The sequence below is a fragment of the Mus musculus genome, chromosome 6 (genome assembly GCF_000001635.26).
Source record: "Mus musculus strain C57BL/6J chromosome 6, GRCm38.p6 C57BL/6J".
In the NCBI taxonomy this organism is placed as follows: Eukaryota; Metazoa; Chordata; class Mammalia; order Rodentia; family Muridae; genus Mus; species Mus musculus.
The window spans coordinates 126271928-126416106 of record NC_000072.6 but is presented as its reverse complement, the minus strand read 5'-3'; the positions used below and the strand labels follow the sequence as shown (position 1 = coordinate 126416106).

Sequence of the window (144179 nt, the reverse complement as noted above, 5' to 3'; positions counted from 1 at the left end):
TGCTCCAAATACAAGGGCAGCCACATTCATTAAAGAAACTTTAGTAAAGCTCAAAGCACACATTACACCTCGCACAATAATAGTGGGAGACTTCAACACACCACTTTCACCAATGGACAGATCATGGAAACAGAAACTAAACGGGGACACAGTGAAACTAACAGAAGTTATGAAACAAATGGATCTGACAGATATCTACAGAACATTTTATCCTAAAACAAAAGGATATAACTTCTTCTCAGCACCTCATGGTACCTTCTCCAAAATTGACCACATAATAGGTCACAAAACAGGCCTCAACAGATACAAAAATATTGAAATTGTCCCATGCATCCTATCAGATCACCATGCACTAAGGCTGATCATCAATAATAAAATAAATAATAGAAAGCCAACATTCACGTGGAAACTGAACAAAACTCTTCTCAATGATACCTTGGTCAAGGAAGGAATAAAGAAAGAAATTAAGGACTTCTTAGAGTTCAATGAAAATGAAGCCACTTCATACCCAAACTTATGGGACACAATGAAAGCATGTCTAAGAGGAAAACTCATAGCTCTGAGTGCCTCCAAAAAGAAACTAGAGAGAGCATACATTAGCAGCTTGACAACACACCTAAAAGCTCTAGAAGAAAAGGAAGCAAATTCACCCAAGAGGAGTAGACGGCAGGAAATAATCAAACTCAGGGGTGAAATCAACCAAGTGGAAACAAGAAGAACTATTCAGAGAATCAACCAATTGAGGAGCTGGTTCTTTGAGAAAATCAACAAGATAGACAAACCCTTAGCCAGACTCACTAGAGGGCACAGAATAAGCATTCTAATTAACAAAATCAGAAATGAAAAGGGAGACATAACAACAGATCCCGAAGAAATCCAAAACACCATCAGATCCTTCTACAAAAGGCTATACTCAACAAAACTGGAGAACCTGGATGAAATGGAGAAGTTTCTAGACAGATACCAGGTACCAAAGTTGGATCAAGATCAGGTTAATGATCTAAACAGCCCGATATCCCCCAAAGAAATAGAAGCAGTCATTAATAGTCTCCCAACCACAAAAATCCCAGGACCAGATGGGTTTAGTGCAGAGTTCTATCAGACCTTCAAAGAAGATCTAATCCCAGTTCTTCACAAACTATTCCACAAAATAGAAACAGAAGGTACTCTACCCAACTCATTCTATGAAGCCACAATTACTCTGATACCTAAACCACAAAAAGACCCCACAAAGATAGAGAACTTCAGACCAACATCCCTTATGAATATTGATGCAAAAATCCTCAATAAAGTTCTTGCTAACTGAATCCAAGAACACATCAAAACAATCATCCATCCTGACCAAGTAAGTTTCATCCCAGGGATGCAGGGATGGTTCAATATATGGAAATCCATCAACGTAATCCAGTATATAAACAAACTCAAAGACAAAAACCACATGATCATCTCCTTAGATGCTGAGAAAGCATTTGACAAAATCCAACACCCATTCCTGATAAAAGTCTTGGAAAGATCAGGAATTCAAGGCCCATACCTAAACATGATAAAAGCAATCTACAGTAAACCAGTAGCCAGCATCAAAGTATATGGTGAGAAGCTTGAAGCAATCCCACTAAAATCAGGGACTAGACAAGGCTGTCCACTCTCTCCCTACCTATTCAACATTGTACTTGAAGTCCTAGCCAGAGCAATTAGACAACAAAAGGAGATCAAGGGGATACAAATTGGAAAGGAAGAAGTCAAATTATCACTTTTTGCAGATGATATGATAGTATATATATGTGACCCTAAAAATTCCACCAGAGAACTCCTAAGCCTGATAAACAGCTTCAGTGAAGTAGCTGGATATAAAATTAACTCAAACAAGTCAATGGCCTTTCTCTACACAAAGGACAAACAGGCTGAGAAAGAAATTAGGGAAACAACACCCTTCTCAATAGCCACAAATAATATAAAATACCTTGGGGTGACTCTAACTAAGGAAGTGAAAGATCTGTATGATAAGAACTTCAAGTCTCTGAAGAAAGAAATTAAAGAAGATCTCAGAAGATGGAAAGATCTCCCATGCTCATGGATCGGCAGGATCAGTATAGTACAAATGGCTATCTTGCCAAAAGCAATCTACAGATTCAATGCAATCCCCATCAAAATTCCAACTCAATTCTTCAACGAATTAGAAAGGGCAATCGGCAGATTCATCTGGAATAACAAAAAACCTAGGATAGCAAAAACTCTTCTCAAGGATAAAAGAACCTCTGGTGGAATCACCATGCCCGACCTAAAGCTCTACTACAGAGCAATTGTGATAAAAACTGCATGGTACTGGTATAGCGACAGACAAGTAGACCAATGGAACAGAATTGAAGACCCAGAGATGAACCCACACACCTATGGTCACTTGATCTTTGACAAGGGAGCTAAAACCATCCAGTGGAAAAAAGACAGCATTTTCAACAAATGGTGCTGGCACAACTGGCTGTTATCATGTAGAAGATTTCGAATTGATCCAGTACTATCTCCTTGTACTAAGGTCAAATCTAAGTGGATTAAGGATCTCCACATAAAACCAGAGACACTGAAACTTATAGAGGAGAAAGTAGGGGAAAGCCTCGAAGATATGGGTACAGGGGAAAAATTCCTGAATAGAACAGCAATGGCTTGTGCTGTAAGATCGAGAATCGATAAATGGGACCTCATAAAATTGCAAAGCAAAAGACACCATCAATAAGACAAAAAGACCACCAACAGATTGGGAAAGGATCTTTACCTATCCCAAATCGGACAGGGGACTAATATCCAATATATATAAAGAACTCAAGAAGGTAGACTCCATAAAATCAAATAACCCCATTAAAAAATGGGGCTCTGAACTGAACAAAGATTTCTCACCCGAGGAATACCGAATGGCAGAGAAGCACCTGAAAAAATGTTCAACATCCTTAATCATCAGGGAAATGCAAATCAAAACAACCCTGAGATTCCACCTCACACCAGTCAGAATGGCTAAGATGAAAAATTCAGGTGACAGCAGATGCTGGCGAGGATGTGGAGAAAGAGGAACATTCCTCCATTGTTGGTGGGATTGCAAGCTTGTACAACCACTCTGGAAATCAGTCTGGCGGTTCCTCAGAAAATTGGACATAGTACTACCGGAGGATCCAGCAATACCTCTTCTGGGCATATATCCAGAAGATGCCCCAATCGGTAAGAAGGACTCATGCTCCACTATGTTCATAGCAGCCTTATTTATAATAGCTAGAAGCTGGAAAGATCCCAGATGCCCCTCAACAGAGGAATGGATACAGAAAATGTGGTACATTTACACAATGGAGTACTACTCAGCTATTAAAAAGAATGAATTTATGAAATTCCTAGCCAAATGGATGGACCTGGAGGGCATCATCCTGAGTGCAGTAACCCAATCACAAAGGAACTCTCACAATATGTACTCACTGATAAGTGGATATTAGCCCAGAAACTTAGGATACCCAAGAAATAAGATATAATTTGCTAAAAACATTAAACTCAAGAGAACGAAGACCAAAGTTTGGACACTTTGCCCCTTCTTAGAATAGGAAACAAAACACCCATGGAAGGAGTTACAGAGACAAAATTTGGAAGTGTAACTAAAGGATGGACCATCTAGTGATTGCCATATCCAGAGATCCATCCCATGATCAGCTTCCAAACGCTGACACCATTGCATACACTAGCAAGATTTTGCTGAAAGGACCCAGATATAGCTGTCTCTTGTGAGACTATGCCAGGGCCTAGCAAACACAGAAGTGGATGCTCACAGTCAGCTATTGAATGGACCACAGGGCCCCCAATGGAGGAACTAGAGAAAGCACCCAAGGAACTAAAGGGAACTGCAACCCTATAGGTGGAACAACAATATGAAATAAGCAGTACCCTGGAGCTCTTGTATCTATCTGCATATGTATCAAAAGATGGCCTAGTCGGCCATCACTGCAAAGAGAGGCCCATTGGACTTGCAAACTTTATATGCCCCAGTACAGGGGAACGCCAGGGCCAAAAAGGGGGAGTGGGTGGGTAGGGGAGTGGGGGTGGGTGGGTATGGGGGACTTTTGGTATAGCATTGGAAATGTAAATGAGCTAAATACCTAATAAAAAATGGAAAAAAAATTGTTGGGTATTTCATAGACAGGTTGAAAATATCTTTCCACAAGGGGTTTTGATTGGTCCTGACAATTGTTTCCTAGAATGTTTAATCTGGCTCTCATTTCTACTAGCCATAGAAGGAATTACCTATTCTCCACATTTCTGGTAAAACTGAATCATCTCAGAAAAAGAAAAGTAAAAAGTCACATCTTTTAGAACAAAGCTCTATTCTTCAATAATGCTGACTGCTGGTGGTAAAGTCTCTCCCAGGTGTGGACTACTTACATTTCCTTTGTTGGACACTCATGAGAAACACTACGATCCTCCTCATCCCCCAATCTGTCCAGCAGACCTTGCAGAAGCCTGTCCCCTCTGCTTCCACCTTGAGCAGTGGGAATGACAGGTGGATTGGTATCACCTGCCTCCACAGTCGGTCAGACCTGGAGGCTCCTTGTGGGAATAGGATATGTCTCCTACTGCTGGGAACCCATGAGGCTGACATCAAGACTTCAGTTCTCCCAACTCCATTGCATGGAGTTTCCATGGCAGGATGAAAATGCAGCCTCTGGGAACTTCATGTTTTCTTCATCTGAGGAACCTGCATGTAGTTGGCAATGAGCAGCTGTTCTTTCCTTTTGGAATTAAAGAAAAGGAGATGAGATCAAACTGTCACAGAAAGGATTCCAGTTAGTTAAAAGAAGACACTGGCTGCCAGTGAACCTTGCAGAGTGCCACACCTAAGGGGATTTTAGAAGGCTTTCCCTTTAGGAATCGATTGTCTGAGGCAGTGATCGATGGCTATCTCATGAGCACCCCAGCTTCTGCCAGGACTGTGACCACCTGGCAGTACTAGGATCTCCCTTAGAGTCTGACCTTCCCATGCTTCCATTTCTTCATCTGTGAAATGGGACACGTGTTTCCTCCTTGCAGCCGAGGTACAGAAACGAAATAACTCACTAAACACTTGAAATAATAAAATCCAAAATAATATTAGCTTCTAGCATTTCAGTGGGAATCAAAACCTTAGCCATTAAAAAAAAATACAATGGTAGACCTTAGCTGTTATTTCTGTTCATTCACTTTCCCTTCCCAGTGATCTGATATCTTTTACCCCTTCCTCCTTTGCCTTCCTCCCTCCTTCATTCCCCTCCCTCATCCCTCTTTCCTTCATGCCCTTCTCTTCTTCCCTTCTTTCCTGTCCTGTCCCCATCCCCACTTAACATTTACTAGCGCTTCATTACATGTTAGACATTATTCTAACCATGCATAGTAACCATAGTAATATATATTTATTTTTTTCCTTAGAGACAGGCAAGACTAGTGTACCCACATGAATCCATAATGACTTTACATTTGCTGTGATATAAGGATGTCAAATGGGAAAGATTGGCTATCATTTCGGAAACACAAGGGACTAAAGGTTGTCTATTCTAAGCATCCCATAACCTCACAGATGAGAAAGCTGTGCCCCGAGGTAAGCGACTTCAAAATGTTCCACAACCACTTAGCCAAGGATCAGAATGTGAGCCTGTGATTTTCTAGTATATCACAATTTCTTTCCACAAACACTAATGGGCAGCTGCACAGATGTACCAGTGAACAAGTCAGCCACGGACAGTGCATCTCAGAAGCTCACAGGATGTGTTGTTGCATGTCAGTATTTAGGTTTGGCTTTCTTCAGCATCCCTTCTCGCCATTTGCATGCACGTGGGACATGAGGATGCTTGATGCCTACTACAAATGAAATCCTACCTCTAACCCATCTGCTGTCCCCAACCCCTTCAGAGATGCTACCTCATGTGGGAATGGAGACTTTGCTCAAGTGTTCTCTGCTGCCACTAGCCAGAAACCATTTTGTACTAGAGAACCACAGACTTGCACCTTGATCACTGTTAACTCAGCCTTTGATCTCTGCTGCCTCTTCTCAGGCTGTGATTTGCTGAACTATGGAAAACTCAAGGCCATTTTACCCAGCAATACATGTACACTTCCTGTGATAGACACTCTCCTGAATTCCCCAGTGCAGTAAGAGGAAACAAGCCCCTTTCCACAACTCTGGGTTTTGTTTTGGAATCATAGTGGCCAGGTTCTTACAGCCTATGCTTTGTAGCAATCAAGAGAAGATTGGGCCTTGACCCAGCTCTGGTGTATATGAGCTGAGCAACTTTCAATAAATTATTCACTGCTCTAGGCTTTGACCCTACTGTTTATGTCTGGATACTTCTGCCAGATATACTTTCCAGCTCAGTGTAAGTCAGACAGTTTGACATTTTTGCATTGAACTCATTATCAGGAGTGCATTGGTCATGTCCACGGGTCTATCTGTGCTCTTACAGGGATGTGAACAGAACTGTGCAGTCATTTTTATGTGATGGTGTACATGAAGAATGCTTGATGCAATTCACAACTTTGTTAGTTACTTTTCTTATTATGTTGACCAACTTCTCTACAAGCAATAACGTAAAGGGGAAAGGATTTATCCTGGCTCATAATGCGTTTCAGAGAAGACATGATTGGTAGCAGCTTGTGACTGTGGCAACAGGACCAGGAGGTTATGTGTTCATATCTTAGTGGTACAGGAATCAGAGAAAGGACAGGGAACAGGGAGTGGCCATAAAATATCCGGGTCTACCCCACACCCTACAAGTGACCCTTTTCCTCCAGCAAGGCTCCACCTCCCAAAGTGCTTCATTAATATCCAGACTATGACCAGCCACAGATTAAAAACTCAGTGTGAACTTTATAGTCATAGAGAACACCCATGTTTACTTCACCAGTGGGTGACACAGCTTGCTACCAGTACCTGGCCTACAATAAGGATTTCACAAATGACAGCCAATGAAAATACAATGGTTTCTTGACCAACTTCCAGGTTGGAGAACACTAGGACTTAGGAGCTAGTGTAACAGGTCCCTTGGGTAGCAGTAAACAAGGCCATGGAGACTCAAAAGGCAGCAGTCGGGTAAGCAGAATGCACAGCATAAACTTAAGGAGAAGGGGACAGACATTTACAAAAGACAGTGAAGCACCTTGACCTCTCAAGGAGACCTGGTGAGGATTCCCTGGGTGAGGAGCCACTTCTCCATACCCTGCTTTGGAATTGCAGAAGGTAGGTGCCATCTAGGTGATGGGGGAGGGCAAAAGACAGCTGAGCATAAGTCTTTTCAATGCCTAGTTTTAAGGTGAAGCTGGACTCTCCAAGGTTATTCTCTCAGGATAAGTGGCCTTCATTGAAGGGGAATCTGTTTTCCTTGGTTGAAGGTCTGCCTCAGCCACTGTATCCCTTCATTGACTAGAGCTTTAATTCCAACCTGCCTCCCAGAAGCAAGGAGGACTGGACTGGGCCACAGAAGGCCTCATTTTATCAGGTGATTTATAGTATCAAAGACACATACTGAGAAGAGATTTTAACTTGGAAACACTTAAACTATATTTTTCCCCAAGTTTTTTTAAAATTCTCTTCTCTCCTCCCTTGGCTTGAGACTGCAATAAAAGGCACGATTACCTGCAGTAAATACCATACTGGCTTTGTGCTCAGTGAGAGGGAGCCAGGAGAAGACGCATTAGGAGCCAAAATTGAGAAAGAGCATCTGAGAGAAGAGATGGCCACTATCTTGCCTTCCCCCTGTGGTATGATCTTTCTCATTTTTCACCTGGCATGCTCTCATTGGGTGGCCCAACCCCATCTCTTCTTTCTCGGCTCCCTTGTCTCTCTGCTCATCCTTTATTAGAAAAGAAAAGGATGCCCACTTAGGGTGCTGAGTACCACATCATGAGATTCTAATCTCGAGCATCCCAAGGCTGGGTATCTGTTTCATTCTCTAGAAACCCTGACAATGACACAATCCCTGTGCCCTGTGTAGTGTGGCATCTACTTAAGAGCAGGCTGGCTTCTCACTACCCCAGAGCTTTAACGATGATCAGGGGTGGGGGTTAAGGACTTCTCGGAGATGCAGTGCTATTTGATAGTTAATTATTTGGCACCCAGTCTCCCCACTCTGTGTCTTACAACTATAAAAGGTAACTGTCATGCTCTCCATTTTATTGATGATTTTGGTTAAAAAAAAGTTCATAAAATATATTCTATACTAAAACTAGAAAGTTTAACATGAAGTCCCACAGCTTATGATCTGAAACTTATTCTAGCTGTATAACAGTTCATTGAGCTTCATAACTTATGAGTCTGGTTAACTTTTGTGTGTAACTTTTAAAATAATAAACTTTGTAGAATGAAAACACACTGACAATGAGGAGACTGAAACTCATAGGAGTTTGTGAACTTGCATGCAACTCCCAACATCCGAGCGACAGTGCCAGGACCTCATTCAGGAGCCTTGGTTCTTGTTATGTCTGGGAGAATGGGTAGACCACAGTCTGGCGTCCACAGTGATCATCCAGTGATTCTTGACTCCCTAGGAAACTGCTGGACCCATAGCTGGGCTCCATTCTATTCCAGGAGTCAGTGGCACCAGTTTCTGTCTTCAACCAAGACCAAAGTTTCACTAAGACTCTGAATCCTCAATCCAGTGGAAAGTAGAACACAAGGAGTTTCTGAGAAGAACCCATGAAAGGGTGGAGAGGCGCTAAAAGCAGTAGCTGGGAACCCAGGAACAGAAGACAGGCATTAGTTGAGTAAGGGGCACAGATATGGGTATGGGACCTGTGCATATGTCATGGGCCTTAGTGACAGAGAACCGGGTTAAGGATGCTTCAGCCATCAGGAGGCAGGCCAGTCCTGCAAAAAGCCTATTTATGACAGAGTGGGTGGGATGCAGCTCCCTTCCTGGGATGTCTGTGAAGTATAAACAGAGCAGTTCTGGGAATCTAGCTGGAGGCAATGGAGAGAGAAATGTTCTCTTTCCAGACCCAAGAACAGATTGGAACAGAGGGCGGGATGGGCAAAGTTGGAAGTTATCCTTTGCACAGAATGAAGTTGCTCTGCATTCTTCTAATGGCAGCAGGTGCCCAGACGTGGCAGTAATAACTGGACAGGAATGTTTGTGTAAACAAAAGAAATATAAATAGACAGGAAAGAGTAAACCAAATATAACACCCCACCACTAAGTTCAAAGTCACTGTGAGATTGACAGACACTATTTTCAGAGGGGCGTGGAAGAGCAGGCAAGCACTATTTATAGACAAGGGATTGTATGTAAACTCTGACAGGCCATGACTGCTTTCTGCAGTGTGGTTCATGGTCCAGCTCCCGCTCGGATGGCCCATTGTTTTCTCATCCTCACAGGGAAGACAGCCAGAAAGAAGAAAGACCAAGGATGCTTGTCTTTTCCCATGCGCATGCCTGTACGTATACACTCTCCACACCAGCTCCTTTCTTCTCCATGGTCGCTGTATAACATGGCATTCTCCAAGGCTGACTTGACATGCCTTTCTAGATCCTAACACAGGTCCAGCTGGTGCTCCCTGCTCCTCCTCCTTAAGCACACATGGCACATCCCATAATTTCTTCTGCTGCTTTTCTGTTTCTGTAAGGGCTACCACCAGCCACGTGAGGATAAGGCTGCAGCTTATGTCTTCAAGCTAAGTAAGCACACAGTAGGAGAGCAGGGGAGGTTTGAATGGACAATGCCCCCCATCTGCTCATACACTCTGGTCATATGCTTTGGTCACAGTAACGTGAAAGACAACTGCAGTTTGCTTACTTTCTCACTGACCCAGAGGAAACCTGAGCTTGAATTGCACAGAGACGTTTTCTGTTTGACAACTAGGGTACCATGCTTGACTTCTTGCTCACAGGCTGACGGGTGGCTCTACTACTTACATTTGTTTGTACTTTCGAATTTTCTGACATCTTATAATAAAAGTGTCTATACTTATAATTTATACATTTTATCTACATTTCTTCTGCTTCCAAGTGACTCCTTGTTAAGAACAGCCCTAGCCATTTCCAGAATATGGACATTACATTTTTCTCCATCATGATATTTGCATCCATATTAACTTAGGAAGTCCCTGCTCTTTTGAGTCTTTTTGAGTCGTTTTCCTCCCCAGCTCCCCTTTGGATGTCTCCTAGCCAGAAGGGGGCAGCAGCCCCTTAGTATTTCCTTCCATTGGTTGGGAAATCCTTTGCAATACTCTGGAAAGAGATTGGAATAGTTATCTGGGATTTGCTGGGGAAGGAGAATGGGGGTCACATGACCAGCGTGCTAGAGAAGAATGTCTTCGGTGTGTCATTTGCTCACAGGTGCCTGACAATCTGGTCTCATTGGATGACATTAGAGAACTCAGGTCTTTGATATTTGAAGACCCACGCAAAGTTCTGGGGCCCTGAAAGCTGAGAGGTGCTAGATAGGATGCAAAGTGCATAAACAAAGGGCTGTCTGGGTAGGACATTGTTGCAATGCACCCCCTATTTTGTTGAGAACGGAATCTGAAAAAGATCCCTAGGGGAAAGGTGACATGCTGCTCAGTCAGGTTTTTTAGAGCTAGGATTGCCATTGAAGTTTGCCATCTGGGTCCATCAAGAGCTTCTCTGACCTCTCAGGGAATGGTGGTGGCAGATGAGGTATTAGAATTTAATTTCTATCCAAGACAAATCCCACAAGTCAAATTAGCGATCTGGTAGGTGCTGAGTCCATTGACTTCATTCCATCGAACAGCCATAGGAAAAGTGTGGGTGCTTCATGCAGGGACAGAAGCTGCCTGGTGTTCCAGGTCACATAGGAAGTGGGCAGAGAACAGAACTGGCTAGAGATCCCCAGGGTGTGGAGTGGGAGATAGAGTCCTATGAAATCCACCCCCTCCCCCACGTACACTTCCTTCTCTAATTCTACCTGGTTCAAATCTTTAATATGTAGGGTGACATTTTCCCCAAAAAACTATTAATAGAAATCAAAGCAGCAGGGAGATAGATGTATTTTTTCAAGGACAAACTCTGTTGTTCTTTTCCAAAGAAACAGAAGCTGAGAGACGTAAGGAGAAGGAAAGATGCACCCATATAAGTTGGCTGTGCTTTGGAGGTTGGTGTGGTCAGAATGGGTGGGTCACATTGTCCCATGTGACTGAACTGCCCTGTGGGTGACCCAAGTGAATTCCGTCACTTCAGCTCTGCTCTTGAAGAGGAAATGGAGACCAATTCAAGGAAATGCTGGAAATGGCCCTGGTCTAGTTCAGCCTGGGGTCAGCCTTGAAGCCTACTCTCCTTGAGTGGCACATTTTCAGTGCATGTTGGACAAGTAGGCAAAGCTGTTCATTTTGCTTTCTTCCTCTTCTGGGCCCCTTCAGGCTGGCGGCCTCTCTACGTGCTTGGGAAATCGAGCATTCTAAGGCCAGTCTGTGCTCCCAGATCTCCTCTTGATAAGCGTTTACCTCCTAGTGCTCTTCCGATCAGTCTTTGCTCTGCATTTCCTGGTCTTTGCGGTTTGTCAGCTTCTTCCCATTGCTTGAGCTTAGTTGGCGTGTGTTAGGGTGAATTATGAGAGCTAAAAGCTCCCAAACCTCTGGCATGCTGGAACAGTTCCCTGAATGTGGCTCTATTGCAAACTGCTGTCATCATAGTTTTTATCAAAAACATCTCTTGCCCCCAGGACACGACTGTTTTCAAAGCATTTCTGTCCAAAGTTGCTTGTGCAGATACTCAGGAGATTATTTCTTCCATCTCTGTCTAGTTCTCGGCGAAGGATTTTTTTAGCAGTGTTTTGGTGTGTACAAATCTCACTCTCTAGTGTGATTATGAAAACCGAAACCAAAGCTTTCACACTCTAAATTCTAGTCCCAGACCAATAAGCTGTGCAACCTCGATAAGCCACCGAATTTCACTCACTTCTAGTTGTACTTCTGGGACTTGAAAGGGGATGGATGTTTTTCTGCTGCTAGGAAGCTGAGAAATGATTTTACATAATCGTACGGACTGGATTGGTTGGAAGGCAGAGAAACAAGTGCTGGTCGGGTAGGCTGCCCATTGCCATATTGGCTGTGGATCTCTTTGCCTTTGCTTTAAATCTTCACCCACTAAAGGAATGAAGTACTGAAAAGCATTTGGAGTCTGCTAAGCTGGGGAATGAGATAACAGGGCAGGGCATACCACGGCTGGCCCTTAAGAGAGCAGCTGCTCTACAGAATATGCCGTGGGCCTTACCTGGCAACAGGGCCCCTGGCTGAGCCCCATGCCCAGCAAGGAGTCTGTAAATACCAGGGAAGTGAGTGGACAAGTGACTGTCTCCAGTTTGGGTCAGTGCCACTGAGAGGGCATCCAGGGTGCACAGGAGGAAGGGACCTGGGCAAGACGGAGACTGCTGTTGATGGGTGGTAGTCTGATAGACAATTTGACATGCCCCGTGCTTGAATCCTGCAGAAAAGCTTCCACTGTGGAATGCCTGCTCTGTTGGTAGGAGGGAAACACAGATCTAAGGAGGCAGCCAAAGGCCTGAAATGGGTGTAGCTTTCACGGGGTTATTTTAAAAGAGAATCCAACTCTTCTTTCAGAGGGAGCTGATTAACTGGAATTCTTCCTCCGCCACCTCTCCTGGATGCGCTTTGATTATGCTTTATGTCTTCCTCTCCCTTGAAATAGTGGCGTCTGTTTTGTTTTGCAGTTCAAGTGGAGCCAAATGGACATTGCTGGTTGTTGCAGATCTATGGATTTAGCACACTGAACATCAGCTCACTGTGACCAGAGTACAGCTCAGTTCTGTGACTCCACAACTCCCAAGCCACCCTACATAGCCAGTCTCTCTCCGGATCACCAGCCTCGAACACAATCAGTTTTCTAGCATCATGGTTTTATGACTCGGAACCTATGGTGTGAAGGAAGTTCAGTTTCTGTAGCTCAGCATACAAGTCTCTTGAGAGTTATCCAAGTTGTGCTTGTTGACTATTGTTATCTGTTATCATCGTTCCTTATCTTATCATTATTACCTTATTATTAGAGATGAGAAGCACTAGTCACATGATTTATCCACTGGCTTGATGAAGGCTTCCTGGGTAGCTTCCACTGTGACTGGAGCCATTGCATCTATGAAAACAAATTTTGTTTTCTCTCAGTTGAACGCTGAGGATTGAGACTTCAGAGTCATCCGATCAATACATACCGAATTCTGCAAAGAAGCTGCTAAGCTGGTCACCAGAGGAGCTGTGATATTTTGTGTTTCTGCTGGGAGGGGAGGGCATGTCTCACATCCTTATCAGGACATGACATTGTCAGTCCAGAAAATACTGAAGCCAGGTGTGGTGGTGCACACCTCTAATCCCAGCAGTCATGGGACAGAGGATCTCTGTGAGTTTGAGGCCAGACTGATCTACACAGTAAGTTCCAGAACAGCCAGGGCTGCATAGGGAGACCCTGTCTCAAACCAACCAACCAACCAACCAAACAAACAAACAAACAAACAAACAAACAAACAAACAATCAGAGAGTACTGAGCCACTACATCAGGGAGTGGTGACAGTTTATTGTGTTTAATATGAATTTCCTTTAATTAATAATGATGGTGGATGTCTCATCATATGTCTGCTTACTGGTCCACTTTGGGGAATCTGCCCCACTTCTAAGCTGATAGTTTCTCATTACTGAGTGTTGAGTGCTCTCGACAGAAGCCCTTGATTAGATTTTTTGCAAGTGGTTCCTTTTAATTTGTCTTATTTCTTTTTCAAGGTGTGGAAGTACACAGTGCTAAAGGTCAAATTCCCAATATTTGATTTTAGGGGGTCATGCTTTCAGTAGTTATCTGAGAGATCTATGCCTCTCCCCAGATCAAAACAATTTCTCTTATGCTTTCTTTTAGAATTTTTGTCATTATAAATGTTGACCTTAAAGCTCTGTGCAGCGCTTTGAGTTCACTGAGTTGTACTGAGTATGAGGTCTGGACCAGAGTTCCTCTCTTTGGGTATACAAATGCTATTGTCTCAGTATTGTTTGCTAAAAATACCATTCGCTTACAGTTGAATTGCATTGGTGCCTTGGCTAAAAATCCATGGACCATATTTGTGTAGGAGTGTTCCTAAACTTCCATTCCGTTTCATTGATCTATTTCTGTATGTTCCCATAAATATCTGTGTTGGTTACTATAGCTCTATAATAAGTCTGAGGTAAGAGGGGTGAATTCTCCCACTCAGTTCTTCTTGCACACATAGTTTTGTCTATTCTTATGGTATTATCTTTTCATATGAATTTCAGAATTAGCTTCTCAGTTTTTTAAAACATCTCCTGGCGTGTTGACCAGGGTTGACAGCTTTACTTGGTGGCCACGCCTCTTCACTTACTAAAGCCTTTGCTTTCTTCCCATCACCATTTTGGAACATGCACATTCCATACATGTGTGCTGGGCTCAGAGGTCATACATACGGTTAAAGCTATTGTAGATAAACACTTTTTTTTTAGATTTGTTTTCATTTTTTGGTGTTGTGGATCTAGAAGTGTAGTTGCTTTCTATGCTTTGAGATCATATCCCGACACTTTGAGAGTTCACTCAGCAGTTCAAAGAAGTTTTGTGTGGGTGTCTTATGATGAATCATTAGAATATAGCCAAACTGGAGTTATTGTCTTTCTTTTAACTTGAATAGCCTTTGTTACCCTAACTTGCATTACTGAACTAAGACTTCCAGTACATGTTAAGTAGGACTGATCAGACCAGACATTCTCTTCATATCTGATAAGAGAGAGGAAGTGTTCTGTCTTTCACCATTAGGTGTAATATGATTCACAGGGCTTGTATGGATGCCTTTATCAGCAGGGTGATTTCCTTTTCATTCTCAGTGCGCTGAGAGTTTATATCACCAATGGCTATTTAACTTTGTCAAGTGCTTCTTGGCATTAGTAGACAGCGTGCCTTGTGGGTTTTCCCCTTTCATTTTAACGTGAAGGATTTTACTGACAGCTCTGGAATATTGCATTCTTGGAATAAGCCCCACTTTGTCAGGTTAATTTTTCATTTCATGCTTGTGTTCTTTTTAAACTGCCTTTTTGGCTGCTCTATTCTCCATGACCTACCTAGAACACTGGCTCAAACCCGTCCCTTATCTTCATGGGTCTCAGTTTCTTCGGTTAGGCACACAGTCCGCTGAGCTTGATAGCAGAGTGTGGAGGCAGTGTGCAGTCTACAAGGCCAAACTTCTTGCCATGTACCAGCAGAATATTTGAAATGAGGAATCAGAAGGTATTGACTTACAATTCCCTTTCACTCCTGGTAGATTTTTTTTCCTCCCCGAATTTCCCAAGAGTAAAACTGTGTACAATTCTAGGTTCTAAATGAATAAGCTATATTCACTATATTGTTCACTCAACAGGTACTTCCTGAGAATGTATTATTGTAAAGCATTGTGTTCACCCTGGGGATGCTAGGGTAAATAAAAATATAGTATCTACCTTCATGAAACATATTGGTAGAGAAACCAAATACTAATCAATAAACAGACATTGAGAGGGAGTACTGGCAATCACTTTACAGTATTATTTCTGTGTGTCAGAGTCCTAAGTAGGGCAGAGGGTTCATCAGGTAAAGTTCTTGCCTCGAGAGCACAAGAGCCTGACTTTGATTCCAAAAATATCTACAGTTGTAAAAACAAAGTATGATAATATGTGATAGTAACCCCAGAACCAAGAAAGCAAAGATAGATAGATCCGACTGGTCAGCAGAGCCCAGAAGGAAGGAAGGAAGGAAGGAAGGAAGGAAGGAAGGAAGGAAGGAAGGGAGGGAGGGAGGAAGAGAGGAGAGAGAGAGAGAGGGAGAGGGAGAGGGAGAGGGAGAGGGAGAAAGAGAGAATGAATACCTAAGAAATGACTGATACCCAAAGACTATCCAGTATCCTTTAGCTGACATACATATGTGCTTCAGCAGTAAACATGCTACCCACATATACTAGAAGAACATGCATGCACATAATATGCATGCAACTTTACACACAAATATATACTCATGCCTATACTTACAAATACAGACAACCCATTTCCCCTCACATGAATAGTTACCATGCTATATTATGATTTCATATAAATCCTCCTAAGGACCGCACATGATATTAGGATTTTATGTTGCTATCTTACTTGATGATAAACTAAGGGACAAGTGATGGCTCTGGGACTACATGGGGCAGTCTCCACATAAATTGACACCCAGAATTAAGAACATGCTTGAGGGATGAAAGGTCTGGAAGCTGAAAGAAACTAAGGGGTGGCCTAGGAAAGAGGATAGGGACCTTTTCAGGGTGGCTAGTCTCTGGAAATTCTATTTCCTCCCCCTATCCCTGAGACCCCAAGTTGCTAAGAGACAGAGAAGTGGGAGGCAGAAAGTATGTTGAAAATGTAACTCGAGGAAGGAGAATTGGTGACATGCGTCTGGACCCCAACACAAAATAGAAGCTGAGCTAATTCACCTATGGTGACACCCCGGCTTCCAGAGAGGCACTGCCTGTGTTAAGCATTGGAACACACAGCATTGCCTCTTCTCAGCTCTCATCAAACCAGTGAGCAAATCAAGACTCCATGGGAGCCTATGCTGTGACCCCCAGAGCAGGTCATAGCAAAGGTTTGCCTCTCAGAAAGGCCCTGGCAGCTTTGCCCTTCATTGACAAAGGCTGTGATCTCCTTGTGGGGACAGGAGTGTGGAACCAAAGATGTGACAGTCTTTCAATACTGAAGAAGATAGAAGGATTCTGGAAAAGATAACCTCCAATTTAAAGCTGGAGAGCTCAAACTGCACACATCCCATTGGCAGGAGGATTACTATAACCAATTCTGGCTGAGTCCTTATTCTGTGTCAGGAACTATTTTACGTACATACATTGATGGATATGGTCCTCTCTTCTGTGAATTAGATGCATTAGTTCTACTTTATTAAGAAGGGATGAACACCAACATAGATCTGAGTTTACAAAGCCAGCGTTCTAAATCTCAGTGACTTAATTTCAGATGCAGACAGTTAACTATGGACTACATCATTTCATGGCAGAGAAGGCTGTTTAGTTTCTTCTGTTCATAGTCCTTGCATAAAGAGATCCTCAATTGGTAGCATAGGCTCTTTGCCATCTCTCGTGACCTGATAGCCACAACATTAGAAAATCTAGGATGCTAGTGTCTTAGAGGGGAAAAAAAAAAAGGCTTGTGGCTGTCTTAGAAAGGAAAAGTCCTGACGTTTCTAAAACTACTCATGCTGAAAAGGCTGACCACTGACCCCAATTAACAGTCTCTCCCTTCTCTCACTTACTCTACTGCCCTGGGCAGTGTGCCAGAGTCTATAAAGCAGCCTCATTCCCAAATCCTTTATAATTCTCTTCTGCCATTGTTAGCCTTCTGGGTATTACCTAGTGGCCATAAAGCATATTAAATTAATTTCTTCTGCTTCACATGGCATTTATAGTTGAGAGGTAACTCTGTGACCAGGCAGTAGGGTTTCTGATTTAAAAAAAAAAAACCAAAAAACTGCTAACTGCATATCAAGTGAAGAGCTAGGTATTAGCTTCTTTTGGTCACATCACACAGTGCACATGCTCATTAAGTCATATGGCTGGAACAACTTATGATCCACAGAATTGCAAACTAACTGCTTGTGCTGTTTAGTTTTGTCAACTTAAACTAGAGACACCTGAGAAGAAGGGAGTTCAATTGAGGAATTACATCTATTCGATTGGCCAGTGGGCATGTCTGCAAGGCTTTTGTTTTTTCCCATTGATAATGATTAATGTGGGAGAGTGCATCCCACCTGAGCAGATGGCCCTGTATTCTGCTGAGCCAGCCATTGAGCTCCTGATTGCTTGAGTTCCTTCAGTGGCTGACTGTGATCAGAGCATGTAAGCTGAATAAACTCTTTCTTCCACAAGTTGCTTTTGGTCGTGGTGTTTAATCACAGAAATAGAACACAAACTATAATACTTTTAGATACTACCCCCTTCTAGGGGTAGTATCTAAAAGATATCTCAGAGGGGATAAGCTTGGAGATTTTCACTCCTCATTCCCATGCCTATATTCCTACTGAGCTCTGGCAGGTTCTTGCACCAGCCTTCCACCAAGCTCAAGGGAAACAGAAGAGAAGTCAAGAGCACTATGTCTGCCGTCAACTGTGCCATGGAGCTTTTGAGTTTTGCTTCAGGCAGATGGCACCTTCACTTTAATTCAGAGATCATGGTGGTTTGATAGGAATGCTCCTATTGGCTCAAATATTTGAATGTTAGAGAAGGTGTGTCAGGAAGGTTTTTTTTTTTTTTTTTTGAGGTTTCAAAGAACCCATACCATTCCTAGTTAGTAGCTCTCCCTGTTTTGTGCTTGTGGATCAAAATGAAGCTCTCAGCTACAGCTTCAGTACCTTTTCTGCCTGCTGCCATACTTCCCACCATAATCTTCATGAACTCACCCTTTGAAACTATAAGCTCCCAACAGCATCTTTCTCCATAAACTGCCTTGGCTGTGTGTGTTTTGTCCCAGCAATAGACAAATTAGTAGGACAGAGAGTATATTGTTGGGTTTTTTCCTTTTGAATTTTTCCCATGAGGCTGTTCAGAAGAAAGAGCTTGGGAGGCCTATATGTAAATATCACCAAGTATGGTGGACATAGCTATGGGAATTCCCCTTTCTCAGTTTTTCCTACACTTCAATGTACTTTTCTATGTGCTGTGTATACATCCATCCACCAAGCCTTTACTGAATGCCTACCATGCACCAGGCTCATTGTATAACCAAGCCACTGATCAGGACATAGCAGCTATACAAATGAACAAAAGAATTTTTCCCTCATGAACCTTACAGAAGGGGTTATCTCATCAGTAACCACTGGGCACAAAAATCAGCAGTCTCTTTTCATGGACAAGATGAAGAACTCCTTGCTGACAGATGTTTGCTATCCTGCCCAAGTGTACAGGGATGGAGAGTAGCAGAGCCCGGGGTATGTAGGCACCTGGACTCCTTAATCACCATTCTTGATATAGCACCATTTTTGCTTTGAAATTGCCCAGTGAGGACTAGGAGTAGAAGCATAAACTCATCACCATCCTTTCTTGATCTTCCAACTCAATTCCTGTAGAGAAATCACAAGTCAAGCAGGTCCAGAGAGCCACAGATGTGACTGTCCTGAAGTCCTGCTATGTCTCCAATTTACATCCCTGAGTTACATCTTTAGCACTTCAATCTCCCTCCCTCCTCATTGCACATGAGACAGTGCATCTTTTATGGTCCCTAACAGCAATTTGCCAACTGCATCATCCTTAGAACCATTAGTAAAGGGTTCTAACTTGAATTCTGAACTCTGTTCCCACTCCACCAGCAACAGAGGGGTTTGTCGTCATCCGTTCCTTAGCCTAGTTTCCCTTCTATCATTAAAAGTACTGCTTTACCTATGAGACAAAACCCTATTGTCTAAAGTCATCTCTAAGAAGCAGTGGTGGGAACAGGTTGTAAGTTCATGGTGTATGTGTGGGGGTGGGCTTCGTGATGTGTAGTCAGAACAAGGTTTTGGCAAGCATCAGTTCACTAAAACAGTCCTTGAAGAAAGGAAACGGAAGAAGAAAATGTTCAGTGAAGTTTTTATCATAATGGAAAGGGTATGGGATTTGAGTAAACACCAGAGTCCATCTCCGCTCAGCTGTTTAACCACTATCTTGGGCCAGTCATTTAAAACGCTCCGAACATTCATCAACTTCACCTATTAAATGGTGTACTAATACCTGGAAAGGTTTTTGTTGAAGAAAATGGTGGGGTGTTTGTAAACGGGACTTTTCAGCTGCAGAGTGTTGTGCATATGTTAGTTATTATGGCAATGCCTACTATCACACTTTGCTAGAGAACAAGGGCTCTGCAGATGCTGTGCTGCTACACACTCTCCTGCAAATGAGTCTGCCATAGTTTGTGTACAGGCTATGCTTGTCTTCCACCTCCAGAGTGCTGAAGTTGGTCATCCAACCCTAGTGTGAGAACTGACACGTGGTTTCCCCCTTCTTTTTCATACAGGGAGGTATTAAACCTCTACTAGACATCTCCATGACAACAGAGATTGTTTTGTTCGCCTCATATCCCTAATACAGAGAACAGTGCCATTCTTACAGCAGGCAATCAAAAATATGTGTGGGGGGAAAAAGATGAAATATGTGAACAAATTTAGGATAAGGAAAACATACTTTATTTCAAAGGGAGTAGGGGTGCTGAGGGCATCCTGACTGACAAAGAAGAACTGGACCCATAGGACAGAGAACCCATGGCAGCTTGGACCCTAAGTTCTTTCAATATTCAAGACCTAACACTACCATGGGAAATGTTTCTGTAAGAGCTCTTTGGTTTGACTCCAACCTGGTTAGTCTTCTGCTTGCAGAGATGATAAGGGTAAAGACCAGAATGGGGGAACTCTGAAGAAGACCAGAAACTGGAATCTATGCCTATAGATTCCAAAAGAAACACTCCTCTACTTTCTTGAGGAAATTTACCTAATTTGAAAAATATTTGACTCCTTTTTTTTTTTTTTGGCTTGTTCTTTGGATTTCCATTGCCGTGTTCAATTGTGGGGAGAATACACATTTCTTTAGAAATGTAGTAGTGGCCCTTGATTTTAGGGGAATGCCTGATCACTTCAGGATAGATTTTTGCACAAAGAACTCACTGGCTTCGCTAGCCATGCCATGCCATTAAATATTGCTGACAGTCAGACTCCTCATCCAGGCCATGTGGCTTTCTCATTCCCTCTTGAAATTGTCAAAGTGACATAATTAACTAAGCTGTTAGCTAAATAAATCATTGGATCTCAGGGAGAATTTTTACTGAGACGTCAGTGCCCCCGCATGGCATTGCATGAAGGACTGTCAACACCACACGATAGATGTATGGCAAAGGATTCTGTCTGGGAGACAGCTCTCTCTCCTCCCTCAGCATCAAAAATGGCTGTCAGGCTAGAGAACAGATGCCAAGGAGTGTATGTGAGAAAACCACTAATGCTTTGGAGTTGTTCAATCCCACATGGTTCATGGAGTCTGACATGGTTCTGCAAACAGAGGTTGTGGAGGCCAGAAATGGGCTCAGAGCAGCACTGGTCTCCAGCAGCACTAGCATGAGAGATATATTAGTAGATACACCGACTCTGAGATGGGGCAAAGTTACTAACTTGTAAGAGAGTCTTAACTATTTTCTCACTCTGAGGTAGGGGGTCACAGTGTCCGTATTTCACTCTTATTTTTTAAGAGATGTTATGGATTTTTAAAAAAATGTTCATTCATATGTCTGTTTCCTCTGCATGAATGCATGTGTACCATATAGATGCTTGATGACCTCCTGGAAATGGAGTTAGAGATAGTGGTGAGCTACTGTGTGGGTACTGGGGATTAAAACCAAGTCCTCTGGAGGAATAGTAAATACTCTGCATTGCTGAGCCAGCTGTCTCCCTGTTCTTACTTTTCTAAGAATACATTTATAACTTCTCTACACAGACCATGGCCTGCTCCCCTTTTGATCTCCCTGGTCCATGTCTGAGCCACTGGATGAATATACAGGAAATACACGTGTGCTCTGTATTCTAGCAGAGTAAAGATAAAGACTGTTGGAGGCTGGGAGGGAGAGAGCAAGGGATGCCATATGTGAGTTTTTATCAGATTATAAAACTGAAACTAAACATTGAGCCCGGGGTGGTCAGCCTGCCCAGGAATGCAAAACCGCCTCTCCACCACGGGAAATGACCTGCTGCTCCCACACGCAGTTCAATTAGAAGTGTGGCTAAGGGCCAGAAACTTGAAAAGAGAGATTATAGATTCATTAATTAAGGTCATGTTTACACCTCAGTTGTCAACTGTAATGATTTGTTTAACCCTAGGTCTCCTTAGTTTATTATGATTGTTACTGTTTGGCTCCGGTCTCATGGCAATGAATGATGCAGCCCTGTATGAGCCTTTACATTCTAACAAGAAACATGGGCCCAGTCTGCCGCTATATTTTAATGCAAAGAAACTTTCCACTAAATGTTGCTTTATTCTTCAGTCTTCTCTTTTTTCAGAGCTATAAGCCACTTCCAACCAGTGTACATGCTCCAATTGTCATTTTTTTTTACTGACAAGTTATTCATATGAAGGCTATGGACACTGGCCACCTCTCTCTCTCTCTCTCTCTCTCTCTCTCTCTCTCTCTCTCCCTCCCCTCTCCCTCTCTCTTCCTTCCTCTCTCTATCTCTCTATTACACACACACACACACACACACACACACACACACACACACACACACACACACACATTTTCTGGTTTCACAAGGGTTCAGAGAACCAGAAGCCCTAGTGACAAGATATAAGGACTCCAGTTTCATCACAGGAAGGAGATCAGTTTAAGGCTCAGCAAAGACACAGTGTTGGACTCAGAAAACATCTTGGACAGTGACTTTTCTTCTGGATTGCTTTCTCTAGTTACTTAGGAAGACAATACTGGGCTTGAGGTCTTCTGTTTGAGGCTGCCGTAGAGTTGTATTGCTGTGAAGAGACACCATTACCAACTCTTATAAGGGCAAACATTAGCTTAACAGTTTCAGAGGTTCCATCCATTGTTATCGTGGAGAGAGCATGACAGCATGCAGGCAATCATGGTGCTAGAGAATGAGCTGAGAGTTCTACACCTTGATCCAAACAAGGGCAACTATGCACACCCTTCTTCAGCAGCCAGTAGAGCTTTAGCATGGGAGCCCTCAAAACTTATCCCCTCAGTGATGCCCTTCCTTCAACAAGGCCACACCTCTTCTAACAAGACCACATCTCTTCCAACTAGGCCACACCTCCTAATAGTAGCACTTCCCATGGGCCAAGTGCATTCAAACCACCACAGAGGCCATCATATCTCCTTATCTTATGATGTGAATGTAACAGGTCCTCATTGATCATTGGGTTAAAGTATATCTTGTTGGGTCTCCTAAGATCACGGTAGACTTTCTTTTTTATAAATAAATTCTTTTTCATTTATTAATTTTGGGGATGTCAATGTGAGTGATTTCTGTACAGGCTTGTATGCTAGAACATTTAGTTTCCCACTAGATACTACTGTTTGGAAGGCTGTGAAACATTTTGGACTATGTCCTAGTTAGTAGAAATAGGTCCTTGGGGAAAAAGCCTTAAAGGTTGTTCTCTGGATTCTGCTCTGAACTGCTTTATTTTTGATCCACAGAGATGTGAACAAGCTGTGCTATAAGTTCTCATTGCCATGAATTGAGCTGCAAGCTAAAGGAAAATCTTCCCCTAGTAAGTTATTTCTGCAAGATATTTTGTCCCAGCAATGGGGAAGTACCAATGAACTGGTCCACATGCACTTACTAAAGAGGGATTTGTCAGAATCATTGCTTTTGTAGTGTTAAAAACTTTGTTCCATTCTGAGGTGTGATGTTGCTAATGACCCAGTATTTTAATAAGGAAATAGACTTCCCAGACCTACCATTTGGCCTTTTCTCTGACTTAATGGTTCCTATAGCAAAAATGTGCATTTTATGACTTGGTCATGAAACCAGTGCTGGAGAAATACTGGTGTAGTCTCAGAAACCCAGCAATGAATACAGATGCATACCACAGTGTGGCACTTCTGCCAGTGATGGGCCACATGCACAATGGTGTCCTACAAGATCATATTGCCTACTGACATTGTAGCCATCATAGTTTGTTTACGTACACTCTATTAGGTTTGCACAATGACACAATTGCCCAAGGATACATTTCTCAGAGCACATAGGACTATATTGGATCCTACTAAGACAGCCATGAACCTATTAAAAATCATGTTTGAATCTTAATTTTAGGCTTTTTTTTACTCCATTTATTGTGGCAAAATCACTATTTTAATCACTTAATGTATGACGTTTAGTAGCATTTAGCACATTCACGTGATTTGACATCTATCAGCAAGTATCCCTTTTAAGAACTTTTTCTATCTTCCAAAACTGAAATTCCCCACCTGTTAAATAATACCTAGCCACTGCACTCACCCCAACACACCTCCATGGTAGTTCTACTTCCTGTGAATTTCCCTGATCTTGGTTCATCACAAAGTGAAGCCATATAGACCTTGTGTTTCATGTCATTGGCTCATTTTATTTTGTAAATGTCCAACATTCATCCATGTTGTAGAATATGTTAGAATATTTTTAAAGACTAAATGGACATATTACTGTATAATTATAAGTGTGCATAGTATCTATCTACTTCAGATTCTGTTGACTAATCTGTAGAGGTCAGATTGTGTTGCTTTTAATTTATTATGCCTGTGGCTAATTTTGTTACAAATATTCAACACGTTCACATGTGATTTGTTTGAATCCCCTATTTCAATTCTTCTGGCATGCATGCAGAAATGGAATTGTTGGATGAGTTTAGGAAAGTTCTGTTTTAAAGATTTTGATGAGCTACTGTACTTTTTAATACAGTGATTGTACCATTTTGCATTCCTAACAGCAGTGCACTAAGCTTCCAATTTCTCTAGATTATAGAGCGAAGGCACTCACCCATGATAAACTTTCTCAGCATTTCCATCTCTCAAATTTCTCAGATTCTTCTTTTCTCCAACACACTAGAGAATTTATGGCATATATGCTGTATTTTACTTGTGGTACAATATAATATGGATTTCCATATGCCAAACAAGAATGTAAGAATAGAGCTTGGCTGCTAAGACTTGCATACTGAGTCTTAACAACAGAGGCCAAGCGAACCTATGCCTCCTTCATCTGTAACCCTTTAAGTTATTTTTCTGTGTATTATCCAGTTGCACTTACTGCAAGTAAGAAAGGTGAGCCAGCCCTCCTCTGAACCTGCTTTGGAATTGGACCCCTTGGGGTATCTAGAAATCAGTGTGTAGTTGTAGGTGAGCAGATAATTGTGGACAATGGGGATGAGGCATGGAGAGAAGTGACTTGTCAAAGGAGTTACATGGCTTTCAGGCTAAGCCTAACTGATGTGTGGGATGACAGAAAGCCTTCTGCTCATGGATACAAGAATGGCTCCAAAGGCCCCTAGGGCTGCCTCCCTTATGTCCCATTCCAATTCCCAGCTTGTTAGTCATTTATAACTAGTTCCCTCACTACTTCCATTTAGAGCACATCATAAGGATGTGAATTCAGCTTCTGTATGTTGACATCCTGTATGTTTACATTGTGAGGCTCTTTTCTTGTTAAGATTCTTTTAACATGGTCATGGGAAGTCCTTGAACATCAGTATGTACCCCAAGCCTGAAAACAGGAGTTCTATCCCACACTCTTCCACATCCTCACATGCTCCGTGTTCTTTCAAAGCAGTAGTCACTCAATCTCCCAAAGTCTTGAAAGGCATGGATGAGCACAATTCTAAAAAAAAAAAAACAAAAAAACAAAAAACAAACAAACAAACAAAAAAACAACTATGCACAATAATTCTGACATTCACTTCCATGCTTCAGGCTCTGGATTGGGAAATCATTACTGCTTACTGTTTGTCTTAATGGGTCCAGCTCCCCAAATTATAGATTCTTGTATAGTGCTATCCAGTACCAATTTCTGTATTATTTAGAGTTGTGGCTGCAAATAACAACAGACAACCACGTTTACTTAAACTGTGTGCTTTCATTTTAGGCAGATATCTTGAAGGGCAACTATGTGGTTGTACAGAGCTCCAGGCCAAGAAGCATGGAACACAGTGCTCTTCGGTCACCTTCTCAACAATCTTGCATGTGTGATGTGTGCTTTCATGAATGCATGCATGGGTACGTGTGTGTGTGTGCACGAGTTCGTGTGTGCATGTGCACATGTATGTACATGGTATAGGTGAATTTGTTCATGTGTATGTAAACTAGAGGACAACCTCCAGTGTTGTTACTTAACACACCATTCTATTTTAAAAGGCCATGTGCAGATGGTGTCTACCACACACTTGCCAATATGGAGTCCATCATGAGTGGTCTGCTACATCACAACTCTTGACCCCCTTTCACAGCTGACCTCAGATTTTTCAGAACACATGGGACTGAGTTTCTTCTCTTGGCCCTAAAAGAAGTATCTGCTCAGACTCAGAAAACCTCAGAGCACCAGTCAGAGGCTCTTCATGTCTCTCTTCCTGACCTTAGAGCATCTCCCCTTCAGGTGTGGTGAGACAGAGACACATGCAGCTGTTTGTCAGGGTTTTGATTTCTGACCTTCCCACAAATTGTGAATGACTTTTGTCTGCAGACAAACTTGTATGTAGATGTCTAATGAAGTGGTGTGATTTGTTTTATTCTTTTGTGCTTCAGAAAAGTTTCCAGTTCTTCCTTCCTACAATATGTCCTCTATACCTCTCCCCAACCAATCATCTATCTCCTACCTAGGCCTCTATTTTGAAAGTCTAAATTAAAAATGTAAATTTTGGGTTCCTGCTCTCCTGATAAGTCAGACTCATTCTGTAAACTCCCTGAGCTGATAGAAGGAAAAAGCTTTGAGGGAGTGTTCACCCTCTTAGGCCATGAGGCATTGCTTTGCAGGCAAGCAAATTGTGACCTGTTGCCACTTCTTAATTCATCAAGCCAAGCTTAGGGGCAGACCCTGCCTTCCTTATTAGGGTTGGGCATTTTCTGTCAAATTCAATCTCACTTCTATGTGTGCTCTAACGTGGAAGGTTTCTCTTGGTTTCTGCAGGGAAAGCTCCTCTTGCTTTCTATCCTGTCACTCCTTGGGGTTGCTGTCAACATTAAGCATAAAAATGCACTAAGTGTTTGTGTAAAATTAAAAAAAAAACATATTTGTATGACCATAAAGACATACAAATAGGAGATAGGGTCAAGGGTCTTCTTGACTAAGTTCATGGCTTTGCAACCTGGGATTGGAGGCAAGGGAACATCCAGGCTCCCCTAAACATGTTGGGTTGGAAGTCACTCCATGTAGTTATGGAACTGTCATTTCCTGTCCCCAGATCTTGGGGCATCGTGAAGGAAAAGGCAGCTGAGTGTAAGGTGCTTTTCTCTGTTTCTCCCCTTTCTTTCCTCAACTCACCCTGCTGAGAACCTGTCCTTTGCTATGCGTGCTTGCTGGCTTCATGTTGCTTCTCCATGAAAAGGTAGACAGGCAGATAGAGTGATAGATAGCTATACAGGATGTTTTATTTGGAATCTTGAAGATTTCTGATTAGCTAACTCTGGCTCCTTTCCAGGTAGAATAACTTAAGGAAATTCTCCTCTTTTTTTCCTGAACACACACACACACACACACACACACACACACACACATGCACACGGGGAAAAATCTGAATAATAGGTGAGAACTTAAAGAAGAAAATTATAACTTAGATTTATTTAGGTCAAGTTTCAGAAGAAAATATAACTAGTGATTAGTGTTTCACCTCTCAGTAGATGATTTCTTTACATGTGGGATCAAGGGATAGGGGATCAAGGGATAGGGCATCATTTCCTCGCTGCTTTCCTGGTGCTTAGCAAAATGCCAAGCTCATAGCACATACATAAATGAGTGGGCATCTTCAGAATGTGTCTCCTGGCCTTCATTTCTCACCACCTCCCCTTCTTGCTTTCTCTGTCATAGCCTAAGCTAGCTCAGAACAAGCCAGTGCTATAGTGTAATGGACAAGCAATTAGTCCCTACATTGCTTGAGTTGATGAGGGTCAAGAGCCTTACGTTCTGCTAGGTCTCTTGGGAGATGAAGGGGACTGAAATTTGTTCCCAAGAATTATATCTATATTAATCATCTTGATAAACACTTCATACTGATCTGCTCAGGAGGCTACAACAGCCACCAATGGGGCAGCTTCCACAAAGGTACCCACCTTCCTGAAGTTATGGAAACTACAAACCCAAGGTCAGGCTATCAACAGGGACATTTTCTTCCTTCCTTGCCTATGGTTATCTTCTCTCTCTCTCTCTCTCTCTCTCTCTCTCTCTCTCTCCCCCCTGTGTGTGTCTGCATGTGTGTGTGTATGCATGCTTGTAATATAGTATATCTGCAGTGTATGTTTGTATGTGTGTGTGTAGCTACATGTGTGTGCTCATGTGCACAGACCAGGGCGGTGCTGAATGTCTTTCTCTATCAGCCTCTCCTTTGTTTTTGAGACAAATTTCCTGAACTTGGAGGTCGCTGACTGTCTGGGCTGGAGGCGTTCAACCTCCAGAGAGCTGCTAGTCTTTCTTCAGTGCTGAGGTTACAGCATGCCCTACTATGCTGGCTTTCACGTGGGTTCTGAAGATCTCACCTTAGATCCCTACACATTTTCAACAGTGCATATTGTGCGTTCTTGGCCTTTTCCTTATGTGCATGTTAAGAAAGGGGAGAAAGAAATGTGTAAAACAATAGCTCTAGACTGGTGAAGCATTTGGGACACAGTTGGACATTTTAAAAGCCATTTCTCAAGCTTTAAGACATTTAGTACAGCCTTTGCAGTGTTCAGCAGAGGCGTGAATGCAAGCAGAGGCGCAGCCATGAGGTCGGTGTCCAACGCTGGCCGTGGCTGGAGAGATGTAGTAATACTTGTGGAAATGTGAGCGGCAGTGGATTGGCCACGTGACGTGCACGGTGCCTTGGGAAAGCATGTGCTGGTCCTGCAGGAATCTGCATTTCACTGTGTCTGTGCAGCACATTTTAGGCTGTGTTTGAATGTCTCACAAGTTAAGTGTCAAATGCAAGAATCCAAGGAACTGAGCCTTTCATTTTACAGGTTGTTTGAAATTAGAACAAGAGACAATTCACTTCTGTTGTGTAAATAGTAACTTTTTTTTCAGTTCAGCAAATAGGGCAAAACAGTAAAAACATTAACTTTTAGTTTTTGAAAACTATTTTTTTATATTTGCTGATAAGTTTTAAATATTATGGTAGTTGTAAAAATGAGTATTGACTTACTAGACTTATGTATAATTCAATTAATCTGTTGGCTTCAATGAAACCGTAATGAATTTCATGAATGTTCATGTATTTAGCTATTTTAAGTGATATTCTCTTAATTCGGATAGTCTTAGGTCAGGCCAGTAGAGATGATGCACACCTGTAATTCCAGCACTTGGGAGGCAGAGGCAGGAGAGTCTCTGAGTTTGAGGCCAGCCTGGTCTACAGAGTGAGTTAGTTCCAGGACAGCCAGGGCTACACAGAGAAACCCTGTCTGGAGGCAGGGGTGTGGTGTGGTGTGGGTGGAGTGGGGGGTGTTGTGGAAGGAAAATAGGCGGGGGTAAGTTTAACAAAATTGAAGGATAGTTTGGGTGCAAAAGTGAATAAAATTTGGATATTTAAAAAAAAAGAAAGGGGAGAAAGGGTGTGGGAGGGGAGAGAGAGACAGAAGAGAAGGACAGAGGGAAAGGGAGAGACAAGAGAAGAGAGGAGGAAAGAGTAGAGAGGAGGGGAGTATAGAGAGGAGGGAGAAGGAGAGGAGAAATGAGAAGGGGGGACAGAGACAAAGGAGAGAGACCAATAAAGTAGTTCTCTGATATCTCCTCTTAGAAACATGGGATCAAGGCATTATCCACGACTGCCTTTATCACTACTTCCCCTGAGGCCCCATTTTCAATACAGCCACACTAGGGATTAGAACTTCAGCTTCCCTAGGCTGTGGGAATCTTGATGATGTGGGTACAGGCTCCCCCACAGTGGAAGCAGCAGTAGATATTTTCCAGTTTTCAGGGCTAAATGCCCAGCTTGTTAATCACTGGCACCCTTGGAAACCAAACATAGAGCAAACAGGAAGAGGAGATATCTAAGACCTCAGGCCCAGTGCATGACTTGTCTTGTCAAGCTTGTCTTAGCTTCTGTACCTGCCCTGGGAGTGAACAGAATTTCCAGAGCGAAGACAACCCCTTCAAAATGCACTGATGAAACTCCGAGGGCTACCCCTGCCTACACCCGGAGAGCCTGGAACAGGAGAGGAGCAGGAATTGATCTCTGAAATGGGAGCACTGGGCCATTGCTCTACGTCATGTACTGCTTCACAGGTAAAGCCCTGGGATGCTGTCTGTGTTTTCTACCCTCTTCTATTCCACCCACCCCAGGCTCCCAGTGTCCCATGACAAGGCACTCCATCATCTGGTGTCCCATGACAAGGTTCTCCATCATCTTGTGTCCCATTGCAACACTCTCCATCACCATACCACCCTTGCTCTTTGTTTCAGTGTTTATCTTAAAGTAAGAGGCACTTTACTCTCAAAGCTGGGCTACAGAATGTGCAACCAACTGTGGATGACGTTAGAAATGCCTAGAGAGTCATAAAGTTTCTGAAGTGCAAACCCCAAACAAATTCAGGACATAGAGAGAGTTCCAAGACTCCTGCCTCAAGCCAGCTCCCTTCTCCCACAGTGTACACTGTGGTCTGGAGTAAGAAGCAACGTAATCCCTCCATGACATACCGCAGTGCTCACCAATGTAGCCAGAGGGACGGTCTCCTGAGGCCTCTGAGGGCAGCTGGGTGGTTTAGAGTTCCCACCCTGGGACCTCTACAGAGGGGCTGGCGTCATTGGGAGCACCAGCCACCTTGGCATGAACCCTGCCAAGAATCAGATGAGCCAACACTCAAGGCCTGGAAGAAACAGAGAAGCGGAGCAACTGTACAGTGGAGAAGTACTTGACAACTTTGAGAAATGGAGAAAGAACAGAACTAGCAAGAGACTTGAAGCACTGAGATGGCAGCCAGGCAGTTACTGGACAATGTAGAACCTGGTGGGACCACGGGTGTGGGAATTTGACCTTGCACAAACTAGGAAAGAGTAGAATAGTCTTAATGTGCGAAGGTAAGACTTTGGCTTCATGTTCCGGTAGTGAAAGAATAGAAGGACACCCACTGTGAGGATGCTGCTGGCCTAACAGGTGGCAATAACTTTGAGGAAGTCTGATGATGACCAGAAGAAAATGCATTTGGAGTGCTCTGAGCATCAGATCACTAGGCCCTTTTTTACACGTTGGAGTTAGAGACAATAGGAAGCCAGCACCTGGGTGCTGAGAATCAAATCCTGCCTCTGGCTGAGGAGCCAGTGCTCACTGCTCAAAACCAGCTCTCCAGCCTTATCTTGAGGATGGGAAGGATATCACAAACAGGTTAGGGAGAGCACGCCTGAACTTTGTCTCAGATTCAAGGGTAGCTGTTTGTAACATTTATTAAGATGGGATTAGATCAGTTGAAGCAGGGAAAACCAACAATCCATTGTTGAAAGTGCTAAGTAGAATTTGCAGGTGCAATATCCTCAGGAGGTGTCAAAAAAGACAGTTGGAAACGTCTCTGGAAGGCAGAGGGGTGGCAGAGGTGTGAAGGGCATCATCTGCCTGCAGAGCATCTTCAGAGTGAAGGGGATGAATGACGCAACCCAAGTGCAAGAGTTGCCAGAGGGGAATGCACATCTTAAAGGCTTCACTATTTAAATGAAAAGCAGGACACTAAAGGAAAGGAAGGCGCAGGCATGTCTCCTCTCTTGCCCTTGTCTAGACAAATACTTCTGATACACTGTAGCCTTTTCCACCGCACCAAAGTGCACAGTTTGAGTCATTCTCAGCAGCACACTGATGAGACTCCTGCCAATAGAGCAGCTCTGGCAGCGAGGCTGAAGCCTGATTGGCTTTCTGGCTTTCGTTCAAGGATTACTAAAATCTTCTAAGAGTGAGGATTTTTTTTCAACATCAAAATATTTAAACAAGCCCACATAATGATAGTTTTACTTGTATTTATCCAGCCAATAGACTCTACTCATTGCTCATAAAACACCACAGCAGCAGAGAGGTCCCAAATACCCCAGTTAGCGTTTGCTTGCCCAGAAGGGGGATGTTCCAAGTGTTATCCCTGGGCCGTCTATCAGTATTACCCAGAACTTGTTAGACATGCAAATCCACAGTATTCACCCCGGACCTTCCTAATAAGAATTTCTGCTATAGCAAACTCTCTAGGTGATTTTGACACAGGCCTCAATACTTGAGAACCATCACTCTCCAGCTTTCTTAAATTAACTAGTGCATTCTGTCAAAGTCAGTTGAATTCTTTAGTCTTATTGTGCTAAATTTATTTTACTTCCTTTCTTCCCCCTTTCCTTCATTCTTTTCATTTAATTATTTTTATATATATTTCATGGTGTTGGAGGGCACCCAGGCAGTCATTCTACCCCTGAGCCTTATCGTCAACACAAAGACTTTTCTTTATTCTTTCCTTCCCTCCCCTTCCCCTCCCCTCCCCTCCCCCCTCTCCTCCTCCTCCTCCTCCTCCTCCTCCTCCTCCTCCTCCTCCTCCTCCTCCTCCTCCTCCTCCTCCTCTTCTTCTTCTTCTTCTTCTTCTTCTTCTTCTTCTTCTTCTTCTTCTCCTTCTCTTTCTTCTCCTCTTCCTCCTTCTTCTTCTCCTTCTTCTCCTCCTCCTTCTTCTTCCTTCTCCTCCTCCTCTCCTCCTCCTCTCCTCCTCTCCTCCTCCTCTCCTCCTCCTCCTCCTCCTCCTCTCCTCCTCCTCCTCCTCCTCTTCCTCTTCCTCTTCCTCTTCTTCTTCTTCTTCTTCTTCTTCTTCTTCTTCTTCTTCTTCTTCTTCTTCTTCTTCTCCTCTCTCTCTCTCTCTCTCTCTCTCTCTCTCTCTCTCTCTCTCTCTTTCATTTTTCTTATCTGTGAGTAGACAGTATGCCCATGCCATGGCTCACATATGTCAATCAAAGAGAAATACCTAGGCGTTGTTTCTTTCCTTCCACCATGAGATCCAAACATCAAACACAAGTCATCAGGCTTATACCATGAGAGCTTTTACCCACATTAATCTTGTTAACTCTAAGTCTGGGCAGTTAAAAGTGTCTTGTGTGGACTAGGAGGTAGGTCAGTCTGGAAAGAGCATCCCTGCAGAATACCAATTTAGAAACCCAGGGCTGTTGGTTTCAACAATCCTAGGACTGGGCAGACTGGAACAGGTGGATCCTTAGAGTTCACGGACCAAGTAGTAGAGCCTACTGGAGTTCCAGGCTTGTCCAGGCTGGTGAGCAATCTTGTTTCATATACAAATACATACATATATACATATATATGTAAAATATGAACACACACATATATTATCAACTGAAAAACAATGCTATACTCTGGCCTCCCAGCGCACTCCCCATCCACAGCACGAATGCATGGAGTGTGCTGCAAGCTGCCAAAGTTCTTGGAAGCAATGGAAGATAACTCACAAATTATGTACTAGAAACCTTAACTGAATGAATGTTGGCTGATAGGAGGGCTGGGCAATGCACAGTTGGATTAAGCTAAGAGTCCCCTCTTTCCACAAGCAGAATATTTTTCACAAAGTGTTTATAGGTGACATCACAGTCAAAGAGAGGTTTTTAATCTAAAAATGACAGCTCAAAGCATGCTGCAATCCCCCTTAAGCATTAGATGTCTCTCCATGCTAGAGTGGTGACAAAGAAAAGGATGTACATGTGACTGCCATTGTCACTCAGTGATGCTCTGAGCCACAAAGAGGAGGTATGCTACCCAAGGGCACAGTTAGCAAAGAGTGTATTATCCTCCGACCTTCCATGGCCCATAGAACTTAGTGAATTTGGAGCCAGACAGAATTTGAAGGTTCTGTTTTCTGTCTGAGTATTCATGGGCAAGTGTCCTTGAGTTTAAAGTTGCTAACACAAATAAAGATTCAAACCTCACAGACAGTGCACTAAAGGCAATATGAGATAACATGGGCTATGCAAAATTAAGTTATATTTTTATTCTCACCAGGTGGGTCAAAGCCAGAGTTCCTTCAAGATGCCCACATCAAGACTCTGGATCTTGTGCCCAGAGCATTATATACAAAATAGGGTCATGCTTTAGATTAAGCTAGTAATGTCAAATGAAGGAACAAATCATGGAATACCTGAGCTATTCCCAAACTCCCTAGACACAGTTACTTTTATGCTTAGAAAGCAGGAATCCAGCAAAGGACAAACAGAAAGGACGATACAGAGACAGAGGCAGGGATTGGATCAAGCCATCCATCACCAAGCCTAGAAGACCAGGGTAGCTACCAAAGATGAGGACAGTAGGGAACACCCTCCTCTAGTATGTGTGGGAGGACCAGAGTTCTGCAAGAGTTTGGACTTTGAATCTCTAGATATATTCATCATCTTAAGTTTAAATTCATGATGACTTGTTACACAGAAAACAACACCACTGATCCATCAGGAGCTCCAGACACCCATGCCGTTGAGTTTTACCATCTGCCCTTAGATGGCAAGGGCTGCCACAGGATCTGAGATTAACTTTCACACAGAGAGATGGCAGGCTGCCCAACAGAGTCTTCATGACTGTAAGACAATGTGGTCCATAGGAGGCTGGAATATAGGACGACCCTAAAGATCATACACACTCTTACCTATTCCCCAGTGAACTCGCTTTCAGGACCATATACCATTCACAAGATGAGTGGGGTTAATTGGATATACACAGTAACCCCACAGAAGAAAAGGCTGAGAGAAATATAGAAATATCTGCCATACATTTTGTTCAACTATCTATCAGAATAGTTGATGGGTTCCCTAGAGGTTTGATTTATGGGATGGTTTATATACATATGTGTGTGTATGTATGTGTATATATATATGTGTGTGTGTGTGTATGTGTATGTATGGATATATATGTGTATATGTGTATATGTGTATATGTGTATATGTGTATGTGTATGTGTATGTGTATGTGTATGTGTATGTGTATGTGTATATGTATATAAAACAATAGCCAAATCACACCTGAGAAGCAGATAACCTGGTGTTGCCTGGTTGTCCATGCTGAATGCTTCAAAAGTCAGAATAGTCCCACAATAGCCATCTTTCACTGAAGGCAATAACCAGTTCCTTAATCTGCAAGGTAGGATATTCAGTAGTCTTTCTCTGGTGCTGGAATTCTGGACATCCTCTGGAGAGCCCCTGGGCTCTGTTTCATGATGGAATCTCAGAGACACTGGGTCTGCTCTCAGTGAAGGAAGCAGCAGCAGCAATAAAACAAATCTTCTCTGCAAAGTTCTGAGCATCCAGCAGCAGGCAAATTAACGAGAAAGTGTGCCAGGAAGCATAAGGTTGAAAACAGTACAGTGGATGTGTGAGAGTGACTCTGTTGATGGCCCAGAATTCCATGATGTGGCTAGGCTAACTGGTCAGGAAGCTCAGGGATTTTGCCTGCAGGTTCTGGGATTGTAAGCACGCACTAGCATGCCCCCCCTTTTATCATAGGTTCTGAGGTCTTCATGTATTTTTTTGTGACAAGTACTTGATTGACATCTCCCTAGGCCCTACCTAACAGTTTTTAAAATCACTAAGGTCCACATCTCAGGGTTCTGTTCCTTACTTACTTCTTTCATGTGTTCCCTTTGAAATGTTTCCTTTCCTAATCCCAAGGGCAAAAAGTATTCCTCAGTGAATTACAATCCTTATCCTTTCCTTCCTCTGAGAGGGTCCCCGAATCTTACTTACTGCGGCAATCCAACTATACCATCACTCTGTGTACATCTTGGAGTCATCCCTCTTTAAGTGCTCCCCACCTCCTTTAGGAAAGCAAGCAATCAGAGGTCAGGAAAAGATGCTCAGCAGTTAAGAGCACATAAGGCTCTTACAGAGGACCCAGTTTCAGTTCTGAGCACACAGCCCCAGTGGCTTGCTTTGATAATTCCAGTACCAGGGACTAGGCATCCTCTGCAGTCCTCCATGAGGAGCTGAGTTAAATTACTTGAAACATGCATATGCATACACACAAATAAATATTTGTTAAAGAAAGCAATCAGAATAGCTGGAGAAGTGTAGACCTCCAGGTCTTCTTGTGACTTTCCTGAGCACAGGAGAGTCTTCCTGCCATTTTGGAATCCTCTCCTTCTTGAATTCAGTTGTTTCCCTCCAAAACTATGTTGTGACTCTATAATTTTTCGTGATGTTTTGGCTATAATTTTTGTGAAGCCATGATTTCATTTTGATGATATTGTGGTAATATATTTGATGGTATTACAACTATATTTTTGATGAATGTTATAGCTATATTTTTGATGATGTTTTGGCTATATTTTGGGTGATCTTTCTTCTGTTCCTGGTGTCTGCCTTTAAATGGCTGGTTAAGCCTCCCTCTATACTTTGTCAAGGTGTTCAGACCCTGAGTAGCCAAGCCACCAATACTCCATATCTTTTGTTGCCTTCCCTGACTCTCCTCCTTTTCTTTCTTCCTTTTCCTTCCTTTTCTGTCTCTTCCCTTGTTTCTCCTATCAGCCCAATAGGTTTGTCTTGGTGTTTTTAAGGTCAGTCAGGGCACAATCTCTTTCCACTCAGATAATTATGTTGGTCTTTAGCCCAAAGTCATAGTGAAGAATAGAGTTCTAAGGAAGCTAACATTCCTTATTCAAGATTATTAAATGAAGATCAGGAACAGAATTCCAAAAATCTGAATTAACCATTACACCCTACATTGTGTCCTTATTTGGGAACACTGGGGTTCAAAGTTTATATTAGACAAAGATCTGACTACAACATTTAGATGAAATGGCATCACCAGTTCTATGGAAGGCTTTCGACTGCATTTTCCATACCACATCTTCAACATGATGTAGGAGCATGTCCTTCATGGGAAAAAAAAAAAAAACAACTGGCATCACCTCCACTCATCCCCTTCATTTATAGCTGTAGAATCAACTCATATTAGAGGAAGGGATACTTAGGAAAAAAAGTTGCCAACAGCTTGGAATGAAGAAGAGGTATTTAGAGAGACTCCATGTCTGTGAACCTATTGATTTCTGTTCTTCTTGAGTCCCATGAGCATCTGGGTAGTTACAGGTGAGGATGAAGGAGCTAGGTGAGATGGCTTGTAAGATGTCACAGAGTAGACAGAAGAGTGCCTCCAACATATGGCCTTACTTAGGATCGTACGCTGAATTTTCAGAGGCCATGGTTGTTCCCTATCTCTAGATAGACTTGCGTGTGTACCACAGCCCAAAGCTCAAATTAGCAACGATTTCTTTTCTTTTCTTTTTTCTTTTTCAATGGACAGTAAGGGAAACACCATGGTATTCTTGTTGGGTCAAACCACCTTCCAACAGGTCTGCTATAAAATATCTATATATGTCTTTCCTAGATTTCTCTTGCTACAAGATAACCCTTCTACATTGTTCTCCAGGGAAGCGAAAACAGCTGGTTCTGGGCCAGTGTTTGAAGGCAGCTGTAAATACCTTTTGCCCTTCCTGCTTTCTCTTCTCTGTGCTGGAAACCCATGAGGCATTCCCATTGTCCCGTGATCTCTTACACTCCCAGCATGTTTTCTATAGCAGATTTAGCTCTTTGAAGATTTCCCATACACTGTTTTTGGAAGCTGATCTGATCATTTTGCTTCATCACTTCTAACATTCTCTGGGCTGGTAGCCCCAAGCGGAGCATGCTTTGATATCTGACTACACACTTCCTGGCCCCTGGCCTTTCCTCCTGCACCCCTCCTTTTTTTTTTTCAAGTCAAGTACTGTTTAGCAATGGTTGCTAGGCAGTCGTCTGTGTCCTCTTCTGCACCTACCAGAGCTGAACTTTCTCAATCCTTTGTCAGATGGCTATGGACTAGTTAGCTATTCCTTAAGGTTTGCCTGGGTTCTGTGGCTTTTGAGCTTGCTATGTCACAACCATGTCCTTGTTCCTGCTCTTGTTGCTTCATAAGCTCCCATTTCCTTCTGTCCAACCTAGGTTACAACCATTTTGGCATGTAGTTCATGTTGGGAACTATGACCCTGAATAATGTGAAATTCTTCTGAATTCTCTAGACTATAAAGTTCATCATAGAAATGACCACCTGCATACAACAGTCCAGACCAAGCAAACAATTAAAAAAAAAAGTCAGTGCAATGTTGTATAATTAGTATGGGTGCATAGAATTGGAAGATGAGAGATTCACAGGCAGCATGCAAAATAAGTGAGAGTGTATATCACAATCTGCTTAAAATTCTGTTGCAAGAACCAGAAGAACAAAGGTGAGATGTGGACCATTCATTCACCATCCTTGTCTTGAGGTCTTCCAACTAGATTCTATGGGAAGCACCAGAACGAATGTCTTTCTGATCTCCCTATGCTAAGCCTTAGCAGGTACTTGATAAATATGCATGGACTGTCTAGTTGACATTTATGTATGGGTGAACACTGTCATTTAATGTCAAGAGAATATGGCCCAGTAGAGTGACAGCAAAGAGCTTTTGCCAAATTTTTCTATCCCCATGGAGAAAAGGGTTTCCTTATGTGAGACTGGATGGGGGCTGGATGTGAAACCCATCTTACTAGTCTCTACTGCAAGCATATGGGGACCACAAAGTGAATCCCTTCATTCTTTCCCCAGATTTCTTAGTGTTGAATTTGTTTGCTTCGTTTTTATTCTCTTGCCTAGATTCAGAGCCAAGTTGTTGTAAGCTTAAGTTATCCAAACAAAATGTCAGAAGTCTGCGTATCAAAAAACTTCAAGTGGCATCCCTATAAACATTCCATAGTGCAAATCCTGCCCGAGCCTTCTTATCGACCTGGTGCCTCTACACTGCCACTCCCCCTACCCCCTTCCTATCTTTTGAACCACTCCCCTTACCATTTTCATTTCCCTTAACAACCCATTCTTAGCTCTGGCCTCTTCAATATTATTATCTATCTGGGAGAAATAATTATCAACATGCAATCCTGTCTCCAATCCTTCCCCCCTTTAGCATCTTAACAGCCCTAAGCGGCAGTTAAGGGTGAGGCAGAACTGCCAACAGCTAGCAAAGATGGCAGAAGATAAAAGTGAACTGTTGGCCACGTGCCCCCACTGAATGAAGGAGGCGACGTAAGTTAGCTCATTCTGTGCACAGTTCTGTGTTGAGTATTTTGAGGGGAAAAGGAAGGAGAGGAGAAACTAATTTCTAACCTTAAGAAGACTATTACAATGGCCTAATAAGATCCATGAAGTAAGGGAGTTATGGTTCTTCTCAGAATTGTGATTTCGATCTCTAAGCTGGCAAAGGCTGGAGTAACTTAAAAGTTAGAAATCAGGCTCTGTTTTGGAGTCTGCCTGGCTTTGAAGTCTGCTGTAAGTGACCCTGTAAATTATATGGTGTCTATGAGACTCAGTTAGCAAACAAAAGTACTACAAGTGCCTCCCTTAAAGAACTCTTGTGTCTCTACTGCATATGTAGCAGAAGATGGCCTAGTCGGCCATCAATGGGTGGAGAGGCCCTTGGTCCTGTGAAGATCATATGCCCCAGTACAGGGGAATACCAGGGCCAGGAAGCGGGAGTGGGTGGGCTGGGGAGCAGGGACAGGGGAGGGTATAGGGGACTTTTGGGATAGCATTTGAAATGTAAATGAAGAAAATATCTAATAAAAAAGAACTATTGTGTAACTTAAGGAAGACACATTGCTCTATGGTGTTGTGTGCAAGGAGTAAAGACTAGCGTGCCGTTCTTATGGTCACTCAAAAGCCTGATTATGACTTGTGAATCTATAGTCAGACAATAGTGACATTAGCAGTTTGTGTTGATATTAGCCAACCAAATCAACTTCCAGCCTTATGCTGGCAAGTTATCTGTTGAATATGGTTGCAGTTAATCAAAGCTGGCTATCTATTTTAGATATGGCTCAGAATTTATGTAGAATTTCTATTCACTTCCACAGGGGCCTGCAGCACAATTCAAAATGAAGCTAAGTCTTAAGTACACATCCTTCATCATTTCTGTTATTTATTCTACTCTGATAAGAGTCTCTCCTGGGTCCCTCAAATCTGGCATCTGTGTGCCCAAATGGGAGGTTTTGTCTCACTTGGAGGCATGGCTTGTCTGGAAAGCTCCTGGGTAAAATGTGTGAGCTTAGATGACTGCACTTCCCTAGAGCAACTGTTTTTGTGACTCCACACCCCCATGCCTCTCTCAATAGTCTAGGTGATATTGCTACATTTTTAATCAAATAGAAGTTGTGGTGCCTCCAAGGAACCCTCAAGGCCCTTTTGCCATGGAAAGACACACTGTACCAAAGGGAAGAAGAAATTAGCTGGAAACCACAGAGCATTAATGCCTGAATAAATCTGAATAAAATATCACCTGGTAGACAGTCCTTATTACCACAGCTCAGTAGGAGTGTCCAAAGAAGAAAGTTTACCATAGTTTCCTCATTTAGCCAAAATGAATGAAGCCCATGAAGTGTGTGTGTGTGTGTGTGTGTGTGTGTATCTCATGCGCATGAGGGAGAGAGAGAGATAGAGACAAAGACACACACACACACACATACACACACACACACAGAGAGAGAGAGAGAAAGAGAGAGAGAGAGAGAGAGAGAGAGAGAGAGAGAGAGAGATTTGACTTTCTCTTAACATTGTGGCATTGATTTTTCTCTTGTGAGGAAACCACATACAACGCCCTAGAATAAGTAACAAGAGACACCATTTTCATAGTAAAAAAGAAAAATTACATAAATATTTGTCATTTGTAAATGACTGGTTTAAGTGTCTACCCAAATGAGGACAGGGGGTCATAGCAAATCTCTCACTTGGCAGATTCTGTCTCCCTGCAGTCCCTATGCCTTTACCACCTATGGAAAGAATCTGCTCACAGGACCCGTTGGAACTGTCAGAGTCTCCTCTGATGAAGTCTATTTCTCCCTCCAGGCAAAAGAGACTGAGGGAGGCAAGATGCGTGCAGGCACACGCCACAGGAATGCAGGTCTTCCTTCGGGCAAATATCTTGGTAAACCCTGAACAGCAGGCTCTTCTGAGGGACATACTCATTACCCCCACCCCTTTCCTCCACCCTCCGCTTCCAGGGAGTCCCTCAGCATGGTGTCTTCTCTGACGCAGATGTGCTTGGCTCTAGAGAGCACCACACACTCCCTGAATTCTGACAACAAAGCTTTCGACTCATTCCAGCCCTGTGCGCACTTGCATTGGAACCAACAGGAAAGAATTGCATCAGTGAGTTTTATGATGTTCTCACTAAGCCGTACTGTCTCCGTTTCTCAACCCCCGAATCTCTGCTGCAGAAAGGACATGTGATAAGGCCACCCACCTATTTTGTACATCACTTCTTCTTCAATGGACCAGAACACAGAATCTTGGCATCTTGACATTTACAACCACAACCCCAAAGTCTGAAAGCATTTACCCGGCTGTGTGACAGCAGTATTCAAGAACTTTTTTTTTCTAGTAAGAGAGAATCAGTTACTTCTATCCACATTCATCTTTCTGTGTAGCATGTAGGAATGACCATGGGAAGACTACTACGGCATCCTTAGAGTCCTCTCCTAGGTGCTAGAGGAGGACTCCACCAAGCTTAGGACCACAACCCAGGTTTCTGCCTTTTTTTTTCTTTACTCTGAAGCAACTGCTTGAGTAATCCATGAGCCCCAAAGGCTGCTTTGCAGACTACACCTGGCATATCATACTTAGCCGTGTAAGGAAGAAACTAAGAGCTTTTCAGTGGGGTCTGTTCACTGTAGCTGAGGCTCTGCCACTCAACAGAGCCACAAAAGCTAAAGGACCTGGACCTCACAAGTTATCCGAAGCTTGACTGAACCTGTGACTCTTGATTGTCATGATCCAATGCAAGGCTGTTCTTTGTTCTCACCATCAAAGGTTGCAGTACATAGAACCCTGGCATTGCTGACACTCATATGTACCAAACCACTCTTTTCTTTAATGATCTCAGACAAAATGAGATATACAATGGTGGGGTATTCTTAAGCAAAAAAACCTCCTCAGAGCCTCTTAAAGTGTAAGTTGAAATGTCATTGCCCAGGGTGTTTCTGTCAGGTATTTTCTTTCAGCCATACCAAGGTAACTAATGCGAATATTTTGGGGTTTCTCACAAATTCTCACAGTTTTAGAGAAAGTATATTTTCTGACCATCCCAGTACAAGTGGCTAGGTCTTAAATGACATTTATACATCAACTTCCCTATGTCTTTCTATCTTTTACTCTATAATGATCCAAGACAGGCCCGTTGTTCCCAGTTTTCTTGTTGTAAGCCACTTTTTGGTCCCTGTTCCAGACAAGCAGGTAAACAGTGAGACCTCTTACCCTACTAAGTCTACATTAAATGCAATACCTGGACCACCTGAGTGTGTGTCCCTAAATTCATGTGATCCAGACATTTGTATTTGTCACCATTTTCCCTCACTCTTGTTTGTGGTGGTGGTGCAGTATTGAGATCTAGCTTTTCGATGCAGCCCAGGCTGGTTTGAATTCACCATCATTCCCTGGGCTTCTAAGTGCTAAGATTGTGTGCAGGCATGACCATGCCTTCCTTGTTCGTCCCCCACTGTTGCAGGATTTTCCCTGTCTAATCACATTAGGGCAGTGGGAGGCTTGTGATTGGACAGGAGAAGGGAGGCAGAGCAAGGAGGTGAGGAGACAGGGAGAGAGGTCTGAGGAGGAGAGGAAGAACCAGAATGGAGGCTGACAAGGTGTTATCAAAAGGTTAGAATAATTGGGTTAAAGCTTTATCATTATCACTTGGCTCTGAAATTATTGTATTGGCATCTTGTAAAGTGTGTTATTATTGATACATAAATCTGATTGGCTAAAAAAAAAATCCAGAAAGATATCTCCAATGTTCGTGATACCAAAGCTAAAGTTAGAAGGAATGAAAGAATTTTGCTGGAATAAGAGGCCATGTGTGGGTATGGGGATAAAAGCTCAACCAGGATGTCAAAGATGATCTAAACTGTGGTCCATTGTAGCAACAGGACTTGAGTGTGGACAGTGAGGGGGTTGCAGTTGCGTGGATGCAACACAAAAATTATAAGGCATATGGAGTGTAATGCTGGAAATTATAGATCAGATTTTTCTGTAAGTTTATTTATAATGGACAGGTTCTCAGTTGGAAACTACTGGTTTGACTGACATGTGTTTGTGGGGCTCCTGCCTACCCTTTGAATCCGTGATGTGTTCCACACGTGCCTTGAGGAACAGGCAGACACACAGGCAGTTGAAGTGGAGGTGGTCAGTGCTATTCTAACACATGCACCGTTATAGGAGGCCCTCTGCCAGCTGCCTGCCCTGTTCAGGGGAGAGTCTGAATGAGGGTGCTCCAGGGGAGCACTCTGCCAGCCTGGTGGCTCAGGGGAGAGTCTGAATGAGGGTGCTCCAGGGGAGCACTCAGGGAGAGCAGGAGCGAACCTGAAGAAGGGTGAGGAAGTACCAAGTGGCTCTCCCTATTGGTGCTGGGCTGGATGGGGCACAGGAAACCATATAGCCTCACTGTGCAGGCAGTGGGCAACTCAAGGTGCAAACCCAAACCAATATGTGTCCGCTTATGGTCTCACAGGCATCTGTGAACTCTGGAAACTTTACCTGGCTGGTTACAACTAGAAGCTAGTAGAGAGCAAGGAGGGACTATACCATACGATAATACCCAGAGATCAACTTTTTAAAAAAACCCTTAAGATTTCGCTCCCTGCAGCCCATTCATCCTGTCATGATGACCCCTAACCATGCCCTGACTCAACCTTGGCCCAGATCAGAGGAACTAAGAGGATGAGGTTTGCATCTCACTGGCCACCAGGACATCAGGGAAGAAAGGAAGCAGAGGGGATCTTTAGGAAATAAAAGTGAATAATTCAAAGCACAGACCACCACAGCAGACTTACTTCTTTCCCCCTTTTATAAGAAGCAGATAATCTGAGGCCCAGAGGGAGAAATTATTAGGCGGCCCTCTACTCTATGTGTGGACATGGCATTAGGGAAGTGGGAAGCAACCTGAGGTTAGGGATAGAAAAGGAAGTTCTACTGATAGAAAGAAGGAGAGAGGGAGAGGGAAAGTGGAAATCCTCCTCCTCCTCCTCCTCCTCTTCCTCCTCCTCCTCCTCCTCTTCTTACATCATCATAGTTGTCGTCATCATCATCATCACCACCATCATCATTTGTTTGTTTGTTTGTTTGTTTTTAGGATCTGGCCTCTGGATTTAACCTCGGCCCCTGTAAGTCACCTTATTCTTTATACCAACAGCCTGTGTATGTAGCAGGAGGAGGGAGGCTGAAAACAGTGACCACTAGAGGGTGCTCAGCTTCCACTACATGCAAGTGTGTGTGTGTGTGTGTGTGTGTGTGTGTGAGGGTGGGATGTCTATAGAGGAACTACCCAGTAATAGTATGACTGACTATTGAAAGCTTCCGGATGTGAACGATGATAAAGGGCTTATTGCCAGGGAAGAGAAGGGTTCATTAGAGCTCAGAGACCTTTGGGAAACCACCACGCACAAGTAGTGGGCACCCTGGAATCCTGAGGATGGCCAGAACACAAAGTTTAGGTGGGAACCCCTAAAGAAGGGTATACAAGTCTTATTTTAAATGGTTCTTTCTAAAATGAGTATATATCAATCAAACCATCTTAGAAGCCCAGCACGGCTGTGAGTCCCAGCAGGGCACCCTGGGTCCTCTTCCCCCGTGGGTTAAATTTGAGGAGCTAGATGTCCTAAGGGACAGCATCTCAAGGGCAGGGATGATGAGGCTGAGAGGTGCCTAGAGGCTGGCTGTGAGTGCCTCCTGCTGGGGCACTATGGGTTTACTTCTCTAGGTACAAGGTAACTAGCTGCCTTGTGTGGTCTCCTGCCCAGGCTATAAGTGACCTTCTGGCTTCAGCTCACCAGGAGGTAAAACTATCCCTATCCCTTAAAAACTGTCTAAGTTACACCTGCTTTGGAAAATAAGAAGGATAATTGGATCTCACTCTGTGGCAAACAGCCGTCACCACAAACTAACTGTGTTCTTAATTATGGAGAAGAAACCGGGATCAGGGATCAGCAGTGGGATTCTCACCTGTCCCTGTCTGTGTCCCCATATGCAAGCCACCACCATGTCTCCCAGGAAAGGAGAAAAAGGGCTAGTCATTAACTGACACCCATGGGATCTGAAGGATACCAGTGGCTCTCCGGCCACAACTCGGAGGCAATGATGAGATTGCTTTTGTGTACTGCAGGCAACGAGCCCGTGTTGATGACAGGCCAGAGCTTCACGCCTAAGATAAATGGCTTTGAGGAGGGGCCTGCAGTTGTGGTTTTCCCTTCTACTCGAGGTTCATCCCCAGGTCTCCTGGCACTTTAGAAAATGAGCTGCTGTAATTCCATTCTGCTCACACAGCCTTCCATGACCTGTCCCAGTTTCACTCTAATATGGCAGCGTGCTCTGTCACTCAGAATGCCGGTGGAGGCCTCTGCAGCTTCTCCTCACAGAACCTTGAGGGAGTTCTGTTTGGCCACGTCCTAAGGAAGAAAAGCTGATGGATCCAGATGACACTTTCCTCACATTTGGAGGCATCAGAGTGGGAGAGCTCTGAGCCCTGGGGAGTGTGGATGAATAGTGATCCTGCCTACAGTCAGGAGAACAGAGAGATATGGCAGGACCTGACCTGAAGACCTCTGCTCTCTTGGTTATTGTTGTTGTGGTGGTGGTGGTTGCTGCTGCTGCTGTTGCTGCTGGTAGTGTTGCGGGGAGAGGAGGAGGAGGAGGAGGAGGAGGAGGAGGAGGAGGAGGAGGAGGAGGAGATGGTGGTGGTGGTGGTGGCGTGTGTCTCTTTTGCCATGAATCAAACCTCGAGCCTTCAGCATGCTACAACCCCGAAGCTACATTCCTAACACTTGGTATTTTGAGACAGAGCTTATTTGCCTGACTGACTGTCTAGGCTGGCTTCAAACCTGCCAGCCGTGTGCCTCAGCCTGAGTGCTGGGATCGCACACATGCACCACTGCTCTCGATCGCCCTCTTTTGAAACGACCAAAGTTATCTGTGATGCTCCGGATTCCTTGGTTTCTGGAGCAGCTTTCTCTATCTAACAGCTCAAACTTACTCCACATCTTCTGCCACAAAAGCGAAAACAACACCATCAGTATGGTTGCGTGTGGGGTTCCAATACTCTGTTATAATCATAACATGCAGTTACTGGTTATTTATTGCTATGTGACATGCTCCTCTAAGACTTGGTAGGATTAGAACAACAGTCTTACAGCTACCCTGTGGGTGAAGAGTTTGAGCTGTGAACTCATTCTACTCCTGTTAGGATCATTCAGTGGGATGTCCTGGACCACCCAACACCAAACACCTAGTATTTGGATGTCTGTGTGTGCCTAGAATGCTGGGGCCACCTGCCTTTCCCCAGCATCCTCAAGGCATCTCTGTGTGGCACTCGCAACAATGAAGTTGGACCCTACATGGACAGCTTGGGGCCCAGAGAAGAAAGGCAATGACTGTCAGCCCCCAAGGAGCCCCAAATCACTTCCAATATTGTCTATCACTTCAAATGGTCACAGCCCCCCGCCCCCCCCCCCCCACTTAAGGGAAAAGGAATAGATGGATGCAACTGATCAACAACAGGAGTACTTCATAATTTGTAACCATCCCCAATATGCTGTCAGGTTGGTTCACCGATGAAATGACCAGGAATGAGGGGGTGTTTGTCTTGTCCTAGGGACAATTCCAGCGCTCCTAACACAAACCTCTTCTCAACAGCTCTGAAGTATAGGGGACCAGTGCCTGGAGAGCTATATAAAAACTCTCATAAGGCTACATAAGGTGACGCAAAGTATACGCAACGAAACGTAACAATATAAAACCCCATTGTCTTTAATGCCCATCAGTAATTAGAGTTAAGAACACCTTGGCCTGTCCCCCTACCTGAGGTTTCCAAATGACACGATCACAGTTTTATGTTTTAGGTCTTCAGCTGAGTAGGTTGCTTCTTTCATTTGCTTTGCATGCTCTGAGTGCAGAATTCTTTTTCGGAGAGACTCATCGACCCCAGTCATTGATCCGGAAGACCAGTCCCAAGACCGTACTTTCTGTTTCTCCTGTTGTTCCGCGGATGTTCAGTGAGCACTTGGGGTTGGAGCATGAAGCAGGTCCTTCATGGTCACATTTGAACACATGGTTGCCAGTTTGTGGAGGTATTATGGGGGTCTGTGGGATCTTTAGGAGATGGGGGGCGGGGCTCTGGATGGAAGGAGGCCTCGATGGGCAGGTTGGCCTTTGAAGGTTATTAGCACAGCCGTAGGTCTGGCTTGTCTCTGTCCCCACCACAGGGCCAGCTTCTACCACATACTTCTACCACAAAAGTCTCCATCATTCTTTCTCCACAGCTGTGGATGAGACCCTCTGCAGCCATGACTCTAAACAGACCTCCTCTTCCTTAGGTCTTCTGTGCTGTGTATTTTGACCACCCCGGTAGAAAAGTAATCTTGACACACATGGTGGTTCTGGTATATAAGGCTTTCTTCAGACTGACTTAAGCAGCTGTCACTCCTGGCTTCAAACTTGGGTTACTGCAGGTGGGCCCAGATTCTGCGCGGGGAGGGAACACACTGTGACAGAGTACATTTCCTTAAAATGTGAACCTCAGAAGCTGAACAACCCTGGACAGATGGCAAAGGGAGGGTCTGTCTCCTAATTCAAGTCCCAGAAAATACCACTCAGGAGCTATAGCACCTGGGGAAGCTCTCTGCCAGGTGCACCTCAGCAGTCCCGGGAATAGCGAAGCACCTTCTCCAGCAGGCTGCGAACGTCTCATCGTGAGTGCTCGGGCTGGCATCAAGCTGTCGAGTGACATGGCCCATGGGTATCCTTGGCAGTTCCATTCTCAGTACTTCCAAAGTTCTCTGACAAGGCTAAAAACTCCTCATTCAACCAGAGATTCTTACACATTATTTAAATAGGATGCAAATGCTTGGTCTGCTCAGAGCCCTGGCAGCTCTCAATTTGTGTATTTTCAGAACAGCGAGGCCTGCCATCATCAGTTCACTTGAAGTTCAATCCAAGATGTGCCTTGCCTGACATTTGTTCATTCCTTATGCAGGTAACATTTTGGAGAACTTAAAAAGAAGCCATTGCTGTGCTCCATTCCCTGCCACCCTCCAAAACAACTTCAGAAACTATTTCAGACATTTGTTGCAAGCATAATGGCTGGAATACGACTTGTTCCCTACTGCCTGGGTTTCCAAGTTGGATTCCACCATCCCTCTCTTTGGCACCCACTTTCTAGTTTTTAAAATGGTATTTCGGTGGCAGGAGCTGCTGATTTGACCCAAGGGATTAGGCTCATCTAAGCATAAACAGATTTTGTCAGATGGTCGGACCTGGTTGCTGTAGGGAAGAATAGCAAGGATCAAATCCCTCATATGACAAAAGAGAGAGTGTAGACTGAGCGGGCTCTTCCCTCTGAGCTCCTTTCGTCCTTAGAGTGAGCCTTGAGCCTATTCACTCAGAAGCTGAGCAGGATACTTAGAGCTGACAGGTCCCCTCCTTCCTTGCACCTGGGACCTGTAGAAAGGACAAGCGTGCTGGATAAACAAAACCACAGGCCATGAAGCAGAAAAGAAGAGCAGCTCACAGGGAAGCCACAGAGGCTGTGTGCCCTCTCCACAGGACAAGGGTACCTCATAACTCTAGCCCAGCATGTATATATGTGTATTCTGATGTGTATATATGTTGAAAGCATATATGCAGAAAGTATATATGTAGAAAATCACATTTATATATATTATATGTATATAATATTATATATATGTATATATATAATCACATGAGGTTGTATAGGTACTTTGATATGTATATGCACACTGAGTACACACATATGTGTATACCTATGTACATATATGTATTTTCCCCTTATATATATTCTATGTGTGCACACATACTTGCACATTTTCTCTTTCCTTTTTTTTTCTGTTTTGTTGGAGGTTTTTATTTACTATGTTAACTCATGTGCATCTTTCTATATATACATTATGTACACACTTTCCACACGGTAGCTGGTTTAAGAAGAAAGAAAATGCAGTAAGGGAATGAAAAGGAAGTAGAAGTAGGAAGAAAGACGAGGACGGAGCAAGATCATAGCGCACATAGGACACTGATCATTGTCCCTTCAAAGCCTCCTGGCTCCTGTCCTCCCCACTGTGAATGAGGCTTCCGGGTCTCCTGGTGATGAGACATGGCCTTCAGTCTCACCAGTGAAGTGAGGGTGAGACTGAGGTGTGTAATGCCTGCCTCATCTGCTTTTAATAACCGTCTGCTACTGCCTTGCATTCTTGAATGCCAACTCAGCGTCTTCTCACGTTGGCCAGGAAGAGATGCAGAAGGGAAGGGAGCTGAGTGAGCCCTGTGCGAGCTTGTGGAGCAAGGGGAATGAATCTCTTCCTAGACAATATGGGATTCAGACTGCTACATGAGAAACGATGGTCACAGGTACTGTAGTTGTAATGTCGTAGCACATTGAGCCATGGCTTGTAAAGAAGGGACCAGAGAAGGGACTGAGCATCTATGGAAAAGGACTTCACTCATCAACACAACAGCCATGTGATTTCCGACCAGACTTTTAAACAAAATGCTTACCATCTCTTCAGTATTTACCAGGACGAATTAAAGGATGGAAGAATTACTAAATTGGAGGAGTAGGCCATGGTACAAGTAGCAGCTTGACGAATAAGCTACCCTGATTAACAGTGGTATGGTTGGCTCATACCCTTCTAAGTGGGGCCTAGAAAGACAGAGTGGACAGATCCCATGTATATCAGCAAAAAAAAAAAAAAAAAAAAAAAAGGTTCTTCTCTTGATTCCCATGCTATTCAGTCATGTGCTGTCAGATCATTTCAAAGGTCTCATTTCACTTAAATATTTCCTCAAAAAAAAAAAAAGTAGGAAAAGAAATGTTGGGTAGTGATTTAGGTAATATGTCAGCCATTTTCATTTTGCTTCCTTAGTCTCTTGATTGGTGAACCTTAAATACTTGCGTCTTAGTAGCCCAAGTAACTGGTGTTGACTTTATTCCCCAGGTACATCAGAATTCTCACCCCCTATGAACTGTAGCAGAAGCAGACATTGCATGGCACTGCATTCAATGGAAACCTCAGGTATGTTTCGTGACAGGTTAGGGCTAGCTGAATGCTTTGTGCTTTTAGTCTTGGGAGGTCTCCATTCATGAAAAGATATTTCTCACAGGCATAATCTCAGATGCCTGACATGCCTAAGATTCAACCACTAGCATTCATTCTTTTGTATTTTCCATGGTTCTTTCTCAGTGGCTCTTTGTAAAAAAAAAAAAAATGTTACCACCCTTTGGCAGGCAACAAATTCAGTGTTTAAGAAACACAGGAGGGGAATGTTTAATAAGGAAGTTGGCAGTGAAAAAAAAAATCTCTATCACACAGCTCTATGTGTGCAGCCAATCTCTGAGAAGGGCACAAGGTAGCTCCCAAGAGTTCTTTCTGCCTTCACCGCACTCATGACTTCAAAGCACATTCATCTACAGACCACTCCACAGAGGAGAACTGATGGTAAGACATGGCCAAGAGAGCCAGCTGGCTGCCTCTCTTGGCCAGACCTTCCTCTCCTTACCTCGAGCAGGGCTGGACCCTGGAGCCCCCACAAATAATCTTTTACCTCTCGGTGTTTTACCAGTTGGCCAGGCTAGTTGACTTCCCTATTTTGTGCGCAGGTCATCTGAGGAGAACGAGGACTCAGGACAGGTAGATTTCACTTGGAACTGGATGGTTGGACTGGCTGTGTGTGAAATAAGCAGCCGTCTGGACTGTTAGGCATGGGTGGAAGCCTAGAAGGAAGTACAGTAACAGAAGGACACCAGACAATTGGCAGAGGATGAGACCCGGAAGCTGCATGCAGAACGGAAGTGGCCCTGAGTGAGCCGTGGTCCTCTTTTATTTCATCATTAGCCTCTATACAGGAAATTCAAATGTAGAAAAGGTTTATGTGCATATATTCAGGGCACTTTGGACTTTCATGGTGTTGCTGAGTCTTATTCTCTAATACTAGAGAGAGATTTGGTTTAATTCTTAGCCTATCACGATAATAGGATGCTTTGGTTTCTTACCAGGCAACCAGCTGTCCTAAATCGAGAAATAGGCCAGGAGTACACTGTTGAGAATGGGAATATAACTTCCTACAGAATAAGGGGGGAGAGGAGATGGTGGGGATTCAGAACAGGTACATGTATCCAAAGGGCAGGGGTGCAGGGTAAGGACCTCTCAGGATCTAGACTAGGAATCCATTGGGGAAAAATGTACCTTAAGGGTCATTGTATAGGATTGAATGCAATGTGGGATCCTTATGGAGCCTGGTTCTGAAATACACCTCACTGAAGAAAGGGTAATTGGTGGGGCAATCAGTGTGTATGAGAAACCCAGATAATATTCTGCCTTATACTGCCTTGGGCACATTATTAGTCTTCTTACCCAATTGACTTTTGGTTCCTTGAGAGAAAGTGAAGGGCATAGCCATTGAGTCTATACTTTACACAATATCTTGACCATGGAGAATGTTAATGCACCTTTAGAAGTGTTTGAGCATAGCACCCTTCATTTCCCAGCCCCTATGAAGCTGTGTGAATGATCCAGTCACTGAGCTGGCCCTATGGAGCTGTGTGATCATTGAGCTGGGAGGTAGAGCTGGGTGTGTGGCCCCCGTGTTGAACCATAGAGGAGTTAGTGAGACACCTTCCAACTACTACTTTCTCTGTAGCCAAAGGTCCTCTGCTCTAGAATAAGTAAGGCAATAGAATCTTCCTCGGATTATATGGACTATTCACACCCACTAACCTAAGCTGGAGATGTCACTTAGATGAGTTTTGTTTTATATTTGAGGTGTGTAGAAGTATTTGTGACTGCAGCATAATGTAACTGATTCTGATTGCCAGATTATTCATTACATTTTATTTTTAAAACATGAGTCAGGGAACATATGAATGGATGAGTGAGTGAGTGAGTGAGTGAGTGAGTGAGTGAGAAAGCAAGCGAGTGAGTGAGTGAGTGAGTGAGTGAGTGAATGAGTGAATGAGTAAATGAATGAATGAGATGGGTAAGCTGAATAATAACAGCAGAACTAAAAATATGATTTTGTTTTGTTCGTACTCACTGCCTTGCTTCCCATTGCTCTTTGTCTGTTTTTCTTGGCAAGGTCTTGGTGTTTTGGACCTGTGTCTATTAGCAGTTTTCCCCATTCTGTCTTGCCGAAGTATGCTATGGAGTTTTTCAGTGAAAGCTGTAGATGCTGAACATAATAACATATGGCAATCTGTACTGAGTAAGCACCTGTAATGTCCCAGGTACTGCACCAGAAGCTGAAGTCCACAACTATAGAAACTATGTCCACCACCCTTGCATGGCGATTATTGCAGCAAGAAAATATGAATCACTATGCAATTATCTTTCGATAATAACAGTGACTACTCTTAAGACCAGGCTGCTGACCCAACCAAGAAGATAGAAAAGAAACAATTGATTTAGGCTGGGAACTTCACGCCATGGAGAACAAGATAAAGCAACAAGTAAGAACAGGACATACTCAAAAAAGGACAATTAGAGAAAACAACAGTTGAGGGGGGCCTAGAAGATGACTCCAGAGGTGGGAGCAGAGGCCAGAGAACAAAGGCCTGTTGTACTTCATTAAGGAGGCTAATTTGTACCACATTTTAATAGATAAAGCCATAGAAGCCATGGTCAGGGACTCAGGATAAAAAGCCATTTGACACTGATGTGAAGTGATATGGAGCTGCAGAAGCATTTACGTGATGTCAGAGATGCTTCACCCCAAAGGCTCCCACTAGCAGTGGCATGGAACAGGGAACACTGAAGTGGCTATTAGCAGGTAGGTTGTCATGCAACTGTGACAGCAGGTTAGGAACTACCGTCTACACTGAGCCCCTGATTTGGCTGATGGAGTCTTCTCCATCTTTCTTCTTTCTGGAACTCAGCTCCTGGGACCACAGTCTTGGTACCATCAGAATCAGTTCCACATCTGCTTCTGTTTCCTGATTCCCCAGCTCTTGGCATCTTGGCCTTTCCCTATGAGGTTGGCAGAGGCAAAATTAAATGTTCAGTACTAAATTCTGTTAGCACTGTCTGAGGCTTTTCAAACCTAGGGGGAAACTGGTATTATATACTTATGTACAATATCCTTATTTGTTCCAGAACAGGATAAACACACCTTTCTATGCCAAATCAGGTAGCTCTCTATCTTTTCTATATTTATGCCACATGGCAAATGTAAAATTAAATTCCAGATGGATTAAGTAATTAAAAAGTTGTCTTTTTAAGACAAACACAGTGTGCTGGATCCTCTTTGACCCACAATTTATCTAAATTAAAGCTATAAGAGAGTCAGTGTGTGTATGTGTATGTGTGTGTATGTGTCTTTCTGTCTGTGTGTATATCTGTATACCTCTATCTATCTATCTATCTATCTTTCTTTCTTTCTCTGTGTGTGTCTGTCCATCTCTCTATCTGTGTCTATCAGTGTGTGTCTATCTGTATGCATCTCTCTCTCAGTGTGTGTGTGTGTGTGTGTGTGTGTGTGTGTGTGTGTATACTAATGCCTTGGAGTCCTGTGTATTTCAGAGGCAGTAAATATCATCACCAGTGATGTAAAAAGAGGAAATAGTCCAGGGATGCTGGGGATATATTAAGCTTGTTTCACAAATTAGACTCTAAGAGAGAAGCTCAAGGAAAAAGCCCATGTCCCCAGCCTCTCTGCTCAGCCCTTGGGCATAGCATGCTTGTGAGAACACGTCCCTTCCCCTTTCCCAGAGATGGCAAACGTGACTGGCTTGAGTTGAGGTTGGCAGACTCCTTATTCCTAGCATCATGCCCTGGCAGCCTGGCCCTGTTCTGCAGCCACTGCCATAGAAAGACATAGATCAGGCCCTTTGGAGAGGCAGGGCTCAGGGCCAAGGCATTTACACCCCCCAAGGCTCCCTTCTGCCATCCCTCCTGTTCTGCACAGCAACAACACGGAGCAGGGCCTGATGCCCCTAATTTGACATTGGAGGACCCACTGGTTGTTTTCTTATGGGGTTAGGACAGACACCAGGTCATATTCAGGGGTGATGCTGATGCTGGAAGGTGAGAGGGATGCAGGAGATGGGATGTGACTTGCAGCCTCTCTGCAGGTCTACAGCTTGGCCAATAGCTGCCACGAGAAAGAGCCAATGGAATAACAGGAGGTGGGTTGGCAAGAATGGAGGGAACAGCTCTAGATGACAACCATGGACCTTGGTGAGTCTTCTACATTTTACAAGGCTTGTTCACATTTGTTGTCCAATTACATCCCTGTGCCTACCGCAGGAGGCAGGCAAGTGAGGTAGGCATAATTAATCTCATTTTATAGATGATGAAATTGAGGCTCAGAAAGAACAGGAGAGGTGGTGCTAGGATCCTAAATGGAGTTGAATGTTCATTCCCAATCATGCAAAATTTCTGTCCTACATTTCCAATGCTTTCCCCTAAGCAGCCTCCTTCTACTTGAAACTCACATTCCCCCCAACAACGAGAGGCCCTAGGGCTTTCCCTGTCTTGCCCTCTCCCTTCCCGCTGCCAGGATCCATACTTGAAATGTGCATGCTTTGGCAATGCTATGCTGTTTGGAAGGATTTGTATCACAACCAGCAGACAGCAAGCAAAGCCCTCCAGAAAGAGATTACAGTGCTCATGAGAGGATTCCAGGTGTTTGAAATCAGGTTTCTGAGGGAACAGGGTTACTTGCTTCCTCCCATGCTGTGCCCTGGAATAGACGCTGAACCAGTGTTTATCATGACAATGGAAAGAAGCCACTCTCTCTTGTCATCAGAAACAAACAAAGGGTAGCACCAAAAATCTTTGACTAGAAAAGGACTTCAGGCTGCCCAGTGAAACTGGCCAGTATCTCAGGAGAGACTTTGGAGAACTTCAGATGTCCTCTGTACTGGCTGGTTTTGTGTGTCAACTTGATACAAGCTAGCTTCATCAGAGAGGAAAGAGCCTCAGTTGAGAAAAGGTCTCCAGGAGACCCAGCTGTAAGGCATTTTCTCAATTAGTGATCAACGAAGGAGGGCCCAGCCCATGGTGGGGGCAATGGCATCCCTGGGCTTGTAGTGCTGGATTCTACAAGAAAGAAGGCTGAGCAAGCCATGAGGAGCAAGCCAGTAAGCAGTACCCATCCATGGTCTCTGCATCAGCTCCTGCCTTCAGATTCCTGCCTTGCTTGAGTTCCTTTCCTGATCCTCTAACGATGGAAGGGCAAGCCGAACAAATCCTTTCCTCCCCAAGTTGCTTTTTGGTCATTGTGTTTCCTCCAAGCAATAGAAACCCCAACTAAGACAACATCTGAGTATAAAAGTTAATGTGAGTAGCTGACCTCGGGAGCAGGGTTTCTTAGAAAGCATCCCCAAGAAACATGTCACATTGGCAGGAGGAGGGTACATGGCCAGTGCTGAGCTTGGGTCTCCATGGGTGTCTATTTCCCCTGCAGCTCCATCTCCTCATGCGCAGTCTGTCTCTCATCCTGTGCACACAGCTTTAGCGATTGGGGTTGGAACTAAGGTAAGAAAATTCCACAGGGCACACTGGCACTGGGGCAACATTGACTTTGTTGCCCTGGCTATACTGGTGAGGGATCTATTTGCAGTCTTGATTGCTTGGGAAACTTGCAACTTGACTTGTTGAAAGCTGCCCCTTTAGTTTGTGTTTGAAGATGGTTTTTCAAATATATTAATTTTAACATCTCATCAAAAGATACTGAGCATACAATGCAAAATCTATCTGGTAGGCCTCCCTGAGTGGGTAGTCTGTGGGTGACATTACCAGGTTCCTGGCAGGTGGTAGGCTATCCTGCCTGGACTGTGTCCTGTGCTGTTCAAGAAGGGGAGGCAACAGCAAGATACCAAATATATTCTGGACAGCAAGTCCCAAATGCCTCAGAGTTTTCCAAATGCAGGAGCGCTGTGGATGACTTGTGTTTTAGGATGCGAATCTATTTATTATGGGCTTGTGCTATGCGTCAATAATTTCCTGCCATAAAATAACAGAGTGGGTTTGACCCAGGCATCTAGAACTGCAGCCAGAAACAGAGCAAACAAGACCTTGATGGGGAAGCCAAGAGAGAGTGGCCAGCAGAAAGCAGATATTCTGAGGTCCTTCAAGGCCATACCAACTCTCCATTTTATATTCTCCTGAGAACAATGGAAAAATGGTCTCCTTCTATTCTCCTGAAGCTCCACAGATAATATGAGTGGAACAGCAACATCTGTCAATGAGCAATGAAGCCCCCACCCAGATACCACCACCATCATGTCCTCATTTCTATAAGAAATCTCACATTTGGGTGAAACTAGCCTTTGGTGGACAAGGTTAAAAAAAAGACGGAAGTGTCAATCATGACACTGTGGTCTCTAACACTTCTCTCCACAACTGATTAACTGATTTACAGGTACAGTCTGCCCAAGCACAAGGGCTTTTGTTATTTCATTTTACTGAACAATTTAAGTTAATTGTGGTCACTAACACAGCCAAGGAAGCCTTGGCTTTATGATGTCAAATCCTGTAACTTAGCCATTCCCGAGGAGTTCGTCACAAGCTTTACTTGTAACATGTGGCAGGCCATGGACAAGTTGGTTTAGGACACACAGGGGAAATAAGAAAAAGCAAAACAAAACAACAATAAAGACTAATTGAGCAAGAATGGAAGGTTCCAAAGCCAGATCTAGTACTTGGAATACATAAGGTCTCTGGAGCACATACACGTGTGTGTGTGTGTGTGTGTGTGTGTGTGTGTGTGTGTGTGTGTGTGCTAGTTATGTTTCCCTATTGCTGGGATAAGCACTGTCCAAAAGCAACTTATAGAAGAAGGAGTTCATTGTGGCTCTTGGTTTCAAAGGTGTAGGAGAACATCATGGAAGAGAATCATAACAGCAAGTGGCAGGCATGATGACCAGAGCAGGAAGCTGAGGACATACCTGAAGCAAAGAGAATGGACCAGTCAGGGAGATGAAGCTGCCCCAGTAGTGTTCTTCCTTCCTCCAACAAGGCTCCACTTCTCAAAGGTTCCACAACCTCTCCAAACAGCAACTGGGGACCAAGTGTTCAAATATCTAAGCCTATGGAGGGCATTTCTCATGCAAACCAGTACAGTATGTAGTGCTTTACCACCTATCTGTGGGTTTGGCCATCAGTCTGCCATGTTACCTTGAGTAAGTTGCAGAAAGATCCCATTATCTGTTCTTTCGTGGAGATCAGAAATGACCTGTGAGGCCACTAAATGTCCATGCATCTCTGAGCCACTGACTGAGGGAAAAGGCTTTGTGAGTGGGAACTGACTCTTAAAACTCCAAAGGGAACATAGAAAAAAAACCAAGCCAGGCTCCCTGGTCGCTTTGATGCTCAAGTCTTGGCCTTGGGAGAGACAACCGGAGGACTGTAAATAGCCCCGTGGGTCTCGAGGGATCAGCAAGGACTCCTCCACAGGATCTCTAAATCAAGCAACTGTGGGAGGTGCAGACTCGGGCCCTGCTGTCAGGATGAGGGGAAGGCCCTGTGCCACCCTTTAGGGAACCAAAATCTCCTGCTTTGTTCTGTTTCTTATCTCCATGTCATTTTCTCAGATTTTCTTATCTGCAGTCCTGGAGGCAGGGAGAGAGTGACTTTCTACCACGTTTTAAATGAGAGGCTGCAGGGAAAACCACATAGACAAGTAGAGATATGGGTGACTCAACACCCTGCTGCAATGTCTTGGCCATTCATTCTCCTATGCCTGCACTGTGTGTACATGCTGAAAGACTTTAGCTCCTTCTCAGATGGGGCTTTCTGAGTACTGAGGCTAACAGTTATTTTCTTTCCTTGTAACCCAGCTGAGGAAGAGACAGGGTCACAGCTTGAATTTTGGTAAGCATTTGAGGAAGAGATGTCAAAGGCTCCTCCTGCCTGCCCCATCTCTAGACAGCAGGAGAAAACCCTCAATGTCAGTCTTATGAAAGTTTTGAAATTATTAGAGTTTGCCAAAAGCTTATGTGTGCTAAGTGTTCTAGTATTCTCCCCAACTTCTCTGAAGTCCATTCTGCAGGACCCACAGAAAAGAGCTATTTCTCTGTCTAAGTATCATAGTCTCTTTGTCCTGTTTTGGCATGCAAACAAAGGAGGTCACCTAAGGACTCTTAATTATTTGTTCAGTAGAGCCTTCTCTATCCCTTACCTTTTTATCTATATAACCTTGTGCCTTTAGACAAAGCAGAGCTAAACACGTTCCCTTCCAAAATGAAGTGGACAATGATTATCCACTGTATTTGCTTTCTCTGGGGAAGGATAGTAGCAGAAGACCCTAACTGTTGGGAGCTATGTTGTAACCTTAGGGGTTAGTCTGTAATTGGTGATAAAATGGAGTCAGATAAAGACTTTACCTTTGAATGAATGCTGTGCCATGATCTTCAGATCTAGGTTCTGATCCTATTCCTGCAAAGCCACCAAGGGAGAGGGTTGGGCCAGAAACCTCTAGAGCTTCTGTTCTTTCTTTGTAGCCTTCTGACTGAACAGCAAGTCAGGTTGAGACAGGATAGCTTAGAAGACTAGATAAAGGGAGAACTTCTCCAGGTCTTTCTTCCCGCTCAGGCTCACAGAACACATTCCACTCCTCCAAATGAAGGTAGAATGGAGAAGTGAGGACACTATTGGTTCAGCCAGCCTTGAGCATGGTAAGAATAAGCATAGCCTGCGAAGGTAATGAGATTGCCTAAGTTTTTGGTCCCTCTAAAGAAGCTACCGAGGGAAAAGTAGCATCTCAGACATTAGTCCATAGGCCAGAGCACAAGCCCAAGGGAAGAAGCTATTTCTTAGCTCAAGTGTCATGAAGTGTCTTTCTGCTCATGTGCCTCCTAAACAGAAAAGGTCATAGAGGGACTCTAGAAACTCACTGGGCTAGAATCCCAAGAGGGAACCCTTCCCTTTACAAATACAGCTGTTGCATTGGTTACTTTTCTGTTGCTGTGACAAAAGGAAGGGTTTATTTTGGGATTATGGTTCTAGAGGATTAGAGTCCATGATGGCAGAGCAGAGATAGGTATCAGGCAGCAGGCAGAGTTTGAACTCACACCTCAAACTACTATCAGGAAACAGAGAACTAACTCTAAATGGCATAAGTCTTTAGGAATCTCAACACCTGCCTCCAAGTGACATAGTTTCTCCAGCAAGGCCACACCTCCTAATCCCACCCACCCACCAACTGTGGACCAAGTCATCAAATGCTTAAGACTCGGGGTGGATGGCTCTCTCAAACCATCACATTCTACTTCCCGATTCCCAAAGTCTCAGTCATATCTTCATGCAAAATGCATTTAGTTCAATTTCAGAAGTCGCCATGGTCTTTCAAAGTCTCAATATGGTTTAAAAGTTCAAAGTCTCTACTGAGACTCAAGGCGGTCTCTTAATTGGAACTTCCTGTAAAAGCAAAGCACAAATTTCATACTTCTAATATACATTGGCACAGAATACTTATTACCACTCCCAAAGGGCAGTGAGGAGATCATGGACCAAAACCTAGTAGGGCAAACTCCAAATCCTCTAACTCCATGTACAATATCAAAGGACTGAGAGATCTGTCCTTCCACTTTTGGTACCTACCACACTCTCTTTCTTCAGCTTATTCCATTCCCTGTCTACAACTCTCCTCAGCAGATATCCTACAACTCTGTCACGTCCAGCATCCTAGGGTTTCTATGCAATCTAGGTTTCATTTTTATAGCTTCATGCAATGGCTTATCTTGGTCTCTTTCCCTTTCATGGCTTTCACACAGCGACTTCTCTACAACACTTTGCTTGACTTCAGCAACTCTCTGAAACCAAAGAAGATAGCTTTACTCATTTCTTTTGTGAGTCTGAATGTCATTGAACACCTTACTAAGTTTGCCTGCCAATTTGGGATGGACTGCATTTATCTTAAATCACAATTGCATTAGTTTTAGTTTGTTGTTTCTTCCTAAAAGCAGAAAATTCCTTAGTCCTTTTCCTTTCACAAGCTTGATGCTTAGCTGGATGGGGCCTCTCCCTGGAGATATTCTTCTTTTTGCTCCAGTTCGGATTTGGTCTTTCCTAATCTCCTTAACAGCTACAGCCTCTCTTCCAGCACAAGCCTTGTCTTTAGCATTAAACTTGCCAGTGTCCTTTATCTCTCCAAACTGTACATTTTGTATTTATTTTTCCTTATTTTCTCTTTTTCACTGTAAACTTACCTAAGAGTTATCCTTGGAAAATAAATACCCTGTGCCATAACCTCTGGCAAGTTCTTAGGACAAGGAGAGAAAGCAGCCATACTTTTTCAAATTTTCATGTGAACAGATTCTAGCCTGCTAGTTAATATTATTCCCTTATGAAACCTCTTGAGCCCGGTTTCCATAGTCCACACTGCCATCAGCGCTACTGTTCTCTGGGATCCTACTAGTCCAGCTCATTAAGCTCTACATGCAGTGTTCAACCACTTCTCTAGTTCCAAAGTTTTATCATCTCTTCAAAAACTCAACATGGTCAGGTTCTTCACAGCAATAGCTAATTCTCTGGTGCCAAATTCTCTATGAATTACTTTCCTATTGTTGCGATAAAAACATCATGACCAAGGGAATTTTAAAAGGAAGAGTTTATGGGTTGGAGTCCATGATGGCCAAAAGGAGGTAGCAGGCAGCGGGCAGCTGGAGTTGCATCTCAGAGCTCTCAAAACACAAATAGGAAACAGAGAGATATGATACAAAATGACACTAGTCAAAGCTTGTGCCTAGTAACATTACTTCCTAGGGCACAGCCACACCTCCTAATCCTCTCCAAACAGCCCCCAAATGGGAACTAAGTATTCAAATATTCCAACCTTAGGGAGACATCTTATTGAGACCACAATAGCTGGTGCTTTCTCTTGTTATACTACCTACCCAGAAATCATGTCCAGCAAGGTGTCAACATAGAAGACAGGAACTCAGAACTAAAGACACACAAATGCCAGGCTCCTTGAGCAAGGGTGAGACATTTAAGTTTTTCCCTATTCTTCTGGGGTAGAACAGGGACAGCCTCTGGAAAGGTGTTTCATTAGTCTTAATTTTAATCAATAATCTATACAAATGCCTAGAGAAGTTCAGGAGGGGGAGGCTTCCATGGACTTCTTTGGCAAGAAGCTCAAGGATAGGAGAACAGAGATGATAAGAGCATATATGGGGGGGGGTTGCTTTCATGGCTTTTGGCCTAATAGATGTTGAGGATATGTTCTATGACAGGAAAATGTGCAGCAAAGCACCACAGCTGAAAAGTGGTGGACCTGAGGAAATGGAAGAGATGTTTATCTGGTATGTCTACAGAGGTGATGCCATCAGACTAGCCACAATGTCTCTCCACATCTCTCCCAGTCTCCACAGTCTTTCTTGGATAGAACAGTCAAGTTTTTTTCCCCAATCTACTTTAAGATAAATTGTTCAAATATCATGAGGCTCATGCCTAGAAGGAAAGGCATAATTTTCCCCCAGATTTTTTTTTTTGTATCTGCTGCTGTTCTTGACAGGCCTAAGGAAGATAAGAAAAAGAATGCCCTTGTAAGAAGATAGAAACCAAAAATGAAGCACTGGAAACCTTCGTTATGTCCTTCTGTTTGGCTGCATGTGTACTTATCTCCTTCTCTCCCACAGAGGAAAGAGATCTGTCCACTCATATGCATAAGGGGAATCTGTGAACTTTAGGCTTAAGAGTCTGCAGTCAAATCTCTATCCCTAAGATATTGTTCTTCTTATTTCTCATTTCAAAATTCTTACTAGCCCTAAAGGTCATTGTCGACTCAATCTGGATTCCTTTTTGAGTAAACCTAAGCAAAACTTTGAAAGACATCCTTGTCCATAACCATGCACCATACTTTCCAATTTTTCCCACATGGGTGGGGTAGACAAGCTGGCTCCATGTAATCAAGATGTGCCAATCAAATGAAAGGGGAGGGCCCTCCTGCTGGCAACACCCACACTTGACAGCTGGGCAGAGCCCAGGGGTGCAGTCAGGGGCTCCTCCCACATAGGGCCTCCTGGAGGGGCCCCATCTTGCCTTTCTGGTTCCCCAGCCTGCACATTGCCTCCCCTGAGATTCATAGGCCCTATTAGGACACACATCTGGGTTTTCATCTTAGATTATAAACTGAGTTTGGTTATTAGGGGACAGCTCTGTATTTTATGCTATAGAGATCTAGCTAAGCATTTTACAGAGACTATTCTAATATATACCATGGAAAGTTCACGCCTTGAAATTTAACTGGAGATGGAAGTTCTTAGTTGTCAAAAGTAAGACTTGGCATTTTAGAATCCCTGTACATTCATGCCACAGAACCTGCCAATAGAACTCAGGCATAAGAGTCCCACTCTCTGCCTTGAACTCCATCCACTGATAGTCAGCTTTCCACAGAGAAAGAGTGAAGAACCTAGCTGAGAATAATCCTTAGATCCTGGAGAATTTTCAGGACTGCAATATCTTATCACCAGACTCTACTTGCAGATCCTTAGGCATGCATCCACACAGTCCTTATCCCCAAGCAGACAAATCTCTTTTCTCTGTGGGAGAGAGAGAGAGAGAGAGAGAGAGAGAGAGAGAGAGAGAGAGAGAGAGAGAGAGAGACCCATGCAGCCTGACAAAATACCAGAAAGCATAATTCCCAGTGCTTTGGCTATCCCTCTCCTGCTAGACATGATATTTGGACAATCACCATCACCTTCCCAAAGCACTGTGGGCTGAAGCAGCCAGCAGGCAAGCTGTTTTCTCCCTTGTTCCTTATTTGTATTGATCAAGGAGCATCACCACAGACTGGAAAGTGTCTTTGCCAACTGCCCAGCAGGAACAATCTGAGCTCCACCCCTGCTTCACTCCTTACACCCCTCAACAATCCCTAGCCCTGTCAAGCATGCTGAGCAGTGGCGCAAGGGCTGCCAAATGGCCTTGGCTCTGAGCCACCAATTATTCCTCTTACAGCGTTTGAAGAAACTGGCTCTATCCATACTTTGAATACCCTACCTTTCCAAAGTAGGCTGAATTCTAGCCTCATAAGATACTTACAGAGTTTGGTTGATATCCAAATCAAACATGGTCTCTACCTATAAATGAGCTAGAATTCTTTATAGATACATCAAACACATCTGATGTGTACACGTGCACACACACACACACACCCACACACACAATGAAATCAGAAGGAGACTCGAGGAATAACAGAAAGTAGTATGTGTGGTAAGGGAGGAGGACAAGGGAGAAATGTGAGGGAATGTATGTGGGCAAGATGTTTGCCACTGTGACTCCCAATACTGAGTGCAATGAATTTATGAAAAAACCAGAACAACAAAAGGAGCTAGGGAGATGGCTCAGGTGGGAACATGCACATACATAGGAGCACACAGGAGGGTGAAGTGAGTTGCATGGGAGCAGGAAGGAGGATATGTCCTCTCCCCATGAGAAGTATGGATTCAGGAAAGGTGAAACAGGGCTGCTTTCTTAAGGCATGGTGTTCCTGCATTATGTAAATTCAGATGACAGACTGGTAGATTACTGTATGAGTTAATCTATGGAAACAAGCTGGCCCTGTGGAATGTCATACAATCTTATATATTATGCACTGACCTCACCCATATGTTTATATTACATTTTTTCAAAGAGTGATATGTCACACTCCCTTTCTTTATGTGTAAGGAACAGCAGAAGACAAGGATCCAATGGAGGCACCTGTCACCATTCAGTTCCTATCAGTGAGAAGCCTGCTTACGACCTGAGATGGGAACATACTAGCAACACATTTCTCACTTTGAAAAGGGAGTTCACCCCCTGTCCTGTTCACATCAGTGCTCGTCCTTCATATTAACAATTCAATTTATGATAAAAAGAGAACAATATTAGCATATTCATTATTCATAGTCAGGTTAGAATTGCTCTGACAGCTCGAATTATGTTCGGATCAAGGGTATTGATCCATGCAAGCACTGATTACAGACATTATTATGCTCTCCATTCATGGGTCCATGTGAACTCCAAAGGCTTTCTTTCACTTGCTCTCCCCTGTGGTATATTGATTCCTCCAGTTTCAATGAGATGTGTCCCTTCACCCCCTGGGATAGAACTGTTCACCACACAGCACACGAAGGTTTGCTTCCTATGGCTTTCTCTAGAAATGCCCTCATTCCTTTTCTTTACTGGCCATGCCGTATTATCCATGCCTTTTATTTTATACATTTCAATGTACTGAAATCCAGGGTCTTTTTGGCCCTGGAAACACCACATTGCAAAAATTCCTATTGTCAACCCAACCATAGCCCACACCCCAACTACCTCTCTGGTGAAATTTTCTTTTACATGCAGGCTAATATTCACATGCTCTAATCATGCCAACACTAGCTTCCAGACAATAGAGGACAACCCCAAAGCCCAAGAACTTGCCAAGGTAGCTTAGGCTAGCCAATCTTGAACCTGCCTGTCTTGCCTTGCACACTCCTTCCCTGGGATAACACAATAAAAATGTTTATCCAACATCCATCCTCCTCTCTCTCTGGACTGAACAGAAACTTCCTTTGGACTCTGATGCCATGAAACCCTCTTCATCTTGGGGACTGAATGTAAATAAGTTCCCTTTTTAAGGCAACCATATCCTGATCTGTTATCCTGCCTAAATTTTCTACCAGTACACTACCTTTAGGATGCATACCTGAGACCATAGATGCTTATTCTTGTTTCTCCATCTCTTTTATATCTTTTGGCTGGTACATGCATGGCATTAACACTTCCTTAGCATCCCCTGGATCATCTGTTAGGGCAGCAGCCTCTTAGTATCTTGTGAGCATTGCTTCTAAAGATAGTATATAGATATGAAATTTCATAGATGCTCAAGTTCCCCATAGAAAATGGTGTGATATTTGCATATGCCTTTTACATATTTTAAGACAGGTTTCTTGGTACATAATCATTGTTCAATCATAGGCTTTATAATGATCATTTCTTTCAAGTGCATCATGAGGGTCGGCCATTTTCTGCCCTGCTCCCTTTCCCTTCCTTTCCTCTTTCCCTTCCTTTTCTCTTTCCTTTTCTTGTTCTCTGAGTCTCCTCCCTTCTGTCATTTCCTTTGATACAGACATAGAAATATATAACCATATATGAGTATATAAATGGCTCTATTAATCCACATAAGAACCAGAATTCCCAAATGAGAGAAAATTTGTCTTTTTTAGTCTGCTTTCTTTCACTTAACATCATCTCCAGCTGCATATATTCCCAACATCCTTTTTATCCCCCCCCCAATTCCATTGTGTATATGTGCCACATTTTCTTTATCCATTCATCTGTTGACTGACACCTAGGCCAATTCCATACTTTGTTGTGAAGAGTGCTGCAGTTAACGTGGATGTACAAGCAACTCTGTGGTGTAAACTGTTAATATGTACTTCTAATCATCTGAAGATTGTTTGTAATATCCAATATAACATAAACACTTTAGGAAGTATTGACTAGGAAAAAGAATCTGAATGTAATCAATATGGACATACACAAAAAATATTTTAATTCTTCAACTGGTTGAATCCATTATGCATAACCTGCTTGTATGGACATCTGGCTCCATTCTGTGTAAACAAGAGCCTGATTCTTCCTTCTAGTCTTTATTCACTGACAGATAGGCCAGCTTCTGAGTCTACTCAACTAACTATCTGGGTCTGGAACTGAGAGATCCTAATGACTGTTGTAGGTTCTGAGGCATCTTGCCAGGGAGGAAGGAGGGAGATGAGAGGCAGGAAGCGCACACAGTTCCTCCTGGCTGGTAGATACAGAGTGCATGGTCACACAGCAGTTGCAGGATGCTGGAAGGAAAGGCTGGGGAGGAGGCAGGAAAGGAAGGAAATTCTCAGGCTCCCAAGGCCAGCAGGTGGACAGGCTGGCCTTTGAACAGAGGCCCTTGACGAGCAGGTATGGTGATTCTTCTATTCCATCACATGACCTGAGAAGATAGCTAAAACTAAAGAGACATTGACAAAGGGAACAACAGAGAGCTGTGATAGTTATCTAGGAAAGATAATCAGAGTGTCAGGGGTTGGGGCTAGAGGTGGAGTAGGTGGAGGCTGCAGCATAGTTGGATCAACTGGAACTTTGGCAGAACCGAGACCATGCACACACAAGTGGCTTTGTTTCAGGGGGTTTCCCGATTCCTGTCTTAGAGGAAGATACCTATTGATATAGGCTAATGGTGCCAGGAAAAGGGAAGAAGAGCCTCTGTCCTGTTGCCAAACCCCTGCTGTCAAGCAAAGCTGTTAGGCAGAGGGGGTAGCTTGGCTGTTATCCAGTTCAAAAGGTTTGTAATCCCCTGGCACCCCAGGAGGGAGACCTGGCTTTAGCATCTTCCAGTGTCTCTGCCAAGGAGACCTCCATACTCCTTTGTTCTCATCTTTGCTAACTTATCCTGCCCATCTGATCATGTCCACTCTCTGTTCACCAGAGCTACCTCCCTGTTCTTACTCCCAGTACCCAATGTTTTAGGAAGCTGAACTAGTCTCTGTGGACTGACCTGGGGATATAGACTTCCCTTTGCCTTCTCTACACCCAAGATTGGTCCACCCTGTTGCAGTGAGCATAGTTAGATCCATAGATGGGAGGGAAAACATGATTCAGTGATCTGTTTCAGGGGTAGCTGGATTTGAAGATAGGGTTGGTTCCTGGACTGGGGGGTTCAGCAAGGGTAGGCCATGCAAAAGACTTTTTTAAGATGCCCGCTCTGAAAAATAATTTAGTGGCTGAATCTCTAAACATGAATTCCATGGAGAGTGTCAGTCAACCAATCTGGCTTTCTTCTTCTTCTTCTTCTTCTTCTTCTTCTTCTTCTTCTTCTTCTTCTTCTTCTTCTTCTTCTTCTTCTTCTTCTTCTTCTTCTTCTTCTTCTTCTTCTTCTTCATCTTTTCTCCTTCTCCTGTCCCCTCCCTCCGTCCCCCTCCCTCCCTCCCTCCTCCTCCTCCTCCTCCTCCTCCTCCTCCTCCTCCTCCTCCTCCTCCTCCTCCTCCTTTTCCTTCTTTCTTGGAGGCAGCCTCTTTGGCTTCTCTAAATCAGCCAAGTCAGTGAGCCAGTTTTTTGTTCTATTCAGAGTGAATGCCAGACACAGAAATGGAAGACTCAGTCGTGGACAGATTCTCAAGTAATCTACAGAAAGTTTGTTGGATACCTGCAGTCACCTAACATGTGACCTAAACCTACTGCTATGGCTACCAGTTCCTAGAAATATATGCTCTGTATGACCTGAAATTCCTATTCAGAATTCAGAGACTATGGCATGGCTATCCTCCAATATGGTGGAGAAGGGGACAATAGATAATGTTTCCCTACTTGATTCCCCAGGTGGCTAATTCCGATGGAAAGATCCTAGCAGGGCAAAGCTATGAACTCTGGTCCTGTTTGTCCTCTCAACCCTGTTTCTCTATCCCTAGTCCCAACACCTATTACTTGAGACCACTGACCACAGGCTACCTGCATACAAGTCATTTCTCCCAGAGCTCTTGTTCTGAGCTTGTATTATAAGAAGGGAGTAGGGATGTATAGAGATTTTCAGAACTCCCATAGAGCTGGATTTTGCACTTGAGTTTTCTCAAGGGCAAGTTTGGTTTTTAGACCATGGGATGCTAACACCTCCTCAAGGGTATGAGAAGTGCTTTCACTTTCCTTGCTGGTTGACTGTCCTGAATTCTTCATACACTGGCCAGCAATTGCAATGTCAAGTGGGATGTGAATGTGAATCTAGGAATATGGATAGGCAGGGGATCAGGAAACAAAAATAGTCTAGATGCACCACCCTTGCTAGAAGGGCAGGCAGTTATCAGAAAAGAAATTGTGATTGCTGTAATGTTCAGTTTCAAACTTTTCATCCACACTTGGAAGCTCAGTGCCCTTCTCACGTAGCTCTGCATCTCCAATTCCCAGCTTCGAATTGCTTTGTCACTAATAATTTGTTCACTCCTTATAGTGCTGCCCTTGTGTGGTAGGATGGGGCAAGACCTGGGCACTTGAAATCCCATCCAATCTTGATCCAAGGACAGCTTGGAGCTCCCTTCCCTTCATGGGGCATGAATTCTGGGTAACAATGTACATTCCAACAATCCTTTCTTTTTTGTCTTCTCTCTCTCTCTCTCTCTCTCTCTCTCGCTCTCTCTCTCTCTCTCCCTCTCTCTCCCTCTCTCTCTCCTCTCTCTCTCCTTCTTCTCCTTCTCCTTCTTCTCCCTCCCTTCCTCCCTCCCTCCCTCCCTCCCTCCCTCCCTCCCTCCCTCCCTCCCTCCCTTCTTTCTTTCTTTCTTTCTTTCTTTCTTTCTTTCTTTCTTTCTTTCTTTCTTCCTTTCTTTCTTTTCATGATCTGACTAATGCCGACTGTTGGATTTCTGCCTACTTGTCCTCCTTCGTTAACAGAACCCCAAGAACACTCTTAGATCAACAGTACACAGATCTTTCTCTCAAGTCTGTTTTTGCAGAGCCTCACACAGGAGAGCAATCATCTTGCTAAGTGCCAGGGTTCAGTAACTTTAGACCACTTGCTGTCTAGCAGACAAAAGACAAGCAAATAAGTAATTGTAGTCAAGTCTAATGACTGCTGAGATGGAGGCACACACATAGCACAAGAAGATCCAGAGCTTTGGGCCTATTTCTATGTGGCCTGAAGGGCTGGATCAGGAGGCACAAGAACAGGATGTAGGGGCAGCACAGCATTCTGCCTTTGTCTTTTATGTTATGGGTGCTCTGAGTCACCCACTGCTTCTCTGAGGTTGTTGCTCCTTTTGTAGAATGTGGAGAGCATGCAGCGACTGGGCTGTTACAAGGATGAGGTCATAAGTGGTACATGTTTGGTCTAGTTCCAAGCTCCTAATAAGTATTCCATGTCAGAAGCTCCTTTTGGGGACACCCTGTATCTTTACATCAATCTAAAGTCACACCAGTCAGTACAGTGGTTCTGAAGATGTTCTGTCCACAGCCTATGTACAGTGATGTCATCGCATCTGTTCTCAGAACCATGGACTCTCCATGGCTGGCCACAGAAGAGCGTTCTTCCTGTGCATCTGCCCATCCTTTGCACCTGAAGGGTTGGAACCACAGCTCCTTTTCCCAAGCTACCCTGTTAGCACAGCTTTCCTTAGACCATCTTCAGCTTTCTTCTTTGCTAGGAATGTTTGTCTGTGAAAGAAAACATTCCAAGTTGCCCCATATCTTCACTGCCTCAGGCTCATGAAAAGCTAAATCCGGTCTTGGCTCTCCAAAAAAGAATAAATCTCAGCCTGCCCCCAAAGAGGTTGCTGTCGTAATTACATCTCCGTTTGGAAGTAATTTTGACTTAATCACATTACAAGGAGATTGTACCATTTCCTTGACCAAAGTTGGCTCCAAATTGGCTTGCTGTTTCCCTCTGGTCCATGGATGCATCTATCTCTTTTTTTGGGCATTTTTTGCAGGGAAAATATCTGTCAGTTAGAAAGGGAGATCAAATGCAGTGGCTCTGATTCCTTCCACAAGGAAAGCAGGGTGACTAAGTTGTCAATTGCAGGTCCCCTCTCAAGTTATGATCCTGATGCCACTGGAACTTCTGAGGGGACAGAGCTGGCTCAGCCACTGCCTCCCAATGGATGATGTAAGGAGTGCAACTAGACTAAGCTCTGCTCACTTCTTCAGGTTCTCTCTCTGTGTCTCCCTCTTTCTCTGTGTCTCTGTCTCTTTCTGTCTCTCTTTGTCTTTCTGTCCCCTTCTCCCACCCACCCCAAGATGCTCCTCTCCCATGCCACCAATAGAACACCGATCTACGAGGTTTTCAATGACCTGTCCTTTCTGTTGTCTTAAGGACAACCAAGGTATATCACAAGCACTGATCATGACAGGGTAGGGACATAGGAGCAGGACTCAGAACAGCACTCCAGTTATGCTGTAGGAACATATCAAAAGGAAGAATGTGGGCTGGAATACAGAGGGAAGGTTGTCTCGGGAAGCTGGAGAGGCTTCTCGTTGGCCTGAGATAGGAGGGATGAAAGGGAACCTTCACAAGATAGGAACGGTCAAATGTGGGCATGGTGGCAGCCTCTTAAGAACAAAGGCTGGATTAGTACGATCTGAGAGGAGAGCTTCAAATGCCAAGGAATGGTCTGGATCAGACTGCAGCTGGCAAGTCCATGGCGGGGACATGCAGGAGTTAACTAATCAAAAACAGTTTGGAAAGATGTTTCCCCTGCATCCCATCTTCCATCCAGAGTAAGTGGGAAAGCCCATGGGACCTGGAGAATAAGATAGAAACCCACTGTGGGGCGCATAGGGCTCCCTCTCTGTAATGATGGGAGACACAGGCAGGGAGTAACTAGACAGAGTATTTAAATTGGAAGAGCATGGAGAATGGGGGAGGTTTCATTATTACATGTTGACATTCTTTGAAATGTTCCAACAGGCTCTGTCACGCCTATATTCATCCATGAGTAGCAGGTTAATCCCCATTGTGGGACCCTTTACTACATGTTGTTATTTGAGCCTTCTTATTCTTGCTAAGCAAAGGCATCGGCAAGGCAGAGCTTGCTCCATCTCTATCAATTTCTTCTTCCTCAGCCTGGTCCAAAGAACTGACAACACCTTTCTCAGCAATGGACACCCTCCAAAACAGGAGATCCTCTTACATGTCTGTCTCCTAACAAATCACTCAATAGCAGAAGTCAATGGGACATCATTGATGTGGAAGGGAACTGTCCCATGTTCTGGGTTCACAAGCCACCTGGTAGCAGTTTTCCTTCTAGGACAGAAAATGGCCTTCCATCACCATGGCCAGAGTCTCTCCCTGGTGGGCCATGAAGATAACACAAGAGAAAACTGCCCGGGAGGGCTCAGGAAGAGTTTGGAAGTAGATATTAATGAAGGGCAGAACAGTGATCATATAGAAGAGGAAGTAAATGTGCCGAGGGTGCCGAAATGAAGAATGCCTGTTAATAGCACAAGTGACAGCTCATAGATCACTCAAAGATAGACTGCAGCTCATGCTGTCTTAAGGGATGCAGACTGCATGCTAATCACCCACGAGGAGCAGAGCATGGCTGAGCCACCTCTGCTGGCAGCTCGTCCTCAGTGATAACACCACACATTGTTTGTTTGTTGGTGGGTCTTTCCCTAGCCTGGTGTCCTGCTACAGAGCACAGAGTGTGCAGAACAATTAACCACTTTATAACACCAGTAAGACTTGAAGCTATAATCACATGAGAAGACCTGAGAGATGCTGTAAATCTCAGCCTCTGCAGCAGGCACTGTGGCAGAATTTCTCTGAAAGAGACCAGCTTCAGACATCAATGAAATCAGTGTTAGATATAGCATGGCAGCCGAGACATGGATTTGGTGCAAATGGAGCGGCCTCACATCCCTTCCTCTAGGATACTTGGTTTTCTTTTCCTTTTCCAAAATGTGTCTGAGGGCACGGATGATAGCTTGTAAAGTGCTTGCTGTGCATGCCTAAAGACCTGAGTTCAATCCTTAGAACCTACATAAGAGAGCTTTTCATGATGATATTGGCTTTTCATACCAAAGTTATGGAGGCAGAAGCAAGCTGATTCCTATAGTTTTCTAGCCATTTAACCTAGATTAACCAGGCCAGTGAGAGACCCTGCCCTCCAAAACAAGGTAGATGGTATATGGAACACATGGAATACAAGAAATGGAGTTGACCTCTGACCTACACACACACACACACACACACACACACACACACACACACACACACAAACAGAGAGAGGGGGAGAGGGAGGGAGGGAGGGAGAGAGAGAGAGAGGGAGAGAGAGAGAGAGAGAGATCAAATGAGAAGGTTGGGCTGTGTTGTTCAGCTGCTCAGCTGTCTAGAAAGGGTTGAGGGGTGTCAGCATAAGCTTGCCTGGGGAAGCCAGAGTCCAAACATAAATCTGAAATGCAATTCTAGTTGTATATCTAAAAAAAAAAAAAAAACTCATGAAATGCCAGAACCTTGTAGTCTGTCTAGAAAACTGTAAAGATCTTTCACCTTTGAAACTGTCTAATGACAACAATAACAGACCCTCAGAATGAACGTTTTTAACATGACATCACTGGTATTTTAAAATGAGAAATCAAGGGTGTTGTAGATGATTTTTTTTCATGGATACTCAGAGTTGAAAGGGTGAAGGATACCCCACTTTAGTTCCCTCCCACTGCCCCAGGCTGTCCAACTTTTCTGCTGTGGCTCTTGCAGAATGCTGGGATGACTGCTGTCCAGCTCTTCCCGAACTCCATCTTTTGGAAGGCTGAGGTGTGGGTAGATGCTGCACTATTTCCTAGGGGGCCATTGAGCAGTCATCTCTTTTGGAAAGAGCCAAAACAGCTTCAAGGACTCAGGGATGAGACTAAACATGGTTAATCTTCATCTCCCCTTTTTCAGCCCATCTACCCCAATTCTTTTTCAGCCACTACTCAGGAAAACCCTCTTCCCTGGATCTGTAGGAGTTCTAGTTTCCTAAAGAGCTGAATATGAAATATAGATGACAGCAGAACATATTAAGGGAGGAGCACAGATTTAAAGTCAGCTTGCAAGGTAGTTGTGTGAGCAACGGAGACAGGGAAGAGTAAGCGTGGTCTAAGGCCTGCTAGGGTGGCAGATCTGCTGTGTGGGTGGGCCTGTGTTTCCACCACAAAACCCCATACATGGAGTAGTGTAGAGTTAGTAGAGATCCCTTCCTTACATTTTGAAGCTGGGAAAGTCCTGATCAAGATGCCATGGGGTCCAGTGTCTGGTGAGAGCCCACTTCCTAGTTCATAGATGGGTGTTTTCTATTGTGTCCTCATGTGGTAAAAAAGGTCAGGTGAGACCCATACTCTTTTTATATAAGGGCTCTATTTCTGTCATTTAGAACTCATATACTGTCTAAAGAAGCCATCTCCAAGAGCTGTTACACTGAACAGTGGGGTTTATCGTGAACTTGGGGTGACAGAATTGACATTTTCTCTATGTAATGTAAGTGGGAAGTTGGTCTATCACGTTATTTTGTGGAGGGAATGGAGAGGCATATATCTAATTTTCCCAGAAAGCCAGATCCTTTTGGGACCCAAGTCATCTATCTCACTGTCATACTCTGGGAGGCATCTTTTTGATGACCCTCTCCTCAAAGGAAACTCAACTCTATTGTGTCCTTTTTCTCAGTTCCAGAGTGACCATAAGCATTATGGCCAATCATACATGTGTTCATCTAATGATTCTAGAGGAGAATTTTAGAAGAATCAATTAGTGATGGAGTCAATAAGCTGAACTGCACTGGGATGCAAAATGTCCAGAAAGTGAAGCCGGGTTCATACACCATTTGTTTGTGACCTTCTGTTGCGTTGCTTTCCACCAGAGCTGAGAAAGACACTCTTAGCTCACTGGTCCTGTTCGCATGATGTTCAGCCAGGTTGCCATGTGTTGGTATGAATGTTTTCTCCAGGTGTCAGACACTTATCAGGGGCAGGGCAATGGATGAGAAACTCCCCAAACTAGTGTCCCTGCACACCTGATTCTATCTCTAGTATATGGCCCTTGAAGTCATCATGGGTGAATGTCACAATCTGGGTGACAGATTGGCTGCACATTCAGCTCCTGAGAAACCTCTCAGGGGCTCTGAGCAGCTAAGAGGGAGGTCATTTCAGACCTAGGAAGGAGAGTATCTGCTGAGCCATGCAGAAGGATCGTTGTAGAGTTCTCCTTCTCTTCCCTTTTGAAGATCAGGCTGATCCCAAAAGGAGGGAGAAAAACTTATTTGTTAGGATTGAGGTTGACACCCTGGAACAAATTAAAAATGTGTTCTCTGCCCCCAAGTGCTAGAGACAAGCAGCATCCTGCCTCTGGGGAAAGTGGCCTGTCCTAAGCTTTGCTGTAACTCTGTAACTGTTAATAACTTTTAATTGTGTCTTTTCAAACAAACACACATACAGAAAAAAAAATCCATTCATTCAAGGAAGGTTTATGTTCCTCCTCCTTGTGGGCTTGGTTGGGGCTAATGATTGTTACCCTATGTAACACTATGTGTTGCATAGTGTAAACACTATGGGATCTTGTCTAGGCAAGAATAAGAGGAAGGGAGAAAGCCATGCCATTGAGTCAAGCTCTTCAGTCCCCAGTGTCTGGGGGTGATGGTCCTTGTTGCTATGGGGCTCTAGGCAGACTCGGTCATCCTAGAAATGTCCAGGGCTGGGCTCTGTTCCTCACATCATCTAAAATGGGGAAAACCATAGACTCTACATAGCTGAGCTCTCTTCCTGCACCTTCATCTGAGCTTTACCCTCTGGCTCTAACATAGAAGGGTTCAGCCCTCTCCCTAGTTCTTTGGAGGAGCCAAAGATCTGAAGATCTGAAAGTGTATTTGTAAGGGCAGATAGGAATCTAAGGCTGGCTGCTGCTTGCCTGCCTGGGTACCCTTGTCTGAAAGGTACCTGTCCCTGGACAGTTGGATAGAAGAGTCTATTGCCCCCTTGATCCCTGCACATTTTCTTCCTTTAGAAAGGATAAAGTCATCCCTTTCTCCTCTCCCTTATGAATGACATTTTGTCCCCCTGCCCCGTATCCTGGTTAGTTTCATTTACAGTTCATGGGGCTGTTCTGTGGCTTCTGCCTTATGTAACAGCTTTCTTAATCATAAGGCCAAAGTGCAAGGCAGTTGGGCTGGTGGGTCCTGGTGATTTTGTTTGCCTCATGATCTTACAGAGGGGGGCACAGATACTGTGTTCACATTTAGTTGGTCCATCTCATGCAGGACAGAAATGTCTGCCACTTTGCCTGAGAAACAAACCCAAAGAACAAAACCCATTCCCAATCTGGTCACCCTGCTTTTCAGCCCCTCCTCAGACGAGCTCTCCCCAGACGAGTTTGACCTTACACGGCTGGGAAGGCTGTTACTTTCCACTTCAGCCCACTGTATGCTGCTGCTCATGTGAACTGCGGGAACTTGCCCCTTTCTCTTATTATCTCATGAACTCTGTGAGGCTCATGGCCCGGAATGGTCGCTTTAGCATCAGTGTTTGTGTCCTTGGTGGGAGGGCCCAGAGACCATTAGTATTTGGAGGAATAAAAAAAGCCAAAGCAGGTATAGAGGTCATTGGATCATGTGCTGCTATTGTTAATGAAAATAATTTAAGATATTAATATAGAGTAGAATCCAGAGTCCCCAGGAAGCCATCACAATCAGGAGATCAAAGCTTAAATACCCTCAGCACTGGGTTACTTCGTTGAGGTGGGAGGGGGTCATGGAAGTTACCCATATAGGACACTTTCCCATGCCATTCTACCCTATAACACAAAGACAGTAACCAGGGAGTACCCATGAAGTCCAGAGGAGATGGGGAAAAGGCAGCAAGGTAAAGAAGAAATAGAGGGCAGGGGAGATGGTTCAGTGGATGAAGTGCTTGCTGTGCAAGGATGAGGGTCTGAATTTGGATCCCAAACAGCCATGTAGAATCTGGGTGTGGGAACGCACATCTGTGTCCCTAGTGCTGGAAGATGGAGACTGGAGGACCAGTGGCCAGCCAGTCTATTCAAAAGAGTGAGCCACAGGTTTAGTGAAAGATCCTATTTATAATAATATTACATAATAATGATAAAACAACAACAATAATAATGATATAGAGGAGGCTATATGTGGTCTTCACATGTGCACATGCATACCAGAATACACACACACACACACACACACACACACACACACACACACACACACAGGAAGTAGAACACAGAGGTAGAAATTTTAACCAAATGTCCTCCCTGCATAGATCTTTCCCTCTTTTTGCCCAGAGAGTGCTGGCTCAGGAGCCTTATCAGAGCTTATACATTCTACCCTCTATTTGGCAACCCTCCCCACCCCCCGCCCCTGCCCTGCAGCCCCTTCGCCTGCCCACCCTCCTCCTTCCCTTGCTGCCTCCAAAATCAATTTTCAGCAAGAGCAGCAGGTTCTGAGCCATCTGGGGTTGCTGGCAGCATCACCAGCCCGTAAGCAGCTCAGTCTGTTTGCGGTAAACCAGCCCCCGAGTTTCTCTGCCATCCACAGCCTGCCCTCTCCCTCCTTCCCCCACTGCAAGAGGGAGGAGGAAGACTTGGTACTGGACCAGAGGGGTCTTCTCTTGAGGAGTCATCCAGCTCCAAAGTGTATAGCACTTTGAGTGGGTAGCAGGGTCAGGCCTTGCTGGCCCCAGGCAGCCAGACAGCACTCACAGGCCACTTCCCCACCTGTGGGGAAGGACGGATGCGTTAATTAGCAGGCAGAGCACCGTGTAGGGGAGGCTGGAGCAGTGCCACAATCACAGAGAGTCACTCCTCACCTCGGCGCAGGCTCCATCTTGGTGGCAGCTCCTTTCCTCTTGCCTGAAGTTAAGGAGGGAGGATGGAAGACCTCCTCGTGCCTGTGTGTCACGGCACCTCTGCAGATTTACAGAGGATGCAGTTGGTCTGGAGGATGACTGAACCGGTGTACTCTGGATGTGGTGACCACAGCCTATGAGTTTGTGTTAGGGCGAGCATCCTGTCCACACCACCCTTGTGCATACATACTCTGAGCATGTCTTCAATCATCACCTACTTCTCCAAGTAGTTTTAGTCTTCCACCCAGGAGAGCATTTTAGATGATGTCATCAGCATAAAGACCCACCACAGTGTTTTTTGTTTGTTTGTTTGTTTGTTTGTTTGTTTTCATTTTCTCTGACACCTCCCCCACCCCTCCGCAAGCTCCATTGTTCACAGTATCCTTGATTGTAGTCTATAGCCAACTTTTCTTTCAGTTACCAATTGACACAGAGCTTATTCTCAGATTAGCCTGACCCCAGGTGAACAGGGAAAGAGGCATTGAGAATATGACCCTTCCTTCTAGAACTTTCCCTGAGGGCCTAGGTGTGTCAAGACCTTGCCCCTGTCACTTCTCTAACTTGCTTCTCGTTCTTTGCCAACACACTCAAGTGTACTGGGAGAAGAAAAGGTGTCATGAATAAGCTGGACACCAGGGGCTAGACACAGCTTTATCACTGTCTCCCTGGCCTTCGATCATCCCACCTACCTTGAGCCATGGCAGTGTCTGCTGTGAAATAAGCAGTTAGCATGTCAAATTGTGTTGATTTTCCTCAACATCAACGCTGATATGAAAACTCCACACATTTGTGGAAATCGCTACTCCTTAGTTGAAACTCAAGATTCACAATGATTCTCACCTCATGACCCGCTGCAAAGTAGATTTTTCAAAAAGGTAGAATTCTGTAAAGTTAGTTTTCACAAGGTTTTCGAAATCCTGTTACATGTCACAAATTATTTTGGGTAATGTGGGGAGATAGGTTGTAAGAAAAGGGCCTACAGAGTAAGTTTACATGGAGGGCCCTACATGGCTGGGCATCCATAGACCAATTGCCCTACACAAAGATGATGAGGCTGCTGTTGGGAGAACCAAATTAGTTATGTTCCATACCCTTGACTTCTGTTTTCCAGCCACATGTAACTTTGCAGCAAATACTCATTGACGAAGGCATAAAGACTCTGAATCATGGCCCCTGCATGCCGCCCCATTCACAGTCTTTTTAGTTTAAGATGGGACTAGTTGTCTTTCTCTAGCCAGTGCCACAGGGGAATAGATGCCCCCTCAGCTTTCCAGCACAGCCCTGACATTCTTCTTGTGCAAGGTGGGTTGGTGTGAGAAATCTAATGCCCATTATAGGCAAATTCCTGGACTGACTGAAGGAACATTCAGGGACTTCTACACACACACACACACACACACACACACACACACACACACACACACACACACACATACACACACAACCATGACAGTTGTTTGGGAACATCTTTAGAGGAAGCAGCACCTGCCTAAGGGAAGGGAATCAGTACAGATAGAAGGAAGAACAGTCACTGAAAGCTGGTGGCTGCATTGAGCCCCCAGCACTCCTAATGACAGGAACCCATGGCGGCCAGAATGTACTGAGTCAAGCTCCTTCCAAGGAATCATTAAACTTCTTTGCCTCCTCTCTATCCCTCAGATCAGGATTGTATTTGTGTTCTTACATACTTGGTAATGCTGTCTTTCTGGTGTTTGTTGCTGGTGAAATTGCCCACACAACACTGAGGGGTTGGGAGGAGAACCAAGCTCACAAAGACAGGGAAGAACTACAATGGTTGGTTTGCTAAGCAGGCATGGTGTGAACATCCTCTGAAGTGCTTGCTTGTGCTTGGAGGTGAGGGCTCCTCTCAGTATTCCCAGAGAAGCAGAATGGAGTGGTTAAAGACTCACAACTGGTCAAGGTGCCCAGAACAAGTGACTGTTGAATGCTCAACCTTACATATGTCACCCACGTGGAGGCCCACAGAAGAGGGGTAAGAAAGACTGTAAGATCCAAGGCTGCTGGGTGTGTGTGAGAGAGTGTGTACGTGTGCGTGCTGTAAAACAGTGTCTTCTAGACACGGCACAGCCCCCGCACTCACTCAGGAACTCACCTCAGCTGTTGGCACCTGCGGAAGACCTACAGCAGACTGTGCCCTGTCAACATTTCATCCTGCATGGGGGAGGGGCTGGTGTGGCTGCCCCATCTGTCACTGGGGGACAATGAGAAGTCTATGGGTTCTGGAAGAGGAAGTGTCATTTTCTTCAATGATATTGCCGCTGGTGTCTGTATTGTATAAGTAGCCCAACACTCATGATCTTGCAAGCAACCTTCACTGGGTGGGGTGAAAATGAAATCGTCAAAGAAGAAGGGGGCCTGTTGAGGGAAAGAATTTCAGTGGGAGAAAGAGGGGGAGGGCAGAAGGTAATGGGGAAAATGACCAATTGTGTGTAGGGAGTGTGTGTGTTTGCACACGTGTGTGCATGTGAGTTTGTCAAAGAATTATAAAATGAAGGGGGTGAGCTGTGGAGAGTGACATGCCAAAAAGTAAAAATTGTCATCTCTCCATTCTGTCCTAGATCTCTTGGACATGAGGACTGGTGTTTGCCTCTCATGGGTTTCCTCTGTGCATCAGACAAGGAACTGTCAACAGAAGAGGGAACTGAGAGAGACATTAAAGTCCAGGTTAGCTCACAAGACAGTGGAGAGGTAAGGGTGAGGCTACCTATCACCTCTCAGCTTTTTTTCTTCTTCAATTATTGTGGTTTTATTTAAATACAAAACATGCACGCAAGCCATCTATTCATTTTCTTTGCTGTGTAGCCTGGCATTGGGATTGGTGACTCTGATGGCCAGCTGTGCTGCTCTTTCTATGGTAGCTTTTCAGTTCTTAAAGAAAACATCGTGAGCAATCTCAGCACAGAAAGATTTGTTATACATCAGCTGGGCTTCCAGCTCCTTGACATTGTGGACCAGAAACTTCCAGAAGCCACTAGGCAGCATGTGCTTGGTTTTCTTGTTGCTCCCATAACCAACGTTGGGCATCAGGACCTGGCCCTTGAATCTCCTCCATACCCCGTTGGAGTATACTCCATACCTCTGGGTTGCCACCATTTTCCCTTAATTTTAACATATTGGTCTGACTGGAGCCTGATGAGCTTCTTGGTCTTCTTTTTGATGATCTTAGGCTTCACCAGAGGCTGGAGGGCAGCCATGATGCCACAAAACAGATGGCAGCCCACCTCTCAGATGTTAGACCTTCAAGATTTGGGTTATTTGACCTTGTTTTCTATATTGATCTTTGCAATTCTCTTTTTTATTTGGATCATGTTTGTATGTTCATGTGACATGGGATAAGACTGGTCATGACTAGTGAGCAGTCCTATTTGTCTGCACATATTGTAGCTAATGTAGTCCTAAGAGTGTCCACACATTGGAACTAACACAGTCTTCCAGGGACACAGGCCAGGTGAAGCTTTCCAAGCTTAGCTGGTACAAGGTCATAAGAGAGTCCTCAGAAGAATAAATTCTCAGAGCCCACTCTTTCTCCTTTTTCCAAACGCCATGCTGAAGGGCCACAGGAGTTTGCCTGACCAGCACTGCCATGGTACCTGCTGTTATTAGGGGTTTGCAAGATCCATTCTCAAAAGCACCTTTTACATTCTATTCCATTTCCCATTTGCATTATCTTCTTAGTCCCAATTTGGATGGCAGATCTAAGATCTTCCTTCACGGTAGTTTTCCTGTGGACTAGATGGCTTTGGTGACATGTCCAGACTGTACAGGCATGACAAATGTCTCTCTGCTTTAGCAGGCTGTGTCAGAACAGTAGAGGGACTCCTTACAGTTCTACTCAACACAGGGCAGTGTAAGAAGGTCGGTCATATGTCTGAGGTTCTGTACTCCAGTCCGTGGATTCTCTGAGCACAGTCTCACACTAAGCTTCTGTCTAAGAGCAAAGTGAATAGGGCAGCAGGGCCAGGAAACATGGCTGCCTTGCCTTGATAGGTCAGTTCTTGTGAGACCAGAACAAATACCCTGTGAAGATGGTTAGAATGTGGGTAGGACTGTTCTGTCCAGAGATGAAGGGAGAGAAGGTCCAGGCTCCTTCAACCACCCAAGCTCAATATAGCTGATTCCTCTATAGCAGAGAGACTCTAAAAGGAGTTCTTGCTTAATTAAGAAAGAATTGAAAACAATTCCAAGAAGCTATCTTCTGTGAAGAAGACTGTATAGCCAACAAAAAATATTACCGAAGCATATAAATTTCTGTATTCCTTCTTCATTGTTCCATTGCAATTATTATGTGTCCCTCAAAGGGCCAAGTGGTGAAAGCTTGGTCCCTGGTGTAAAGCTGTTGGAAAATGGTGTAACCTTAAGAGAGTGGAGGCTACTGGGAGTTCTTTAGATCACTGGGGGAATGGTGAAATTCAGGGTTTGCCCCCTCCTTTCTTTCTTTCTCTTCCCGGCCATGGGGAAAGAAATTGTGATTTGCTACATGCCCCTGGCATGAAACAATTGTTTCAATGTTCATCTAACTTATCACAGTAAGGGAAGGCTTACTAACACACTCTCTTCCTCACTGAAAAATAAGGATGGGCCCTCCAAGCAAAGGAACCTACTCTGGTGATCGCTGGGGGAGTTGAGAATTAAATCATTTTAAAAGAGGCTTCCATTCAAATTAAGCTGTTGGAAACTTAAGTAAGGGGGTCAGGCTTTCCATCAACGGGTAAGATCTATGGCACTACTGGAAGATCACCTTTATTTATTTAAAGTATCTTGTATGCTAGCCTCATCTCCCTGACTTCAGAATGAGTTCCTTAAAATCAGAGGTAGCTTCTCAAACTCCTGTGTCACCCACCTCACCAGCAAGCACACAGGGTGTATAAATAGACATCTCTACATGGACACATAGGGTAATGGCCCAGGCACAATTGCCTTGGGGAAGCCCTTTAAACTCATTTTAACCCTCTGGCTCTTGGTTAACTTGCTGTGAGGTACGTAGCTCTCTTGACCTCTTTCTGGTATGGGATACTATTCTTCTCTGGAGGAATACAAGCCAAAGAGTCTCAGCCAAAGAAAAAAGAGCTTTGACCTGGTAATCCTATGAGCCATGTGATTTTTGTTTGTTTGTTTGCTTGCATGTTTTAAGACAGGATTTCATTTTGCAGCCCAGGCTGGCCATAAATACATTGTGTTTCCCAGGATGGTCTCAAACTTATGGCAGCCCCCTCCCCTTGGCCTCTTGAGTGCTGTGATTATAAGCATAAGGAGCCATGCTCTGCTTGAGCTGTTTGAATTCTTACAGCAAAACCCATAGGTAAGACGGGCTGTGCCTCAGTTTCCTCGATTGTAAATGGAGCTGTGGTATTTGCCTTCTGTACTTCAGAGGGCTTCCTGAAGCACTATTCAAATAGTGGGTATGGATAAATAAGCTTCTGTAAGCCACCGAGCTCAGCTCACAGAACAGTAGCCATCCACACTCAGGAACGGGTCCAACAGAGTTTGTATGCGGAGGATCCCACAAAGTTAAGGAACTGCACTCACCAGATATAAAAGGTAACAGTGTCAGATGGTATGACGTGGGAACGGGCAAGAAACACTCTCCGTGTAAACAGTGCAAGATTTAGACTCCTTGGCTGCTAATTACACGAAGAGACCAAGACACTTGTAAACCCATCTGCTGTGCTGAGGATAATTCCATACGGTGGGAATCTGACTCTAGCTCTTTCAGAGTGGGTTAAGTAGATGCAGGAGGGCTGGGGCAGGGGCAGCTCACTGGGAGCCTTCTTTATACCAGTTCCTGAGCACTGCTGCAAGCATTAGCCCCACTTAATGTTCATGCCAGGGTGAAGTGGGTATTAGGTTCATATCCCTTAAATAAAGAAACCAATTTGTCCCAGATTATACAATTAATAAACAACTACATCCAGCACACTTGTTCATGTCCCACATTCAGTCCTCCTCTTCATCAATGCTTAAGAGAAATCCTATCTTGGGTACTTTACTGGATTTGCAGGAGGGAAAAAGCAGCCCTCTTAGCTTGATGGCAAAGATGGAATTTACAAATCCTGTTGTATGTAGCAGTAAGCTTTGCTGCCCGCACATCAACTTGAAAGACATTTTAAATGTGAGAGTTCATCACCCCATTTATTGCAACATGGACTGAAAGATGCCTGAATTAGTGCATTAATTTGTTTTTGCCTCTGATCCTGGGGCACTAGGACCAAGGGCCAGCTAAACAGGGGGTACAGTTTTGCTCTGATCTTAACCGAAGCTGTCTAGAGGAATCTGATGTCTTCTGTGAGAAGGCAATATGTGTTCTTCACTGTGAATATTGACTCATAGAAATCCCACTCTCTAAAATGACTTAACAGGACATTGACTGCAACCCTGTGATTGTGTCTACTTGCTGTGTATGAATTTAAGGGTAGGCCTTACCCAAGCCACAGGAAGGCTGGCTGTGTTCTGGAAGCATGGACAAATAAGTGGGTGCTCAGATAAACACCAAAAACAGGTCATTTATTTAAGCCAAGCTTCAGGCTCCCTCTGTTTCCCCTTTTGCCTTATCCCACTGCCATGTCTCTCAGGGCTGATCTGTGGTGGTGGTGGTGGTGGTGGTGGTGGTGGTGGTGGTGGTGGTGGTGGTGGTGGTTAGAGATTGTCCATTTGAAGAGGATCATCCGAGGACAGTGTAAGAGATGCTAGTTGTGCGTGCTTATACCTATTTCTCCTTAGATCTAAAGAACTCAATTGGAATCAAGATGGATTTAGGCAAAATCTTCCCCCTACACACACCAAAAGGATGTTTATCAATTTATTTGACAGCCATGGAGGTAAGCACTTTTTCCCTCTTTTTTTTTCTTGTATTTTATTAGATATTTTCTTTATATTTCAAATGCTATCCCGAAAGTTCCCTATACCCTCCCCCCACTCTGCTCCCCTACCCACCCACTCCCACTTCTTGGCCCTGGTGTTCCCTTGTACTGGGACATATGAAGTTTGCAAGACCTAGGGGCCTCTCTTCCCAATGATGGCCGACTAGGCCATCTTCTGCTACATATGCAGCTAGAGACACAAGCTCTCGGGGTACTGGTTAGTTCATATTGTTGTTCCACCTGTAGGGTTACAGACCCCTTCAGCAACTTGGGTGCTTTCTCTAGCTCCTCCATTGGGGGCCCTGTGTTCCATCCTATAGATGACTGTGAGCATCCACTTCTGTATTTGCCACGAGCTAGCATAGCCTCATATGAGACAGCTATATCAGGATCCCTTCAGCAAAATCTTTGTGGCATATGCAATAGTGTCTGGGTTTGGTGACTGATTATGGGATGGATCCCTGGGTGTGGTAGTCTCTGGATAGTTCATCCTTTCATCTTAGCTCCAAACTTTGTCTCTGTAACTCCTTTCATGGGTATTTTGTTCCCTATTCTAAGGAGGAATGAAGTATCCACACGTTGGTCTTCCTTCTTCTTGATTTTCTTGTGTTTTGCAAATTGTATCTTGGGTATTCTAAGTTTCTGGGCTAATATCCACTTATCAGTGAGTGCATATCTAGTGATTTCTTTGGTGATTGGGTTAGGAGGTAAGCACTTTTATGTCTCTAAGATATTTGTCACCAGTTGAGGGGTTTCTCTCCCTGGATGCTGTCTGTTGAATCATGTAGACTCTCTGGCCTGGATCAAAAGTCTTTTGATCCCCAGATATCTGAACAATGGCAGCAAGCCAACATGTCCACTGAGGAATGAACAGGATTGGAGTGACTAATCCCATTCTGAGCCACTATTTTTAATTGGCTATTTTAATTAGTGAGAGAGATCAGGTGTAAAAGCTAAGAAAATGTCCCTTTCAGAAAATTGTAGGGACTGTTGATCCACAAAGGTCTATGTGTTTTCAATTCTAGGCTGGACACAGAGTGAGGCACAAAAGTCATATAAAATATAGCTTTTGTCCCAAAGCATTCATGGCAAACCTGTGAAAGTAACTACTCACATGACATCTACAGAAGAATAGCACTAATTAGATTTCCCTTTTCCCCCCTGTCAATCTAAAACTTGTCCATTAAAGGGAGATTCCATCTTATGATAATTCTATCATAGGGTTAACTTACTTATTCTTCTGCTGCTTCTATTATGTCAATCCTGTCTAAGACCCTCCTTAGTTTGGTGATAGATGAGTTTGATTGGCTTTTGCACACAGTGGGAAGAATCCTACCCCCTACATCAATGCAAAAAAACATGGCTGAAGGTCTTCTTCCAAAAGCACAGGTTATCAGCTTCTCGATTCTGAAAGGAACACCTGGTTGCTTGGAAGTATCGGGTGATCTATGAGGAAAAATGTAGAATGGAAAGGATTGGTTTCAGGGGACAATGGCCACAGAAGATCAAAGATCCTGGGAGGCACCAGCATGCTTGAGAGCAGGCCAACCTCTGTGACATATACCTGGTGTCATTTTCTAGTGGAGATTCCTGATTAGTGGAAGGAGTCACAAAACAGTTGGGAAATGTCGCCTAGGATGCACTGTGCCTTTCTATACAACTGTTTGAACTAGAAGCTTACAGTTTGCTGTCTGGAAGATGTGCCTCAGATCTATCTTTGTTTGTTTGTTTGTTTGTTTTATTGAGGATGGACAAACTGGCTGAGACCTGCCGTGTGACAGTTCATTTTGCAGATAACCTGCAGGCTTCCTCTCCACCTTTATTTTTTTTTTCCCAAGGAAAGCCTCTTCTTTAGAGATGAGCCCGATCAAGTTTCAAGAAAGTCCAGTCGACTCTTGATTCCCACTTTGGATAATAGCCTGGTTAAACTTTCATGATAGGCTGCACTATATTCAATCTAGTGGCCCATATATTTATAGGGCAACTTCTCTGCAAAGAGATAGGCAAGCACCCTGAAAGAAATCACCATGAATAATGCACATGGCTGATGCTTAGGGACATAGCACTCGCTCATGGTAGAAAACAAAGGGTTCTGCAATGAGTAATACAAGGTAAGATTGGGCTAAATGCCGATGGGCAGCTCAAAGGGTTGTGCTGTTTCAAACTAAGAGACTGTTTAGGCAGGACAATGAGTTGATCTGGGAATCTGTCAAAGAAGACAATGTCTATAGATCTTGGACAATTTGTGTGATTTCTCCAAATAGATATGGGTTTGGTGGCCTTTCAGGGGGGTGGTGTAGATACAGAAGATGCACTTCCATGGGGAAAATGGACTAACCTATAGAGTAAAAGAAAAAGAGAAGAATGAAAGATGAGATTGCGGAGGGTCAGGTGAGTGTAGGGGGGATTCTGAATATCAGGTTGAAGCTCTGCTATGAGAGGGTTTGAGAAGCAGGGACACAAGGAATGTTGAGACCTGATAGAATACTCTAAAAGGAAGAATTAAGTGGTGCCAGAGAGGGACGGATAGAAGACTATTGCAGTGTCAACAAGAGATAGTACATGGCTCCTGCACCAGTGTGGTAGCCATCTTTGAGGAAGAAAATATTGCTGATAGGCAGCATGGCAGAAAGTCATCTGCACAGCAGTCACTGGGCTTAATGATCCCGAATCAGTGCTTAGACAAACAAAACTGAACGGACCAGACTGTTGCTGTTTTTGATTTTCAGACTGTTGCTGACTTTTTGCCTCCATGACTGCGATGACAAAATACCATCAAATGCTGGACTCGAAGGAAGTCACCTGGTTCCTGAAGCTGCCCTGCCTGTCTTGCCAGGCTTCGATCATGAGATTGCTAACATACTGAACCTCACGCTGGAAGACAGAAACTCGATTAGTGAATAGACTTCAGAAGTGAAAGCCTGAAAGATAAATGATAGATAGAGATAAAGAAAAGGAGGATAGGTAGACACAAACAGAAGAGGGTTGCCAGGTGAAATCATTTCATTAGTAAAAATAGAAATGTGGGACCTTTGTCTATGACCACGTTAGACTATGGACACAACCTACCACTGCCAAGGAATCTGCTTATGCCAATCAACTCTCTCTGTTGGATAACTTCCCAATGATGGACACATATGACAAGACTCCTACATGGGGGGTTTGAGTGTTATATGCACGTGTGCATGTGCATAGCATGCATGTGTGCCTAGTTGAAATTATTAGCCAAGTCAATTGTAATTTGGCCACTACTGCTGATTTCATAGAATTCTCAAGACCATGCTGGAGACCCACCAGATGTTCGCAGCCCCTACTACCCATAAGAGGACTAGACTACTCTGAGGGAATGATTCAGGGGGCTGCCCATCTCCACCATTCATCCATCATAACTTCTTCACTCTGTGGGTCAAGGTAGTTTTGATTTATGCATAACTGGGTCAGGAATTAAAAGAGATTATTTAATTATAAATATATATATATATATATTCTTATTCTTTTTCTCCTCCTCCTCCTCCTCTTCCTCCTTCTTCTTCTCCTTCTTCTTCAAACATGTATCTCAGTGTCTAGTGCCAGTGTTCTAAGGAACGTGCATCATTGATTTAAAAAGAAAGATGCTTGGGCTGGGAAAAAATTTTAACAGATAAAGCACTTGCCATACAAGCACGAGGATCCATATACACACAAAGTTGGGATTTAAAGAGGCAAACCATAAAGGCCTCTGTTTCAAGATAGAAGGTGTGGACCTATACCTAATGTTGTCCTCTTACCTACACCATGCATACACACACAGTGGGAGGAAGGAGAAAGAGAGGGAGGAAAGACAACACTATGGCCACCTGTAACAGAGTCAGGCATTGAATGGATTCATGGTATTGGCGTCAGGTCTTGCTTGTGGTGAAGCCCGACAATTGGTCTGTTAGGAAGGCTCTCTACATTGAATCTTCATCACCTGGTACATACACCATAGGCCACTTTGGCTGAGGAAGACCTGAGGATTATGCAGTATATTTCCACAAAGCAGGCCTCGAGTGCATTTTATTAGCCAGGAATAGGTTAAGTTGAGGCTGCATCCTAATTAATACAAGGCATGGTGGGTAATGAAAAAGAGCTCTTGATTCTTGAGGATAGAGACCTTTTGCTTAACAATTTTCAGCAGGCAAACTACAGCCACAAGACCTGGGTGTGGCACTCCCTGGTGTTACCTGCTGTGACCTTCAGATTCTTAGCATTCATTTCTCTGCTGGGTTCAGTTAGGGGAATAAGGTGACCGTCTTATTAAAACCACTGATGGAAGGAAAGTGTTGGCATCTCCTGGGCAGGGATGAAGCTAATCGTCACCATGGGGTCTGTGCTCTTGACTTGGGTGCTGAAGAAAGGGAACAGAGAGAGGACCCTGGGAGGTGTGGAATGCAGGGGCAGCTGAATCATTGCCTCATTGTGTCCCAGATTCCACATGGCCTCCTTAGCTTTCAGAACGCCCGTGTGACCTCACTGGATTCCAGGCTCTATATAGGCTCACCACCAGTGTCTACTCCTGTAAATAATCGAAAGGAATATAATAGGGTGAGAATTACTGTGGCCTCCCCCCACTTTGCCTTTCATAAAATCTTTTTATACCAGAGGGGTCTGGCCCCAGCCACTCCTAGCTCTATAATTAGTTCTGGGAGCTGTGAGGACCGTGACTTTGCTAATGACATTTTATGGTTCAATTTTTTTTGGGGGGGGGGTCCCTCGGGCCCTTTAATCTTCCTTGGAACAAAGATCCAGGGTTCCAGGTGATTGGGTAATTTGCACTAATAACATGTTGGTCTGTCAGTGGGTTCCTAAACTTCACAAATGAACAAGTGGGCCCCAAGGCTAGTCTGCCAATTAGGGGGCCCTTCTCAGACTTCTGGCTTCCAAGTAGATAGCAGTTGGAGACTCATTAGTCAAAACTGGCAGTTTTTTGTTACTGTCCCCATACTGGTTTTGCCTCAGCCATCATTCTGACATCCTCATTTCTGGAAGTGGAGATAGCAGCAGGGTTTCTGAGGTGCACTAAACAGGGGCAAACTTTACTAGATCCTTCCATGCTTCAAGGTACTGAACTGTGAGAATACATCAAAGCATACAACAGACTATCTTATCCTTGGAAACTGAGATCTGAAAGATGAAGTGACCTTCCAGTCCCTCTCAACCCTTTCTACCTCTGGGATAGACTCAAAGCTCTTCAGCTAGTTTCCACTTACTTCCCGGTTGCTGTGGACAGAAACAGCAGATGTGCAAGTGGGAAGGTCTTCCTTGGCTTACTGTTTCATGGAGTACAGTCAGCTGTGGTGACAGGGGGAGACAGCCATGAGGGAGTGCCTCCATGGAAAAAGGGATGTATGTATTTCACATGATAGCCAGACCAGAAAGCTTAGTAGAGCCAATAGTGGATAGGATATGGTTTCCAAAGTTCTGGAATGTTTCACAGTCTCTTGAGACAGTCATGAGGGAGTGCCTCCATGGAAAAAGGGATGTATGTATTTCACATGATAGCCAGACCAGAAAGCTTACTAGAGCCAATAGTGGATAGGATATGGTTTCCAAAGTTCTGGAACGTTCCACAGTCTCTTGACACACACCACCCACTGGAGATGAAGTGCTCAAATTCAGGAGCCTGTTGGGCCCATTTTAGACTCAAATCATAAGAGCCACCAACATAATCCTTGTCTTTCTGCTTTTAAACTTACCTTTCTACACTCTGCTCTATCCTCCCTGCTGCACTAAACTGTGCTTTCCCAAGACTCACACTTCACTAACTCATTCTTCACTCAACTGTTCTTTCCCAAGAATGTCCTCTTTGAAGTCTTGTTGAGTTCGCCCCTTCAAGACTAAGCTGACATTCCTGCCTCTTGCCTCATTATAGCCCTTCTGCTTAGCTTGTTGACAGAAGTAATCAGACTTCTCCACAAATGCTGAGCTCCTGGGAATGAACTAGACCATTGCATCTTCATCTTAGCATCATCAGAGCCTTGAAGTTCAGGTACATGGCGATATTATAATTAGTATGAATGAATAAACACATTAAAAATGCTTACCTATTATGTACAAAGATAACAAAGACGGAGGAAGACAGCAAATGCAGAATGCTTGGCATACTTTAGAGAAGAAAGAGAGACCACTATTTAAATATTATTTTGAGACTCTTTTTGCTCTTATCTCCCGTATGCATGGTAGGGGAGGCAATTACAGTCCAAGTGCCCCCTATCTCCCTCCCCCCTTTCACACTGGATCAGAAGGTGGGGCAAGAGGCTTACTTCAAGGGTGTTAGCAAAGCTGCTGTAAATTAATACTGTCTCTGGGGCTGAGAAGACTTTCGGCCAGGGTAAGCCACATTGCACCTTGTTCTAAAGCTATTGTGCTTGGATATTAATAGCCCAGGCAGTACTGTCTGTGTAGGCAAGTGTTGCTCTTTCGGGGCTGTGTAAGCCCCCATCTCCCAGAAACAAAAGGCTCCACAAATAACCTTGGCATGTTCTAAATTCCTCTGGAGAGGGAGCCTGGAGATAATTAACATGGCAAAAAGGGTGGGGCTCAGGACAGAGGACCCTTCAGGACAGTTTATAGCAGCCTCGAGCTTAGATTGGGAGAAATCTAGTGGGTCTTGGTGAAGGACCTGGAAAGGCAAAGCAGGTTAAGCCTCCAGGATTTCAGAGCTTGCTCTAAAAGAAGCCAACTGTGGTCCTCAAAAAAAAAAAAAAAAAAAAATCAATGAACTTTTTTCTAGTCTGTTTTTGATCGTTTGTTCCAATCTGGGTTAAAGTTGTTTTGTAGTGCTCTAATGGCCAAACTAAATCTTGAGAAAAATAGTTAATCGATTGTAAAACAATTTTTCAGTGCAACAGAAAGTGACATGGTGGTAATCCTGGAGCTAGCAATGACATCTTTGGGTGCCACTCAGCCTGCCGCAGGACACCGGCTCATCCCTGTGGTGACCAGCTTTGGAAATCAAGAAGGAACAGGGACAGGGTGTATGGTTTGACCTCAGCTCCCTGTTCACCTCTCTCCAGGACAAATGCCAGATTTTCTTGAAGGTACCCCAACCTCCACCTGAGAGACACCCCACTCCATCTTCCCTGGGCACTAGAAAGCTTCTCTTCTTGCCAGGAACTAGTTCAAACCTTTGAATGGGTCCCAGCTATACATGCTATTATTTTCTCTGTGACAAATGCCCCTGCCTGACATTTGCTTTACTGAGGGTGGGTAATCTTACATGTAATATTTCCCCTCTCTTTGCCTCAATTTGTGGAATTTCCACATAAAACTGAAACCTAAATACAGCCATGTGAGGGTGTGGCCTAAAGTTGAGCTCAGTGATGTTGACTGGTCATGTCTTCTCCAGATCCTGCTGGAATGAATGTCATGCCTCAGATCTGGGGCTGGCACATGTGGTAAACATACCTCAGGGGAACAGAGTAGATATCTCTATTCAGAGGAACATAAACAAACAAACAAGCAAACAAATAGAGAACTGGGAGGAAACCACTCTCTGGCAACTTCTGATAGCAGATCTCCATGCTGCAAGGATTGAGGCAGGGTCTAGTCCCTGGTCCCTTTTCTTTTGAAATAGTCTGTTGACTTCATTCGGCTCCAGACCAGACTCCACGGCCCAACTCAGCATCGCAGATAGGAAGATTCACCAGGCCTAATTGCTCCGGGACAGTAGGCATTGTATTAACTCTCTGGGTCTGCCACAACCCAGGGACACAAGACAGGTGGCTTAAGCCATGGAGATTCGTCAGCTGGATGCTTGGAATGCTGGGCCACATGCTCTAGGCCCCTCTCCTGGCTTTTGGCATGCTTGCTGGCTTCTGACACTCTAGGCTTGCAGTAGCTGAGACTGCTCTCCCTCTGTTCATGTTTACCTGAGCCCAATGTCCCACTTCTTTTTGTAGGACATTGGTTCTATGGGATAACTCCTACCCTAATGACCTCATTTGAACTTGATAACCTCTCACGAGTACTGTGCTCATCAACATGGTCACATCCAAGTTCCCAAGGCTTAGCATCCCAGCATATTGCTCGGAGTCTTTTATTAGCATTGATTCATTATCCAGAACAATGGGTTTCATCCTGAAATTTTCATGTGCACTCACACCATCCTTATGTTTTCTCTTCCTCCCCCACTTACCTCTCTTCCCCTTCTCAACTACTTTCCTCTCTGCTTCATATTCTGATTTTCCTCTCTGACCTGTGTGCTTCATTAACACTCTGCACAGAATCCTGGGAGAGGGGTTGATTGCAGGAACATGGGCTCCCTAGCAGGCATTATACCACTGAAGAAAATGTTTCTCCATTTCAAGTGTCTATTAACTGTCCATAAATACTCAGGTACTCTTTTGGGACTGGGATATAAAAGTCAGTGCATCACAGGCATGTTATCTCCAGGATAGATGGAACTACAGGGGAGGGATGGGTCTCTCCCATTCTACAGGCAAAAGGCATCAAACCCTGGGAAGAACACAGAAGGACAAAAGAGCATGGGCTCTCAGTCTCCAGGCTGGGTTCAACTGTGGCCACACTGTGGGACACACATCTGTATCTGAGCCTCTAGGAAAGTGAGTAGAGTTCAGATTTCTCCATTCCATGCCTTCCTGGTCACTCTCTGGATGGGATTTCAGCATGTGGCATACAGACTCAATGGGTACTTCCTGATCACTAAAGTCTGTGAACCTTCACGGAGGTAGATAGTGGACGTGAAAGCGATGGGTCAGAGTCAGTCAGGGGCATAGGTTTACAATCTGAGTGGAACTGGGGTGGGATGAAGACAGACATCAAATCACTGGCTTCCAGCCCCTGGTTCCAGGAGAAGCTGTGTTCAGGTCTGCAGTAAAGCCCCAGATATTTTCCATCAGCACAATTTTCCTGGTGGCTTCAGAATGACAACTGTGTGCAAAGGCTCTGACCACAGGCTTGAGTTGAGGTCGGAAGAGTGAGGGCTTTGGGAGGACTGGACTTGATGCTTAGAAATCTTATCCACAGATTCTGGGATTACTTCCAGAGCTCAAGATAGATGTTAGGGATCCCGAGGGTACCAAAGAAGGCTACTATTTCAACACTAGGTTTTATCTTTTAAAATGTTCTTTTGTGCTTATATTAGCACCTGTGGAATGGATATAGAGTGATTTATTATTGATTGATTGATTGATTGTCAGGACTGACAATAGCTCAGTGGGTCAAAGAGCTTGCTGTGCAATCGTGATGGTCTGAATTAGAATCCCAGAACCCATATAAAGGCTGGCTATATAAAGTATATGTAATCCCAACCCTCATGAAAACTCATGGGAATTCATAGAAGTCTGCAGGCCAGCTAACTCAGTACACACAGCAAAAAATGTACAGACAACATTGAAAATTGAGAAACAGAATCAAATGGAGAGACATATAAAATATAAATATAAAACATAAATATAAATATAAATATAAAATAGGGTAGACAATGAAGAATGCCACCAAAGGTTGCCCGTCTGATCTACATTTGTGTGCCATGGCATACACATGCACATACACATAAGCACACACACACACACACCATGCACACATGTGTATGCACATGTGCACACATATATACACACACTGTGTGCCTGTAATTATTTCATTTTTTTTCATCTTGAGAACACATCCCAGTTGATGCTTTGTGAAGAAGAGCTGAGCACATTCACACATAAGTATGTGAGCAAAGGAAAGTGTTAGAGATGGTGATCTGGGTCCACCTGTGTTCAACCTGAATCCTGCGCACAATCCAAGGCAGCTAAGATAAGGCCTCGTACAAAATCTCATACTTACTTGAAACATGAAAAGAGTGCATTCTTTCCCATTTCATGGGTCTTGATTCTGAACTAGAGATGACAATATTCTGTCACAGTGTCAAAAGGTTGCGTATGGCAGGATGGAGATGAAATGGGGGTAATAAATAGCTCTCTTTGGATATCTAGAATTGCAGGTGTGGCTCTGGCATATGCCTCTGCCATTTGGCTCTTACTTCATGAGGCTTCCATATTTCAGGACCAAAGCACAGGAGAACATCACTTGTTAATGCACATCAGTACAGTTTTCTGTTTACCACAAGGAGATTAGCTTTATTCTAGTGAGGAACAACCTGGTATTTAGGTATTCAGGGGTGGGTAGATTGATGCCCCACAACTGAGAGAATCAGGTGAAACTCCACTGATATTCAGAATGTTGAATTGAAACACAAAACAAAGAGAAGCGACACTACTTGGAACAACTATATATAAATCTTTGCTTTCATGTGGATATTTCTTTTATATGTGATATATACTTACAAGTTTTACAATGATATGTGAGTTTTTGATGTGGCATTAGTAGGAAGAAATGAGTTGGGTATTTGAAGCTCCCCTGAAGGAGAGGAGGAGATACCCTACATGTGAGTAGTGAGGGAATGACTGTATGTTTGCATCTTTGGTTGTGGTGACTATGGCAACACTTCTGAAGAACCTACTCCCCCTAGGATCCCTGTGTTTGCACTTTTCATGGTACAAGATGCTTACATGTGTTCTCTTGTCCACAGATGTGTAAATTCCAAAGTCTGTATAGGATTGCTTTAAGTTTGAAGAGACCTGAAACCAATGGTTATTAGAGATTTTCCTAAAAATACCAGAAGAAAGACCAGAATAACATTTGTCTTACAAATAGATAGCAGTGTGTTCAAAGACAGACTATGGATTTCCCATGTAAGTTCCACTGTAACAGAATACTAGGGAAAGAGACTATAACAACATCATTTTGTCTCATAGGCAGGAACATCAAGGTCTCATTTCTTACTGGGTAATCCACAGAGGTGGAAACAGAGCTGTGCTTTCTAGCATCTGTGTCTGCTCTTTAAGCCTGTGGGCTCCAGTTCTTGGATAAACTCCATCACTGGCTTGGTCACCAAAAATAAAATTTCAAATATAATCACCCTGAAAGTCTGAGCTAACATTTTTGTTCAGGTCACCACAATTAAGGCTGTTCTTGTGTTGTGTTGTTCTTGTGTTGTGGAGGTGGGTTGTGAATAGATTTCAGAGGTGTGTTGTGAGTAGACTACAAAGATGAGTTGTATTTAGACCAAAAATAAAATTGATTATAGGAAGACTGCAGTGATGGTTTGTAGGTAAACTGAAGAGATGGATTATGAATAGATGGGAAAGGAAAAGGTTGGTAGTATGAAGATGTGGCGATTAATATGAATTGCCTCCTCTTTCCTTTGGTGGTGTAGGTTGACTGCAGTGGTGGGTTGTGGATAGAATGAAAAGGTGGATTGTGGGGAGACCAAAGAGGTAGATTGTGAAAAAGTTGCTGTGCTGAACTGAGGGTGGATGTAAGAGGGATGTTGTGGGTAGACAGCAGAGAAGGTTTGTGGGAAGACTGTAGTGGGCTGTGAGAGATTGGACAATTAGGTTGTGGGTAAAATGAAAGGTTGGTTGTAGGGTTACTGCTGCAGTGGTGGGTTGTGGGTAGACTATAGAGTTAGGTTGAAGGAAGACTGAAGTGATGGGCTGGATATGAGGGCAAGATTGAATACCGTTCAGGATTCCTTGGATTCTGCTACTCCACCATTCCGGATATGGAATCCTTCAAGGCAGGGCCTCCTAATGTCTACCGTTCCTGCTGCCAAGCTGTGAGAATGGTTACAGTCTTGTTTAGAATGGTGCCAAGCAAAGTGATTGATTGTGATCATTATCAGTGGTAGTACTTGCAATTAGTAGTAATTGTGTGCTTGTTCGGGATCTTTTGGAGATAATTGAATCACACTACTCAGTAATTCAGTCCCTCCTGCCTCCCTTCCTCTTTCCATTTCTGCCTCACCCTTACCCCCATGCCTGGAAAGGAAAGAGAAGGCAATTAATATTAATCCGTTCATTATGTTCGATTGAGATTTATTGAACCGGGCATTCAAATCCATAGCTACACGTTAGCTCTTTGGCTTCCTTGTTGCTCTGTATTATGCATATATTTAACTCTCTGGGCTTTAGAACAATGCTTAGTCATTAAATTCTTTCACCAAGAACCATTAGCCTGAAAGACTTCCAGATCTTTTAACCAGGAAAGATGGAGTGGACCTAACCTAGAGTCATGGAGTATGTGTTTGGCTGAGCCAGGCCTCAACTCCCAAACTCTGTGCTGCTTAGGCCAGTGCTCTTCCTGGGGAATACTACTGTTACTGCAAGATAATGCCATATAAGGCATCAGATCAATAGCAGTTGTTCTTCTGTCACAGGTGATGTGAGGGTAGAACAAAGACAGAATCTCACTGTAGTTACAAGTATGAGTGACAGCTCAATTGTAGCTCTGTGGTGATTTCCTGATGATGGCGAAGGCACTCTACTTCCCCTCAATTACATTACACCGTAGTAAAGGAGGCTGATCCCATGGTGGCTACCTAAGAGGGACATCGACACAGCCATTTGTTTGCTCAATACCTATCTTTCTAAGGCTCTTCTTTTCCATAAGATTGTTAAATGGGTTTATGGTTCTGAAGCCATGGGGACTCTGGAGATTTGTGTAAACTTGCTGAATGTGTGACAAATGCTCTGCCTGTCCATCTCCATCAGGTTTAAAGTCAAGGTCTGTAGACACACACAGTGAATCTGGGTATGAAACTGTCTATAGCCTTTCCACCCTTGACATTCAACTCAAACTACTGCCCTATCATTCAATTTCCTCTCTAACTGATCCTTTCCTATCTATCTATCTATCTATCTATCTATCTATCTATCTATCTATCTATCCATATATACACATCATATTTATATATACATAAATATGTAATACATATATATTTAGTGTTGAATGGCTGCTACATATGTGGCACCTTGAAGTGAAGAAGGAGTCAAAACCAACGCTTTATTTTCTCAAACCCCCCCACCTCTCCCTCTCCCTAACCTTCTCCCTCTCCCTCCCCCCATGTATGTGTGTGTGTGTGTGTGTGTGTGTGTGTGTGTGTGTGTGTGTGTGTTGCTACCTGTAGGCTAGAAGAAGGTGTTAGCTCTTCTGGAGATGAAGTTATAGGCAGCTGTAATCCACCCTATGCAAACATCAGGAATGAAACTTCAGTTCTGTAGAAGACCAAGAGGTGCTCTTAACTGCTGAGTCATCTTCATAGCCCCCAAACCTATGTTTCTCAAACTTTGGGTTGTGGCCCTAAGTAGGGCACATATGAAAATTTTCACAACAATAAAAAGTTTCTGAATGCCAAACAACTAAAAAATCAGGTCAAAATCAAACACATAGTAAAATCAAAGGGATCCTGCCAGTGCTTGTCCCCGTTGAACTCAGCGACTTCACAAGGAGGAATTTTTGAAGAGTGAGCCCAATAGCATGGAGATGATTCAATACATAGAACAAGATGGAGAGGAGTCTAAGAAATTCTCCCTGGGTCTCTCTTGGGGTAATTGGGAACTGACAAGGAGTGAACCAAGATTTGCAAGAATATACTTTACAAGAAAGACAACCAAGTCAGTTTTGTACATAAGAATTCCAGGTTCCCATGAGACCTTCAAGTGAGATGTGGTCAGTACAGGCACAAACACAAGTCTTGAGAGAGAGAGAGATGAGGGTTTGCCATAATAGTGTGGAGATGAGCACAGTATGTGGAGTAAGTCAAAGCAGGAAGTAGAGAATAAACCAAGAAAAGCAGGAAAGAGTGACCTGCCTCTTGGTCTCATGGAGAAAGTAAAAAAGTAGATCATGTGAATTATCCAGACTCCTTTCCCACATGCAATAGTGTCCAACCTGCAGTCCACAGGTCACATGTATTTTAGAATCATCATGAATGTGGCTAAACATGTGTAGATAAAGACATCATTTATGATGGCAAAAGGATGGCGTCCTTTGTGAGAGACTCCTTCTCTCAGGAGGAAAGAGGGCAGGAGACCTTTTCAGCGTGAGACAGCATCCCAGTTAAACTCTGTCGTTCTTCCTACTGTGCAAAAGTTCAGGCTAGGTCTATTGTCTCTGTTTCCATCATTCTTTGAGGGTGCTGCAAGTAGATGCAGGCTTCCAAAGAATTCTTAGTGGGCAAAGTTAGAAAGGAGCATCCCCAACTCTAAAGCCACCATCCTTACTCAGCAACACTCCTCAAACTCTGACCAAGAAGCTATGCCATAAAGCAGCTATAGGCCTGCAGTGAGTCAAAACAGAGGTGACTTGATAGGTCCTGGTCTTTGTCTTACCCCAAATGGACCAGGATGACTCAAAACAGCTGAATTTTCCAGCCAGTAATGCTTTAAGGTGACTTTCGTCTGCCCTTTCCTTTAGGATTTAATGGTACGCTAATGTTGAATTAAAATGGAATTCCTATGGAGATGTACCGTGTCTAAATCAATACTCACTGATTACTGTCAGGAGGATGAATATCAAAAGATATAATAGCAATGGTGAGGCCCAGACCAGGGTGAATAAAGCTGCCTGTGTCCATTAACTCAAGCCTGACTAATGCTAAATTACAATAAAATATCTAGGAAATTCTGGCCAGAGCCACTTTAAAGCCCACAAAATGTAGCCTAATTAGTGGTATGATGACAAATGCAGGAAGAATTCATTATGCTCAAAGGCCTCTCACAAATGAGGAGTCTTACAAACTCCCCATTCCCCCTGTCCCTAACCACAACCCCAGAACACACATGCCTCATAGTGACTGCTTCTCCAGGTACTGAGCTAAGGCAGGCTTCCTGTGGGCATCAGGAAACAAATTCCACTCCTCTTCCCTCTGAAACCAGGGCAATGTTCAGCTCTCCTTTCTCTAGGAGGCTCACCTTCAATGCCTAGGTTTGGATATCCATGCTCTGTAATGCGGTGGCTGGGAGCACACATCCTTATGTCAGATACTCTGGGTTTGTGTGCATTCTTTCTTTGCCCTTTCCTGCTCTTATGACATATGTACCTCTATTTCTCTACATGTAACTGAGATTTCCCACTTATAGTGTAGATATTGAAAATGTTATCAAAAGTGTTAGGACATGCAAAAGGTTTGCAATAGTATCTGTACTAATAGTGTGCAGTAGTATGAGCCAGTTTTCCTTCTTTTTGTATGGCACTGGAGCATAAGGCCTCTTGGTTGTTAGGCATTTACTCTACCACCCTATATCTTCACCCTTCTTTTTGCTCTTTTTGTTTTGATATGCATTCTCACCAAGTTGCCGAGTCTGGCCTTGAACTCATTTCATACACCAGGTAAGATTTGACCTGAGATATTCTTGTTTCAGCCTTTCAAATAGCTCAACAGTAGAATAAAAAAAGGAGATACTAGGACAAGTCTCCTCAGCCACAAAGGCACAAAATTAAGGGCTGTTATAAAGGGAAAATCTTTTTAAAAAAATAAACACATACAACCTTGCCTATTTAAAAGTGAAAACTGAGACCCAAGTAGGGGACAGTGATTTCCTGAGGCCATCAGGCATTTCAATTCCATCTAAACAGTGATTAAGAGCCTTCTGTGCCTAGTTTCCATTCTTGTTACTAGGCCATTTGATCAACTCACCCTTGTTAGAAAGGAACCAGCCTTGTTGTCAGACTGACAAAGTTATCTGCAAAACAGGTATGGCTATTGCTGCACAATGGAGGTGACAGACATGGAGACAGAGATTAAATATGAAAGGCTGTGGGAGAAGAGGAGTGACAAGAAATCTAACTCGGAGAGTGGAAGAATGAGTTAGGTAGCAAAAAGGAAGAATGCAGCATTATGTTCATGAGCAAAGGCACAAGCACGGAAAAACAAGACAAGCGCAAGTGATAGTAGGTTGACAATAAGGGACACACGGTTGCAGGACATAGGTGGCAAAACATGAGATTAGGTAGACCTTCTACTCTTGGGCAAAGGGAATAGAGAGAGCTCTGTAGCTAATGGGTGAGCTCTGAAGACATGGAAGGGTTGTGCAGAAGATTAGCATATTTACACCAACAGGAAATGGTCCCAGTTCATCTGCAAAGTGGATTTAAGGACTAATATGGAAGGATAAATTTCAAAAGCGACCAGAGTAAGGATGAATAAAGATTGAACAAGAAAGCACAGAAGCAAAGAAAGAAGGATGGGATGGGACTCCGTTTCATGGATGAAGTCAGACAAAGCTGGTAACCTGTTCAATGAAAAAAGGAAAGAAAAAGAAAAAAAAGATTATGGTATGATTTCACATTTCTCAGGACTGGGGATAGGGACATAGGGACATGGTCATTCTCAACACTCATGGAACACTCGACTCAGTGAATATTAGAGTCGTTCTAGAACAGCTACAGGAAGAGTGTGGTAAGATCATAACCTGATTCCTGAGGACTGGATATTTAAAGAGACCCAGAGGTGACTGCTCCACATAGCTGAATGGGGACCACTGGAGATGTGCAAGGTGAAGCAAAGGGCATGAATCCCTGAGACCAGTAAGGAGTCTACAGTCTCAACACTAAGTGAAAAGGGGATTTCCAATCACAGAAGGGATCAGAAAGTAATTGGGCTACGAGCAGTAGAATGTAGTTATCTATTCCAGGAGCATGAGAATTGTTGTTTTTCCCTGAAAAGAATGAAAGTTGTAGTTCAAGGAGGATTTAGATTTAAAAAAAAATCCCTATGAGGATACAGAGATTTAGGTTTGCCTGTGTCAGAGAGCAGAGCCAAGAGAATAAAAGAGGCTTAAAACCATGGAAAATGGAAGACAGTAGTTGAAGCTTAGAACACAGACCAGAATGACAGTCATTAAGAAATCAAGTACCACTGCTGGGTGCTAAGTACCCTTGGTTTAAGCAAGTAAGACTCTGATTTGGGCTGGGAAGATGGTAGACAAAAATCCTGATATACTGCAGATTTTCCATATGACCCAGCTCCACCATCCCTGGGTATTTACCCAAAGGAGTCCAACTCAAACCATCACAGAGATGTTTGCTCATCAGCGTTTTTGTAGCACTATTCCCAATATCTAAGTTATGGAACCAACCTAGGGATCCCACAACAAAGCAACAGATAAAGAAAATGTCAGATATGGACACAATAGAGTTTTTTGGTTTTTTGTTTTTGTTTTTTTTGTTTTGTTTTGTTTTGTTTTTTTGCCATAAAGAGAATAACCTTATCCTGTTTGCAGGAAAATGGATGTAGTAAAAAATAATGATATTAGGCAAATTAAGCCTCTCCGAGAAAGATAGTTATTGTCTGTTTTCTGTCATTCATGGTTCCTAAATTTTATATGAATGTATGAAATCATGCAAGCACATATGACATGAAAGCAGACATGAAGTTATCTAGGAAATACTGAGATACAGGCTCCGGTCTACAGCTTCCTGGCAGGCAGACAGTAACTCTATTGGGATGCTTGTTGCAGTCTTGTTGATATTTCCCCACCACTTATTTCTAGTCCTTCTTTTTTCCATAAGACTCTGAAACAAGTCGTCCATGTCTGTACATCTCTGGAAATATTCATAGAATTGCTGCTTTGTTTCTGACCTGAACCTTAGTTGATGTCAAGGTTGGGCATTTGAAACACTGATTATAATAAATATTTTAAGTCTTATACATAGGAGCTCACATTAGACTCTGTCCTAACAAAATCAGCCAGCCATTCAACATAGCTACATCTCTTAATCTTATGACAAGTTTGGACTCCTTCACATTTACCCCTTTATTCCCTTCTCTTGCCACAGAATAAATACCACCATATATCAAAAGAATCATTTTTGGCTTTCAGTGACCTGATCCTACTACCTCATAGTTGGTTCCTTACAAGCAGCTACAGAGGCTAAGACACACTCAAAAGTTGCTTGTAAACACAGAGCTATAGTGGTGACCTTTCCCAAGTCCAGGAGACAGCTGATGGTCATTTTTAACTGTGAGATGGAGACCCTGCCAACTTCCCGCAAAGAGAAATAGATAGGGCAACAATAATTGTAACCAGGGTAGGGGCCATTTGCTGGAGTGGAAGAAAATGATGGACAATTAGGATTGAACCTTCCAGAATCACATCTCTGTGGTTTGACCTGATGGAGGGTAGGTAATCCATCTTATCCTGCCAGGACTCTTAACTTCTGTGCCTATCTGAGCCTATTGTCAACTGTACGTTTCTGTCTTTGTTGTTCTGCTCAGTTCCTATCATTGACCCCATACAATTTTTATAGCACTATTTCAACAATGGCTTGGCCAAGGCCCTGCTTTGAATTTACAAATTTATATGTTTTTCAACACCTGTGTATATTAAATATTGTTTTTGTCTTTTTTTCTTTCTTTTTTTATAAGATATTTTCTTTATTTACATTTCAACTGTTATCCCCTTTCCTAGTTTCCCTTCTGAAAATCCCCTGTTCCCTCCCTCCTCTCCCTGTTCCCCAACCCACTCCTGCTTCCTGGCTCTGGCATTCCTCTATACTGGGCCATAGAACCTTCACAGGACCAAGGGCCTCTCGTCCCATTGATGACTAGGCCATCCTCTGCTACATATACAGCTAGAGCCATGAATCCTACCATTTGTTCTCTTTGATTGGTGGTTTAGTCCCTGGGAGCTGGGGGATACTGGTTAGTTCAGATTGTTGTTCTTTCTATGGGACTGCAAACCCCTTCAGCTCCTTGGGTACTTTCTCTAGCTCCTTCATTGGGGACCCTGTGCTACATCCAATGGATGACTGTGAGCATCTACCTCTGTATTTGCCAGGCACTGCCAGAGCCTCTCAGGAGACAGCTGTATCAGGCTCCTGTCAGCAAAATCTTGTTGGCATCTGCCATAGTGTCTGGGTTTGGTAGTTGTTTATGGGATGGATTCCCAATGGGGCAATCTCTGGATGGTCATTCCTTCAGTATCTGCTCCAAGCTTTGTCTCTGTAACTCCTTCCATAGGCATTTTGTTCCCCCTTCTAAGAAAGATCCACACTTTGGTCTTCATTCTTCTTGAGTTTCATGTGTTTTGCAAATTGTATCTTGGGTATTCTGAGCTTCTAGGCTAATATCCACTTATCAGTGAGTGGATATCATGTGTGTTCATTTGTGATTGGGTTACCTCACTTAGGGTGGGTGATATCCTCCAGATCTATTCATTTGTCTAAGAATTTCATAAATTTATGGTTTTTAATAGCTGAGTGGTACTTCATTGTGTAAATGTACCACATTTTCTGTATCCATTCCTCTGTTGAGGGACATCTGGGTTCTTTCCAGTTTCTGTCTATTATAAATAAGGCTGCTATGAACATAGTGGAACATGTGTCCTTATTACAAGTTGGAGCATCTTCTGGGTATATGCCTTGGAGTGATCTTCCTGTAGTGCTATGTCCAATTTTCTGAGGAACTGCCAAACTGATTTCCAGAGTGGTAGCTTGCAATCCCACCAGCAATGGAGGAGTGTTCCTCTTTCTCCACATCCTCACCAGCATCTGCTGTCACCTGAGTTTTTGATCTTAGTCATTCTGACTGGTGTGAGGTGGAATCTCAATGTTGTTTTGATTTTCATTTCCCTGGTGATTAAGAATATTGAACATTTTTAGGTGCTTCTCAGCCCTTCGGTATTCCTCAGTTGAGAATTCTTTGTTTAGATCTGTACCCCATTTTTAATAGCATTATTTGGTTTTCTGGATGCTCATGGATTGGCAGGATTAATATAGTAAAAATGGCTATCTTGCTAAAAGCACTCTCCAGATTCAATGCAATCCCCATCAAAATTCCAACTGAATTCTTCATAGAGTTAGAAAGGTTAATTTGCAAATTCATCTGGAATAACAAAAGACCTAGGGTAGCAAAAACTATTCTCAACAATAAAAGAAACTCTGGTAGAATCACCATCCCTGACCTAAAGCTGTACTACAGAGCAATTATGATAAAAACTGCATGGTACTGGTACAGCGACAGACAGGTAGGTCAGTGGAATATCACATACAAATAACCTAGTAACACTATATACTCACTGAGTCTTGCCAGAGTTTCTGCTCTGTAGAATTGTGGTCAGCACAATGACTATGATTTAATCCACTACATTTTGAACAAGCTTGGAATGTCACAAAAAAACAGAAGGTAGCAAGGCAGAATTTTCTTAGCGGTTTCAAATGTATGTTTTAAGGTCTCTCATTATATTGTGAAAGCACCAAAGTTCAACCTCAGCAAGGCCCTAGAATCTACTAGGTAGTAATGACTTACCCCAAACTCACAGAGAATAAAGGAGGACAGCATGCAATATCTATTTATCCATACCAATAGATATTTCCTCAAGGTAGAACAGATGTTCCTTCACATCTCTGGATCAGCAAGGCTCCTTTTGTGGAAAAGAGTTTTAGACAGTAACCAATGATTAAAAGACTCCTTGTTAAAGTGGTTCCAGAGCAAGTGGTGCTAGATCTCAAAGGGTCTAGTGATGGGCAGCTTCTAAGGATGCCACTAAACATCTAAAAGGAACAGAGCTCTCTTCATTGCTCCATCCCAACCTCATCCCCATTGTCAATTTAGCTAAGGAGTGTGGGCTCTGCTAATTTATTTTTAATGATTAATATTGAACTCTTGCATCACAATCTCATGTTAACTTCTTCAAGCAATGAAATGTAACAAATTTCTCCTACACTACAAGGTATAAGGAATGTCTCACTCATTGGTCACTGGTAAGCATTCTTTTTTAAAGAAAAAAATCCATTATTTCCAATATCTATTTTGTTTTCTTTGTGTCAAATACTTTATATCACAGAATACAGAAACAATTTAATTATCCTAAATTTACAGTTTGGTGTTTTCTTGAATGAAATTAAAGAATTATGTATTATATTTTTGTATAGGCTAGACATATAACATTAATTTTCCCACTTCTAATGCTGTGAATTTACACTGACTTCAAACACGTTGTGTGTGTGTGTGTGTGTGTGTGTGTGTGTAGATCAAAATGTAAGGTTCTTTAGAGCAAAGGTTATATTTTCTTTCTATATTCAAACCTTCCTTTTATATGGAAAGCACACATCACACTGATGCATGGTAAGGGGCCACAGTGACCTCCATAGGGGTCTTTGAGAAGTGACAGCATGATAGAGTTAATACATAAAATTCCAAGAAAAAAATTCTGACCTTTCCACATTGCATGAAAACATGAACCCTACCTTATCTCTCCTCCCACACTGAGGCCAGCCACAAACACAGCCATCCAAGACGCAGTAATCTCAATCGGTCACCAAATATCCAAAGCACTTTTCAGAATTCAGGGTTATTTTTCCATAAGTTCAGATCTTCATTTGTGTTTCCTCAACAGTCAGTATTTCTACCAGCTCTATGCCCCATTCAAATCTAGAGCCCTAACCCTCAACCCCTCACCCCCACCCCCCAAAAAAATTCCTCTTTGGCCAGAAGTGCACATCAAGTGAAAGAGGCCTTTTAAGGTAGCTGACTTAAGGCCAATTTATGTTTAGTCACCAAGTGAGTATATAGCCATTGGAAAAAATCACTGAAGCTTTTCTGGACTTTTTCATCCATGAAATGAGACTAGCAATGTTTTATGTCTGGGGTTTCCATGGCTCAAATGAGATAATACATGAAAGTTCTTTGTGAGCTGTAAAATACTCCACTACTCCACAGGGCAATTTCACTATTGCTGAGGCTCTGTTTGAACACCAGACCATCTGGCACATACAGAATTAACAGTAAGTCATTACACTATGACGACCTGACCCAGGGAGCCAGGACAGGGGTTGAGGTCTTCAATCAAACTCTGCTGATATGTTCTTGGATCAGCCCCATGACAAGGCAGAAATTTCTCCCTCCTCATTAGCTCACTGTCTGAGGAGCTCATACTTCAAAACCACATCTTAGGGAAGGCTGGAGTGTTCTAATTAAGTCTTCTTAAGGAAGAAAGAGATCTTAAGCCTTCTATTGCTACTTTCTCTCCAGGCTCCAAGCTGAAGCCTGGAAGAAAAGTAAAAAAGTCAGTCAAGGCCTCATCCCACACTCCCGCTGGAAGGCAAAATCTCCAGGAGGTTAATTGTGATGGGAACCAGGGAAGAGCCACTCCTTTTCCCATTGTCATGGAAAGACCACTTTGTCTTAAGTGCTAGGTAAAGAGAGACCCAATTTTAACCATGATGGGACATAATGGGAAATATCATTCTTTTCTTAATCACGAGGTTCTATATACCGTAAGATTCCTAGAAACTCATGCAATTTACAGTTTGTCTTTTGATGACTTACAGGTGGCTAGTGATCTAGAAAATCACTTCTGCTTCCTAAGACCCCAGCAGAGCACAGCCTGGATTCATTGCACCCTTTGTCTGGCACCAGTCTCACAAAGCTTGCCTTAGGCAGCCATGGCTAATCAACTGCAGATGACAGGCAAACAAAGTGTTTGTCATTCCATGCTATGTGGAGCTTTTTCTATGTGACTGCACTTAGCACACAAGACAGTGAGGCCCAAAAGAGTATGGCACAAGAAACCTAAATGCAACACCCAAGCTGAAAGCACAGTGAGAAATTAGCTAGGTCAAGAGTCAGGAATGGCTACAGATCATATCAGACCTGACTATTACTTAGCCAAAGCAGACCTGTAGAAAGATCTATTGCAAAGTTAATCAGAGAAAGAACACGGAAGCAAGTGAAGTTCTGGGCATGCCTAGGCTTGTTTTAGGTGGGTTCTGTGAATAGCATCTTGTGGTGCTGGTCCTAGTCTGTCGGTCACAGATACTCTGAGGCTGATCCACAGGGAAGTTCCTCTGATCAGAACAGTATAGAAGCCTCTTACTTATCTTTAGACTATCTCCTGCAAGTCTAACCACTGATTGATTGGTATAATGTTTATGTCCAGGCAATTTTGAATGGATTGATAAAGGGAACCAGGGGACTCAAACTTTGTTTTCTAGGGGTCCTTTGCCCACTTCAGATGGGTTAAGTATATGGCTTCTTCTCAAATTCAAACAGTGGAGCAAATGTAAGAATCACCCCAAAAGTGAATAAATCCTGTGTAATATTAAGGGAAAGTCATCCAAAGAATTATTTTCCCTCTTATAATCTCACAGTTCATTATGTATCTACATTCCAGCTCAGAATTCATCACACGTACCCTTATTTTTATTAAACTGAGCTAAAAATGGTAAAATGTCTACCATTTGCACAATGGTAGAAACACAGCATCACATTCCCTCTGGACCTAACATGTTGCCTCTAAAACAGTTAATGGAAGTCATAGTTCAGAGAGCAAACACTGCAAACTCGCTCATCCTGGCAATCTTCTGCTAAGCATTGATGTCACACTACAGCTTTTCTAGCTTTTGCATGTCAGACCTATTTCTTCTGCAAGCTGCTCCCTGTGAAGTCTACACTGAAGATCACTGTGAAAAACAACATGACTGGTCTGGTCTTGTCTTTAGAAAGTCACTGTATGTTATCAGAGAACAAGAAGCCCTCTTGTATTCTTCTGCAAAAAGAACCACACTGTATAACTCCCAGCCCTATGGCTGGATAGGTATGATACCACATTCTATGGCAATAACACTCAGAACCCCACCTTTGGAAAATTGAGCAGCTCTCATGGCCATTGATATGTTATGGAACCCACAAACTCTCATGAGCCTCCAATGGAATCTTGGGAACATTCATGAATCTTGAGTGAGTATGTTTGTGCAGGTGCATGTGGTCGTGTGTATATGAGCACAGGTTCCCAAGCATGTACAGGTTTGGGCTTGGACTTTCCCAACAAGGAAAGAGAGTACACATCTTTGGAGCATCAAATCTCATAATTGAACCAGACTTTTATGGAGATCAGGACAGGACTTCCCGAATTAAATTAATGTAGGCACATACATGCATAGTGTCCCCTACTGCATGATGAAAAGAAGACACTTGTTAATGACAACAAAATTCATAATGAATGTCTATTTGAGTCAGTTTCTTATTTCAAAATACATAAAACAAAAACCAAAAAATCAAACAGACAAACAAACAAAGCTTTCCATGGGAAATGTGAAGTAGAAAACAGAGGACTAGTGTCAGACATAAACTCTCATCTGTGTAGCTTAGGCTCAGAAAGAGTAGAGTATGAAGCTGGTGGAATTCTCAGGCCCTCCTTTCCTGCTGCTTCCCCTCTCCTACATGCAGATTTCTTTTGCCTTCCTGGAGGACCCAGGACTTACTAGAAAGCCCAAACTTTCGTGTCTGTTTTTCCATCAAATGGCCAGTGTCTGGATTTCCTAGATTCCCCATTCTCTCTTCATCAAGCAGAATGCTTCTTGCTTGAAGGGCGGTGGAGGTAGTACACAGGGCATGCAGCTGAACCAGGCCATTGGGGTGTTTCGGTGGCTGAGGGGAGACTCCTCAGGTTGCTTTTCTTTTAAAAATCTGCCAAAGTGTTTTAAGGCGTGTGGACCTGGGAAGGTCAAGGATTTAGTCATTTTAATGAGTCACGGTTGCAGCTGATTATTTTGATTAGATTGACTAAATATTTTGCTATTGAGATAATGATTCAGGAGTACACAGTTCACCAATGAGATATTGCAGCTTGCAGGGACCTTGGAGATTTTCTAAAGATTTTCTTATTTTACAGAAGGGAAACTGACAACTCCAACAGGGAACACTGGTCTGCTTGGGGCCATGTGAATGAGTGGCATAGATTGAGTCAGGACCCAGTGTCACATAGGACAAATCATAGAAGGAAACTGGTAGCATGGCTAAAAGGTGGGTAACAGCTTTCTCTACTTTCCCTGGTGGCCCTTTATACAAACAGTTCCAAAAGCTAAATCAGTAGTTTCATTTTTAAAAATTAAGTAAATACAAGCCTTGGTTTTTGTGGGTTCTGGTACTTTGATGGCCTTACGTTCTCAGTTACAGAAAGCTATTTGTCTACAGACCAGTATCTTAACAAACATAGAACAACAAAGGACAAACAAGGTCGCCATACCTTCCCTAATTGTTGCCTGCCTGTTTACTGAATATATTCATTGCCCTCTCAATTACCCAAAGGAATAAACAGTAAGATCATGAGTCTATATGTGGCAGAGTGCAGGTTCAACAGGTTTAGACTATGTGAACAACTGGCTCCATGTCACATAGCTTGTAGATGGGGGTATTTGGCAGCAGAGCCAAGTTCCACCCAAGTGCACATACCTTGACCTACAGAAACAGATACATTCTGCTTAAGCCTACCAAGGGTCTATTTAGGCCATCCCAGGCCCCTGATTACATAAGTTGCAAATCCAGTAGTTGAAGAACAAATTGGATGAGCAAAGAGGCATCTGCAGTCAGCGGCCTCCTGTGGGGGGTATGTCATATACATCTGTCTGGAGCACGGATTAATCAGGCCTCTAGACACATAGTTGGCAACCCGTGAGTCCTGTTTTACAAAGCTCGTGGACTACTGATGTTTTAGTGCTCTGGGGACCGCAAATCTCAGCGCTCCTCAGATCCTCCTTTTGTTTTTCCCAAGATCCATTTTGACACATGTCCACATGTTTTCAATGCTCAGCCTGAACACATGTCATTTATAAACCACCAGCTCAAACACACACACACACACCCTCATTTCATAGCAATCACAATATGTGGAGACAGTTCAGAGACAAAGAGTGGCACTCCCCAGCACTAAAAAATAGATTCAACAGCTCAATATACAAAAGCAGAAAATTTGGGGGTGCATTTTCATTCCATTGAAAAATTAGGTGTAAAATCTTCTTGAGACTACTTTACAAGGCCCTGCATTTTCTGTTTCCAAGTCAAATGCTTACTAATTTGAGTGAATCTAGGTGCTCCTATGAGCTACCATAGGAAGCACAGACTTCATGGTGAGAGAAACAGAGACTGAGGACCTATCATAAGGCCAAGACAATCACAAAAACATAATGCCGTGTATATAAAATGCATTGATCTGTAATTATCATAGTCAAACTTTGAAAAGAATCTATTGTGTTGCATTGCTTTAAACATTTGTGCTTATTTCACTTGACTCTCACAACCACACTGAGAAATGTACAGCATGATATATTCCATCTTAAAATATGGAAATTGAGGCTCATAAGCTTCAAGTCACTTATACCAGACCACACAGCTAGGAAACGAAAAGCTAGAATTTAAACTTCCAGCCCCTGGGCATGACTCACATCTGCAACAGGCCTGGAGCATGTGTTCTATTATCTTTAGTTCCACAAAGGAGAAAAACAAGCTCAAACAATAGTATACCTTGGTAAAGCCGCAAAGCTAATGAGTGCTAGGAATCGAACCCAAGACTTTGACCCCAATGTTACAATCCTTTCCATACACATCATTTAAGGGAGCCCATGGGTGGGTTTCAGGAGGGGCTGACTTCTATTTGTACCAAAGAGCTTCAAGTCTGCTGGTAAGAAGGCATTTCCTTCTGGAATAGTCCCAGAAGGGGGTTGGCCCCAGGTCATTTGTTTGAGGTAGGCAAGTAAAGAATCAGTGGTGGAGAAAACCACTCTGTCTTTTGTCTGGAGCAGGCAGCTGGCAAAGCGCTGACCTTTTCAAACTTCAAAGAAGGTATTTGCCCAACACCCATACACCCTGCCTTCTGGAGACTGGAAAATGTTGATTGCTCTTCAGTATTAGCCTAGCCTTGCCATGAATAGTAGCCATGACTGCTGTTGAGTTAGTCCAGTCATGCTCCTGATATTGTATGAACTCCAAATGATTTTGAGCCTCCACAACTTGCCTTGCAAGAGACAGCACTGCTCTTTGCATATGGCAAGAGAGGGGCCCTGATAGGGAAACTGGCTTGCCCAGACATTTAGCTAGGTAGTGGTGGAGCCATGACCTCCTTTTCTGAGGCACATTGCCTCCCAATAGTCAAGTCCCAAATGGAGCTAGTGTTCTGTCTTCCCTCCAGTCTTCCCTGTCTCAGGCATGTCAAGGCCACCCTCCCAGCTCCTCAGAATGGAAACCTAGCCCTTTCTCTTCCATAGCCTCCACCTAGTATGGCAGGGGATTCCCAGATCCTGATGTGGACTTGTCTCTCGAATTCTTCCCTCCCTGTTCAAGGTCTCCATTGCCCCTCCCTTGAGTCCTGGAAAAATATTACCAAATCTCCTGCATTGACATTCCTTCCCAACTGCCTGCCCACCCTGCCATATAGCCTGCAAAAGGGTTCCATCAGACCACAGGCCTCTTTCAAGGATTCCTTATTTTCTGGAAGGGAAAAGCACAGCCAATGACAACAGTTCTCATGGCCTAAAAAGGATGTTTCCCCTAAACCTCTGACCACCTGCTTCAGCTCTCTTTTACCAAGCTATTCGTCCATTCTACCATGCTATCCATGGCATCACAGCCTGAACACACAGCATGCTCCCAACTTAGAAATATGCCTCCAGCTGCTGCCTCTGCCTACAGGGTTGTTATCCCTATATACCTGCAAAGTCCATTCCTCTCCATGGTTTAAGTTTTCCCTTGAATTCCCCTCTTAGTAACATCTACTCTAATTGCTTGCACTTAAGATTACTGTCTCTTCTTGAAATGCTCAGCACTGGTTAGGATGTGCTGGTTAGGATACCCTGGTTAGGATGCTCTGCATCCCCAACATTGGAGCATTCAGCATCCTTACAACATGCATTTCTCAGGTGGTTTGAATGAGAAAAACTAGCAACCAACTATCCAAATATCCAAACACATGGGGGACATTTTTCATTAAAACTACCACATTCTACCCCCTGGCCTCAATAAGCTTGTGGCTATCTCTTGACACAAAAGTAACTTAGCCCAACTTCAAAAATCCCCATAGTCTTTAACAGTCTCAAAATTGCTAAAAAGTCCAAAGTCTTTTGACTTTGTCTAAAGACAAATAGACTTGGCATTTATTCTGAGACTCGAGGCAATATATTAGCCATGATTGCCTGTAAAATTTAAAAAAGGGAATCACATGCTTGACATTTAATGGCACGAAGGATACATTCCCATCCCAAAAGGGGGGAATAAGAGCAAAGTGAGAAAATACTGGACCGAAGCAAGGCTTGAACCCAGCAGGGCAAACTCTAATTCCTGCGGCTCCATGTTTATGTCAATGTGCTTAGATGACCCTGTTCTTCCAGCTTTGCTGTCCACAGCCATTTCCAACCTTTTCTGACTTAGGATTTAGACCCTGAGCATGACACTGAAGATATTCCCAATAGAACATAACTCCTACAAGAAGAATTTTGTTTGCCTAGCTCATTGCTGTCTTTACATTGACAAAACAATCCTAGCATCTTAGACACTCATAAAATAAATAGCAAGATGAGTGAAGACGAGTCAAATGAATAAGTGGAGATGGCCCCTCTCTGTGGTAGGGGATAAAAGGGACCTGTTTAAGTGTGTGGGAGTGTCCTTGGAGAGAGTCCCCCTAAATACCAAACCTTCAGGGTCTGCTTCCTTCCCTAATATCCCTCTCTACCCCAGCCTTTCCAAATACCTGATTCCAAGAGTCAGGAGATAGGCTGGAAGTTTGTGGACAGCATAGATTCATGAGCATGAAAAAGCAGCAAAATCAGCTCATGAGAGAGCCACCTGAGGCCAGATACTGCCCTGCATTTGACTTCCAATGTACTCCTACTGTCGTCTGGATTTAAGTCAGAGGAGTCAAAGTCCTGGACAGAACACCACTTCCTCTACGGAAAGGATCTCTCCCAAGGATTGAAGCTTTCCTCAAGACTCTTAAGCTGGGATTCACCAGAGAGCAGAGCCAGGCCAAGCATACCTCAGCACGAGCTAACTCTGGCCAAGTGTAAATCTGTATCTCAAAGCTTACGTGAGGATTTCCACCCTTTGCTTGTTTTCTGCAGTCCTGAGGGTTGAACATCTGGGCTCATACATGCTAGGTATGTGCTCGAGTTAATCCCAGCCCTTGAAGATTACTTTAATACTAATCTTATTACCCTGTTGATATATGCAAATCAGATGACATTTACATTCTCGTAGAAATTAAAGTAGGTTCTGTGATAACAGCCATTTGTAAGGCAGTGTAGACCCTTCTCCTCGAACTGGTTTCCAGAACTTCAGGTATGAGTTAAGTGATGGTTATTTCTTTGCTCAGTGCCACTCAGACATTCCTGTGATTTCACTAGAAACATGGAAAGGTCTGCCAGAGATTCCAAATTTCTTCTATCTTTTGAGTGGTGTTAGGAGGCCTGCTTCTCCTGGGGATGGCCCAGTTGTAGCCACCATTCCCTTGGGAAGATTGGAGACATACAGCATTCCCATGGTGAGATTCATCGAAAGGTCACCAGCTTACCAATGTGCTCCATAAACTTCCTTTCTAAGAGAGGCTGTAAAGGAAAACTAGGCAGAGGCCTGGACCTGGAGCCAGAAGACGAAGGTTTAGGTCCAAGTTCAGCCTCTCACTTGCTTTATGTCTTTAGGTGGGTCATCTCTCTCTCTCTCTCTCTCTCTCTCTCTCTCTCTCTCTCTCTCTCTCTCTCTCTCTCTCTTTCTCTCTCTGAGTCTGGATACTATGATTTATAGAGGAAAGATAATACTACACATGTACACACACACAATCACATACATGCATGCACATGTACACACATGCACACAGACACACACACACATACTTGTGTACACCAATTGTCTCATTACAGATCTCAGAACATCTCTGCAAACTATAGAGTTTAATTAAAGATGAGGTAGTTTTACACTCCCAAAACAAAATGACCCACTGCTCCACAGGGTGCTAAGAGGATGCTATGGGGTGTTTCAGACAAAAAGGAGGCCAACCTGAGCAGCACTCATTGAAGACTGACAGGCAGGGTAGATTGCAGGTACCACTACCTTCCATTTGGCCAAGGCACTGTGCTGGATATATGTAGTCAGATGAGGTTAGTTAAGGTCTCCAGTTCCTCTTACCATAAAGGCCACAAAATAACTCGAGTCACCTGGGCATGGCCCTGGGCAAAGCCTGCCTTTGTTTGGGTGGCCTCTCTCATTTATTTATCAGCTCCCTAGGGAAGGAGCTGGTGTTGTTTGGCACTGACAAGAAGAACAATGCAGTAAGTATTTATAGCTCTGCCTGTGCACCTGCAGGGGTTTAGCTTGGCACCGAGTACTGGCAGGAATGAGAGAATGGTGTTTTCCTTCCTCCGCACCCAGCAGCAAGAAGGTATATTTGCCTGCCATTTAATTCAAAGGGTGCATAGTGAGCTATGGACTGGATCCTACTGTGTTTATGTCCTCTGGAATACTAAGTCCTACAGGGTCTTGGGCTCCACAGGATGGGGGTGGGACTGACACCAAGGTGAGAGGGAGGCAGTCCAGGTTTGCTTTCAAAGAGCCTCTGTAGCAAGTAGGAACATAGAGGTTCAGCTACTGACATTGTCCTAACAATAGTTACAGGCACTTCACTCCAAAACTCAATTTCTCATTTGAAAACCTAATGCCAGGCATGAAACCAACCATATAGGGCTTTTGTGGATTTCCCTACAACTATGTGAGATCTCTATGTGCACAGTTGGTCATACAGTCACTGTTGGTTACTATCAAATCTTGTTGGAATGAAAAGATAGCCATTGGCAAAACAATAAAAGAACTACACAAAGTTCTTTTGCTAAGTGATGAACTAAGTACCACCAAGTGCTAACCTGTGACAGCAAAGGACCTGTAAGAATTTCTTGAAAGTGGAGCTGAGAGTGGCTGTTGGGTATGATTCAGCCGGCCCCGATAGGGGAGCTCAGTGGTTTCCTGTAGTGAAGAAGGCTGAGACGAAAGGCAAGAATGGGCAAGTCATGGGGGCAGCTCTGTGGAGCTGAAGGGGAGGATTGGATGGGCTACCTGACAGAAACTGAAAGAGAGTTGTTGGGACCTGTGCATGGGAAATTTTGTACATTTTTATATCTTTGACCATGGAAGATGTGGAAAATGTTTTGAGATGTTTAGTTCCCAGCACAAAGGAACCATACACAACAAAGTGAAGAGAAAGGGGACAGAGAGTCAGAAGTCTTTTCTGAGTCAAGGTAATGGACCCAGGGATATCAGAGAACAGGGAAAACAGGACAGACTTGAGAAGAGGGTGCCACCTGGCTTGGATGGTCTGCCGTTTGGGTGCCGAGAGAGAGGTGGGGCAGTTGCCTCTATAACACATAGCATAACTTCTTCGCCTCTCAGCCTGCCTACCCTTCCCACGAGGCCAAATTCTCCATGGAATGGAGAGCACCTGCCCCCTCTGCTTCCTCCCGCCCACCTTCTCCTCACATCCGGCAGTGTCCCTGCCCCCTCAACCTGTTCAGAAATGACTCTCTTGAAGGTCATCAAGGCCCTCTCCTGACCAAATCAGCAGCTTCTTCGGCCCATCTTAAAAACTTCAACTTCAATATTCTTGATTTTTTTTTTCTTTGAAGTTTTAGCTCCAGGATGATTAAATTGCTTCATGCCAACTTTCTGGCCCTTTCTTTTCTCTCCTTGTTTGCTTTGTGTCCCATGAAGCAGCTTCTCATGGAAGGTTTCTCCTCTGTGTCTTCTTTACTAAAGTAACCTACTCCACCTCTCATCTTAAACTCCCATTCCCTCTTTGCTCATTCTGCATCTCAGTACTGGCTGGGCTACCACGGTGCATACCAGTGAGACATGGAAGTTGTAGGTCTTTGACATTGTGAACCCAATATGGCTCTCCTTCAAGGGAACTTCCTCTGTATCTCTGTTCATAGCCTGTCATTCTCCTGACACCTACACTAGAAATTTCTGAGCCAATTTAAATACTGCTTCTCTGTCACCACTCCTACCCAAAATTGTCTTGGGCTGTACTACTCTGGGACTCACACCCACTAGGATGCGTGTAATCCTTGTATAAGACACAGTATTCACCTCTGTGTACTCTGCTAGAGTCTTTCACTATGAACTGTCTTGCATAAGACCACCAAGTCCATCTTTCTAAGTATGGGTCAAGTTATGCAAACTCTTTTGACACAAGCTAGATTCCTGCTCATGATTTGACTTTCCAGAAAAGAAAACAATTAAAGGTTTATAGTGGGGAAGCTTGATGTTGTTTGTATTCTAGTGCTAACTTGGGGCTCCCAAGAGGGGTTACTCCAAAGAGTAATACTCCAGAGAATTCACCTGTAAGATGCTTAGAAGTTGGTAAATAAAGATGCCAACATCCAATAGCTGCACAGAAGAGAAATATGTGGGTTGAGTTTTCATGGCATTGGGAGAGAGAGACAGCCATGAGGGGGAAAAAAAGAGGAAGTAGCCACCATGCAATAAAGGAAGAAGGTACAGGAGAAGAGAGAGTACAGTGACTATGGGTTAAGAGAGGGGAAAGCATGGCACTGAGGGATACCCAATCGGAGCTAGGAGCAGCCAAGATGAAACACAGTAAGTAATAATTTGGAGTTATTATTAGGAAAGTAGATTCAACAGCACAGAGGGTAAGCAGCTGCCTAGCCACTGTGCTGCTTAAGGCATATTGTAAATATAACGGCTATGTGTATCCAGGAAATCAATAACCAAAGGCAGGGTAGAAACCACTTGCCATTATCTTTACTATTTTCTACCACAAGGGGAAAATACATTAGTCTGAACAGACAGACTTGAAAAACAGTGCTAGTCAAAAGTAAGGTAAGACAATAAGGCAAATGTAAACACTCAACTATTGAAACACAAAAGAATTAGTAACTTCCCAAGTTAGAGAGGAAAAGCTAAGAAGAGTTGACATGTCAAAGGATAAATGGGGGCTTAAAGGATAAAGAAAGTGGGAGAATGTTGCATACGATAGAAAGAGAACAGCAAGCACAAAAGACATTCAGGCATGAGAAAACATGACTTAGAAGGGCTACTGACTGGAGACAGTAGGATGATGGAGGAGCATGTGGCTTGTAGGTCATTTGAGGAGTACAGGCTTCTCCTATAGAGTCACATTAGAGAGTCACAGGAGTGTTCATCTTGGATATCGCAACGGCTTATCTATGAGTGGAAAGGACACTAGAAATGAACTATGGGTTAGACTGGAAGACTGACACTAAGCAGAAAGAAGGTGAATGTCAACATATAAATAACACAACGTGCAAAGTGAAACTAGTGAATAGTCGGGCACATATGGAGATGCCAAGGATGCCCCACCAGATTCCTGAGAAGACCATCAGAAGAGATGAAGTCAAAACTGGGTACAGCAGGGAGAGTGCAGTCAATGCAAGGCTGAGCTGAGTGGAGGAACCCCCTGCCCTGCTGTGTGTCCCTGCAGTGCATCAATGTCTACAAGGCTGGTGCTCATGGTACATAGGTATATGCCATGGTGTTGCCGAGATGTCTTCTATGCTCTTTCCATTGCACTGGGGTCAGAATGAATAATTTCATGAAGGAGAATATGATGTAGGAAAGTGAGAGTGATTGCCTTGTAGAGGGACAGTGGGTAAAACAGGCACAGATAACAGCTTAGGGCTGAGGAGCTTTCAGAAATCCACAAACTTTAGCCACTTCCAGCATCTGGCGTCAGATAAATAAGAGACACAAGAAGCAAGAAGTAAGAACCTTTGAGTCAGGGTTTGGGAGAGATAGGTGGGTAAAGCATGTTCTGTACAAGCATGAGAACCCCAAGTTCAAATCTGCATACGCACAAAGAGAAATCATCACATCATGGCAGCAAGTGCCTGTAATCCCTGTATTATGGAGTTTGGGATTGGCTGGCCAATCAGTGAGCTCCAGGCTGAAAGAGAACCCCTGTATAAAAAAGTAAGGTATAAAAGTGATTGAGGAAGACACCCTAAATAGACTCCTGGTTCCCTCCATGCATGTACACGTGTATACTCTCTCTCTCTCTCTCTCTCTCTCTCTCTCTCTCTCTCTCTCTCTCTCTCACACACACACACACACACACACACACACACATACATACAATCCTCTGGGTGTGGTGATAGATGCTGATTATGTTAGCTCCTGTAATCCCAGTACTAAGGAAGCTTAAGCAGGAAGAACTTGGGTCTGGGGCCAGCTAGTGGTTTATACACTCAAGAAAACCAACTGGAAATAATTTTATGAGTCAATAGCACTTAAACTCGTAAAAATATAAGAATGAAAATACCATTTAGGATCAGAATTTAAAAGCTTTGAAGTAACTATAAATTGACAAAACTATACATGACCTATAGGAAGAGAAACAACAATACTTTTAATAATAGGACATCAAAAAAGCCTAAGCAGAGAATTAAATTTTTGAATAAAGAGAAACATAATTCTATTTAACCCTCAAATAATACAAAAAGATGGTTATTTTAGGGTAAATCCTAGGTGAATGGGCTAATGTAGCACTAAAAGTTACATAGTAAAACCATCTAACAGATATGTATTTTGAAAAAGATGAGCAAAAATATACTTTTTATACTTTGAAGACATTAAAATACATTGCAAATGCAAATTAATTAAAATCAGCATAATAGTACTGAAGAACATACATGCCAAATAAACATAATAAATTATTCAGGAATGATTTATTAGTCTGATATACAGTATATACATGATATTCACATGCATAAACCCAGTTTGTCATGGAAAAAGCTAACATATCAAAAATAACAGGATGAGAGGTCACTTATGACAATAAAATTAAAAAACTTTGAGAAGATTGAATTTAAGACAGAAGTTTACCCTTCTTATAACAACAAACTCTAAATCAATTAAAGCCTAATTGTGAAACTTGAAACTATAGAATGGATTTAGAAATAAATGGAGACTCACAATATACTCTTGTATCAAGCAAAGCTTTATTAAGCATGCTATAAAAGAAAGGAAAAAAAACTTATGGATCAATGCAAACTTAACAGTTGCCCCACAGAGGAATGCATCATAAAAACACCCACAGTGAGTGGGAAGTTGTGCAAATTTTCAAGGAAAGAACCAGATATACAAGTAGGAAACAAACAAACAAACAAACAAACAGATCAAACAAAAGAAAAGCATGCCAAGAAAATAGATAAGCCATTTATTGAAAGTGCAAGCTGATAAGACAATACACACCTGAAGATACTTCCAACTCTGTCCAGAACATGTATACTCAAGTAGCAAATTGGTGACATGATTTACACCAAGAAATTTGGTTTTTAAAAAAGTAAAATAAATCAAGTATTAAGATAATACCAAACTCTGTGATATGGAAAACTTCATACTTTGAAGGGAGTAAGAGGAAGCCTGTACAACATGTACAGTACTTGGTCAACTGTGTCATGAGCCATGTCCAAGAGTTTAGCTATTGGTTAAAATCCCAGATATATGGGCAAATTTTAATAGGTAAGCACAGGGAAAGGTTTCTGTGTCCCCCAAAAGAGACACAGACTTCACCTAATATATTGCAGAGAATCCTGTCCTGATTGTCTTATTCTATCCCACTGAACAATGTCCAAGGAACTTTTTATTATTTAACTTATTATATGGTCATCCTTTCCTTCCTTCCTTCCTTTCCTTCCTTCCTTCCTTCCTTCCTTCCTTCCTTCCTTCCTTCCTTCCTTCCTTCCTTCCTTCCTTCCTTCTTTCCTTCCTTCCTCTCTCTCTCTTTCTCTCTCTTTCTCTCTCTCTCTTTCTTTCTTTCTTTCTTTCTTTCTTTCTTTCTTTCTTTCTTTCTTTCCTTCTTTCTTTCTCTCTATCTCTTTCTCCCTTCCTTCCTTCCTTCCTTCCTTCCTTCCTTCCTTCCTTCCTTCCTTCCTTCCTTTCTCTCTCTCTCTCTCTCTCTCTCTCTCTCTCTCTCTCTCTCTCTCTCTTTCTTTCTTTCTTTCTTTCTTTCTTTCTCTTACCATTCTCATCCTTTAGAGGAGCCTCGTGAAAACAGGATTTTCAATCTGTCTTTTGCTGCTTCGTTGTCAGGACCACCTATAAAATGACTCCTGTAATGGGGGCTCAGCCATGAAGTGACTGCCCGAGGACAACCTCAGAAGACTTCCTTATGAGCCCTTTTGCTCTCAGTGAGCTATATGCCAAATTGACTGTATTTCAGAAAGGCTGGATTTGGTCCAGTGAATCCTCTCTCTTCTAGGTTGTTCTCTAAGCCATTACAGCATTTCCTGACAGTTTTGGGCAGATCAGCTATGCTTGTGCTTCTGAACTCTGAAAGCCCACCTCCAGTGACACACTTTCTTCAATAAGACCATTCTTCCTTCAACAAGGGCACATCTCTGAATCCCTCTAAGTAGAGCCACTCACTGATGACTAAGCATTCACATACAGGAGTTTATGGAGGCCATTCTTATTCACACCACCACAGACCTTATTGTTGAAGTCATCAGGTACCTGAGTAATGAACCTGGAGAAACCTAGCTAACACTCAAATAGATGTTTCATTTCTACTGTCTAGGTTCCATACTGCTGAAAGTTGTCATGCACACACCATCAGAGGAGAAAAACAATTGTCAGTCTCAAGAAGGTGTGAACTCTGTGAGCTACAACAAAGACCTTACTTACAAAGACAAGAACATACCACTGATGAGATCGTGGCATAAATGTTATGGAAGTAATGAACCCCATTTTGATTGGACTTAAGGACTTCTTCAAGAGATAGAACCTATACATTACTGTCAGTGAGGCCAAGAGCTGGTGGTTAGGTAGGTCATGGACTTGGGTAAAACACCTGCTACTATTGTAGTACTGAATGGACACAGCAATAAAACTACTTCTTGTGACTTATTGGCATACCCATAGATCATTACATCACCCAATCCTCATCAGAACTGTCCTTCTTGCAGTAGATGGCAATTAACACAGAGCCTTACAACTGGCTGACCTGCAGAGAAAAAGAGACTTTGTAGTGCTGAGCCCTAAATGAGAATGTCTGTGCCACACTCTCCTCTCAAGGCTTAGAAAGCAATGCAGAAGAAGGGATGGAAAGATTGTAGAAGCCAGAGGTGATGGATGACTTCAAGGAAACTTTTCTAGAGACAATGGAGTACAGATGTCTATACGAATTCACAGTGATGGTGAAGGTATCTCAAAGCCTGCACAGGCTCAAGACAGACAAAATTCCAACAGAGGCAAGGTGGTGTGGAATTCCCACTCCTAGTTGAGGAGATATTTGCATTTGATTGTTTCTGAGAGAGGGAAAGTCTGCTTTCTTTAATGGTGTAACACCCCATTTATCAGCTATTCTCCAGGATATGCTCCATGCTCAAGAGTAGTCAGCCAATACAGACGATTTGATATGTCTATGAGGGATGTTGAAGAAAACATAAAGATGTGTGAGTAGAGAGGAAGAGGACATATTAGAGGTGTTGAGGAGGGGGACAAATAAGATCAAAATGTCTTGTATGAAATTATCAAAAATTAACAAACATTATAAGAAATAGAATAAAATCTTTAAATTTGGGGAATAAATTGGTTTCTACTTGAGAATAATTAGAAAAAGTTAAAATCTAATATGATTTACAGTGAGTGATTTTGTTGCTGAACAGTTTTATTTTGATGGGGAGGTTGCCTGAGTTTGGATTTGCTTGAATAATTAAAAAACAGCAAAAATTTAACATACTTTGCAACAATTGTTTCTGCCAGAGAGTGATTTTGGCATGGTGAGCTATTATGCTGCTTTAGGCTTTGTTTGAATTAAGACAAGAAAAAAAAAGTCATGGTGCTTTATAATCCCATTTGGTTTGGATTAACCAGGTTAAACCAAGGTATATCTTGGAAGCAGTAGAAAGAAGACTATTTGGGCCAGAGGGAAATTTGATACAGGCTTGGAAGGCAGACCAGAGAGCTTATCTGAAAATTCAACCTAGTTCCAAACAAGAGAAAAATAAAAATCCTACCTAAGGTTGGGCACAAACAACTTCTTGATTGACAGTGGAGTCAAATCCTTTCTACAGCCTATTTCTGGTAAAAGAGATGCTATGGTGCCTCTATGGGTTTTCAGTTTAGCCCTCTCATTTCCATGGTTTTCATTCAAAATACCAGGCTTGAAGAGTTCGGCAGACTAAACTGTGTCCCCTTTATTTCCAGATGGAATCACTAACCTCTAGTGTGAAACAGACTTTAAGTAGGCCATTGAGGTTGAATGTGCTCATAGGAAAGCCCCGAGTCCAAGGTAAAAAAGAGGGAGAGACTCTAACAGCCACAAAAGGAAATGTCATGTGGGTCTAGAGATAGCCTTCTGCAGGCCAAGCAGAGAGGCCTCAGAGAAATGAAACTTTACAGCGCTTTGTGTTCTAGCCTTGATAACCATGAGAAAATAAATCTGTTTCTATGCCTCTAATATATGATGTTTTGTTGCAACAACCTGCCCACACTAATACAGAGGGCAGAATAACTAAAAAAAAACCTCACCAACTCCTTATTTGTTTAATACATTTTCATAAAAAGCCATATCCAATATATGAAATCCAATGCAAATGGCAATATTGATAACATAATCCCTATGCTTTTCTGTAATCTCCTGAATGTCATTACAACAAGCACTCACGATTCAGCGTCCCTCTTTCTCAGATGCAATGCTGTTGCTTACAGTTGCACTCCTGTGACTGCTGTAAGATCTTTTTTCTGTAATCTAAAGTGAGGCAGTCTTTTTTTTTTTTTTTTTTTTTTATAATGCAAGGACTATTGACAAACAGCAGTAAAATTGATTTGATGTCAAGGTATTTTGTGTGAGAGTATTCCTGGGGATAAAAACACCTACTCAAACCATATAGAGAACCAACAACAGAACAAACCAAGATACCACCTAAGTCCAACTTGATGAATCAGTGAGTTTGATTGGTGTTACTTACAGGAATATTGTTGAGGTGTAACTTATAGAAGCAGAGAGATTGGTGTTACTTACAGGAATATTGTTGAGGTGTAACTTATAGAAGACATCTGCATCACCAAGGCTCACCCCAGCATGGGTGACAGCTTCTGAAATCAAGAAACCTGGAGTGTACCACACAGACTGTAGGCACCTAAACAGGTTGGAAAATGGCCTTTGCTGGTAGCTCAGTAGGTCTGAGTCTCTTTCAGGAAGATTGGCTACTTTACACTTCTGCCACAAAAATTGTCTTGTCTGAGAGTTTCTCTGAGAGCATATCTCTGCTTATGTGTTTGGAGAGGAAAATGTATAGTGAATCCTGTTAATTTTAGGGCTTTCCTGAAGCTATTGAGTTGTTTACTTCCTGAGCTTAAGGTACTTCCTGCAGTATGCAATGATTTACCTCCACTTAGAAAATTCTGCTGTTTCTTCTTCTTCTTCTTCTTCTTCTTCTTCTTCTTCTTCTTCTTCTTCTTCTTCTTCTTCTTCTTCTTCTTCTTCTTCTTCTTCTTCTCCTTCTCCTTCTCCTTCTCCTTCTCCTTCTCCTTCTCCTTCTCCTTCTCCTTCTCCTTCTCCTTCTCCTTCTCCTTCTCCTTCTCCTTCTCCTTCTCCTTCTCCTTCTCCTTCTCCTTCTTCTTCTTCTCCTCCTCCTTCCTCATCCTCCTTCCTCCTCCCCCTTCCTCTTCCTCCTCCTCCTCCTCCTCCTCCTCCTCCTCCTCCTCTTCTTCTTCTTCTTCTTCTTCTTCTTCTTCTTCTTCTTCTTCTTCTTCTTCTTCTTCTTCTTCTTCTTCTTCTTCTTCTTCTTCTTCTTCTTCTTCTTCTTCTTCTCATTCTCTGTCTCTTAATGGAAGGCTTTAATCTTAAAGAAAACCACTACATGACATACTACTAATTGGAATACCAAACTAATAGACAGCCAATGATCACTTTGCTCAAGAACTTTGCAAATGAGTTTGAGGGGTAGAAGGTAATGGGAACTGGAAACTTGACAGAAAAAAGTTTAACATAGCTGTCCTTCCTATCACCTTGCAATAAACTCTGAAGATGATTGCTGGGTTGCACATCTCAGATGAGAAGTGACAATCAAAGTCTGTGTACTGTTATGAATAATGGTTTTTAGTTCAGCCTCTGAAAGGATTACCAGTGAGGACGTTACTCTTGTGTAGGAGATTACCGCACATCTGTTTTGAGCTCAGAAAAGAGGCTTCTGTGGCCACTTGTAGACTGGGTGGTGTGGGTTTCAATGTTTTTAATTAAACCATCCAAGGATCTAGAAAGCCATGAAGTGTTAAAGGCAAGAACATTTGATGTAGAGTTAGAGACCGCCGACACTTTATTGCTGCAGCGAATGAGATTAATGGAATTGTACTTGGAAGCCTTGGGGCTAAAGTCTAGCAGTGTGACAACTCACATGTGGGACATGCCATTTTAAAAAAAAAGATTTAACTTAAAGTGTGTGTGTGTGTGTGTGTGTGTGTGTGTGTGTGTGTGTGTGTGTGTGTATACACATAAGCCCAGCGCCTGTGGAGGCTAGAAGACATAGGATCTCCTAGAGCTGGTGTTACAGGTAACCCAGCCAGTGTAAGTCCAGGAGTGAAACTTATGTCTTCTAATACTCTTAAATGCTGAGCTATTTATCCAGCTCCCAAGATATCATTGTTAAAATTATATATGATATGTATATAATCCATAGGCTGCAGATTGCATATGCCCAAATGTATCATTATCCTTCTTAATTTTTATCCTTATCTTTCTGCCCTTTGTCATCCGCTATCCCCACTCCTGCTGTTCTCCTTCCTTCCTTCCTTCAAGAGTCCCTCCTTCTGTTTTAGTGACACCTGAATTCCCTTGACTTTGCTTATTCCCCTTCTCCCCCTCTTAGACTTTCCCCTTCCTAATCCTTTCCTGTTTTCAAATCATACACATGAATTACTGTGAAAATATGTAATAGCTGTCTGAGTCTGGCTTATTTATTCTTAACATAATGACCTTTTTAGTTTACCTATTTTCCTGAAATTTCATTCTTTCTTATACCTTTGAAAAGTTTTGTGCGTGCGTGCGTGTGTGTGTGTGTGTGTGTGTGTGTGTGTGTGTGTGTGTGTGTTTCTATGTGCCAATTTCTTTATTCACTCATCTGTTGATGGGCATCTAGGCTTGTCCCATCTAGGCTATTGTAAATAGTAGAACAGTAACCCATTTGATGAATGACTTTGAATATCCCCGGTGTTCACTCAGAATGAGACTCTACTATTTGCCTTCTAAATATCCATTAAGTACTTTCTTAAGGCATGTATTCAATGTGAGGCAAACATGAGGCAATGGAATGGGGACAGCACAGATAGGATACAAAGGTGACTCGTGTGATCCCTACTCTCCAAGAAACACACTTCTTAGGAAGACAAAGTTATGGAGAAGTGGATGAAAGGAAGAGAGAAAGGAAAATGTTGAGGAGGGTTTTAAGATGAAAGTGGCATTGAGGGGTAGAGGTGGGGGGGTTACTGTAAGCCTTGGGATAGTGTGTTGGGCAGTTAAATAATTCTGGTCCCATCAGCTTGAGAGTTTGCACTTAGAGTTATGCCCACATGGACACAGGATGGCAATCTCTACAGCTAATTATTTCTCTCTGCTCAGGTGATGAGAAAGTCAGAAAGAGGCTTGCTAGACAAAACCAGAGTCACAGATTTATACAATGGGCAGAGGTGAAGCACCAGAGCCTTCTAGACAAAGGTGACCACATACTTAAATGTCTCGAAGAGGACTGAAGTCATTTAGTGGATAGTAGAGAGAGTTCACCTATGATTATGTAGCTTCCTGGATTCCTGCCCAGGCACCGTAGTCTGTAAATGCCTGTGTTTTTTCTCATCCTGAGGAGGAGACTGTGGTCATGAATCACTACAGAAGGCTTGGCAGAAGCAACCTATATTAAGATGAAGAACAGCACTTTCCACTTTTTCTTTCCAGCTCTGTGGGGTCAGATAATAATTGAAATGAGGAAGGCAACTAAAAAGATACAGTCCATCCCTGGAAGGCAGGTAGGGCTCTTTGCCATTATATAGAGTAGTTAGCAGTATTACATAAACCAACTTTTACCCATCCACTTCTGTATAAGCAATTCTGAATGATACAAATATGAACACTTGGTGAGCTGCCTCAGCAGGTAAAGGCACTTGCCATCAACTTGACAACTATTCAATCTCCAGGACCCACATAGTGGGGAGGGAGAGCTGACTCCTACAGGTCCCCCTCTGACCTCTGCATGTAAACACACACACACACACACACACACACACACACACACACACACACACACACACACTAAATAGAAGTATTAAAATGAAAACAAATAGGAATACTTTCAAAGGAAAATATTTCAAAAAGGAAGATTTCAAAAAGAAACCACAAATATAAGACTAGGCTAACTAGTCAGAAAACCCCCTATTGGAGGAGAGAAGGAAATGGGTAGATGGAAGGGAAGAAGAAAAGATACCCCTTATATTTTGCTAAATGGAGATACAGTATGCTGGACCTGTCCATCCATCATTTCTGATTTACAGCCTGCTGAATGATCACCTTGTCAAGACTCTTCACAATCCAAGACCTGAAACTTATGGGTAGGAGGTCTAATGGGTCTGAAGGGGAGCCCCATGGAACAGAAATTGAACTGGGAAATAGGGGTAGTGGAAGTACCAGTCCCCCTTGGAAGGACTCTTGAGTTTTAGTGAGACTTCAAAGATGAGCAAGTAAAAGCAGGGAGCAGCCTTTGTGGCCTTTTATACACCAGTCATTAGATGTGAGCTGCCTCTGAGGACAGGCAAAGCACGACAGTTGTTCTTTGGATGAGAGAAATGCCTAGAGAAGGACCCAGGAACTGGGGGAATGACTGATTCCACCCTTAAACTGACATGTAGATCTCAGCAAATCTGGACTGGCGTCCTAGACATTCCCTGTAAATGTGACTCTGCAGAAGCTGTTTCCTGTCCCTGAGTCACTAGTCTCTCATCTACAAATATGAGTGGGGATAAAGGGCATTTAAGGTACCATCTAAATTTTGGGGTCAGGGATTTAAAATAATGGCAACAACTTACACACTGGGAACAAGAATTGTCTTCCCATCATGCTTTGCATTCTTTTTTCACCACCAAACTCTTGTGCAAATCTATCTGATATTTTTCGATATCTCTCTACTCTGTTCTTACTTTCATCTGAACAAGATTTCAATATGTAATACAAGCTGACCTCTAACTCCCAATCCACCTGCTTCCAACATCCTGAATTCAAGGATTATTGGTATGAGCCATCAGGCCCAGTCTCATTTATCCATCATTTCCCAATTTGCTGATCCTTTGATGGAAAGCAAAGTACTTAGTGCTGTTGATAAACAACAAATGGATCTATGAGCCAAGTATGTTCCCCGGAGATATGAAATGCCCTCCTTCCAAACAAATAAGGCTGTGTCAGATAATGAGTGATGGATGGGGTTTGTGAGGCTAGGGATGAAAGCTTGGAAACTATCTACAAATTCTAAATACAAATACAAATTCTAAAGTCACCGAAGTTTTTTTAGGGAACAGTGGCTGAATGCTAAATTCTCGAGACCATGCATGTTACAAGAGGCATCCATAACACAAAGCTGAGGACCATAGGGACTATGGAGCTCCACTAAAAACTATTTTATAGTTGTATATCAAGCCAACAAATAATTATATAAGAAGGTCATTTCCTTTCATCTTTTTACCTTAAATATATACTTTTTTCATAATACTCAAAAGAAAAGAAATGAGTCCCACTTATGATTAAAGCAGCCAGGTGTACCAAGGTTGTCTTGTGAGTGTTTGCTGAAGGGAAATGGTGTAACCTGCATACAAGATGGTGAGAGCCAGACAAAAAGATTGGTAAAATTGCAGTAATTTTAACCAGGACACTACAGAATCAGGGGTTGTTCAGTAAGTGACAAGCAATATATAAAGTAGAAAGGCAATTACCAGTTAAACTGCAAGAAAGGGATGCCTTCGAAATGTAAAGAAACAAACTTCCAAAGTCTTCTGAGAAATCCTTGAAAGCTGTGAACATCTACAGAATGTCCTCCTTCCAGGTCAAGGGAAAACTATCTAGCACTTGGGTATCCTAAACAAACATGTTCTCTAGCATGTATCTATATTCTTACTAAGAATAAAAGGTGGTGAGACTACAACTACTAGCAGTAATGACTGTGTACTCAAAATTACAGTGGTAGTAATAACTGATCAATATTAGATACAGAAATAGATTCAAAGCACTGCAAAAGAACTCAAGAGTAGAGTTAGGGCTCCAAACATTGTCTTAGCTGCATCTAAAGGTAGCCTGAGTATGTACAGCTATAAGCCTGCCTATTCCAAGTTTTATATTTCTACATATAATATTGTCACATTTTCTTGCTGAGAGGTAAGTTCATAATAAAAATAGTAATGATTCTTTCTTCTTTGCTGTTTCTTTTAGAGATCAGAAGTGGAAAGGGTGATGAAACACTCCATCTCAGAGATGATCCAGTGAAGACATGAGGAGCACCTAGCTCAGTGGTCTGATCAAAGTGGGTGATGAGCTTGTCATTATGTTGGCCTTTGCCTCTGTGCAGATATAGCTGGTAACACGTGTTTCAAAGCCTCTTCCTAGCAGAGTCGAAAGCCAGGGTCTGGCCGATGACTGAGCTTCAGGAATGGCCTTTATAAAAAAAATGGCTTTGCTTTGTTCTCCTTCCATGCGTTCGATCCAGTTCATCAACCATAACAAGCTACGCAAATGCAGACCAGTGTGACTTTAAGTTGTTTGCTGTCCTGCTGGCACATCATGTGGCTTTCCACTGAGATGCAAGGAGGGGTTCCGAGAGTAAGCTGCTGCACCACTCCCTTCTCGGAAAGGGATGCCAGACCATCAGCAGAGCTAAGGAGGCTGGAGAAAGGCTGTATATCCTATGCATGTGTGTGAATTGGGAAACTCCTCTGTAACCACAGGCTGACCAACATCAGTTTAATTGCTTCCAAGCACAAAAACATCCAAAGCCGCTTCTTTGATCTAAAATTGTTTCTCAAGTCCCACAAAGTAAATGGTGGATAACATTGCCTGTCAACAGTGCCAGATACTGCAGCTGTCAAATAATCACCCGCTCTGTTCAAATGTTACAGATTCTCCTATAACCTGGTCACCATGAAGAACATCGATGGTGATGGTGAGATGACCAAAGGGAAGACCACCTGCCAGAGTTGCAGATGAAGGATAGGTTTAAGGGTCTTTAGAGAAGCAGGAACTTCGTCATTCATTATTTTCTGAGTTCCCTGAAGATCTGTGAGGTTGTTACCATCACACCCAGTCTTCAAGCAGAGAAAACTAAGAACAAGGAACATGAGAGAAATTGCTGAAGATACAACAGTTCTAAGAGGATTTATCCAGGATACCAACCGGCCCCACCCCTGTCAGGCATGCTCATCAACACGCTGTCTTGGCTCTCTCTCTCTTACTCCTTAACCACCTTGTGGACTGGAGCCATAGCTTGCATTTGGGAGTTTTTTTCTAGAGGGCAGAGCTCTCCTGAGACTTTCCTTGGGGGATGGGATTTTAGTCGAGCCAGGTCAGCTTCTAGCACTTGATTGGCCTGAGTATCTGGGTGTCAGTTGCTGGCATCTCTGCCCTGCACTTCTCTAGCATTTGAGCTGTGGAGAGCTCCAGCTCACAGTTGACTAACCATGTACTGGCCCAGACTTGAGACAAGAGTCTACTATATTGTTAGGATGGGGAAGGGTCTACCACAGTTTATTCTTCAACACCTACTTTGTTCAAAATTATGATAAATCTCATTGTCTGCAACATTATAAAGAAGACTGATTATCACCAGGCATTAGTATGTTAATCAGCCTATAAATCTGAAACTTAAAGCCATAAGATTGGATTTTTTTCATGAGGACAGTGAAAGTATACTGTAGATTTATACATTATTTTTACCTTCCCCTATAACTAAAGGCTTCGTGTGTACAATGAATGTGTAGAATTACCCAAAAGGGGGGACATAAAAGAAAACTAAATATCAGAAGTGAGGCACATATCAAGAGTTTCCTGGAAGAGACTTCAGATAGAGGAAAGTTACCTGGACAGACTGCTAGAGATTCCCAAATAGGCACATGAACAGAGTGAATCTAGGGAAGCAATCATTCCAGTGAGTCACTCCAGGGAACCAAACACCAGCTCCTATGCCTTCACTTTCCGCATTGTAATCCAAGGTGCCCGTAACCACACAGCTGTCATACAAAGAAAGGCAAGCCAGATCAATGACTGCACGTTGCTTACACAGAAAGTGAAAAGGAAACTAGAATATAGGGATGATGCCCAGTGGTAGAAGACTTGCCTATCATGATGTCTTCTTTTCAAACCCTTGGACCAGAATATTAATTAATTAATTAGTGAACGTATTAACTAGTTAAAGTGACAAGTAAGAAGATGCAGTAATTATAAAAAAGAAGGAACACTGGAAAGAAAATTACAAGACAACAGAGAAATTAAATAAGTCTAGAGCTAGTTACTTGAAAACATTGCTAAAACTGATAAAGCCCTACCCAGACAATCAAAAACTAAAACAAAAAAGAGAAGGTATTGTTTACTAATAAAGATGGTCATGGAAGAAGAATCAGGGTGGATTAAAAGCACAAGGACATTAAAGCACAAGGGAATTCAGTGAAAATAGCATGTTAATACATTAAACGGTCTGCATAAATTGGACAAGTTCATGTCAGGAAGGAACCATCAAAATTAACACAGAAAGAAACACATAAAAATGATATTTAAAGCTACTAAAGAAATTGAATTTCAGTTAAAAATTTCCCCCAAAGAAAGTGCCAATCCCAAATTACTCTACTGCTAAAGTTATAGCAAGCATAGAAAAAATAATGACGAGTTACTAATACCACAAATAAACTATGATCGGTTCTTGTCATATGCACACTTAAGACTGAAATAAGAATCTTTTTATACATAATTTTATGAAAAGACACAAATAAAGTGGAATTAGCTTTATATATTAAAAGTTGCTAAATATAACTTGTGAGGAAAATTTTAAATCTGTATAGTCATACATTTTTTTGTAAATTGAATCTGTAATGTATAAATTCTTTGACAAAATAAGTTTTGGTCTAAGATGATGAACCTACTAAAATATGTTTAGAATGTGTGCCACGGACCTCACATAAGCTCAAAAGGCAGAGCAGAAATAATTCCTTTCTGAGTCATTCTTATGAGAACAAATTATATTGACACAACAACCCGGAAAATATATTTCAATAGTTGTGGTACTGACTGATATCCTTAAAAATCAAATGAAATTTCTTTGAAATGCATTTGAAAAATCAAAGATGAATATAGGAAAAATCATATCTTGTGATCAAGTGGGATTTATTCCAGGAATACAAATTGGGTTATAGACTGAGAAATAAATCAGTATAATTCAGGGCACTGAAAGAATAGAGGGTGGAAAATTATATAACTGTCTCATATATGCAAGAAATACAGCTGATAAAATTTAATATTGATTTGTGGCATTAAAAAACAAACAGTGGTAATTTAGAAGTAGAAGATATATGGTTCCATTTATAAAGTCTAAGAACAGGTAAAAATTAATATATGACTAGAAAACTCATAAAATGGCTTATGGTGGTGAGAGCTGAGGCTGTCACCTGGGCCAGGGAGGATTCCAGAAAAGACATGGGGGAGATAAGCGCAAAGAAGGAGCTTTGGGTGGTGAATATAGGAATGTGCTATTGTCACATAGAAGTTGGGAGTAGAACAGAGGCCACTAGGAGACAAGAAGGGGGCTAGAGGGTAGACCATGGGAATCAAAAGCAGTTGGAGGCAGGGACGTAGTTCTGTGTTGGAGCACCATATGGCAGCTATACTGCATTTCAGAATAACCAGAGAACACTTGAAAGCTTCCCAGCACACAGACACAGTTGAGGACATGGAGATGCTAATTCCTCTGGCCTGACCACCACTGATTGCATACTTGTGTTAAACTGTAAGATCCCCTCAAAAAAATGCAAATACTATTCCAACCAGAAAATTAAAACGGCTCATCAGAACAAACTCTCAAGGCCTTAGTATGTCATTATGCCATTAAGTAGTGTGCATGTACAGACCCTACACATGCACATACACACGCACACCCATACACACACAAATGCACACTCATTGATCACCTGTAAGAAAAAAATCTATTGTTGAAAATTAGAAGGATGGAAGTGGCAACAACATAATTTCCAGCGCCTCCCAACTTCGTACATTGAATAGAATTGAAGGAACTAGACAGCACAACTGCATAAACAATACTCACACTACAGCTAATTGATAATGCAGAGTAGATGGGTCCAATCACCAACATCTATAAGACCTATCCACACTGGGGTAACAAAAAACAAAAGGCAAGCAGGAGCCTGGCTCACCAGGGAGTGCTTGGTCTAGGTACTTGCAAAAGTATTTCTCTTGTAGTACCTCATTAAGTTTAAACACTTAATACATGATACTTCTCTCATTTATTTTATAATAAAATCTATATGTATATAAATGTATGTGCTTATGTGTATGTATACATATGTATGTATTAAGCGTCTGTCATCTATATATCTGACTTTCTGTATGTAATACTCAAGGACATTTCCTTGTACAAAGATGTTCAAGGAAAATATCTTTCACATTGAGAAGGGTTCTATAAGAACCAAGATTCATTTTTATACACCAGGTTGAGAGGTAGAGACTCACCTCTGTACCCAACTGCATCAAGAAAATGAAAAGCAAAATGAAGACAGCTAGAGCTGAGGCTGGGACTTGGATATTAATCCGTGAGCAATGTCAACCATCCTTGCTTCCGATTCTCCACCCTCACATGTACTCCACTGGGACCTGGCTCTCCCTTTGTCCTAGGCAATTAGCACAGTTTACACTTGAGTGATCATTGTTTTGACCCGCCCTAAGTCTCGGCATCCGGACTCCATCACCCACCATCTGTCCACGTGCCAGGAGGACTTCTCAGCATCTCCAGTAAGCACCGGAAGTGGGTCTTGGCCACAGGCCTAACCTGTGACAGGTGGCCAAGGGACAGTCTTCTGTCATTCATGGTCTCAAGGACCACAGAGGATCAAACAGCTACAGATTTCATTGTCTATTTTGCCTTGAAGATAGAAAAGACAAATTGGGAGGACAGAGGAGAAGATGAAAGAGACACAAGGATGACGAAAAGACTGCTGAGGGAGCAATAAACGGGTAAAGGAAGAAGAGAAGATGGGGGAGAGGAGGTCCTATGTACCAGTATGGATAAGGAGGGCGCATGCTTGGCCAGGGAAGGAACACTCCTGAGAAGGGCTGGCCACTTCCAGAAAAGCTAAACTTTCTTATAACTAAATAGTTTCAACATTCAATAAGATACACACAATCTTTAAGTATTAAGTGTTCCTTATCCTTATCTAAATATTTATTTGTGGGAAGGGGTTTCCATAGTAACTGGGAAAAAACAGAAATTTTCACCAAATCCACAAAAGACCAGAGTAGTCTCACACTATCACTTTGAGATTCTGGGGAGCCAGTGATTAGACTGGGACAATGGTGACATTGACAAGAAAGCAACCTCAGACTTGGGCCTTGCCCCTCTCTGAAGACAGGCTGGACACTGAAAAGTTAGCTGGAAATGAGCATGTGGATATTGACCCAGTCAAGGAAAGGAAGAATGTCAAGTTTCTATAATGCTGCAGGGACTAGAACTATCTCCAAGAGCTATGCATTGTGTCACCTACAAGAATTGTCTTGGATAGGGACTTTAACTTGAAAAATCTCCACAGAGTGGTCAGTGTCTATAGCCAAAGACATGACACCTTGTATCTAAACTCATCTTTGGTGAGAAGAACTTGGTAAGCAATGTTTTGGAAAACAAATTTTTTTTTATCATGGTGACTAGTTTATTTTGGATAAAAATTGGAGAGGACTCATGGTGGCATTTAAATTAAAGTCCTATTTCACTGATTAGATAATTCAGTGAAGTATTTGCCATGTAGGCATGAGGGCCTGAAACCAGACAGTCCTCAGAATCTATATGGGGGATAAAAAAAGCCAGACTTGGTATACAGTTAGAATCCCAGTACTGGGAAGGCTGGGACAGACAAGTATATCTGGATCTGTGGGGCTTGCTGGCTATCCAGTCTACTTTAGTCCTTGAGTTCCAGCCCTGTGAGAGACCCTGTCTCAAAAACCAAGGTGGATACAGTCCTCAGGAATGACACCTGAGGTGGACATCTGGTATGTGCATTCAGGTACATGCACACATGAGCATATGAACACACATGTGAACACCCCCACATACTCACACAAAGAAAAGAAATTACTGAACGGGGTTAGAGGTGTAGATAAGTCAATTATACAGTATCCATTTCTTCTTTGGCATTGTGTTTTCAGTTGCAGTTTACCATTGGAAATGTGTTCTATTTTTTTAAAAGAATTATTTATTTTATTTTATGTGTATGAGTACGTTGTACCTGTCTTCAGACACACCAGAAGAGGGCATCAGATTCTATTACAGATGGTTGTGAGCAACCATGTGGTTTCTGGGAATTAGACTCAGGACCTTTGGAAGAGCAGTCAGTGCTCTTAACTGCTGAGTTATCCCTCCAGCCCAGAAATGTATTCATTTCTGAATACATCTTTTAAGGAAATTGACTAACATGAAAGCAGTGGAGTTTTTCTATGTGACACACTGCTAAATGTGCATTCAGTATCTCACAAGTTCTCAGTAGGTACAAAATAAAAAATAACCAACAAATTTTGTCTCCAACATGTGGTTGCATAGATTTTATTTGAGACCTTGCCCTGGAAAATCTCTGAAAATAGAACTCATATATTTTCCCTTAGGTAGATTTGCCTTAGCTTAACTGTTCCCATGTAGTCTGTCATACATGTCTGCCTCTATGGGTGTTTCATGTGGAAACTCACTTTTGTCATGGTTTATGCATGGTTCTTTGTACATAATGGCCAACAGAATGAAGCTGAGAACAGAATCTCACACTGTAGAAAGCTCTTCTGTGTTGTCTCAAAGTTAGAAAATGAGAGCTAGCTAACATTCTTAGGGGAACATATTCTAAATCAAACATACCCCCCTATCAAACATGTGCAAACTATTCTAGTTTTATTTCTGTTGTTCTGATAAAATATCCTGACTAAAAGCAATAGGAGAAGAAAGACTTTACAGTCCTAGGCTTCAATTCATTATTGTGGTGATGTCAAAACGGGAACTCAAGCAATTAGACCTCAAATTCACAGTCTGGAGCAAAAAGAAACAAACGCATCCATGCTGTCTGCTTGCTGCCTTGAATGGATAGCTTTCTTCATCCTTCTACATTCCCGAGACAGGTCCATGAGAAGGTAATCCCTAGCAACCAGAGTAAATCTTCTGATTCAATCAACATTTGAAATAATACCTTACAGATCAGTCCACAGGCATTCTTATCTAGATAATTCCTCATTAAGATGCTCTTCCAAAGTGATGTTTGGTTGTGTCTAGTTAAGAGTCCAAATTCACTAGCACACTGGACAACCTGATCTCTCTGCAATGGTACAAAGTAAGTTTTAGCAGCATTTCTATTTTCAGACATGGAAACTAAAGTCCAAGAGATGTTATAGTTCTCCAAGAGGTCTTACAGTTCATGAGTGGCAGAGCCAAGAGTCAAAATCTGTTGGTTTTGCTGCAGACCAGAGACCTCCTAATATTATATCAAAATAGTGCCAAGTTTAAGATTGTTTTTGTCTAGTTTGGTGGGCAAATGAACAAGAACATGATGCAACAGGATACATAAAGTACTAAGAAAGTGTTCAGTCGTGATGTCTGCAGCCATTACAAACAAGGCCACCATACCATCCTTGGATCAAATGTTTGCCATCTGCTAGGATTGTATTTTCAGAAAAAGAAACCAACAAGTTGGGCTTTCATGTTGTTCCAGAGTTTCCTAAGGTCATGGGTCTAAAGCGGGTAAAGTGACACTTGCCTCTGATCCTGACCTGGGCTAATGTTCACCATCACTGTCCTCTCCTTGGCTTCCCACCCACAGAGCCACCGTTCCTTTTGCCCTCAGTCCTCACCAACATTCGTTGTGGCTGAGTGCCATCTTGGAAACCAGACTCGCATTCAGAGCTGTAACTCTGTCTCCGTGTTTGTGTGATGGTTGGGTAAGTGCCGAGATGACTTCACATCATTGCAAAAATTGTCGATCTTGAGTTGATTTTGTTTTCCCCGCTCAGATTGGCCCCAAACACAGTAAAATTGGGGAGGAGCTCAAAACAAACCACACATGAAATGACTGAAATTGGAAATACAGTGCAACAGCACAAACTCTAAGCAGTTAATCATGTTACAGCTACCATGTTACATTGCTTCTTCACTGCATCTCTCAAGATTCAGCAGTTTACCCAGATTTTCCATTGAAGGAAAATCCTTCAAATGGTGTATGTTTCCCACAGCTTGGGTTTTCTGACTTCTTTTCACATAACATGACTGATGGCATTCAAGTATGTGAGATTACGTTAAAAACCTACTGTGTGAGGAGACATCACCTGGAGGCCTAGTGCAGGCAAGCAGACATTTGACAACTTACCTACAGATTGTAAATATGGGAGAAGCATTGTGGGTTAGGTTTGGGGAACTACATAAGATAGTGTTGACACTTTCTTTATAGAATGGTGACTTAGAGACAATGTAGCTTATGGCAATATAAAGGACACAAGAGGAAAGAACTCGGATAGTGAGGATTCCCCATGTCATAAGAGTCTTGTCTTTGGTTCCAATAAACATGAAATTCTAGTTAAACATTTCCTCTCTATACAGTAAAGAGGTTGTATAGAGTGGTCTTCAGAGGTCCACAGAACCTGTGATTCTCTGACTGTGATATTTGCAAATCAACATAGATGTCTACTAGCCATCTCCCTGCTGCAGACTGGCCACCAGCCAGCCATCAGCAGACAGCCTAGGTCCGTATTTCCTGCAGTTCGGGATTGTGAGTGGCTTCTTTGGCCCTGGTGCTTCCCTCTTGGGCTTGTCTCAGCACACTCAGAAAATTGTTTAAATATTTACTTTTATTAGTTTTAATTAATGTACACAAGAGCCGGGGTATGTGTATATATTTTGGTGTCTTTAGAGGCCAGAGGAGTTAGAGTCCCTAGAGATGGAGTTACAAGAATTGGTGAGCCTTCTGCTGGGGGTGCTCAGAACTTAACCTGGGTGCTCTGCAATAGCAGTACATACTCTGAATTGATGAGCCTTATCCCCAGACCCACACACACTGCTTTAAGTCTTGGCCTAAGAGCAGATACTTGCTCATAGCAAAAAAATAGATGTAGGAATATAGTAGCAACAAGGGCTTAAGGAGTCCCTGGGACTTCATATTCTTTATTCTAAACTCTAGGTGGGGATACTCTTTAATTTTTGTATGAATTTAGTTTGGAAGATTGGGGGACATGCACACATGTGGAAATAAGAAGAGTAGCTTGCAAAAGTCTGTTCTATCCTTCTACCATGTGGGTTCCAGTGTTTAGAACTCAGGACTGGAAACCATCTCCCTTGCCTACAACCTGTGGTTTCTTAGAGAAAAGTTCTGATCATCATTTCCTTCAGTGAGTCTCTACTGAGTAAAGAACACGTGTGACAGTCACACAGAGTCCACCAGGTACCACAGGGGCTCAGACTCCCCAGATGAGTCCTCCATAAGCCAGAGTAGATGAGTTAGAAAAATGTTCACCTTAGCTCTCATCCCCCTGGCCTTCTGCCTCTTCCTTCTTCTTCATCTGTGGATACCTCTGGTAGAAGTCTCGACATGGAAGGTGCCAAGTAGCTCTCTCAAAGCCATGGGTACACTTCAGCTAACAGAGTCCCTCTTTTCACTCTTAAAACTCATGGATGAACCTTTCCTGGGCACTCAACTCTACACTGCAAATAACAGGCCATGGGGGCAAGACAGAGTTGCATGGAGACTGCTAACACCCACAGAGGCCCATCTTTGGCCCTGTGTCTGTGATAGCATAAAGGATTAATTATTAATGATGTTTGATCACCATGATAAGACCAGCATGTGGGTAATTCTCTCCAAAGACAAGAATACAAAAGACTGTGCCTGAGGCTCAAAGTTTTATTAGTGGCAGATGAGCATTGGAACAGGGTAAGTAAGATGCCGTCTGATATTTTATCTATCGCCTTTCACCTATCCTTAATAAATACTAATTCATTAATTTTCAAAGCAGCTGTGGGGGTGAAAATATTAGTTTATTTTCCCTCCACTGTTTTAAAGGTTAGAGAATTTTGGTAGTGAAGATGTGTTTTAGAAAGAACTTCTAAATGGAATTGCTCATTCTTTTCAGCACCGTTTATTTCAACACAACGTTACCACTCAAACACCATGTTTTCTTCTTAGTCAAGGGAAAGGTTCTGCATACAAGGATCTGTTTAAGACATGGAAACATTTGTTTTGACTGAGATTATCAGAGCCAGTGTGTTTGGGGTCTCTTAAGAACTCAAGTAAATACTCTAGCAGTATTCCATTTATTATTTCCTAAATGTTCAATTTGTTAGGAGTGCTTAGACCATCTTCACAGCCCCGAATGTCATTTGTATATGCTCCCCAAATGTCCTCTCAGGAAGTGCATTCCACATTTCCTAGAACTGAAAACAGAAGAGTGGCTGTAGCCTCATAGAGATAATCAACTTGGAAATGGTTCAGACTAAGGGCATTAAGCACAGCACTAATTCAGTGATGCAGAGACGTAGAGAACACCAAGAACTCAAGACCAGTGTTGGAATCGGGAGGACAAAATCTGTTCATCTGGTCATTGCCATTGTCACTGTTCTCCATTTTCACATTAGTATCTTATACTGCAATGAAAATTGTCTTCGTAAACATTGATTGGATTCTGTTAGATTTTTTACAAAGTAGGCTTTCTTGGTCCTACCAAAGATGCTACCCTATCCTCTGCAAAATGGAAAGCAAGTAACAAAATAAGTTTCCAACTTCTTTGGGAACATCAGTGGATTGGTTTGTAACATTCCCATTTTCCTACCCTAAGGTGAAAATATATTTAATGGAGTCAAATGTTTTTATTATACTATTCAGTTCTTAAGAACCAGAGATTAGAACTCTGGCAATAACAGACTTCCTAACACCACACTCCCAGTTAAGTGACTACGAGAACGTAATTGAGTGGGAGTGTGCCCCTGCTCCAGGAAGACAACCACCACCTATCCAGACTGGACTGGGTTTTGGGAACAGTTTGTGCACCAAAGAAGGGAAGTCACACAGCTTCAATTTTTCATTCCAAGATTTCCATCTATACCTAGGCTATGTATGTTGCACTAATGGGCATCTCTCAATATGGAAAAATACATTTCTAGAATGTGTAAGACACTTACTCTCTTAAATATTCCTTTGTTTAACTTTTGTGAATGAAGCTTGAGAGTTATCATTTTTACCTTCCTGCCTTTGCAGTTATTATATGTACTATAGCAGAACCATCCTCCATTCATTAGTACTCATGGTACAAAAGATAAGAGATAACCAACAGGGCTGTTTTGTTTGCCTATTTCTCTACAATTCATTCCCCCCCCTAGTACTTAGAGTAACCCCACTGAATAGTAACTTCTTTCTAGGACAGTTTCTTTGTCTATCACAACTTTGATATTTGGAAGTCTTCCTAGGTCCATCCCCTCCTATCTTAGGAGTGATGATTAAATAAATAAATCTGGCATTTTTATATTCCAAAGAAGTAGAAGGAAGTAGGGTGCCATTTAAATACTATCTTCAAAGTCTGGAAGGTCCCTGTGGCTTGGGATGGGTCCCTGGGAGGTCAGAGGCTCCATACTCATTCACAGGAACTCCAGAACAGACTCTGACCCCAGGACAGAGCTGTCTCCAGTGCCTCTTCTTTTAAGATTTCCTCAATCTCTGGATGTATCATCAATGAAAATAGTTAAAACCAACCAGGAGGAAGCTCATCCCTGTTTCCAAGCAAAAAGAATGATTTCTATTATATTAAGAGAAAAAAAATTCCAAAAACCAATCTTGACTTTCTTTGCTTTGTCTCCAGCCTGAGTTATAAAGTCATATTTTGATACTGTACTGGATTATTGGACTTTAGAAATCACAGAGCATACATTTCAAGGCAAGGCCTGGATGAAACTGAGCATGTCTAGTTAGGAAGGGCCCCAGAAAGGTGGGAATGGTATGTGGCAGTTGTATAAATGCAGGCCACCATCAGTCTGTGTTACCTGTCCACAATGAAGATACCACAGAACACTCTGAAGTGCAGTTTTTAACCTTAAAGTGAGTGGTAAAAAGAGTTCTTAACAGTTTTGAAAGATTTGTATTATTTCTTACTTGTGTGTGTGTGTGTGTGTGTGTGTGTGTGTGTGTGTGTGTGTGTGTGTGTTTCTGTGTCCTGGTTGGTTTTTATTTTCAGCTTCATACAAGCTAGCATTACCTGGGAAAAGAACCATCAGTTGAGAAAATACCACCATCAGATTACTTGTGGCAAGGCTGTAGGTCATTTTCTTTATTAATGAATGATGTGGGAGGGCCCAGCCCACTGAGGGAGTTGTACCTCTGGGAAGGGGGTCCTGGATGATATAAAAGAGCAGGCTGAGCCTGTGGCCTTCCTATGTAGCTTCTGCTTTTGTTCCTTCCTTGGCATCATTCAATGCGGACTGTGATTGGGACATTTACGCAAATAAAGCTTTTCTTCCTCACGTTACTTTTAGTCATAGTGGTTTCTCACAGAATTACACAGCAAACTAGAACCCTGTGTATGAGTATGCACATGAGTGACTGCAGGTGCCACCAGAGATCATGAGAGGCCATTGGATCCTCTGGAGTTGGAGTGAAAGAGGTTGTGAGCTGCTCCATGAAGTTGCAGGGGCAAATGAAACTTGGATTCTTTGCAGGATATATTCTTAACCACTGAGCCATCTCTTCTTCAGCCCTCTTCCATAGCATTTTAACAGGGTACCTATAAGATGGTTAACCTCAAGGTGTTGTTTCCCAAACTGCATTCTGAATAACAGCAAGGCGTCATTGCATGTTGAAAAGAGTTCTGGTCTACCAACTTAAGCATTTATCTCCTTGTAAGTTTGATTTGAACATCTGTGGGCCGTGAACATATATATTACATTATATGTACTACAAGTCTCTCAGAACATATTATATTGATGCTTTAACTTTTGATTTGACTTTAGTCTTTTTTTTCCATGATGACCTGTAGAGTTCTGGGAAGCACACAGACATGTCTCTTTAAGGGAGTCTCTAACTTTCTTGGAGGTAAAAATAATATTTTACCTCTGTACCCAGTTGCATCTGTTGTCCCACAAATGTTCTGATAGGTGGTTCTACTCATCTGAAGTCACTGAGACCATCAAGTAGAACTTAATATGTGCTACTGCGACTAGCTGTTCTTCACAAAGGCAATTTATTCATCAAATCTTTCATTAATTCATGAAAATGAGATGCCATGTCACTGGGCTCAAATGGCCATTTCTAGAGCAAGCTGAGAAACCTGTGCTTATGGGTTTGGTAGGTTTGGGAATCTGGATGATCTGGAAAGGTCAAGGGTAGTGGACAACAGCTCCTTGACAAATTTCTCAGTTCTATGAACTCCAAAGTCACTGGCTGTAAAGTACAAAAGGTTGTTTTTGCCATGCTCTTGAAATAAAAGTTTCCTATAGGAGTGTAGGGCTGTTTCCGCCATGGATTCAGGAGCATCATTGACACAATGCTCAGTCTGATGGCTATCTTGGTATAAAATCTCCATCTTTGTTCTATGGCAGATTTGATGGAGAGCTTTGGCTTTCTTCAATCGTCATCTCAGATAACCAGTCATACAATGGCATACAATGACAGGACCCACCAGTACCCAGATGCCCATCCTCCCTTTCCTCCTACTCATCTCATTGTTAAGCTGAGCAACATGAAACATACACGTCTGTGCCTCTCTACACAGCTAGCTCTACTCAGAAACTACTTTGTCTTTTCTTGCTTCTCACCAGTCCATCCTGCCCTTGGAGTTATTGGGATAAGAATTTTAATCTAGCAGGCATCTTGAGCTCAAAGGACATGGCTATGCTGGACATATTACTTGAAAAGCTAGAGGGCCCTGGACCTGATGTTCACAGCTGTAATCTCAGTCCTGAAGCATTTGGCTCTGGATTTCATTATATAGAAGGTGAAATAAACTCCCATCTTGTTTAAATATCTAGGTTTTGTTTTCTGTCATTTGTTTTATTTTATTTGGATTGTCAGTAATTTGAAGCAAACCCAGTTTCTACTGGATAAATCTACCAATGAATCTCTTGGTCTTGCCAAGGACCTTTCTGTCTGTGTGTCTTGGCACCATTTTCAACACTTTGTTCTCTGCTTTCCAGCTCATAGCTAACATGGATCTGTCCAGTACAAAATAGATGGCAGCACTGCTTTGTTCCAATTATTCAAAAGCCAACATCCTAGAGCATCCAGGACTCTAGACAACCTGAGGTTTTTTTCCACTTCTCTGACTTCCTTTTCTATCACTTCCAACCTGGGTCACACCGCATTGACCATAATGGACTTTAAGCTCTTCTTGAATATAAGTACATCTTGTTTAAGACCTTTGGACTGATGAGTCTATCTGCCTAGAACATACCTTCTATATGGCTCTTCCCTTCATCTGTGCCTCTCTGTGGCCATTACCCTCTTATGGTGGAAGTCCTCAAACAGTGTATAAAGCAGTCAACTCCTAGCCCTATCTTGCTATCTATTAATCCCTTCCTCTGCTCTCCTTTCACAGCATGTACCCACTCTGACATTTCATTCTTCAGAATTGTACTTCACTATTTACATTTGCACCATAGCATGGACCTTGAATAACAGGACTACAACTCTTTCTAGTATCAAAAGTGGTACTTGGCACACAGTATATTTCCAACAAATAATACATTCATTCAATAAACATGTCAGTTAATTTGTTAATTAGGAAGAATATGATGAAAACATATCAAAAGTATTTCTAGCACCCAGCAAAATAAGATGACTGGTCACAGTCTGTCCTGTCATCTTGCTCCTGGCTTCTTTGGGCTCCCATAAAGTCCCACAATGTCTTTTGTGGGGACATATCTTTTTGGTGGTCCTCCACATCTGTTCCTTTGCTATTCAAACAAGCTGTCACAGGAAGAACAAGGAGCCAAGAAAGGAACAACCAATGAGGCTCGTTTTAATTAAACTGTCATGGTAATCAGGAAAGTCTGCTCTTGACCTTCAACCTAGTCTTTGTAATGAAGCTGTGAACTCCATGACTGCTGAGCTGTGCGTTTTTGGAACAGAGCCACATGTGAATGAGCAGGTGAGACCAGCGAATGTTAAGTTTTATCTTGACTGGTTGTAGAATGTGAAATGAGTGTAGTCATCATGGAGGGAGGGTGGGGGCATTGCTTTTCTGTTGTGGCTGTCTCGATGAGCTTAAATGTCGAAATCTAAATGAGCCACGGAGGCTGGGCACCCCCATGCTGGCTGCCCATGTTTCCGAAGCTGCAGCTTCCAGTTGGCTTCTCCACTTGTCTTTCTTCCCCTACATTCTTGTTCTCTGTGGGCAAGTTGCTTGTAGACAGGTTTTTAAAAATGGCGTGCCAGCCAGTTTTCTTTTGTTGGATTTTCTACCAAGAAAATATTGTTGCATTCTCTTAGACAATGACTGCTCTGTGAAGTTGCACCACAAAGTGCATAAGCATGATGCTCACACTGATCACAGGAAACATTGCTCTCACATGTGATGGAAACAGGAGGGTTTCTGGACCTGAAAATGAAAATAGCAGCTATGAAGTAATTACAAACTGGGGCAATCCTGGAGATGAAAAACCAAGGTAAAAGATAGAAACTACAGACACAAGCATCACCAACAGTATAAGAGAAATGGAAGTGAGAATCTCAGGCATAAAAGATACAATTGAAGAAATTGATATACTGATAAAAATGTTAAATCTAAAGAGTTTCTGACAAGACACACCCATGAATTTTGGGACACTATGAAAGGACCAAACCTAAGAATAATAGAAGTAGAAGAAGGAGAAGATTCCCAGTTCATAGGCCCAGAAAATATTTTCAACAAAGTCATAGAAGAAAATTTCCCTAACTTAAAGAAAGAAACCACTAAACATACAAGAATCTTATAAAACACTAAATAGATTGGACCAAAATGAAAATTTCTCCCATCACATAATAATCAAAGCACTAAATGTACAGAACAAAGAAAGAATATTAAAATCTGTAAGGGAAAAAGGCAGAATCTAGTAGAATTAAACATGACTTCTCAACAGAGACCCTAAAAGCAAGAAGGGTCTGGGCAGATGTTTTGCAGTCTCTAAGAAACATTAAATGCCAGCCCAGACTACTAACTCAGCAAAAGTTTGAATCATTGTGCATAAAGAAAACAAGATATTCCATGACAAAACCAAATGTAAATAATATCTATCTATAAATACAGCTCTATAGAAGATATTAGAGGGAAAACTCCAACCTAAGGAGGCTAACTACACTCAAGGAAACACAGTAAACAAATTTTCACACAAGCAAAATCAAAAGAAGGAAACACACATACATACACACACTATCATCACTAACATCAATTGGTCTTTAATATCTCTCAACATCAAAATGGACTCAATTCCTCAATCAAAAGAAACAGACAATTAAAATTGATGTGAAAATAAGATCCATCATTCTGGTGTATACAATAAACATACCCCAACATCAAAACATTACTTCAAGTGAAGGGCTGGCAAAGACTTTTCCAAGCAATCAGAAGAAGCAAGTTAAAGCACCCATTCTAATATCTAATAAAATAGATTTCCAACCAAAATTAATCAAAAGAGATTTAGAAGGACACTTCATAGTAATCAAAGGAAAAATCTGCCAGGATGATGTCTCAATTCTAAATAGCTATGCACCAAATGCAAGGGAACCACCACTTGAAAAGAAACATTACTAGTGGGACACTTCAACACCCTGCACAATGTGGGCATTGGTCAGGTCATCCAAACAGAATTTAAGCAGAGAAATAATAGAACTAACAGACATAATGGCTCAAATGGACCTAACAACTATCTAAAGAACATTTAACTCAAACACAAAAGAATACCTTCTTCTTAGTACCTCATGGTACTTTCTTCAAAATTAACCATATACTTGATCACAAAACAAGTCTCAATAGACACAAAAAAGTTGAAATAACTCCTTGTATCTTATCATACAACCATGGAAATAGCTGGGCTTCAACAACATAAAGCCTACAAGTTTATGGAAGCTGAACAACTCTCTACTCAATGATCACTGGGTCAAGGAAAAAATAAGGAAAGAATTTGAGAGTTTATAGAATTCTTTGAAAATGAAGGTACAACATGTCCAACCTTATAGGGCAATGAAAGTAGTGCTAAGACCATTTAAAGCACTAAGTGCCTTCATAAAATATTATTGAGATCTCATACTAGTGACTTAATACCACTCCTGAAAGCTCTAGAAATAAAACAGAACAAAACACACCCAAGAGGAATAGATGGCAGGAAATAATTAATCTCAGGCTTGAAATCAATAAAATAGAAACAAAGAGAACAATATAAAGAATCAATGATATAGAGT

At 42.9% G+C, this 144179-nt stretch overlaps 2 long non-coding RNA genes and 1 pseudogene across 2 annotated transcripts; 2 read left to right on the top strand and 1 right to left on the bottom strand.

Annotated features, from left to right (window-relative positions):
• Window positions 1-50108: 50108 nt before the first annotated feature.
• Gm33276 lies at window positions 50109-86367 on the top strand. Its single transcript, XR_378033.4, has 4 exons — window positions 50109-50198; window positions 78605-78734; window positions 82764-82861; window positions 85633-86367. It is a non-coding gene; the product is annotated as a predicted gene, 33276 (long non-coding RNA).
• On the bottom strand, window positions 78825-79240 carry Gm44431 (annotated as a pseudogene).
• Window positions 86368-87420: 1053 nt separating the features above from the next.
• Gm10415 (predicted gene 10415) lies at window positions 87421-129458 on the top strand. Its single transcript, NR_045480.1, has 4 exons — window positions 87421-87466; window positions 88818-88910; window positions 89765-89961; window positions 126970-129458. It is a non-coding gene; the product is annotated as a predicted gene 10415 (long non-coding RNA).
• Window positions 129459-144179: the final 14721 nt, after the last annotated feature.